We start from the raw sequence: 140,941 nt of genomic DNA, 5'->3' as shown, positions 1-140,941 counted from the left end.
TGTCCCCAACATTGAATGTACCAGCATCACTTTGAGGCAGGACTCCCCTAGGACTGAGCTTAGGGGAGTAAGTTTTCATGTCGACAAATTTATTCCAATCCCACACCCCATACGGAAAAGTCAAAAACTGAAAAATTAAAAGGAAAAACACCAAAACAGTCACAATGACAACAGACAAACAAAAAAACCACTCACCGCAAGCTTCCAATCCGTGATTAAAAGCTACCATGAAAAAAGAGGAAAAAAAAAACAAATAGATATTAAAATTCAGCATTTGACAGGGGAACTAAAAAGTGCAATCGAAGATGAATACAAACCTAGATAGAAGAATCAAAAATGGTACACCACCAACATGAAAATCGGTATTTATTTACCCAGACAGAAATAACATCCAAATGTCATTTCACTGACACAATCCCACCTACTAGGAAGGATCCAAAACTTAAAACCAAGTTTGTACACCTCAGACAGAGACGTCGTATTCTCCTCCATATCGAACAGGCGAATCTCTATCTCATTCTCCCAAGGCAGCGTTACCAACGCTTGAACCACCTTGCCACATAAATCTTGGGTTTACAATTTCCAATGCTAGGTGAAGAAATGAAATGCTCGACCTCAACAAATGAAATGCAACTTTTGAAAATCTAATCCAATTCAATCCTTGAAAGTCCAAAACTAAAACTAAGCACAGAAATCATAAATCGAATTCCCAAGTAAAGTATTTAAATGACATACCAGACCATGTCTAAACAGATCGAAAAGCTCACTCCACACAACATTATCTGCCAAAGAAAGTAGAGGAATAAAAATGGGCATTTCAAATCGAAGGGAAACAAATTTAGCCAAAAAATGGGAATAAAAAACAGCACCATAACTATTTCATACCTCGTCAGTGTGTAATTAGTAAAGCCTAAAGGTCATGCTCGGTGTATATCAAGACCATGCATCTCCTCATCGGTATGACTCAGTTAGATAGAATACCTCTTCTACAATTGATTGTAACTGTCAACGACCTATATCCATTGTCAAATAGACATCAGTCTACAGACTCTGATAGATCAATATTCAAATGTGTGAACAAGCTCAAACAATAGAACAGTTTGTATTGATGAAAAAGGTGATGTCTTTCATTAAGAAGGAAAACCAGAAATAACAAAGATAGTCTAGCTTCGAGGGCTAGTACCTCCACACCAACAAGACAGCCAAAATACCAGCGTGATTTACAAACGTGATATCACCTAGTACATAAAGGGTAGCCACGATACCAACAAAAGCAGAAACAATAAAACAAAGACAAGTGCACCAATCCAACTCTGACAAGTGTCCAAACCAGAGCAGCCATCAAACCTTGCCAGCTTTGCCACGACCTCTCTTCCTTTCATATTGCTTGATGACCAAGGATCTATCAATACCCTCCCTTATTTTAGCAACCTTGTCCTCAAGGTGAAACAAGGGAAAATGGTTTTGAATCACATCAGAAAGTTCCCACGTGCTATCACAATCAGGACAATTTTGCCATTTAATCAATACCTCATGTTAACCATTGAGCAGCTGGCGAACCTGTTTCACATACTCAGGCTACAATGGCAGCTCCAATTCAGAAGTGAGTGCAGTAGGTAATGGTTGACTGAGGACTCCAGGAGCAAGAACCTTGCGCAATTGGGAAACATGAAACACTGGATGAATGGCAGCATAATGTGGCAACTCCAAACGATAAGCTACTGCACCAATTTTCTCCAATATGGTAAAAGGACCATAGTAACGAGGGCTCAATTTATGATAAGGATGCTTTGCCAACGAACGAAACTTATAGGGTTGTAACTTAAGGAAAACTTGATCCCCCGGACTAAAAGAAATATCTCTTCTTTTACCATCAACGTATTGCTTCATGCGATTTTGGGCAGCAGATAAATTGGTGTGGAGCTGTGCTAACATTCTATCCCGAGCTTGTAATAAAGTATTAACTTCCTCCACAATGGAAGGGTCACCAGAAAATTTGAGAAGGGCAGGAGGGGGTCTGCCATAAAGAGCTTGGAAAGGAGTCATACCAGCAGAACGATGGAACGTGGTGTTATACCAATACTCCGCCCAAGGTATCCATTTCACCCACTACCGCGGATGCTCACTAGCAAAACAGCGCAAGTATTCTTCTATACAGCGGTTTACAACTTCAGATTGACCGTCAGTCTCTGGATGGTAGGCTGTACTCATCTTGAGTGTGGTACCAGAGAGTTTAAACAGAGCTGCCCAAAAGTGACTAATAAAAACCCGGTCCCTGTCAGACACTATTGAAACTGGGAAGCCATGTAGACGAACCACTTCCTTCACAAACAAATTAGCAACTTCCTTGGTCGAGTATGGGTGTCCCAACAACAGAAAGTGAGCATACTTAGTGAAACGGTCAACTACTACTAAAATAGTGTCAATACCATTCACTCTTGGCAGCCCTCCCACAAAATCCATAGTGATAGCTTCCCAAGAAGCGGTGGGTATGGGCAGGGGTTGGAGAAGCCCTTGAGGACTAAGAGTGGAGTATTTATGCCTTTGACAAACCTCACATTGAGCCACATATTGCTTCACATCTTGCTGCATTCCTTGCCAATACAACACATGAGAAATCCTTTTTAAGGTGCGTAAATACCCGGAGTGGCCCCCTTGTGGAGTGGAATGAAACTCCTTTAAAATTGCAGGTAGACGAGGGGAATTTTGTGGCAGCACTAACCGGCCATGGTGTAACAAACAACCACCCTTCCACACATAAGGATAGTGGCTGGAAGGATCAAGAACCAAGGCTTGAACTATTTCTTTCAATCTGGGATCACCCATGACTTCCTCTTGCAAGTCAACCAGGGTCGGACAAGAAATAACTGATAAAGCAGAGAAAGGAATAGGATCTTCCAGCAAGTGAGGTTGGTCTGAAACAGAAGTTACAAGCAGGGAACTAAACTCCTCCTTACGCGAACGAGCATCAGCTACTTTGTTACTACTGCCCGTGCGGTATTGCACTTCAAAATCAAATCCCAGCAACTTAGTAATCCACTTTTGCTGCCCTTCATGAACCAAACGTTGATCCAACAAGAATTTCAAGCTACATTGATCGGTCCTGACAATAAATTTCCTACCCAACAGATAATGTCGCCATTTGAGGACGGCAAGGACAATCGCCATTAATTCTCGTTCATAAACTGATTTCGCTTGTGCTCTTAGAGAAAGGGATTGACTAAAATAGGCAATGGGATGCCCATCTTGTATTAAAACAGCACCCACTCCCACACCGGAAGCATCTGTTTCCACAATAAAAATTTTAGAAAAGTTTGGGAGCGCTAAAACTGGGACAATGATCATAGCCGATTTAAGAGCTTCAAAGGCCAACTGTGCAGCCTCGTTCCAATGAAAAGAATTTTTCCGAAGAAGAGCTGTGAGAGGTGCTGCCAGCTTACCATAATTTCGCACAAACCTTCGATAATAGCTAGTGAGGCCCAAGAATCCCCTGAGAGACTTAATAGTGGTGGGAGGGGGCCAGGAAATCATACTTTGCACCTTAGAAGGATCAGCTTCCACTCCTTGAGCTGAGATAATGTGTCCCAAATATTCCACCCTCGATTGCGCAAAAGCGCATTTCTTTTGATTAACCACCAGGGCATGTTGCTGGAGGACTTCAAATGTGCTTCGCAGATGCTGCAAGTGAGATTTAAAACACTTGCTAAAAATGAGGATATCTCAAAAAAAACAAGAACGAACTTACGCAAATACGGTTTGAAAATTTCGTTCATAAGAGATTGAAAAGTGGAAGGCGCATTAGTAAGTCCAAACGGCATCACAAGAAATTCATAATGCCCCTCATGTGTGCGAAAGGCCGTTTTTTCAGTGTCTTCAGCCCGGACACGAATCTGATGATACCTTGATTTCAGATCCAATTTTGAGAATATAGTTGCGCCACTGAGTTCATCCAAGAGTTCATCAATAATGGGGATAGGGAATTTATCGGGAATGGTAATTTTGTTGAGAGCGCGATAATCAACACACATCCTCCACCCACCATCCTTCTTTTTAACTAACAAAACAGGACTGGAGTAAGGACTCATACTCGGTTTAATGATTCCAGCCGCAAGCATTTCCTTCACCAACTTTTCTATTTCATTTTTCTGGAAATAAGGATACTGATAGGGCCGCAAATTAGGAGGATTAACTCCTTCTTGTAACCTGATGGCATGGTCATGGGACCGTGCAATGGGAAGACCAAGACGCTGCTTAAAAATCCCCTCAAATTCTGTCAATAACTGTTGCAAATCAGGTAATAATTCCTTAGAATCATCTTCTTGCAACCCATTCAAATGCCGATCTTTTTGAATCTGATAAGCTCCAAATTCCACCCAAAAACCCATCTCCTCATGCCTCAACAATTTAAGCATCGACTTTAGGGAAACCAGAGTCTTAGACAAAGTTGGGTCTCCCTTCCAAATCACTTGTTGTCCTGCCAAATTAAACTTCATGGTAAGAGTTTGGTAATTAGTTGCAATTTCGCCCAAAGATTGTAACCAAGCAATGCCCAACACCAAATCTGCACTGCCCAGATCTAGCACATGGAAAGTTCCGGTCACCTGAACTCCTTGGATATCCACTGTTAAAGCACGGCACACACCCATCCCCTTCACACAAACTCCATTTCCAACCTGAACCACAAATTTACGCCTCACATCCACTGGAATTTTCAAAATTTGAACGACCTCAGCAGAGATAAAATTATGTGATGCTCCACTGTCAATGAGCACGATAATATCTTTCTGTTATAACAAGCCCCTGACCTTGAGAGTACTATTATTGGGAGAAACCCCAATGATTGAATTCATCGAAATCTCCAAATTACCTTCCTCCTCCTCCTGTACTCCTGGTTCTTCGTCCTTGGGATCTTCGGGTTGTTGCTCTTCATGTGGTTCATGTTCATCAGAAAGAAGAAGAACTTGTAATGACTTACTCTTGCAACGATGCCCGGGATGGTATTTTTCATCACAATGGAAACAAAGCCCTTTCTCTCGGCGGTGTTGTACCTCCTTCTCAGATAACCTGCGCACAGGATCACGCTTGGGTGTTGTAGTAGAAACCACTGGCTTTGGTTCTCTGGGCGTGGATTTAAACTCTGGAACTGAACGCGTGCCTTCAGTAGCTCGTCCAAGATTACCAGAAGAAATGAGGGGACGATTGGGTGAAGGTGGAGGACGAGCATAAGCCTGGGCAAACTGGGCTCGGTAAAGGGCCTCATTTCTTTCCTCTACTCGTTGGGCCAACTCCATCAAGCCCGACAATGTATATGGAGGATTCAATCTTATCTCAGCCCTAATCTCCTCTTTAAGCCCATTCATAAAGATCTCATACAACATTTCTTCACTAACCTCCGGCAACAGAGCCGATATCTGCTCAAATCGTTCATGGAAATCAACAACTGTAGTAATTTGTTTCAGAGAAACCAATGTTTCATGGTCACTACCAGTCTGGGAATTTTGGAAACGACGGAGTAAGGCACTGCGGAAACCCAACCATGAAGTAACAGGAGAACGAACTTCGAGCCATTGAAACCAACTCAAAGCTTTGCCCTCTAAACAGACTGCTGCTGCAGCAATTTTTTCTTCCTCAACAAGCTGATTGATAGTGAAATATCTTTCCGCCCGGAACAGCCAACCCGATGGGTCATCACCTAAAAAAAGAGGTAACTCTAAACGACGCCGGCTAGGTTCGATATCAACGGAAGAACGACGTTCGAGAGGATGAACATCTTCGGGTGCTCGGGATGACGATCCCTCCACCTGGGTTTTGCCTTTGTCTAATGCGCGAGTCCGCATCAGATCCTGCATCTCCTCCATATAAACCTTCATGGTTTCGAGATCGGATTTGAGACTGCCAACCGTGGATTTCAATTCTCCCACTTCTTTCTCCAAGTCATCTGCTCTGCCCTCCATTCTCGACTTAACCATAGCCAGGAAAGAGTGCTCCGATACCAATGATAGATCAGTATTCAAATGTGTGAACAAGCTCAAACAATAGAACAGTTTGTATTGATGAAAAAGGTGATGTCTTTCATTAAGAAGGAAAACCAGAAATAACAAAGATAGTCTAGCTTCGAGGGCTAGTACCCCCACACCAACAAGACAGCCAAAATACCAGCGTGATTTACAAACGTGATATCACCTAGTACATAAAGGGTAGCCACGATACCAACAAAAGCAGAAACAATAAAACAAAGACAAGTGCACCAATCCAACTCTGCCAAGTGTCCAAACCAGAGCAGCCATCAAACCTTGCCAGCTTTGCCACGACCTCTCTTCCTTTCATATTGCTTGATGACCAAGGATCTATCAGACTCACACCCAGGCATCATAATTAATAGCAAAACAGAATGCATAAGACATAGCATAACCAATAAATTCACAGCTATGTCAATCGGAATTTTAAGTTGTCGGTCAATTACAATAGTAAAGGAAGATATTGTACTACTTCGAAAGGTTCAACCATATTCACTCACTAACAAACAAAATAACATAACGAAAAAATAAAAAAGGTACCTTTTCTCTGTACATATTCTTGAGACTACCAGCCTCCTCATCCATGGACTGATCAAACTTCTGATCCAAAATCTACATACTACCTTTATTGTTCTCATTGTCATCGTCAGTTTCCATTGTCGCAGCCATCTGAAACTAAATTCCTATTGAATTTCTCAGTTTTCACGAACTGTATCCCGATATCCCCTTGTCTAGATATAAACCCCGCAAAATTAAAGATGACTCTAAATCTAGAACAAAATTTTCAAATCAAATAGAAAGATAGTCAGATCTATCTAATCATGCAAACCTACTCTGCAATGATAGCAACAACAAAATTATAGAATTGGATGGTAATTAAAAAGAAATAACCAAGAAATGGATGTAAGAAAGATGCTGATCATAACCAAAAATTCTTCATGCCAAGTAAAGCACCTGTTGAAGCACTGTAAACCTCTCTATCTTTCACTGTGGCCTTCCAGTAGCTAGCTCCAGTGGCTCTGTTTTTTTTAACCCAGTTGGGTGCTTCCTGTCTCTGAAGCTGAAGAAGCACCACTTTTTTCCCATCTTTGCCCCATCTGTCCAATTAATTAATTTATCAACGCATCCCATCCAGATCAACTCCCATAAGTCGATCGAAATATAATAATTAAAATCACCAGTATTAAAATTTTCAAGTAGAAATCATTTGCTCAACTATCCAGTAAAATGATGATGATAATGACAACCACCATATGACTATAGAGAAAAGTTAAGAATATAACTCCCAATTTTCACCAAGAACTCTCTTTCAATGACAGGTCATGTCTTGTGCACCTTAAAACTTTAGGTCCAGTTCATGAGCAAAGAACATAAAAGCCTTTCAGATATTAAAGACCCAACTACACCATTCTATTTATACTAAGGGTAAAAGATATTATGGTCTAACAGTGTACTCAGAGAATGTAAAATAATTCCTCCTTTGATCTGACTTAATAAATACTCCAATGGAAATAATAGTTCCCAATCCCTATGCACGATAATGGCAATGACGTAGTCCCACAGACCACAGTCACTTCTTGCCAAACAATAGTCGTCCATCTAAAGCATATGGAACCCAACACCATCAAAAATAACCAAACGCAAAAAATCTAACTACGACCGCGGCCCGTCTCAGAATGACACTAACAATACATACATAAACACAAACAAAAATAACCTGGACAATAATTAACAAAACCAGGGGGAGATTCCACATAAAAAGCAGACGAAAGAGGTCAACCAATAGTCCAAGTAAATCAGATAACACAGGAAAAATTATTAAAGCAACACCAGTGAGAAGAAAATAGGAAAACCCTGTAAGAATAGTTGCATGAGAACAGATGAAGCCCCAATAAACTAACCTGCCAGGTATCCCACAGAACTGCAGACGCCAAGCTTTAAAAGACCGTCAACAAAGGTAACACCTACATATAAGGAGACCCAAAGATTTGGCTATCATTGCCAAGCAACTTGAGCTTTAGGAAGTGTTCGATGAGTTCTTCGTTTGTTGGCAAAAATATGGACCATGGCACTCCTTTCATACGTATTATGCTTATCATCTTCCACTCTCTTCTTGTTTATAGTCATAAAAAATCAAGTTTCAAGGAAAAACCAAAGTTAGATGGACTGAAATATAACTAAAATGGTCATTTAAGTATAAATAACAAACAGAAACTGGTCATCGATGACTTATAACTAAAAAGGTTATTATGATTAACAATTTTAAAAGAAAAAACAAAAAGCTAACACTATAAACAATTAGGACTAATCTTTCTAAAAGCACTAAAAATTACACATCATATTTGCTAAAAGCCATTAAATTTGACAATTGAGAGATCATATCCATATATATTTCACAACTAACTAAACTTATGCCAAGTAAATGTAAAGAGGCTTAGAATATTTACCAGTTCATCTTCCTAGATAGTCTGGCCATGAATTATCTTGAAGAAATGAGTTCTCTTAGAGTTGAAGAACAATATTGTTGTCTCTTTTGATAGTAGAATTCATACTTTTGTATCGTTGTGAGGAGGAATGCATTGATGAATTACCTTGTGTAGGAGAATGGCCAATTGAAAGAAATAACCAAGATTCCAACAAATCCATTGCTTTTAGAGAAAACAAATAAAGATGCAATGCTCGCCATGGCCACAAGAACCTGAAGAGGAGAATTCAAAGAACATGAGTTTTTGAGAGTGCAAGTCATCATGATTCCTTTCGGTGAGATTATGGTTTCTAAACTCACCATGGAATATGCAGAATGTGCATGGTTAGAAGCTCCAAAATTCACTTCATCAAAGAAAAAATCCATTGAATTGATTGGTTGTGTAGCCGTGACAAGTTGTGGGATAGACATAGAAGAAATCAAGTTTAGTTAATGAAAGCAGTAAAAGGAATTTATGCTTTTGAAGATTTGCAGACAAAATACCGGGATGGCTATGCCTATAAGATGCAAAACATAAACACAGTAAAAAAACCTGGATGAGAAAACAAAGATAAGAAAGATAAAGTAATTATCTAAAATGATGAAAGAATGTAAGTATGAAGATAAACAACAAAGAAATTGGTACAAAAAGAAAAACACAATTAAAACATGGATATTAAATAATGTACGAAAAATATGAGATGTGAGATGCAACACCATCACCAATAACCAAATGCACAAAATCTATTCACGGAAACGGCCCGTCTAAGAAAACACCCCATTAAAACGGGCATAAACACAGTAAAAAAACCTGGATGAGAAAATAAAGATAAGAAAGATAAAGTAATTATCAAAAATGATGAAAGAATGTAAGTATGAAGATAAACAACAAAGAAACTGGTAAAAAAAGAAAAACACAATTAAAACATGGATATTAAATAACATACAAAACATATGAGATACAACTTACATAAACACCATCACCAATAACCAGAGGCACGAAATCTATCCACGGAAATGGCTCGTCTAAGAAAACACCCCATTAAAACGTACATAAGCACGGTAAAAACACTTGGATGAGAAAACAAAGATAACAAAGATAAAGTAATTATCAAAAATGATGAAAGAATAAGAGAGTGAAGATAAACTACAAACTTGGTTTTGAGTTTTGGATCCTTCAAAGTGGGTGGGATTCATTTGGGGTGTTTTGTTACAATGATAGAATGTTATGGCTTAAGCATGGAGAGACTGTTTTCAGCCAAGAGTGCTATCAATTAAAACATATATATACTTGCTAATGTCCTTTCCACGATTGTTTTTAGAGTTCGGTATATTGAAGGAACCTAAGCTGCTAGAACATACTTTGTGCATCTTGCAAATGTGATGCTTTGTATTTTTTCTTCTTTTGTCCAGTGTCTTCTGTTTTCTCTCGCCTAAAACACCAAAACATAAGCCAAACAATAAATCAACAATCAAAAATAAATACACAGAGCGATTGAATACCAGAACAATAAAAGCAAATTATAAATACATGGCCATATAAAAATTAACAAAGAAGCAAAAACACCTATTACGATCCCACAACAGAACAGAAGACAACAAAGAAGACGAAAAAAAACAAAAGACAAACCCCATGACACTCCTCCCAATCAGAAACACCAAACAACAGAAGATAAACACCACATCTTGCAAAAAAAAGGCTCAGACAAAGTAAAAAGAGTAAGCAATAAAAGACACAAATAGAATTTGACAAACAAAATCGCAGCGGAACAACAAAAGGGTTAAGAGTCCAGGGCGACGATCGACGAAATATAGGACGCAAAAATAAACAGGAAGATCTAAGACTCACCAAGCATAGGAAGAGCAAAGCACAACAGGAACAACAAATGGATGCAAGGCACACATCCAAGTATAGACGCCATCGCGAGGAGAAAGCAACGTCCCTGCCAGTACCTTTAGACTTGTCGACGTAGAAGAGAGAATCGCTGGGAAGATCGGTGAGGGAGCCACCGGAGAGCGCGTCTTTGGCGGATTTCTCGAAGAAGTCTTCGATTTCGGCAACGCTTATGTTTGGCTCGCCAAGCTTTCTTCCCCTTCCTTGATCTCTTCGCTTTCTTTCCCATCTCTATTGGCTTGTAACCGGGCAGCTCACTGTCTTGCTCGACGAGCGCGGGAGTTTCCGGATGGGTTCAGAGTTTGGCTTGAAGAACTTCCTAGTTTTCTTGTCTCAATTATAAATGACGACTCTGTATCATCTAATGTTGATCTTTTTCCTTGAATGAGATGGGTTCTTTTCTAATAAAAAAAAAAAAAAAGACCATGGACAACAGTAAAACGTCATCGTTTTGCGTGTGTTTCAAGAGCTAATCATCATGAAGCAACTATAGGTGGCATTTGAACAGTATATTTTAAAAATTATCAGTTCAATCCAATCATTTTTGTTATATTGTTCAACATATAAACTACAAAGAATGGTTTCTAATCTTTTTTTTCCCTCAAAACTCACTAAAATTGAACCTATTGGTTATTTTACCAGGTTATGCAGAAGAATCTAAGGGCATACAAATAACCCATGGATATTCATCTGCCAATAATTACGAAATTCTTAAGATTCTGGACCAAGACAGTTGAGTTTATCAATTGCATAGCATCCAACAATAAATACTATTTAGATAAGAATGGTGAGGGTAGTAACCTGCCCTTATTTGGCTACACTTCAGGTGTCAGAAATTATCTTTTCATGGTTCTTGCCTCCTAAATGAGTTGAGATGAAAATTCAGTTATAACATGCAGAGCTAAACTTGAGAGTGTCAATTAAATTGACGATGAAATCAAGAAACAAAACGTTGATCAAAACCAAGGAGAGATGCTATTCACCTTACTTGAAAACAATGGAAAGAGCATAACCTGCAGCACGACTCAGCTCACCTCAGAACAAATATGAGAGCCGACCTAATTTCGAGCTGGAACTGCAAGCAACACAGGCAACCCAATGCGCATAGAACAACCTGAGGTAATTGACAGAAGGATTATAACATAATATAGCATGAACCCTTTAATGAATGGTTTGAAGATACAAAAGATCAATAGGGTACGATAAATATAAAAAAACCAACATCCAAACTGATTGAGCAAGTAATAGGCACAAAATAGATTCATGGCATGTCATAGTTGAAATTTTACATAGATATGTAGATATGAAACAAGACAGAAGAATTTTGATGCATACCAATGTGACCTCGACATGAATCCCCTGCATTGCTCCAAAAAAAATTACAAAAGTCCAGGAGCAAATAAGACAATTTAATAACTCACAATTTGCCCATCTGTGAGTAGAATTGGTAGCAACAAACGGCCATTACCATTGTCTTCCTTTGCCACTTCAAAGAAAAGCATTACAACATGAGAAACTAATTAGAGAAGAAGGTAAGGATAATAACACAATAGAAAACAAATAGAAAGAATGACATTGATTAATAGCGAAAGTTAATGTTAATTGTTGTTTGGCGATGGACAGAGCTTAAAAGAATATATCATCTCTGGAAAATAAGGCAGAGACAATAGCATTGGTTTTAGTTTAGACTGACAGTATATAGAGTGGCATTAGGTTCAAGAACTTTGATTAGTGAACTCAACTTCAGTCATACAAAACAAATCGATATGCTGAAATTATGAATAAGAATTGTTTGAGGTCAACCTTTCTTTCTCTTGGACTTCATTATAATTGAAATTCAAAGTGATAGAGGCAATAATATTATAGACTTACTTGTTTATAGTTCATCAAAGATTTCGTGATACACAATGTTTTTTGTGTATCCGTTTTTGTCTTCATTGCTAGAACCCAACATTAGTTTAAGTCCTTTATATGTGGTGACCCTTGATGCAGCCACATATAATTGTTCATGGACGAACACCGGTCTTGGAATATACAAACCCACCTTCTCAAGTGTTTGTCCTTCACTTCTATTTCATTAATGAAACTAATAATTTTTTGAATTAACTTAATGAAGTCCACAACCTCAGCTGGAGTAAAAAACAAATCACTAAAAAATGGAAAAAGGTTGTCCTTTCTCTCACCAAAAAATTAAGACTGAATTGAAAACACAAATGCATCAAGGATAAGAAATTGTTAAGCAAGCAACAAACTATCTTATTTTCAAATGCAAAGTTGAGCAGGCATTTCAAATCAAGTAACTTTCCATAGCTACTGGTAAATATAATATTAATTGTAAGCACATGGGTTTCAAAATCCAATGAAAAATGAGAGTTACTTACTGAAACATCTGATTAACTGCAAGCATGTGGCATTCAAAATCCAATGAACAATGAAAGTTACTTACTGAAACATCCCTTTGGATCAGAACTTCGAAGTTCATGAGTTCCCTACATTTTTAGTTTCAAACCCAAGGAAAATCATAGAATTAGAAAATCAGTGAATGATATAGCCGAAAATCAATGACTGATATATTAGAATAATTTCCTTTGCAAAGCTCGACAACTATTATCTCCTAGTGACTTTACACATTCAAACTCAGTATTATGCAAGTCATTATCCACACACTCTATTAGCGTGTACTATTTAAATCCAAACTTTAAAAATGAAGTTGAATACAAAAAATAGATATTAATACTCTCAATCATTTAACTCATTTGAAGTTCATTTACATTAATAACTTGAGAATTCAATCCTCAATATGTAAAAAAAAAAGTGTCAGATGAGTATTACAATTCTAAATTTTTCCTCAGCAAGAGACCCCCTGAAGTTGTAAGCTTAAGCGGGAACCTATGTAAAAGAAGATAATATCCGCAGGCTATAGCATCTTATACCCAAAAGTTGATGTAAGCATACAAACTTCAAACCAAAAGGTGTACGCGAGGAAGTACGAATCAAAGGTACTCCGGACCTTAAAACTGAGAAATCCAAGAAACTCAAATCGAAATTCTTAAACCATATAAATCACACTATATCACAGAATCTACTATAGATTGTTTAAATAACAAAAACGAAGCATTGGTAGATTTCAATACCAACTTGGACTAATGATGCCGCTGCAACTCCAAGAAGATATCCTGTTCAAAACATATGAAGGTAGGTGAAAATAGTTGGGCAAAAAGTTTTAACTTTGAAGCAATCAATTAGAATATATAGATAAGAATTTGAAGGCTTTGACCTCTTAAGGTCGTCTACATATATTGATAAAATCCATCACATGTTTGCGCATAGAACCATATGAAATTGAGAATTTATAATCATCAATGCTTCGTAAACTACAACTGCTGAGATTTATGGTTTGCCAAAAACCTCACACTGGTATGTACTGAAGTGAACTACCCCAATAGCCCGTGATATTTCTCAATCACATAACATACTAAAAGCAGTTGAATTAAAAAGTTTTAATCAAGCAAAGAAAGAACAAAAATAGAAACTAAAATTGAAGCAGATACGTTAATTATAACCTGAAGGGAGAAGAAAAAAATGTGAAAAGCCATCACCTATATCCCACAATAAGGAAGAAGACGAACAGAGAGAAGTCCCTAACCTGAATGGAAAATTAGAGAAAGGACAAAGCATAGCAAAAATTAGCATTGGAGAAAGGTGGAATAATGAGATTTGGTTCTGAAATGCAATATCCATCAAACCTACACAAAGAAGCACAGTGTAAGTAGTTGTTGGATAAACAATTCAATTCCATGATGAAGCAAAGAAATAAAAGCAAGAACAACAACCCACAAAAGCCTACCACGTATCCATTAGCCTTCAATCAGTGAACCCAAGATAAATACATACCCCAAGGTCGACCACCGAAAAGAACATGATCAAACTGCAGACATGAAAAAACAAAAACGAAAAAGAACCAAAACAGGAACAAAATCTAATCGAAGAATTGTAGAGAAAATAGAAGAATTATCAAACCAGACATTATCCACACGCATAAAAATAGCAGGAACGACCCCAATAACCCGTCAATTGCACGAAAATAGCAAATATAAACTGATTTGGAGAGAGATATTAGCCATGGGATCGATTTGGAGAGAGAGTCGTGAAATATAGAGAGACGTAACCATAAAATCCGTAGAAACCCATATAGAACCGAAATCTAAGATGCATGAACCCAAAAAGTAATTCTCTTTGCTTGTAGAGGCAAAACCGAACAAAGACAAAAGTAGGGATTGAAATCGTGAAATTGAACGTGAAGAAGAAGACAAAGCTCGTGATTTAAGATGCATGTATCGTCGTGTACGGTCAGGATGAAATGAGAGTGATAGAAATTGGTCTGTATGAAGATGAATACATCCACACAAGCGAGAGTATGAAAAACGTTGGGAACTCGCCGGGAGAAGTATGAATCGGATCTGGCAAAACTGACAGCAGCACGATGAATGAACTAATTTACATCCAGACCGAGCAAAACGATGAAACACAGAGAAGGAAAAGGTAGAATGACCTAACCTTCGCAGAGGGAAAAATTCGTTCCTCCCATCATACAAAACAAAACAAAAACATCTTCGAGCTGACGCAGATAACCAAAGAATAGTGGTTGACGCGCGAGTGTGCCGCACGATGAAAAAAACAAAATAAAGATAAAGGAAACGACAAAGAATAGTGGTTGACGCGCGAGTGTGCCGCACGATGAAAAAAAAAAATAAAGATAAAGGAAACGACGTCGTTTCACTCTACCACTCAATGCACAACTCTGACCATTTGCTTAAGCCATTCGGACGGGTAAAGGAAAATGGCCTACTCGCCACCAAATCACCCCAATCCTTCCAAGTTTAGAATAGAAGTAATAGATAATAGATAGATGAATAGATGAATATGCCATGTTACTTCGAAATCACCGCCTCTTGTGCTCCCCTCTTGTGTTAAGCACGATCTTTCAGAACCGGGGTAGAATAACAGAGTTGATTATTCTACAAATTAGCTTGACACATTATTGTAGCTCTAGATCAAATCTGAGGTTCTGGAACACTAGTCGGTGGAAGAAAGTAATAGAAGCAGGTTTTGAAGTCTCAATTGTTTGAAGATACTGGACTGTTAGGGCTGAGACATGAGCCTAGTCATAAGTTGTGTTAATAGTTTAAGTTGGTCATGTTGACCATGTGTTGTATTATGTTAGCTTGTGTAAACTGTCATGTCATATGGTTTTATAGTTTTTTAATATGTGTTTATAATGCTGCCAGATAAGCAATCTAGAAGAAATATCTAGGTTTCTTATTCTGGAATGTTGTATTTTGTATGTAAGAGACGGTGTACTCTTTTGAATGAATATATATGTGTGTGTGCTCCTGTGAGATACTGTGGTGATTTCCTGATTCTCGTTCTTACTCTTGTTTTAATCTATGAGTGTGTAGCTATATTTCTACTGGCTTAGTCACTGCTAGTTAGCTTGGAGGTGGTCTGTGTTTGCAATCAGTTATGAAGATTGAAGACTGAAGTTGTGTTGATGCCACCTGAGTTCAAGAAAAGATTAGAGCTGGAATTCTGTGTGTTGGGAACTTGATTTCTATGTGTGTGAACATTGGTATCGGAGCAGTGTTTCTTTGTGGACCTTGTTAGACCAAGACTTAGTGTCTAGGTCAACATTGTGTTTCTGATGATTGTGTATGATTGTATACTAAAATGTGTGTGAGCATGCTTGACTTGAACATATCCTAAAATGCTAGAAAACATGCTGAAATGGTTATTTGGTTAATTGTTTAATATCTTAATTGTGCATATACACTTAAATGAAGGCTAATGCATATCTCTATGTGAATTTGATATCTATATATTTTTGAGATAGTGCTGGAAATTAAGTTTTGAAAACAAACATATATGGACTAAGTTAGGGCATTAATCTTCTAATGATCATAACTTATCTTAACCAACTTAGGTCCAAATTACTTGAAACTTGAACCACATGCATATGAAGGTTTAATATATGTTCTAGGACTATAATCATGAGAAATTAAGTGCATCACATATATATTTGGTCATATGCTTAAATTCCGCCAAAACTAGGTTTTACCTAATTTTGTGCATATGTGTTCTTTATGAACGTGGTGAACCAAATGAACTCCGATTTAAATGAAATTTCGTGTGCATCTTAGTTTCATCACTATGAACATATTTGACTTAGTAAAGTTCAAGAGAAAAGTTCATTTACACTGAGTTTACAAAATGACATTAAATTTACACTTAGAATTTATCGGTTTCACTATTAGTGACTTAATCGCTTGGTTGAGTGACCAAACGATTTCCGATTGTTATGAAATTTTATATGGACATTATAATACATATAAAATGATTTATCATCCAGTAATATGAATTTTCTAGGTTGTTTTTCTAATGTAATTAACCTATGCACTCTATATGAAGCTCTTGGAGCTTACATGCAATTGGGGAGTTCTACCTCCTATTTCCTTGTAGGTTAATCATCATTGTGGTCTCATATGACTCAGAATTCAGTATTCTCAGTTGAATTGAAGTCCGGTTTTCAAGTATGAGCTTGGATCTCTAGAAAACCAAGAAAAACCTATGTTCATCAACCTTTCACTAAGGCATTTTGATTGATGATTGAAACTAGCCTTAGGGCTGTCTAATATGGATATATTGGTGGTGCCAAATTCAGAGTTTGAAGTCAAGATTCAGATATGGACATTAAATGTTACACAAGGTGTCCGATTTAAGCAATATATACCACATGAAGACATTTGTGCATGAAGGCTATACGGACCAAGTATATGAAGTCTAGGGCAGTTGAAATTAATTGATTTAATGTTGTAGAAAATGTCTCAAGCTTTAGAAAATGTCTCTACACATTTGAAATCAAGAGACAAAGCTTGCTTAAAGATTGGAGGGAATGTTAAAGAGCTCATTTGAATTCAAGAGAGATACATGTTTAAATTTGCTTGGCTATGAAGTTGCCAACAAGGTCTTTTCAAGAATGTCATTGCAAGCACGTGTGAAGGGTCAGCCTTGTTATTGGGACATGTTTGGTCACGTGAAGGATCTCTTATCTTCATCAAACAAGATCTTGCACATGCTTCCTTTATTGAGGTCAATGATCAGATTTTTGTGAGAAGAAAATTGATGAAGCTAAAGGACAAATGCAATGGTTGAAATTTGTAAGATATGAGAAAGTATATTTTGCAACTAGACAAGACTTAGATTATGAAGATATTCTTGAAGACTACAAGCTCCAACGGTACACTAATCTATGGCCGAGATTGAATTGTTTTGAATTATGAATGGATCAGATTACAACAAGACTTGAAGGGTTAAGATGACCATTTAAAAGGTGAATCCAATGGTTGTGCATAAGACCATATTCTTGCTTGCAATTTTTTGACTTAAAAGAAAATCTTACTTGATTTTTGAAGTCAAAGATGGCTGCAAGTTGCTACACATTTTATAGGAAATCGTTGGAGATACTAAGGCCAAGATTTGGTGCAAGTTTGATCAAATGGTCAAAGATGGCAAAATTGTTGGAGATACCAAGGCCAAGATTTGGTGCAAGTTTGATCAAATGGTCAAAGATGGCTGCAAGTGCACATGACAACTCAAATCTTGCAAAGCTAGACTTGGAAAATTATGCAAGTGCAACGGCTACATATTGCAAGGTTGAGATTTAATGATCTATTCATTCAATAGCCGAGATTTGCACATGTAATTGAAGGTCGAGATTTGAAGATGGAAAAAGATCCAATGGTGGAAATCACAAGAGCTTGGTGAATTATAAAGAGGGGTTCTTCCTCATTCCAACTTGGAGAAGCCAAAATTACATTGAAGAAATTCTTGCTCTCAAAGCTTTCAAGTTAGTTTGTGCTATTGAATCCAAGCTTCTACCCAAGCCACTCTAAAGGCTTCCTCACTATTTTGCTTTTGTAAAGAGGGAGTGCTTCTCATTTGACTTCTTATTTTCAGATTCGAAAATCCTCATTATTCTTCATTTTCTATCCAACCCGTGAGGTGATATTGTGATTCTTGAGTGTTCCTCAACCCCATTTGCTTAGTGCAAACCTTGAGTGAGCCATTTATACCGAACACTTGTAAAAGTCCCTTCATTGGGCAAAAACCTTGTTGAGTTTGAGTTTAAGGGAGTGCTTGAAACCCTTGGTTGTAAAGTTTGAAGATTATCTTGAAATCTTCAGTTTTAAGGGTGACCTAAAAACCCTTGTGAGTTTTGTGGAGCTCTTGAGAAAACCACATCCTTAGTAGAGGTTGAAAAATCATAGGTTGGTGAACCTAGGTAGTAGATGTAAGAGAAGAGTCTCCGAACTACTATAAATTGTTGTGTGGACTTTCTTGATTGCATTGCTTGCTTGCTGATTGATTAAGTGTTTTGATTACAGAATTTTCTGAACCACTAGTCTGTCCGTGCACTGTTCACATAGCTAAACTTTGAATTTTAATCTGAATTTTTGATATAGTATTCATTAGGGTGTTGTGATACTGCATACCAAATTTCATTGAATTCTGACTTGATTTGCCAGGTGAAATTTGAGTTGTAAACTCTGTGCGCAGTGTGTTGTTTGAAAAAAATCTGTTTTTGCAATTCCTTGATTATTTGATAATTGATCATTCACCATATTGTATCACATCTTGCATTGAAATGAATATTGATTAGGATAATCATTAGAGTCCAAATTTGTGTGCTAATTGTTAATTGACATTGATTTCCTTTAAAATTATAAAAAGAGATTCCTATCGGAATTTGGGGACACAATTCACCCCCCCTCTTGTGTTAAGTACGATCCATCAGACCTGTGGTGAATCAGTTTGTGCAAACTCTTGAAGTAAGCTTCTTTCCTCTTTTGTTGTGATGCATGCTTCATCTCTTCCTCCTCCTCCTGTTTTCAAGGGAGAGAACTATGACTTTTGGGCAGCAAGGATGGAGTCTTTCTTCATGGCCCATGGTCTTTGGCACTTGATTGAGGATGGGTATGATTCTTCCTCACTCCTAGATGATCCTACAGTTCAACAAATTAAAGATCATAATAAACTGAAGCAAAAGAATTACAAAACCCTAATTTTTCTACACTCTGCAATTGATGAAATCATCTTTCCCAGAATTGTTGCAATTAAAAGTGCTAAGGCAGCTTGGTGTAAATTAAAAGACGAATCTCAAGGGAGTGAGAGAGTTAGGCAGCAAAGATTATTGACTCTAAAAAGAGAGTTTGAAATGTTGAAGATGAAAGATGCAGAGACTGTGAGGGATTATTCAGCTAAATTGATTGAAATTGTTAATCAAATGAAGCTGTATGGTGTAGTAATCTCAGGCTACAAGGTGGTTGAGAAAGTTCTCCTTAGCCTGCCAGACAGATTTGAGGCTAAGGTGTCTACCATAGAGGAGTTATGTGACTTGACCAAGCTTTCCATTACAGAGTTTTGTAGTAAACTACAAACTCAAGAACTGAGGTTTTCCAGGAAATCAGAAGAGGTGACAGAAGGTGCTTTTCAGATGAAGCACAAAGGGAAGCAAGGCTCTAGCTCAAAGGAAAGCAAGAAAAAAATTTAGTGATAAGTCTGGGAAGGGAAAATCCCCTGAGAATTCTAGTACTGGTGATCAAACTAAGAAAAATCAAGGCAAGTTTCCACCTTGCCCTCACTGCAACAAGACTAATATTCCTGAGAAGACTTGTTGATAGAAATATGGGAGACCTCAGTGTAAGTTGTGCAAGAAGCTGGAGCATATTGAAAAATACTGCAGACTGAAGCAGAATCCGGGTCAGTTAGCTAGTACAGGCTCACAAGAGGCACATTATTCAAGTAACCAGCAGTAGGGAGTGCAAGATCACTTGTTCATGGCTGTGGGCAGTTCAGAGATTCTTGATCTGAGTACTTGGCTCATTGACAGTGGCTGCACTAGTCATATGGCCAAGGACATTGCTATGTTTTCTTCACTTGACCGATCAATGAGAACCAAAGTGAAGCTGGGTAATGGAGATGTAGTGCAAGCTGAGGGGAAGGGCACTGTTACAATCAGTACTAAGCAAGGTACTAAATTTATTTCTGATGTGTTGTTGATACCTCAATTAAATAGAAATCTTCTCAGTGTTGGACAGATGATGAAAAAGGGTTATACTATTTTATTTGGTGATTTTTGTTGCACTATATTTGCACCTACTGGTGGTGAAATAGCGAAGGTTAAAATGGTGGATAACTATTTTCCTTTGCATATTAAATCTGTTAGTCATAGTGCCTTTACTATGAAGGCAGATGATTCTATGTTGTGGTATAGTAGATATGGGCATTTCAATTTTAAGGCTCTGAAGCAAGCTTGTGATCAACATATGGTGAGGGATATGTTTGTATCTACTGTCAGTGGTGATGTTTGTAATGCATGTCAGTTTAGGAAGCTTCATAGGCAGTCTTTTCCTATGAATTCAGCCTGGAGGGCAACTGAATAATTACAATTGATCCACACAGATGTGTGTGGACTAATGAGTATACCATCTTTGAGCCAGAATAAATATTTTGTGCTCTTTATAGATGATTTTACAAGGATGACTTGGGTTTACTTCATCTCAAGTAAAGCTCAAGTGTTCTCTGTGTTCAAGAAATTCAGAAGTATGGTTGAAGCTCAAAGTGGGCATAAGATCAAAAGTATTAGATCTGATAATGGAACAGAATATAATTCAGAAGCATTTGAGCGATTTTGTGAAGAATTGGGAATTGCTCATCAATTAACAGTGAGATATACACCCCAACAAAATGGGGTTTCTAAGAGGAAGAACATAACTGTTATGGAGATGGCCAGATGCATGTTAGCAAGTAGAAGTCTTCCAAAACAGTTTTGGGCGGAAGCTGTGTACACCTCAGTGTATTTGCTTAATAGACTTCCTAGTAGCTCAGTGAAGGAGATGACCCCTATTGAAGCTTGGTTGGGAGTAAAACCTTCTGCCAAACATCTGAGAATTTTTGGTTCAATATGTTACAGTCATGTTCCTACAGTAAAAAGGAGCAAACTGGATCAAAAGGCTGAATTAGGAATCTTCTTGGGTTATGCTGCTCAATCCAAGGGATACAGAATTTATAATTTGCAAACAGAGAAAATTACAGTGAGCAGAGATGTAACTGTGGATGAGTCAGCCTATTGGAATTGGGAGAATAAGAAGGTTGAAAAAGAAACTGGTTTTTTGCAAGTGTCTGACATAGGTAGTGATAATGCTCTAGAAAGTGGTTCTCAATTGAAGAATTCTAATAATATTGATGATAATGGTTCAACTACTAAGAAAATGAAGTCTTTGGCAGAGATTTATGAGCAATGTAATGTTGCTACTGTGGAGCCTTCTAGCTATGCTGAAGCTGCAAAGTTCTGTGAGTGGAGGCAAGCTATGAAGGAGGAGTTGGATATGATAGAGAAGAATGACACTTGGAGACTTACTGAAAGACCTAAGGATAGAAATGTTATTGGGGTCAAGTGGGTTTACAAGGTAAAATTGAATCCTGATGGCTCAGTGTTTAAACACAAAGCCAGACTTGTGGTTAAAGGCTATGCTCAAGAAGCAGGGATGGATTATTTTGACACTTTTGCTCCTGTAGCAAGGCATGATACAGTGAAGCTCCTCATTGCTCTTGCAACTTATTTTGGCTGGAAAATTTACCATTTGGATGTGAAATCAGCCTTTCTCAATGGTATGTTAGAAGAAGATATTTATGTTGAGAAGCCTGAAGGGTTTGAAGTGGCAGGTAATGAAAATCTGGTGTTTAAGCTCAACAAGGCACTTTATGGTTTGAAACAGGCTCTAAGAGCCTGGTATAGTAGGACTGATTCTTTCCTACTTAGTCAAGGGTTCAGGAGCAATAATGAGGCTACTTTGTATAGGTGGTGATGAATGCTTTATTGTTTCACTTTATGTTGATGATTTTCTGGTAACTGGTAATGATCTTGCAGCTGTGGAAGTGTTCAAGTCACAAATGGAGCATGAATTTGAGATGACAGATCTTGGTTTGATGAAGTATTTTCTAGGCATGGAAGTGCATCAAAGTAGCTCAGGTATTTTCTTATCCCAAAAGAAATATGCAGTTGGTATTTTGAAGAAATTTAAGATGGAGAAATGCAAACCAGTCGCTACTTCACTTGTTGTAAATGAAAAGCTTACAGTAAATGAAGATGATGAAAGGGTTGATGTTTATACTTATAAAAGCTTGATTGGTAGCTTTCTTTACTTGACAGCTACTAGGCCAGATTTGATGTTTTCTACTAGTCTGTTGTCAAGGTTTATGAGCTCACCGAGTCAAGTGCACTACAGAGCAGCCAAAAGGGTATTGAGGTACCTTAGAGGCACTGTTGATTTGGGAATTTGGTTTTGGAAAGATAAAGGTGGTGATCTTGTGGGCTATGTGGACAGTGATTGGGCTGGTAGTACTACAGATTTCAAAAGTACTACTGGTTTCGTGTTTTCTCTTGGTTCAGGGGCTATGTCTTGGAGTTTAAAAAAACAGGAAGTTGTAGCCCAATCAACAGCAGAAGTTGAATATATAGTTGTTGCTGCTGCATCTAATCATGCTTTGTGGCTGAGGAAGTTGCTTACAGACTTGGGGTATGTGCAGGATGAAGCTACTGTGTTAAGGTGTGATAGTAAATCTGCTATTGCCATTGCTGAGAATCCAGTTCAGCATGGCAAGACTAAACACATTAATGTGAAATTTCACTCTGTGAGAGAATCACAAAAGGATGGTTTGATCAAATTGGTGTACTACAAGTGTGAAGAGCAACTTGCTGACTTATTTACAAAGGCTCTACCTAAGGGCAAATTTGAATATCTTCGTGAGTTGATTGGTATGTCTAAGCTTAGTCTCAAGGAGGAGATTGTTAGGGCTGAGACATAAGCCTAGTCATAAGTTGTGTTAATAGTTTAAGTTGGTCATGTTGACCATGTGTTGGTTTGATAGTTCTTTAATATGTGTTTATAGTGTTGCCAGATAAGCAATCTAGAAGAAATATCTAGGTTTCTTATTCTGGAATGTTGTATTTTGTATGTAAGAGACGGTGTACTCTTTTGAATGAATATATATGTGTGTGTGCTCTTGTGAGATACTGTGGTGATTTCTTGATTCTCGTTCTTACTCGTCTTAATCTGTGAGTGTGTAGCTGTATTTCTGCTGGCTTAGTCACTGCTAGTTAGCTTGGAGGTGGTCTGTGTTTGCAATCAGTTATCAAGATTGAAGACTGAAGCCGTGTTGATGCCACCTGAGCGGGCACAACCAGTCCAATCATGCGTTTGGGCTTGGGTCATAATGGGTTTCTCATGGTTGTCATGCCCTTAAAACATAGATCCCCACTTCCGTGAGGTCATGGTTTCTAGGGCAGGAACATTTCCTAAAATATATGCAGGATACCTTAACGTAGGAGCGGTACATTCGGTCGACTGTCGGGTGGCCTACACACAGGCGGACGGTATCTCGTCCCAACACTCTTCAAACAGAGAAGATAGGTGTGTTAGGATCCAGAATCCAAGAAACCAAGCTAGGTAGCTGCAATTTAACCTTGACAGAACAGCAAAACACACACTTCTCTTTTCTGCAATAGTAGAGAAGAAGACACTTGAAAAACACTTTTTTCTTGTATGCTTTTTACATCACCGAGCTAATCTCTTACAAAAGAGAAGCTCTAGCTTTTTACATAACAAAAATACATCCAGCCATACAAGTGGCAAGATCACAACCATCCAACACAGAAATATAAAAATAACATTACATTAGTCAACAAGTCTAAGACAAAACAACTTAAACACTTAGTCTCTAAACCAAACACAGTTCCTAACACTCCTCCTTGAGTTGCAGTTTAGAGACACCAACCATTGCTCTGAAAATTTCAAATTTCCCTCTTGGTAAAGCCTTTGTAAAGATATCTGCCAAATTCCCTTCAGACCTGTAAAATTCAAGTTGAACTTCACCATTCTTTTGAGCTTCACGTACTGCATGGAACTTCACATTCATGTGCTTTGTCTTGTCATGCTGGACAGGGTTATCTGCAATGGCTATAGCAGATTTGTTGTCACACTTGATTACAGTGGCTTCATCTTGAGTAAACCCCAAGTCAGCAAGAAGTTTTCTTAGCCATAGTACCTCCATTGCATATTCTGGAGCCATATATCTGTTTTGAAGTATAAGCATCATCATATCAGACAAAGCTAAGGTAAAAGATTTAACGTCCAAATCTAGAAACAATTAATGTATGAGACTAATGGGACTCACCATGTACCGATGATTCTTCTGGTATTAGCTGTGTTTTGATTTTGAGCAAAAATCCTTGCCATGCCAAAACACATTGCTGGGTTTGTGATACCTGTGTATGATTTTAAGCCGGGAGTCCTCATGAAGGTATAGAAATAGAAGTTATCTGGCAATCCGACAAAAATTGCTGTATAACGTCTTCCAATCGAGTTGTGGGCGTTCGCCTCTTTCATCGTCTGCATTAGAGTACTAATAGATTATGCAGATAAAGCGAAAAAAAGAAAGAATAAATATGGCTTCAAGACCAAAAATAAAGATAACCAGGCTTCTGTTGGGCATGAATTCATATATAAGCAGTTTCTCATCTCCTTATACGCCATATCCGAAAGGCTCACAAGGTTTTTGTGCTGAAGCTTAGCTTTTAATTTGACTTCATTCTTAGAACTCCTCTAAGCCTTGCCATGAATTTGAAAGCCTTTTAGCTGCTACTTCCTTCCCATCTGATAACACACCCTGAAAAAGTTTTCCTGGCAGGCATTGCATTTAGACCTCTAATCGTAGCTTTAGTTAGCGAAAAATGAAACCAAAAGAAGAGGACATTACCTTGTAAACAGCACCAAACCCACCTTGCCCAAGTTTATTTTGTATCAGAAAATTTTTCGGTTGCAGCTATTATGCTAATTAGATCAAAGAAAGGACGTTCCTCAGTATTTGTTAAATCACTTTTTTGTGTTACTGCAACATGAGTGGAGCTTGACAAATCATTTAGTAATGCCTATGCGCCTTTTTCTTTACCTACACATAGATTATTGTCTTAATCATCATTTATAATTTTAACATACAGTTCAGCCAATTAATCTTTAATAACATTGAAGATGAATTCACCTTTATCACTCCTCCTCCTATTCCAGATGCAGGCAGCAGAAGACACAACTAGAACAGCAAGTGTTAATGTCGATAACCATGCAATAGCCAAAATAATCCAACTCTTTCAATTATCCCCTGCTCATCAATTCAGAGAGCTTCTTAAAAATAAGTTTGAGAACTCTTTTTTTTCCCCCGTCTTTTGCTAATTTTGATCATCCTGAGATAGACGGGTCAGTCTAGTCTGAATATAAATGTCATAAGACTGTCAGGACAAGCTTCAGGGTACCTTGGGAAGCTGGGTATGTTACCAGAAAACATGAGGAATTATGAAAGTGGTTGAGCTGAAACCTCGAATTACAGTTCCTACCAAGGACAATTCCACCTTCTTTTGAATAGCAGCACGCGTTGTCAACAAATGCATTCTTCAAACAAACAGAACAATCACTTAGTGAGATGTCCCTAGTACACCGTACAAGACGATATATCGTTTGAGTCCCCGAAAACATAATTTATCCAGTTGCAAACATATTCTTCTTAGGAACATTTGCAGCCTCGGAGGAAAGTTCACCAGAAACTCTGTCAGGGCTATTTCCAATGAAGGTGTTATTGAAACCTGTTAGTGAAGTGTTAGATATCAATGACTCAAGTACATGCTTGAAATTCTTCTCAAAAGTGCTGTTGAATCCACAGTTACTAGTACTGCTCGAACAAAATATAAAGAGAGGATCCACACTAATTACAGTGTTGGAAAGCAAGAAGAATGGTGGTGATAAAAGAAAACAAAGCCAAAGAATGTAGCTTTCCCATCATCTTCATACTGTATCAAAAATCAACCCCTTTAGACAGAAAAGCAGATTATGAAGAAACATTGCTTTTTTTTTTGCAATACATTGCTGTGCTGACCACAAGGAATAGACCATCCGGTTAAACAATTGATCATTCACAGAAACTTCCATATCTAACAATGAAAAACTGGGGGAAAGAGCTGGGAGGTTACAGTGATAGTGATTGGTATTTGAATTTGTACTGTTGACCAAAAACATTGTTTTTTTTTTTTTAAACTGGGGATGGAGATTCGAACCCTGGTCAACAGGGTGATACACACCATCCTTATCACTTCAACTAGTGACACGGGTGTGGCCAAAAACATTGCTTGATCACAGGCTTACTAAGTGTTTTATACCGAATTAAATATTCTAGTCATAGTTCTTGACATCTTATTCAAATTAATAAGCTTACTAATGCAATGCTTTAGGCATACACCAGAGAAATAACTCAACAAATCAATGTTGACAACTGAATTCTTTGTTCTTAGATTAATGAAACATTTAAAGGTCAAATGTGTTTTTCCAAGTGACCTAGTTTTCTATTAGAGCTACAAAAGTTTACTGGTAGGTACTGGAAAAAAACAAATAATACAAAATTGATATACTTGACTACTAAATTCATAGATTTTGACATCAGAAGAGTCAAATAATATTAATTGACCAGAACATTTCGTGCTTGTTTAACCAAATTTTCCAAGGCTGGAGCAGTGCTCATAAGCTTGAATCGATCAATATTAGCCCAGAAAATACCCAAACCAAAAACCAGCCACTTTTGACTTTAGTACATGGCTAGGACTATAGTTCAGCCGATGCATGTGTCTCTTGTCAACTATGTCATCACATTATTGAGACCACAACCCTACAAAATTATCAATGACAACAGCATAACTTGGATGGCTCAAAACATCTTTTTCTTAAAAAAAAGATACAAGAATGTTTAATATTAATAGATAATTGACATTCATAATCACTCTTTGATATTATTTAACCTGCATCTACAAATACTAATTTGTTGCTTTCACTTTACATGAGTCCGTCCGAACACTAGAAGATTCACTTCCCTTGCACAAAATCTAGTTTTGAAGGATAAAACCTACGCTGGTTTACTGTCCCTTGGGGGTTTGGAAAAGAATAATATTATTTCCATACATCTTGTTTTGTTTTCAGAACAAAGTATTTACTTTATGCAAAAAAAATTAACATTTTTAGTTTTGGTTCTATTGATATCTTATACCCTTATGTTAGAATATGTATAAATGATGTGAAATACTCCAACCCAACAAGTTAACTTATTGGCTTCAATGACAGATTAACTAATCTTAACATGGTTTTAGAGGGAGGTCTTGGGTTCAAAACTTAGCTTCTAACAATTTAAACTCTAATTTGTTGTTGCCCCAAAACATTGTGTTATAGTAGCCCTAGTGTTGAGTCTATTTGTTGTGTACGTGTAAGGCCATCGGATTGTCCAGCCGACACGTGAGTGGAGTGTTAGAATATGTATAAATGATTTGAAATATCACAACCCAATAAGTTAACTTATTCGATTGAATGACAAATTAACTAATCTTTAACACTTACCAATGCCCCCTTTAATCTGTCCCATTTTAATGTGCTTTCAAATGTTAAGGTTAGCCTTCCAATTGATGCTTTCAGTTACCTATGTCCCTCTTCAATATTTTTTGGTTAAGTCTACTTACATTTTTCAAAAGTTTTCCTAGACAAAAAGTTTATAGTTGAAATTACCACAAAAAAGTGGAAATTTTTGATAGAACTCAGATAACTTGCTTTGAGATCCAAGATTTACAACAGAATTGAACGCAGTATTGTCACAATTCTACATTATTTCTCACACACCACAAACACATGCTTCATGTAAATAAAAGTTCTAGCTTTCGTAAGGGCAAAATGATTCATTATTGGAGTTTTGAATCTGCGTCACCTTGGGAAAGCATCTGAAGTCGTTACACCATTAACAGAACAACTGTTATCATCTGCACCAAACCTGCCAACGGAGAAGGGAGGTCGTTGAGGTTGACTAAGAGTTGATGTTTCACTTCTCAGCATTACTGCTACAGAGGACATGGTAGGCCTGTCATTTGCATCTTGTTGAACACACAACAAGCCAATATGAATATACAGTGAAAACTCATCCGGACGACAAGAATCAGTCAGCGTTGGATCTATCAACTCCGCTACATTTCCTTCATTCCATAATTGCCAAGCCTATACAATCATCCAGTGGAATAAGCAATTCAACAAGAAAAGGCATTATTACCTCCGATAAATTATTGCATAATTTCAGCCATAAAGTACTTACATATGCTAGAAGGCTAGGAGCACGTTTAGATCTATGGAAGCCAGCATTCCTTCTGCCAGTCATGATCTCAAGCAATAGAACCCCAAAGCTAAAAACATCTGACTTAGTGGAATACAATCCCTCCATAGCATACTCTGGTGCCATGCATCCACTGAAATTATGATGATAAAACAATCTTGTCAGTGCCAAGCACCATGATGCAGTAATATAGATGGAAACATAAAAATCAAGCGCGCCCCAGTCAACCTATAATCCTTTTTAATGAGGGCTAATCAATTAACATAAGGAAAGCAATATAACTTGCAACACAGGATAATGAAGCAGTGCACTTACTATGTCCCAACTATTCTAGCGGTGTTGGCTTCTCCTTCAAGTCCTGCAAAGATCCTTGCCATTCCAAAGTCGGAGATCTTGGGGTTCATATCATAGTCCAGCAACACATTGCTGGCTTTCAGATCTCTATGAATGATCCTAAGTCGAGAATCTTCATGAAGATAAAGCATTCCCTTTGCAATTCCATTTATAATATTGATTCGTTTGCCCCAACTGAGTTGAGCACGTTTCCTTGGATCTGATAATCAAATGTAGAAATTAAGTCAGAGAGGTTAAGCCAAGAAATATGGTCTATTTAAATAAATCTAACCTAATGGGGGTGAAGAAAATTGAAGAGAAGAATTAGACTTGACATTGACAAAGAGAACAAACCAAAAAGAAAAACGTCAAGGCTGCTGTTGGGCATAAATTCATAGACAAGCAGCTTTTCCTCCCCATCAATGCAAAATCCCAAAAGCCTGACAAGATTTTTGTGCTGAAGCTTGATTATTAGTAGAACTTCATTTGTGAATTCCTCTATTCCCTGCTCAGAACAGCTTGAAAGCCTCTTGATTGCTATTTCCTTCCCAGTCCATAGTACTCCCTTTCAAAAAAAGAGGAGAAACATCGTTGTTTCAACTAAAATACGAAAATATTTTGAATTCATAAACTTTTTCTTGAAGCAAAAGTGCTGTTACCTTGTAAACAGGCCCAAAACCACCTTGTCCAAGAAAATTTGAACTGGAAAAATTATTAGTAGCGGCACATAAAGTTGAAAAATCAATGAATGCGGATTCACGAATAGTTAGGTCACTATTTTGTGGCAAATATTTGTTGATTGGGTCAGCAGTACCGTGCAGTTCGATTCCTTGATTCATAGCATCCTTCTTCTCTGCATGAGAAGGAACTTCTATAAGTCAGATAGAAGAAAAGGCGGAAAGAGAAGGCAAATCTATAGAGAACAGGGACTATATGCATATTTACCTCTTTCATTTCTAACTTTCTTTGCAAAACAGCAGAGGCAAATACCCAAGCTGACAACCGCCAGAGATGCTGAGACAATTGAAAGGCTAACAGTTACCAAGATTTTCCTTTGGCTGCCTGCTGTTGAAGATCAAATAGAATTAGTTCACACTTAAAGTAATCAATACACAGTAGAATTTAAACAATATTTGCATTCATGAAAGTTTAACTGATTATGAATACTTACTCCTTTTCCCTTTATTCGGATCTGGTGCAGAATTTTCCGTCTGACCCTCATAAAAAGCATATAATTCATACCTTAAATAGCAACTGCGGCTAAGAACACGTGCCCCACGGGAAGCATAGCAGCAACTTGGAATATCTTTAATGGCAGCCTGAAGGCAGGCGCTGCAGTCATCCGCAGACAAGTCTCCAGTGCACTGCACTAAAGCATAAAGTGTGTCAGAATCCAAGAAGGTTACTTCTCCAGTAGCATACTTGTTAGCTGAAGGATCAAATGCAGCCTTCTTTGTAAGGTTACTCAGGGTGACATTCACAAGAGAATCAAACTGTTTTGGTTCCGAAATATTAATGATATTGTCTTTGCCAATATTCCCTGTGACATCCAAATGGCCAATGAAGTTTTGATTGGAGTAACGCAAATGGCAAACTTCCTCCCATACGACTGCTTCAGTATCATATGGACAAAGCTGCAAGATGTCTTGTGATGCCATGGTTATGCAGTTAAGGCAGTTTTCATTAGTGATATAGCCAAGACACATGAAGAGGCCATAAACTGTGTCTGTGTCATTTACGGATGAGTCATTGTAGAACTTGGAGACAGAAGCATTTGAGATTAAATTACTCAAAACGTGGTTGAGATTGTATTGGAATAGACTATCAGCTGTATAATTGGTAGTGTTTGAACAAATATTGTATGGAGGATCTGCAAAAGTAAGATTGAAAAGGCCAAAAAGGGAAAAGAAAAGCAGAACCACTTGAATTGTTCTTGAAAGACTTTGTAACTGAATCATTCCTCTTCTTCTTGAGTGTTTGGACAGCAAGTATCAAAAATTGGCACCCCTCTTGTTCTCTTTGAACTCAATTTCTATTTAATAATCAAGGAAGAAGCAAAGTCTGCAGATGTATTCTTACTTGGTAGTTTCTTGAGAGAAGCAGGGAATATGACAGCAAAACAATTGAAAAATCTCAAACTCCATATTGACCAACGACTATAAACCAATGGGGCTAATTCTAAAACACTGAGCAGTTTATAGGGTTATTGAGGGGAGGTTTGGTCAAACCCAAGAAGTACGTCGTGGTTTTCTAGTTTTCTAGCTAGGTTTCATACATTTCTTGGAAGGAATCAACCACTTAGAAGTTAAATCTAAATAGTTCATTGAACTTACCAGGTAGCTGTTGCTGGTTGAAGTATTTTAGCAACCCCTGCAAGTCCTTAACTCGACATAATTGGTGACGAGAGACTGATAATCAGTCAATATCAACAAGGGAAGGAGGAAATGTCGAATGAGAATGCGTATACTGCTACAGTGAGCTACTGAGCTTTGTTTACGAATTCGTGATGGGCCCCCAGGTCCCAGTCCAAATGACCTTTGGGCCCTTTTATTGGTCATCGGAACTTCGTAGTTCAAATCTTTCTGTGGCCCTAACTGCTAAAAGTTCAGAGCTTCTCGATTTATATGGCAGCTTGTGCTCGAAGATTGGCCCTTTTTCCCCCGCTAAACCCATCTCCTATGTCTTCTCGAGTAAGGTATTTATTGAACAGTTTCATGCTTTATCGCCGTCGCGCAGTTCTTCATGCCACCATTTCTCGGCCTGCTCCTCCAACGAAATTGTTATTTCCATATTCCTTGGCCCTTGAATTACTTGTCTATTCTAATGCTGGGAACCTAGTACTCGTTGCGGTGAAGTTTTGAATGGGAAGAAAGGTTAAAAGTTTGATTCTTTTCGGTTTAAGGATGGAAAAGAAAAGAATAAACATAGGACGTGTAAATGTGAGCAAAATCTCCATAAAAGAAGAGTATATGCTTTCCTCTGTAGCTAATTTATCTTTTAGGCCTTTTGGTGATGCTTACTGGCTTATCGGTCTTGTGCATATCAGCACATGAAACAACGTACTAGCAGACTAGCAGTGATACTGCTTCTATCTTAGGATGATGATGCAATAGCTAGAACCCATGACATGAAAGCCCAAGAAACAAACGATGGCTCAAGGTGTTAGTTTTTGGATGATTTGAAGAAATTAGGTTTAGCAAGAATTAGTCTTTGTTTTTTTCTTGTTGGCTTTGAATGAGTGGATTTCTGTGGAACCTTTGAACTGATTGTTGCTTGTTGGGTTTACAACCATTGTTCACTGAAGTTTTGTAGCTCTGGAGGTTAATTTGGATTGTATTCGTGCCTTTATTTTTTACTTTGCATGTGAAGCATACCAAGTACGATAAAAGGCCTCCCCCAGTTTGCATCATAGGGGACCATAAATTATAATTACAGGAGAGGAAAGAAAATTAGAAATACAACATGTCAAATTCAACCTTGCCAAATAAGGTTTTCCATTTCTACGTAGACGACGTACATATCATTTATGAAACTTGAACAACATAGAGGGGATTTGATAGGAGAGAGTACAAGGCAAAGATGTAAACCTAAGGAAGACATTGTTTGAAGTAGTGTGAAATAATATCGATTCAGTAAGTATTTATCAAAGTATAATCCCAGATAGAAATGAACGGCGAAATGAATACACTTGGGTGGGTTCTTGTTGACACATACTCATGTAGCAAAGTCCAAATTTTTGGGATAAAAACTTGGAGTAGTATGATTTTTACTGCTATACTCTTGGATGCATCTTTACATTCTCCTTTCCTAACATTCTTCCGTCGTATCCGATGGGAATATATGCTTCAAAGTCCATCAAGTGATGCCTTGTTTTGTATCTGAATATCTTATATTGTACCGCAGTTTCCAAACGAACTGTCAAATTCATATGCTTCACTTTAACTCCTCTCCAGGTCTTCTGGTCTGCATCTACCAACACTTTGGCTGCCGTAGAATTTCTATAGCCTTGAAAGAAACCCGGCAGGGTCTTGGTGCCGATTACAGACTTACCGGAACACAGAGTTACGTTGATTTCATTGTAGTAGACGCCAATTCGCTTATTGGGGTTTGAGATTTCAAGTTGAAGGCTAATAGAGTTGTTTTTGGAAACTCGGTTGAGATGAAATGTTGAATTCCATCTATCTAAAGCTGGAGCATAAGCATTAGTGACCTTGTAAACGGGGATCTTCGGCCTCAAACTTAGCCATATTACAACAGAGCTCATGCATAACACTATTACAACTTGCAAGACAAAGCAACAGAGAGAAACTAGTGATTTGGAATTGGAGGTCCTGAGAAGAGCCATTTTCGAGGACATGATGCTAGTGAAGAAATGCTTGAACATAGTAGGAGGATTCAATATGGAATCCTTTTATGCTGAGTTTAAAGAAAAATTCATTCTTAATAGACATCCATTTATCTTACAGATTAGTGTTATGCCTATCTCACTACTGTTCCTTTCAACGCGTTTATTGAGATAACTCTACTTTAAAAAGCATGATGGCTAAAGTGTTCGAAAAGCAAGAATAATGACATCCTTTATAGAAGATTAGAGTTAAAACTAGAACATTAATGAACAAAAAGATTAGCCCTTTCATATTAGCTGCCTAATAACACTATAACAGTACTTATGGTCAATCTAGAGGAAGAATCAACTTAATTTTGTATGGCCAAACCCAAAACCTGTGTTAGTCCCGATATTCAATTAGCGGGTTCAGCATTCATGACAAGCCATAGGGCCACGGGCTATAATAGCTATAAAGCCCAGCAGTACCACGAACTGGGCAAACTTGATATTGATAAGCCCATTGGCAATGACTACATTGTCCAACTCAGAAACCAAACAACCAAAACAGTCGTAATTTGAGCTTCAAAGAAGACATGGTGTGTACTCGGTAGAGCTATTGACAGACGGTATCGCCATCAAAAATGGGGTGTTTGGTGAGGCGGTCCCGCTATACAGATCGCCTCACCAAATGGACAAGGTTTTTAAAACCGGACCGGTCATCAAACCGAAAAAGTCTTCGGTTCATGGTTCAAAGGTTCAATCGGGGTTTAAACCGGGTTCGAACCGGTTTTAATGTAATGAATTATTTATATATATATATTTATATTATATGGATATAATATGTAAGAAAACTTCATAAAAATATAATATATTCAAATAAAGTATCATTTTAAACAAAGAAAATCTCATAGCCTAGTGGTTAAAGCCTTTTTTAATGAATAAAAGGTCATAAGTTCAAACCCTACAAATAACAAAATTTCAAAAATATTTTATTAACTTTAATAAAAGATCGAATCGGTCAAAACCGACCCGGTTATGATCGGTTCAACCGAAGAACCGACCGGTTCAACCAGAAATATCCCGGTTCATCAATTACCGGGTATGACATCTCAACCGGACCGGACAAGTGGCCGGTTTGACCCGGTTATGATCGGTTCAACCGAAGAACCGGCCGGTTCAACCAGAAATATCCCGGTTCATCAATTACCGGGTATGACATCTCAACCGGACCGGACAAGTGGCCGGTCACCGGTTGGACCGGTCGTACCGGCCGGTCCGGTCCGGTTTTCAAAACCTTGCAAATGGAGCCATGATTCTGTTTCTACTTAATGCAGAGGTCAAGGTGAAGTGAAATAGACCGGGCATCTCGTCTTTCGAAGTTGGCAAGATATTGCCATCCGGGCCCACTACAAGATCATACTTGGCATGCATCCGATGGTGCTTATTGTGCCACGTGTACGTCTCGAATCGAATGGTCGACATGAAAGATGATACTAGGAACCATTTCAATTCATCTCCAAATTCGCGAACCAAACAATCACCAATGTTATTTCGACATCCTCGAACCCAATCGATTGACCCAGAATCGAAAATTCATCAATGTGGACACATGCAGACTAAGCCATAAAATAAAGGAAAATGTTATCCAATATCCTAGGGGGCATTTGACAAATGACATAAATGTATTTTGGAGTCTGAAAAAGCTCAATTGGAATTTGCATTTTAAGTTCAAAAAATTATGTGTAAGTGTTCATCATACATGACATGATATGTTGTGGTGAATCTGTAACCATCGTTGTTAGGGAACTCGTTAACAAAAACCTAAAATAAATGTAACTCTGCCAAAAATCAAAACCAAAGACAAGAAAATGGCACATAAGATCTTGGATACCCGGGTTGAGAGACTTTCACGGGACACGGTGACATCTCGTCACATGATCATATCTTTTTGTGGTGACATCATTTGCAAGCCCATTTGCCTCCTTAATTTGATACTCCAACCGATTTCAATAAACTATTCCTACATGCAGCTGTATATGGCCACCTAATCCTTATTCTAGTACACACCCATGGACTTAATTATGCTTAATTAATCTCGATGTTCCGTAATCCATGCTGCGTTCTCCGATTACTTAGTGTTAGTTTCTGATTACTCAATCACTTAAGCATCTTCTGATTTATTATTGTCTTTTAACAGCTGCATGCCTCTGATTCTCTTATTAGCTGTAGTTTCAGTACAGCCTCAAATATAATTTTAAAAAACTTTCCAAAAATTGTATTTGTATTTTGATCCTTTTACGAATGCTTTTGGATATAAACTAAAAAACGTTCCGACTTTTTTCACAATGAATTGTTTTTTATTTCGAACAATAATACGTCTCTGGATTTGTTAGCTAGACGGAATACTATGCACTTATGATTTTAACAACAAAAAAAAAAAAAAAAATAGACGCAAAGATGAGCTAGAGCGGGGGTTGTTGTAGTTTCCGGGGCGCCCATGTTTTAACTAATCAAACAATTTTATTATTTGAGAAGAAGTAAATAATACATGACATAGCAATACACATCTAACAAGATGAACTCAAACAATATTAAAAAAAAATGATAGTGTATCATAGACAAAAGTGGAGGTCATGCATAAATCAGTAATCATTACTTAATTAACCTTGGAGCACACACGCCTGATTTCACCGGCAGAACCAGTAAGAACACCAATCCTGCCCATTCTCACCATGGACACACCAAAGTCCTTGAAGAAAGTGGATTTATGGGTAGTTGCCTGAATCACATAAGCTCTGGTCTCAGGATTATCAAGAAGAGCAGCATCAGAGTGGAGTAGACCTCTTCTTTTAGCCACTAGTGTATAGTAGTTTGTATCAAATGTTTTGAAGCTTCCTGGGTCTAGCGCTACAAGTGTGGTTACATCTGTTGCATTGCATTTCTTCTTCATATATGGTATGTACTTGCGATCCATTGAAGGATCAGTGTCTCCTTTTCCGGTGAAGTTGTACATCCGAGATCCGAAGGAGAAGCAGTGTGAAGTCCCCACAGTGTGTCCACCTAGTTAAACAGAATTTCAATCTCTCATTCAGTCATATCAGAAACCGCAGCCCACTCAAATCAACAAATAATGTCCATTTTGGTGTTCCTTGAGCTTTTCTTATAAACCACATAGCTTGATGTTTCCCAAACAAGCGATGTGAGATTATATATAAGTCTAACAAGTCATGTACAAAGAGTAACAAAAATTATTAGATTGTGTTGAATATTACCTGATAGAACTACTAGGTCCTTCACACTTAGACCCTTCTTTTGAAATCCTGATATTAGCTGAGTTATGTTTAAAAAGGGTGACAGAACCTCATTTGAAGCCTGTGTTATATTTGAAACCCTTCCATCTCTTCTTCCAGTCTCAACTTCCCAGCGTTCTGCTCCTAGCTGAAAACACAGATAGATAATCCTTTAGTTTGCTTTGTAGAATTTAAATCCAAAAATGGAGAGAGTGGAGGAGATTTCTTTGCCTTAACCGTGACGTCCCGAGCAACAATGGCTACGGTATCAGCACAAGAAACAACTCCAGGACAGGCCTTTTCGAGTTCAACCTTGGCGTTGTCAATAACCTGGAAACCTCTAAGGCTTTGGTTTGGAATAGCATCCTTTTCAGCTTGGTTTGTAGGAGAGCTCAACAGTATTGAACCTTCACAACCCTGTAAAAAAAACAACATTAGTACCAAAAATTATTACTTTTTGTGCATAAATTAGTTATAAAATATTTGTGGTAACTTGTCAAACAAGGCAGAATCACATACCCTAACAAAGCAATCATGAAAGTGCATTCTCATCAAAGGAGCACCAAGAGTGGGTGCAACCTTCATGACATAATCTGTAACATTCTTAATAATAGCTTCTGCTTGTGGGCATGTCTTCTTGTAGAACCCAACTTCCAGCTGTCCCTGCCCATCTGTGGGATTAAAGGCAAATAGCAGAAATACTGATAGGACAAAGAACCCAGAAAAGGGTTTGAATGCTGCCATGGAAATCAAACTAAAGAGAAAATGTTGTAGAAATCTTGATTTGATTCCCTCTGGCTCCAAGATGAGCATGTATATATGTAAAATTTTCATTGCATCACATGGGATGTGTAATTTAATATTGCTCGCTAGGGTATGAATAGTTTTCTCAATTAGATCCAAATGGGTCGGCTTCTTGGTCTATTTTATGAAATATTTGAGTTAATTGGAATTGTATAATCACCATCAAGCTCCATGATTGCTCTGCACCACCGGCAGATCGAGAAGGTTCATAGATATACAAAACAACTCTTTTGTGCAATAAAATTGAGTTCCTACGATCCCAGAAGCAAGAGTTGACCAAGCTTGTCAGTAAGGTATTCACAGCATGTGTTAGTTCAAAAAAAGATTTTTTAATTAGACTCATTAAGCTTAATTTAAGTCACATAGCCCAAATCATTACTCAAGGGACAAGGCTAGGGAAATTTCATGTGTTAGTTCAAAAAAGATTTTTTTAATTAGACTTCATTAAGCTTAATTTAAGTCACATAGCCCAAATCATTACTTATTTACAGTCTGTGTACACTCTCTGACAAAAATCGTGACAGACATTGAGTTAATGAACTTTGGAAAATAATAATTTACAACAGCGTGAGTTTTTTGGAGCTATATTATGAATATGTGATTGCCCGTATGGTTATTAACCTAAATTCAATTCCCACGTTCAATAAAGTTCTTTGGGGGCATCCCCATGGGCTGAAGGCTCTGTAATTGTCTGGTGCATGAGGACAAGGGGACTCACGTGTCCAAGGTTTAAAATGTAGAGCATGATCCAATTTGACCGTGCCTTAGGTGGGTTCCTCGTTAAGAAAAAAATGTTTGTTTTAAAAATAAAATCCTGTAAGAAGCTGTTCTGCCCTCACTAGCTAGCTAGTATAATCCTCAAAATTATGAAAAGAAGTTCACAATTTTGGCATGAACTTCAGGTAGAAAATTGCTGATATGATTGACAAAAAACCACTCCAGGACATGCCTTCTCTAATGCTGACTTGACTTCATCAATAGTGGCAAAACCTATAAATAATGCAACATTTTTCTAGTGATAGCAACCCATATATTCATGCGATATCTTATTTCAAACAGCCAATTTATTGGCATTTTTTGTTCTGATCAGAGAAACAGACGTGCCACCATATCAACCGCACAATTTCAAATGTAAAAATTGAAAACACTGGAAGGGTGATAGATACATATAAACCTTCCAATGCAGACACACCGATTGAAGACAAAACTAACAACCCGTGATCCGATCTCATTGATACCACAATAGGACCTCAAATTTGAATAGAAGAAATGCCCTGAAGCCCTGAATAGGAGCTTTCAAGGTCGGAAGGGAAACAGATTCCTGCGAATTTGTTGACTGAATCCAACTCAGATGAGACAAAACTAACACTGCTGGGCCTACTCCGAGTGCTGGCGCTCCAATGGGTACATTGGGGTTCTTAATCTTTCAAGTCCTTCCATACGAACAAAGGCCCAAAACTACCTTGTTGGCCCATATCTTGTGTTTTAACTGTTTATATTACTCATCAGCTTAGGGATGACCATGGGTCGGGTACCCTTCTAATTAGGGAATATTAAAACCGTTTTCATTTAATGTACTCTATACCAAAACCATTCCAACCGTTAAAAAACCATTTTAATTTTCAAAACCGGAACCGTTCCAAAATCATTTACCACCGGATAGCCGTTTATCATTTAACTTTTAAATTTTTCAAAAAAATTTCATTAATGGTCAGATAACCGTTTCTAAACCCACAAATTCAAACCCTAACACACCCCAAACTCAAACGCGAAATCCAAATAATCCACTAAAAATAGAATAAAATAACAAAACCAATAATTAGTTATGATTATGTTAATACTAAGAATGATTTATCTTGTAATGCTATATCATTTGGGCAATTCTAATTAGTGTATTTTATAGTTTTATTAGTATGATTCTATAAATATATATGCTTTATCATGTTATAATTTAGTATCCTAGTAATACATTTACATAGATGATATAATATTGTTACTATAATAGACTTATTTATTAAACGGTTCGGGTACCTTAAACTTGACATCAAAAACTAAACCCGACCCTAAATCTTGATGGGTTTGAAAATTAAAACCACTTCTAAACCCTATAGAATCAGTTTTCAGGTTTTAAATGGATCGGGTACCCTACGCATAGTGCTCGGATCGATTTTTTTTACCATCTCCACTTCAGCTCACACAATGCAGCATGGGCCTCTGGAGTTGATGTACGTGTGAAATCTGCATTGGGTAGAAATAATCAATAACCAGCTTAGAGAATAAATTTTAAGAAATGAAAGTTCCCTGACGTTTCCTTAGTAGTAAGTGTGGCTTTCTCTTCATCGGTCAAAACCTGTATGTGCTCGACATCACCCTGTAATTGTCATCCTCTGTTTCTTCTGTGGAAGTTCCTGCTTAATCTTTCTTGAACTTGTTCTTCGTCAATCTTGGTTTGTTGAACGTGTTCTTTGGTTTCTTTAACTATTTTCATAAATAATTAATACTCCTTACTCTCACCATATTAATTTCGTTACCAGCCATCCTCTTTTGTATTTTTATACAACATAATAATAATAATGTGGTGGTGGACAAGTTTCAAATTCGGCATGAAACAGAACCAACCCATGTACCATCCATCATACGTGGTAATTGTTATATAAAGATGGTAATGCATTGCATGGGTTGCCTCGCCCCCAAAAGCAGCACGTCCTCCTTAAATTTTGTTCTTTTTCTTTTCTTTTTTGCAACAGTTTCGTGCACGATTTGAAACTAGTCAACTGTCGATAATAACTGCTGCAATAAATCAATCATGCATGGGAACCGAAACATTAACGTGGAAGTAATAATACTACTTTTATTAAATCCACCATTTTTAACTACTCTCTTTTTGTGTTGCATTAAATTCGGGTCAGGCTAGAACTGGGATTATGAATGACACAGAATTTACACCTAGTGATTTTGTCCACTTTAAAAATTGCGTATTCATTACATATATATATATATATAAATCCTAACATTTTTTTTAAGAGCTAACATAAACAATACAAGTTTGCCCTTCGAACGACAGATATGAGCATAAACTCGGGCTGTCAAACTCATAACCACATAAGTTTATCACTTGACAATAGAATAAGTTGGGCAGAAGAAGTCCAATGTGTGGCCACAATAACATTTGCTTTTTTCTTGATAGGAATTAGGTTGATGACGTTTTGAGTCTATATGGTTTGGTGTTAAAGATTCATCACTAGGATATCACCAAGTAGTTATCAAATCCTAACATGTTATCTAGTTATCTTAATAAGTTTGATTAGGCATTATTTTAAGGGGTTTAAGATTTAAGGGTACGTAGTAGGTGTGTGGCTTTGCGATTTTTTAAAAATCTACAGATAGACGGTGATCTTTTAGTACTTATTAAACAACATGTACACATACGTGATTTGCTGTGTGAATTGGCGTTCAATCAAATCCAGAAGATCCTTGTCATGGGCCTGCTCTCTATTATGACGTCTCAAAGAGCATTTCAACTGAAAATAAAAACATTTCAATTTTAAAGTATAATAATCAATTCATAAATCCCAAATTTTGTTCTCATTATTATTTTACGGTGGTTTTTTTTTTGTGGGAAGGAAATAATGCCGAAATGTGGATGCGTCTTACTCTTTGCATTCACAAAGTATTGTCTCATGATTTTGTTTCAAGAAATTATCTCACATCCTCCATTTCAACTCATAATCTCTTAATTTGGGAGTATGTGACTTTTAGCACTCATACTCCCAAACTTAAGAGAACATGAAGTGACGTGATTAAAAGACATATGCACGTGTATAATTGAATTCATGGTCATTGTCATTTGTCACAATTATTAATATTGCTTTCTAATCACAGTACCAAGCTTGATGCAATGGAAACCCAGATGCCTCGTATCATGCGGACAGGAATTGGTGCAAACACTGGGCTTGAATCAATTAAGGGGAAATCATGATCAAATCCAGCATGATCCTATGATTATCAAAGGGATATTCACGGCACAAATCCATCAAGATTTGATGAAGACTAAAGAGGAAATAATGGAGGTCAAAGGAGCTGATCAAGAACCAACATCATGGAGGTCAAAGGAGATGATCAAGGAACTAAATTAGGCTATATTCCAGCATCCACATTAAAGGAAACGAAATTGTCTCCATTTACTTTAATGGTGGACACGTTTTGGGTTCCTATTTAAAATGCTTTGTTCATTTTCATTTGAATTATTATTATGTTTTGATATTTAGAAATTGTTTTGTATTCGAAGAGATTCCTAGGAGTGAGTCCTTGTTCTTGAGAGTGATTGTCATATTATTGTTCTTGTTTCTCAATTTTAATCTTAATGAATTAGTATTGTTGTGATTTCAAAACTAGTTTGCATCAACTTGGTATCAGAGGATCATGTTGGATTTGATCACAATTTCCCCTCGATTCAAGCCCAGTGTTTGCACCAATTCCTGCCCGCATGATACGAGGCATCTGGGTTTCTATTGTATCAAAGCTAGATATGCGTTATCCTATAAATTATTTTAGATTTAGCAGGTAACGTTTTTAACAATAGTAGTGCTGGTAGCTCATATAGTAATAATCCATGGGAGCCCGAGTCTCTTAAAAGAAATTTTAAAACATTTTAACTCTCAAAATACATGTTAGATTTTTTTTAAAAAAAATTACATATTCAGAATCAGTGCAGAAAACTCTTTCTAACAAAATCCATTGTTGATGAGTTTTATCGGGTAAATCTTAATTCCATTGTTTTTTTCAATGGAATTTCGTAATTTCATTATTTTTTTCAATGGAATTTAAAAACAAATGAATTTAGAATTAAAACAATGAATTCTAGATTATGCTTTAAAAAACAATAGAATCTATATTAAAACAATAAATTTTAGACAATGAATTCTGAGAAAAAAGAGTGATAATAGAACTATTTCATTTATTAAATCAATGAAATAAACTTGTTGAGCTTCCATGAGCTATCAAACTGATGGACTACATGTCATTTTCATTTTAACAACCATATATCAAATATCAACTACTGAACTAGGGGCCACTAAAACTGCTTTACATGAGAATTTTCAATTTTTGAAATACAGATGAATCTTCAAGGGGTCTATTTTGACATGGAAGGTTATTAAATACCAATCTCTTTATACATACTTTGCTTCTGCTTTTTTCAGTCGATTTTATGACAACAATTCTAAAGTCAAATCAAAATACACATGATCTTGTTGTTAAGATAAGATATTCATTGCTATCAAAAAAAAAAAAAAGAAATCAACACACAAAAGTACTTTAGTGTTTTACAATTGAAATCCCGAGCCACTAATTGAAATGATAAAAATGATATGTATCACTCTGATGATCAGGGTTTGAATGTCCTCTCTTCCATTTAAAAAAAAAATTAAAATCCCACTCCCTTTCGTAAACGAAATATAACCTAATTCCAAAAACACTTTCACCCAGGAAATAGTACTCGCAAGAAGTGAAGCCCCACTGACCTACATGTAGGTCAACCCATAACAGGGTTTGTAATTATAGCTATTAACTTTGGTAAAACCAACAAGATTCTAGACGAAAAACAACAAAAACCACCAAATTGAAGTTTGAGTAAAGCACCCATCGGTTGGCGAATCGAAAGCAATATAGAACCCACCTCCAATTTCAATCAAATATACATTTTGACCAAAAATTTCTGAACTTTCGAAGAAAAAAAAAATCGATAACCGAGAACGATACCTTATAAATTTAGTTTTTTGACAATCGATATGAACCTAAACTTAGATTGTTTGGCCTGTGTATATAAAAGTTTTCCACCAGACGATAGGGTAAGTTGGGTCAACATGTGGCCACAAGGGTATTACTTCTGGTGTGAATCAAACTCAAAACCTTCCTAATGTATACGGTTTGACTTAAGATAAATTCAACAACTAAGTTATCATCCAAGTGGTTAAGATAGATTAAACTCACTCAATTTTGAAGTATTTCAAACTACAATGCCTAGAAAATAGAGGATAACATTGAGCACACCGACTCTCTCCCACTACACATTTCAAACAATTATTTAGTAATTAAAGGATACAACTTTTCTGTATTACTACAACATTTTCTTAATATGGTGATTCGCTAACTCTCTATATTCATTTAATTGGTATGTCCAAATTAGAATTTTAAATTAATTTGTTTTAAGAAGGAAAGACATTAAACTATTAAAGCTTTATATGTGGGCCCTGACTGTAATCTCAACTTTTGTGTATTGTATTTTTATACGTGGACCGTATACATATACGCTTGTATAATAAACATTTAAACAAAACAAAATAATGATCCAAACAAGTCATACATAAATACCACCAGAACCAGAGACAATCCACTCCCCTCCTCAGTTTCTTGTTTTTCCTACCAGAATTCCAACTCCCTCTCCTTTTCTTCTTCACCTGCTTCTCTCTATTCTTTTATAAAAACTCCTTCTCCTTCTCTCTTCTTCTTCTTCTTCTTCTTCGAATAGGAGAATTCAATAGGGAGAACAAGTTGCAGAGCAGTTACAGGTCAGTTCATCTACATCAACATCATTTCTTGTCACGAATTTTCATCGAAAACAACGTTTTCAGATGTTTTAATTGATGGGTTTTTGAATTTGGCGACAAACAAGTACGAGAATCACCTACCCTTGAAAAGAAAAAGAGAGAGAGAGAGAGTCGGAGCACAACTCTTCTCGTGTTTATAGGAGCAGTTAAGAACAGGTCTATTCGGGTTCTGTTCTTTATAATTCCATACCGTGTGAAAAGGGGAAAAAAAAAAAAAGAGAAAAGGATCAAGAATTGTTTATTGGTGTTTAATTGTTGAAGTTTTGACTTATTGCAGGGTGCGGTGGGTATCTCTTTAATTTTCTCTTCCAATCATGTGGTGAATAGCAAATTGACCCATTTTGTACGCCATTTGAGACTCGTCCACGCTTCAAATTTTTCTCTGTTTTCTCTGCTTCAGAACAGATTGGAAATGGCGGATAATCCAAAGCTGGTAACCGTCGTTTGTTTTTGCTTCTGTGATTTTAAACGTTTTCTTCATGTGTAACTGTTTTATTGGGTTCTGTGTTCATTTATTATTGGTTGTTTTTCAATCAAAGTTCAAAGAATTAACGTTCTCTCTTCCTCTCTGTCTGTCCCTGTTTCAGGAGATAAGTGATTCCTGTGATTCTTATGGATCAGAGAACAAGATTGGAACCCAGAAAATCTCGGTTTTGGATCATGTGAATGGATTTCAATACGAATCCACCGATAAATCTGATAGCTTTGTGATCGACATGGAAAGCTTTTGCCATGGAACAAAAAAAGATTGCACCCCAAATTCCAGAATCACAGTGAGAATCTCTCTCTCTCTCTCTCTCTTTTCCCCTTCAATCTTTATTATATCTTTCAAAAGAAAATTCTATCTACGCCTTCAATTCTGCACAGAAAACGATAATTCGAATTTCATATTCAAATTCTAAAACTTGTTTCATTATTTATTTGGTCAACTAATAATAATAAAATTATAGAAATGAGGAAATAACCTGTCTGAGAAAACACGTCACGACTCACGAATTTGGCGGTCAATTAGGCTCTAATTGTTTTTTTAATTTAATATTTATGTGTTGAAATTATTGGCTTCTCTAATATTTTTGAATTTGGTTCATGAATGTGTAGTTGCAGAGGAACCTGTCCAGGAAAGGATCTATGCCTATGCGCAGCAGTGACAAGAAGATCAACACTAATTTCAATACAAACAAATGTTCAAACGATAGAGACACCATTACCACCATTGCTGCTCTCTCACCAAAAGGTACTAAACTTGACAAAAATACAATTATGATCATTGTTTTGGGCATATTATCTTTTACGGATTGCAGTAAACAAAAGTTCCTAGTGCACAAAAGAAAAGAAAAAACAATTTGCTTTTGTCCAAGATATATATATGTTTTAAATCATTGTAGATGGTCCCAAAGTTAGAGAGAGAGAGAGGTTGGTGGCAGAAGCAAGACACTAGGAAACAGTTATAAGACATACATGGAGTAAAATACAAAGTTTGTGTCAACTTGTGATGGGTGAACTGGATTCCTTATATTTGTTGATGCCATTGTCATTTTGGTTAGATTAGTTTTGGCCCTTGGACTGGACTGGTTGGCACCTCTTACTGAAGTTAAAATGATTGGAAATCATAAGATATTGAGGTTTTTTAAGTGGAAGATTAGTTAGCCTGCTTGATTAATCTAGTAAGCCAGTCTTGTTGTTATTATGGGACCATGAGCCAACCCACTGAAGTGAAATGTCACCAAACTGGTTGAGTCAACTATGGAGATGAGAGTAACAGCAAATATTGCATGGGGCCTGGTTGGGTTCAATGACAGTATAGTACAAGTACAAAGTTATTCAGAGTACATAATCCTTTTTATTGGCATGTTTTTTGTTGGAGGCATTATTGCAGAAGAAAAAAAAAGGGTGTGGTATTATTGATGTTGCTGGTGTTTGTAGGGTCTAGCATGCCTGAAAGACCTGCCACGGCGGTGACGGTAGGGAGCACCGATCATTCCAATAAACAACTTCATAATCAGATCACCATTACCACCACCACCGAGAACAGATTTCCGCTCAGAAGAAACAGTTTCAAGCGCGCCACGCCTTCATGGATCCTCGATCCCAAAAGGGTTCTCCTAATGTTTGCTACCTTGTAAGTTCAAGGAATCTAGTGAAGCTATAATCTTATGTTCGTGTCTTAAAACTCAACTAAGTAAAATATATGTTTTTTAAATGTTTGTTACAGGTCAAGCATGGGAACAATTTTGCTGATATACTTCACCCTTTCGATAAGCAAGATCAGCACAGACGAGAATGTCGACTGGCTGCAGTGATTGATGACCACCGCACTAACTGGAAAAGAAAATTATAAGTTGTGAGTTGAAGAAAATAATTATAAAAAAAAAGAGTAGTAGTGATGATATGGGCGGCAAAAGGTAAGTAAACTTCCATGCTTTGATAGTTCTAGATCTGTTTTTTATAGGACTTTTTAGAAGAGAAGACAGGGACAAACTGCAGTATGACAAAAAGGAAGGAAGGAAAGAAGGAATCTGCCTTTTCTCTCCTGTGAAAATAGTATATGTTTAATGGATGGAAGAGAAAACATGCACATGTTAATGGAGGATGAGAGAGCAACTACTACTATGTTCATTTTCCTATTTTTATTCCCATACCTTCCCTGCTGCTTATTCCTTCTAAGCAAATCCCACTTTTTGGTTGTGTGGCTGTCATGTGAGTAAGCAATAAAGAGGTGCAAGACCATCAGGTTTTCAGGCAATAAAAATTCAAAACTGACAACAATCTCAGTGTTTTTTTTATCAGCTATACCAAATACTGAACTACTGAAATGGATACACATAATCCATGTGAAATTGTGGATCTCATATGTCCCACATGAAATCGTATGCGTTCATTTCAATATTTGAGATATTGTTCATAAAAGTATTTCTTTGTGGGTTGTCAAACAAGGGCGCCCACTCAAAGATGTTCACTTTTTGTGCACACCTGGCTTCATAGAGGGTATCATGCTTCGCACTTGAATACAGTGGCCACCATTAAAAGTGGGTGATTATGTTCCAACTGAAAAGGGAAATGATATTTTAGGATCAACAAGCAGACAATTTTAAGGCATATTCATAGAGTTTACAGAGATTCAGAGCTTACAGCACATACTTCAAGAAAAGATTTCAAGTGATTGATGAAAAGATGATGGCCTAAAAGGCCTCAGTGAAAGCTTAGTTAAGACTAGCTATATAGGAATAAGAACAAACGAATTAAAGGAGGAGAAAAAAAATAATAGATGGCATAATTAATCTTTCTCATGCACGCCTCATCCGGCTTAAAATTTTCTTTGAACTAATGAGGAGGAACATTAGGGTTCATTGATTTTTTTTTTCTCTCTGTTTCCTGTGTTTTGCAGTTTCACTTTCTATTTTCATAAAATATTTTTTGCTCGTTTTCCTGTTTTCAAGTGATTATATGTTTTTCGTGTTTTTAAAAATGCCAACCAAACATATCTTCCATATCATTTTTCGGAAAATGAAAACAAAAAACGCATGAAAAACAAATTTGACATTACCCCAGGGGACCCGTACACAGGAAATGGCAACATTCAAAACTTATCTTATATTTCATTACTTTATAACAGGCTAATAAGAAGGGAGCATACAAACAATTAAAAGAGGCAATTCAAGTATGTCATATTCTTGTATATCAGTGGTGAGTGGACCTATACAATCACAAGAACAATATGAAAGGGGATCTATACTATTTAAGATGAGCATGAGTCCTTACATTCTTCTTCATCTCAATACAGTCTGGAGATCCGTGGCATCTAGCACTTATGTTTCTGGTCATGGTAAAGCCTCAATATAATTGCAGCAGTTTCTTCTGTTGCTTTGCCTGTCATCTCTGCGATAAAAACAATAATAAGTTTGGCCAATATTCGATCATAAGAAGATACCCAATCCAAAAAGGCTTTAATTTTAAATACATTTATTTACCATATCCTAGTTGTTGGTCCAAAGTCTAGACTAGCCAATCGTTTGTGCTCATCTCAAACCAGTGCGCCATCAAAACATGATATGAACCAAAGGCAAATTAAGAAACATTGCATACTGGAGGTGCCTTACCAATAACAGGCCCAATAGAATTCTGAGAAAAAAGTCTGGCAGCAAATTCTAACTCATCTTTTATAGGATCCATGTTTGAATAATTACTCTTCATCCATTCACCGAATCCCAAACTTTTAGCTCTTGTTCTTGTAATTGTTTGTAAGAGTGTAAGACTACAGGTTTTATGGTAATGGTGTCTTTCCAGTATGCTAGACCCCAGTAAGAACAATGTCAGCCCTATGCAAGTTTTGGGGTAATGCTCCATCGTCTTGCTTGATAGTGGATTCAATTGCCTCAATTCGTCAAAAGTATTCATCTGAAAGGGAGAAATTCTTTCCTGGAGCACCACAGGTAAAGTGTAAACCTGATGGCAATACACCTAGATGAGAAGCAATAACCTCAGTGATTGGCCCCAGTATGTCAGGAGACGATATACCCCATAACCTCCAGGCTTGTCTGGCAGACTCAGCCATGAACGGATCAGCCAAAGTGCAGACTAATATTGCACCTTCTTTAGCTGCTTGCTACACAATTTCCATTAACCACTCCACATCATCAAACTTGGACGTGCAAATACTGCAAATTATTACTTCAACATAGCATATGCAATAGCCTAATAGTTCGAACGAATTCAAGCACTTCGTCCTCATATGTAAACAATCCAGATTGCAGATAGGTAAGAACTAACAGAATTATGAATATGACATTCCGTTGGAATCCTTCCCAATGAATGATAAAGTTCAAGGAATATTGGCATATAGTTGGTAAAATTATTCATTAATTGCATTGTCTGATTCACAAGACGGAATTGTGAGTTTGTGACACATGAGCAACACCATCTTCCACATTCTAAAAGCAACCAAAGACAAAGCCTTGAGAATTCTTTACTCTAATAGGCAGTTAAAAGTCAACTGCTACTGCTAGCTCTGAATTTAGAAACAAATCAGTCGAACTTAAATTTGCTTTCTTATCAAAACTAGCCACTCTTGGATTTTTAAGAGCTATTGGCTTGTTGCTCCAAGTCCAACACGCATAAGCTGTCTATACCAGTCTATTACATAATTTTACCAATCAACTTCAAAAGGCAAACTTCAATGCAAATTTCTCAACTTTGGTATTTATAATTGATTCAGCCGGTCCATAAAGTAAGTGAATTAGACCCCAATTTCGAAACCAAATTGAACTTATTAACACTGCAAAGAAGAAGTCTATTATTTACTCTGCTGCACAGCCAAAGATTAACACACAAAACAACTAGTAGTCTAGTAGGTAAATGATGGAGAAAACATGCCTACCCCGGAGAATAAATGGGTATTTACCGCACAATTGCGATCCACCAACCAGTGCTCGAACTGCGCTAGTGCGGCGTTGACGGAGTGCTCCGCAGTCCATCCAGTTCCGTCAGAAACCATGCATATCGATTTTCCTTCCATATTCTCCACATCATCATCGTCGCCGTCCGTCAGCGAGACAGAAGCAGGAGTCAATTCAATGTTAGAAGCGCTCTCTCTAGACAATCGGATGGTTCGCTTCCGCTCTCGCCTTGGCCCGGTGGCCAGGTTCGATCCAAATTGCTTCCCGACCGAATAGAACGTGCTCGAGGCCATCGCTTCAACTGGGCGCTCCCTTTGAGCTTCCGGGACCGTAGCTCGGACTCTGGTTCGGGTTGTTTAGCACCACATTTGTCAATTAGCCGAGCTTGGTGTGAGGCGGAGGTTCTGCGGGCTCAAGGTGCCACAGGCCATCGTTGCCGTGTTTGCAGTTGGGCTCTTGGGGGACTGGCTACTCGGCTACTGCGAAGCGGTCCAAACGGTCGAGATCAGGGTCCTTCCAGCTTCTTTGGGCCTAACTGGAAGCCCAAGCAGTTTTCTTTTGTTACCTCTGGCCTCTGGGTCACCCACCATCGCTATGCACTTTCTGTCAGCCCATAAGAGTGCTGCCACTGTGGCCCAAAGTGTACAATACTTATTTGGGTTGAATTTTTTTGGTTCCGGAGCAGAATTCAATTACGATGTCAAATTCACTTACCTTTCTTTTTTGGGTCACATGTTGGCCTTGTGCAGAGGGTGTCATGTAAAAGACCCAATAGAAACAAAACCATGTGGACTTTGAGACTCAAAGCTTTAACAATACCTTTATAAATTGTTTGGGTTAGATTTTCTTACATCTAATGATTCTGAGTAACCCACATAATATATACCCTTTATTATTCTATATAGACAAAAATAATATGTAAGGATAGAAATTTTGAAGAAGAAACTAAAATAATTAATTTGACTACTCTTATAATTTCCAAAATGACTTTGTAGCGAAAAATCCACATAGCAGCGCACTTTACACAACAAACCTTTTGAGACCTACTTTATAACCCATAGTTTGAACATCTTCTTGGACCTGCCGTCTATATTCTCTAAAGCTAAATTTCTTATAAACGGAAGGCTCACAAAAACTCTCTACAACGGTGTCGTATGAAGGACAGAGGAAATATGCGGTAGAAAATCTCTCCACTTTTGGATTGGTGACAACACGGTGTTCAACACTCTTATAAACATCATTGCTCCAAGCCTGCACCACCATTAATTAATACCAAAATGTTAATTAATATCCAAAATAAAAGAGTTCGAAAATGCTAAGGATCCCAGTACTCTTTGTCCAAACTATTCTAAACACTGCAATTAACACGTATGATCCATGTTAATCGTGAGTCTCACATGATCCATATGAAATCGTTTGCATGGTTGAGACAAAAAATACTGAAACTCGTAAAACTACTGAATATATATTAAATTGCATTAATTTAATTACCTGGAATAAGTCACCAATGTTGACTATGAGAGCATCGGGATTAGGTTTTACTGCGAACCATTTACCATCTTTAACTAGTTGCAATCCACCGACTTGGTCTTGGTGCAAAATTGTGAGAAAATCACTATCAGTATGTGGTGTCAGCCCAAATGCATCTGATGAAATTGGGCATGGTGGGTATCGGTTCATTCGCAGATAGCAACTGCTAGGCAAACAATTTTCCTCGAAAAAACTCGACTTGCAACCCAATTTCTCTGCCAAAATTTCTGCTAGGTTTTGAGCTAGAGCAGCAATTGTTGTGGCAAATTGCACCATTGTTGAACTACACACACAAAAGAATCAACATATAAGTATGCTGTGCCATAAGTTTTCTCTAGCTACATATATGTAAACCATCACCCTTCCATGTTATTTTTTTTTTATCAAAAACGATAACATACAGGTTTGCCCTTTAAACATATGATATGGGCATAAACTAGGGCGTTATGCCCGCGAGCACATGCGCACAAAGAGTGGAAGTTGGGCCAAAACTCATCACATAGCCACAAGGATATTCCTACTAGTGAAAATCGAACTCAAAAACTCCGGAGTCCTTACAATTTTACCCAAAAAAAATTTACTAAAAGGTTATCATCCAACAACCAATTTCCAAATTTATTTTTTTAGGAAAGTTAATTTTCAACCACATGTTACGATTCATTAACAAAAACCGAAAGAATGGGGGGGGGGGGGGGGGGGGGAGTTAGATCGTTCAAGTATAATTTGTCATCACTAACGTGGGATAACGTGGGACCCAATTAAGGCCAAACAACAAAGGTAGCTACAAGCTGGCTTGACTGACTTCCAGCTAGCTCATCAGACTCGTGACATTCAAAAGAGGAAGGGGAGTTGCAGCTGGAGAATACAAAGAGACCATGCATGCAAATTGGACGTACATTATTAGGTAAATAGTGCTAGAAATGCATGTGCTAACGTGCCTGCCAGCCAGTATTTACTACAAGGAAGGGCTGTTTTCTGGGTCCGCTGGTCTCGCCATTATGGGAAACAAGTAAAACTGTAAAACTACCAGCCAGTTTTCTTGTGTGACAGCTTCTAATGAAGCAGAAGTAGGACAGGTTACACATGCAAACTGTGAGAGCTTAGAAGCAGGACAATTCACTGCAATCTCAGTTGAGCAGGGATAGGGGCTACAATTATTGTGGGTATAGTATAACTACCCCCAAATCTCACCAAAACCTATGTTAAAATCATGGGGCGTTTTTTAGTATTTTAGTGATTATAATGTTAAGAGTATAGTTGATTTCGAAAAAACAATAATAATCATAAATTTTATATTTTTTTTGATAACCTAGAATTCTCCATTCCAACATGTCCAACAGACAGTTGGGCCAGCTCTAAACTCGGGCTGTCAACCCAACCCGCTTCACTTTAGCAATAGAAAACCGGATCGAAACCCGTGCAGGAAATAATGTCAAAACTGTTGGGTATGGAAGTTGAACTTGCAACCTTTTGCATATGCAAGAAATTACCACAGTCAACTTCAGCATTCCAACCAAAGCTTCTTTGTTCCATAAACACTAAATCCTAATTCATAAATTCTAATATGTCATTTTTCAAAGAAAAAAAACATGATTTGAGGATGATTTTGGGGGAATTTAGCTAATCGTAGCTAAAATATTGTAGCCCCTCCCATTCCAGTTGGGTAGGTTATACGTGTAGCAAAATTACTGGTCCCTCAAATTATCATCGATGTGGCACTGAGAGAAGCAGGACAATTCAAATTCAACACCACAGAAATCAGCACAAACTTAGCTTTACTATCAATCTATCACATCAATAAGAAGTTAACTTATTCATCAAAATTAGGACCAAGTTGTCGACATTGTGAGTAATAAACCAAGTCCCTGATCCCCACCATTGATGTCTAGTGGGTGAGACTTCAGTGATAAATATAACCATTACCCTAGCTAGGAGACAGCCTGACGGCTACTAGTTCATCCAACTATTGTGGAGCAATTAATTCTTTTGACTAATTTATTTTGTCAAGCCTAAAATTTATAGGCCCAATTCGCATAACCCCCCAATTTATTGATTTCGACATAACCCAATGAAATTATTTATAAGTAAAGATCAATTCTCTGCCACACAATCAAAACCTTTTTTATGCTTAAGTATCATTGGCGAAGACCCTATAATAACAAAGTTGTACGGACTCAGACCAAAAACGAACCATATTGACTTATAATATTTAGGGTGAATTTTCTAACATATTAAGAGACCATCATCATTTAGTTATCATACATATGGTTCAACAAATTAATATCAAAGACATCTAGCTAACATACGAGCATATATATTTGTGTGTGAGTAAACGAAATAGTAGTTTTAAGGATCCTAGTGTTTTTTGTCCTAGACATCCTAAATGTTGATAGGGACACACATAGATTCACATGAATCATGTGGGGCTCATGATTTCACATGGATTAAATGCACCTATCTTAGTATTTGAGATAGCTCAGACAAAAAAAACACCGATTCCTTAACATTTTCGTAAATGAAAGACTGAGAAGATAAATACCTGAGATTAGTGAGTCCAGCTGGGTTAGAAATATCAGTCAAAGGAATGTGAAAAGCTTCAGACCAAGACAGCTGCCTGAGACAAGTGGCTGTAGGTGTCCCCCAACGGTAGCTCCCAGCGGAGAAACTCTGGTGCTTCTTATTGAACGGTTGCTTAAAGACTTTCACTTGTTCACATCTCAATTTCTCCAAAATCTCTCTTGAAATCGCATGATTTATGACTTGAAAGAATCCCCAGTCCTTTGAAGCCCTAGCTATCTCTTCCTTGCAACCATCTTTCTCCTTCTCATCAAGGCTAATTAGACGGCCAAGATCAATCAATGGAAGCTCGCATTCCTCGATGATGTCTTTGTTGTTGTTGTTATTATCAGCTGTCTTGGATTTCAATTCTTTGGTGGAGTTAGCGAAGAGAGTCTTGTACCTCTCTTGTAATGGTGGGTCCATGCTTAGCGGCCGAGAGAGGAGAAAAAAACAAATGTTAAAAGTGGAGATATATGAAGTTAGAGAGGGAGAGGGAGAGGGAGAGGGAGAGGAGGGGACATATATATATATATAGAAGGGCCATACGTGTATTAAAAGACATAAAGAGTGTTAAGATTGAGACAATACGTTTTGTATAATTTCCTTCATGTTTCCTTCGTCTTTGGAATTTGGGGACAAAGTTGATTTCATGTCTTTTTTCATTAAAAGCTTGAAACTTAACGTTTTGTGGGTTTTAAATAAGTTGAATGCCGACACGATACGCTAATGATAATATTTAGGTGGTTTGTGTATATCTTGTAACCTCATTTGGATGTTCTCTATAAGATATACCATATATATATATATATATATATATATATATATATATATATATATATATATATATATATATATATATATATATATATATATATATATATATAATAGACAAAGATATAAATATAATCGACAAGCTCCACAAGCATAAGCAAAATATTCTTCATATTCGTTAGTTAATACTTAGGATATACTCTCGCCGTCCCATTTTAATTGTCCTTTATTTCTTTTTGGTATGTCCCAAAATGCATGCTCATTTCAATTAATTAAAACTAATTTCATCCACTTTTTTTATCTTATCCTTATTTACCCTTAAATTGAAAAGTTGATGGAGTGAATTCTCAAGAAGTTATTGACATATTAATTGTCCTCTATAAATGATGGTATAAGTGCCAAATTGAAGGGGAGTAATGTAATTTCTTACACTATATGTAAAATTGAAAGGGACAATTAAAATGGAATGAAGAGAGTAATAATTAAGAAATCAATAAAGATTAGGACATTTTTGGAGGGATAAATAAAGGGGCATGTAGCTAGTGGATCTCATCATTAATGCTAATTAATTTTTGAGTTTAGAAATTACTCTTTTGAAAAATAGTTCTCTAAATTTTGTATATTTGGCCAAAACCAATTTGCTCTAATTAAAAAATTACAGTAACCCAACTGTAATTTGAATATTTTTTAAATTTTATTACAGCAAACCCCCAGACCCCAATATTTATAACGTTAGACATCTCACTTGAGTGCTAGGGAACCTTCTAGATGTCGGCATTATTTTCAGGAAGATTCAGACCAATCATAGAACAAAAAAAAGATGGCAACATGAACCAACACTTCATTTGCGGCAGGTGACGTGATTTGCTCACTAATTTACATGATTATTGGGCTCACTAATTTACATGATTGGCCTAGAAATTAGTGATGCCGTTGCATCAACACTAATCACTAATTAATCACTGTCATTTATGCTAACACTTAATGATAATCCACTCATTAATCTAGAATTGACGAAGAATATATATATTCTAGTTCATAATTATCATTTAAGACTTTTAAGTACATGATTATGGATAATTACACGCCCACCATAAATTAAGCAGCCAATCAATTAATTTACTGTAGTTGGTGACTCCAGTATCCCGTCAACTTAAGGTACTCATTTGACCTATATTTCTTTTCATAGGGGTTCCATCAATCCATTCTAAAACTTCACATTGCTACGACATAATTCAACCGATTAATTTATAAACAAATTCTGATAATCAATAGTGAAGATCCTTGAAAAACAAATACGTACTAACTCATGGCCCCATGTCTCACTCTTTTTCTCATGAATCAACGTAATGTTAAAATATAAAATTATTCATTAATAAAATCAATATATAATTTTTTTAAAAAAGTAAAGGCTCCATCACCTACCGATTACACACAGACACAGACACAGGCACAGATACATGTTGTTGCAAATACGATATAGAACATTGCTCATAAAATGACTCAGGAGATTTATTTTACTCACCTGGTTCAGGCTCTCCATGAAATTGTTGGACTTCACCAAGAATGCTGCCTTCAACATGGAAGACACCATTTCCCTATTGATCCTTGTTTGTCCCTGATTAATAAACAAGTACAGATAAATAATCAAAATAATGATAGAGAAAGATTAGTTAAAAGACAGACGACATAATTACTTGCATGGCACGGATATGTCAACCTCAACGAGTTGTTTTCACTTTCCGACCATGGATATAATGTATAAGGTATTATTACACTGCTTCATCTATACATATATATAACTTGTTAACTATAAACTAAATATGATATTGGTTATTGAAAACGGTGGCTGAAGAGAACAAAATCTTGATAACAACTAAAGACTAGGACTGGAAAATATCTAAGCAAACGTAAAGTAAGTGAAGAAAAAGAAGAATACACACTTTCAAAGCTTGCATGTGAAGAAGAAATAGCGTGTTACTTACATGGAGGATGAATATAATATATATAGAGAAAGTGAGAGATAGAGAGAGAGTTTGTGTATTGGGTAGGCCACTAAGATTGGAGATATTTTATAGAGGAGATGGATGATGCGTTTACCGAAGTAGGCAAATAATCATTAGCTTAATGATAAGATATGGTTAGGATTGAGAACCTGTGTTTAATAAAAGACCACGCGTCTCTTATAGATGTGTGGTTTTCCTAATTGGTTAGTGAGAGATATTAAGAGATAAGGAAGGGAGAGTGAGACTTGGAAGAATGAGAACCAAATGAAGTTTGCTGCAAAATTAAAGGAAAGACTTGTTCCAATATGGATCATTTGAAGGTTTTGTAGACAAATTCTGCAGAGCAAACAAGGCACATGATTGGTATTTGGACCAAACCTTCTAACTGTAACCGCTGAATCCATGTCGGCAAATACGTGGCACCATCAATACTCACATGCATGTCATCATTTTATGCTGTTTTGTGAATGTTGGCATTGTAGGGGTCCTTCTTGTGTTCTCTGAAACTGACCTCCTCAGTCTGTCTTTCGGAGGTGCAGAGTTCTCTCCGGGACCTACCGGGCCGAAGGGCCCCACCCCCCGACTCCTTGTGCGTTGGTTTGTTGTTGATCCCCTTTCTATGTAATCTTCTTCTTCATTAATAAACAATCAGATTTACCCAAAAAAAATCAAGACTCACATGCATGTCATAACATTTTCTTTTATTTTCTTTTCATGTCTAGATTTTCCAAGGTAAAGGTAGATGCATGTGAAGTGCTTAAATGTTAAAGGACATGATTTTAATACAATATGATTCATGCCCAATTTCCTTCTAACAAACGCCCACGTAGAAATATCATCATGTATATTATAAAGTATATATCATCATCATGTATATTATAAAGTATATAATGTTTGCATTAGTGGTAACTTTTAGCAGACACAAATACACAATGAATTTTGTGCTTTGAACAAGAAAACCAAGGCATGCCAATTTGGTAACATGGCCTGCCGCTGTCGCTGCCGCTGCCGCTGCCGCCTGTAATTTCTTCAATAACTTTGGCCCCACGAAAGTATGAGCCTTTTGATTAATTAATTACAAGCCGAGCGAACACTTTTCTGGGGATCTGATCTACAAGGTTAGAAGAAGGCTACACACAGAAATACAGAATTGTGATATGTTTTATTATTAATCATTAATTGGACACACCGTCTCTTACGTGGGATGGGACCCATGTGGTGTGGACCGAATTACGTGGCCGCATGTTCTGCCGTACTTTGGGTTTGCCGCAAATCTACTCATTAATCACGAGAAAATATTCAACGGCCACGATGCGCCGTGTCGGGTCATATACGTGTATACTATAAAATATTCAATGTCATGATATTTCATACGTTGTCATGTTAAATTATGGCCTTATGGGCTGTTGGGATGAAAATAATTAATTTATAGTTTATATTTCAAATAATTAAGAAACCACCCATGAATAGATACCATAAATCCATGTTATATAACCTTGAGTCATTAGTTGAACTGATAAGTATGGTGTGCATCACTTTGGTGATCAAGATTTGAATCCTCTCCCCATTTCAAAAAAAATCCGTGTCAAATACGTGTATACCAGAAAATATTTCATGGTCATGATGGGTTGTATCATAAATAGACTTGATATACCAAAACCAATAGAATTACAACATTTTATAAGTTGTCATGCTAAATTATGGGTGGTTGAGACAACAATAATTAATTTATAGTTCAAATGTTAAATAATTAAGAGCCATCTATGAATTGATACCAACTATTTATGAAGTGTCATACTACTATTAGTCTTGATACACCATATTAACGCATGACATGACATACCATATCCAATGAATATTTTCCCTGCATCTTACGACTGATCAACCCGAATTTAAAGGATAAACTCGAGGGTGGGTTTGCTCATGAAATCAAGTAGATGGGTTTAATAGGGCACGTGATTCGAGGGTGGATTTGCTCATGAAATCAAGTAGATGGGTTTAATAGGGCACGTGATTGTAATTTTAAAAACAAGAATTTGTGTTACAGAAGTGATTGCTGGATTTTCTTAACCACCAAGTAAACTATTTCCCCCAGTACAGTCACGAAACTTCATGCGTTGCTTAGCCACAAAGGATTCAAGTAAACAAGTCAAATTGAACTTTCTTTCCTCAATTTATAAGTGTTATCATTGAATTTTTGACTGACTCTTTTACTAAAAAGTCAACTGAAAACTTATTTCATTTCTTTTCTGTGGGCCCACGTTATAAATAAGTCCTTTGACTTATATCAAAAGACGTCTTTGACTGTATTGCAATTTGCAGAGCACCAAAGCTTAAAGAAAGAATACAGTAATGCAATAACTTTTTTGTGGTTGCTATTTTTTGTAAGAATAGATGGGTGGAGGGTATTAAGAAATAATTTCATAGGGAATAAATCAAATCTCCTATTTACTTATGTCTACTTGATTGATATTAAGCAATATTTTTTATTATTCTCTAATACACTTAATTGATTCTCTAATACATCCAATACTAACTTGGCCTAAGTCAACGATGTGACTTTGTAAGTGTTATCACGACCTCAAACACTTTAGATGTCTTTAGAAGGATAAAGTCACATTGACATCGGATTCATAGCATCACATCTCAAGTGGATTGAGCTAAACCTCTCTCACATGCTTCTTCTACTTCCCATCCCTCTCGAATTCTTCAAATTATAGTAGATCATCAAAGTTACTTTCTCTTGACAAAAACCGAAAAACGGAATGAATATATATAATAAGGTCATGCTTATATACAAATCAGATTCAAATACGAACTTCACTCCTTGTACAGGGAGACTGAAAAATTGATTTATCATGTCGACAATATGGCCCCAATATGTCTACTATATTTGCCTATGTATTTCACTTGAGTAAGCACTTAATTATTGAATGGCTCATAGTTTGAGTTGTCTATCGTTCGTACCTTACAATGTCCTATACACAACTCATGCATGTACCTTAATTACCACTATAGTCCGTTATATATATACCCTACTATAATTAATCGACATATGCTCTAACGAGCAACGTGGTGTTATTGACTACTACGAACTATCCACTTCATTTCCTTTTTAGTTTTCAAATTTTGGCCCATTGAATAATTGGTAAGTTGGATCAAAACTGACATTGCCACAAAGGTATTGTTTCTAATGAGAATTGAATTCAAGACTTTATGAATTCATATAATTTGGTCTCAGGTAGATTTATCACTAAGCTATTAATGAAATAGGTTGCACGAGTCAAAGAGTAGTCAACTCTCTCTAGGGTCAAACTATATGAACTCGGGAGGTCCTGAGTTCAATTTCCATTGGGAGTAAAATCATTGTGATCACGCATTAGGTTTTGATCCAATTTACTTTGTGTAACGGCTTGAGTTTAGGCTCACATCAATTGTCTAAAGGACAAGTTTCTCTAGTCTGGTTCTTCGGTTAAAAAAAACCGTCAACTATGTAGATGCCATGGTGCATATGATATATAGTTGTATAAAATGATGGGGAAAAACAAAATGACAAATGTGTCTTAAAGAGGTGCTCCTCTCTCGATCAATCATCGTCAGGGCCAGCACCATAGAATAGATATTAGATTCCACGCACCTTTTTCAATGTTAATTATGTGTATTTGAAAATGACACGTGTGATTTTTCCAGTCGTCGAATTATTCCAAATTTCGACTTGCTAAAGCGCATGTGTACTGTTGGAGCCTTAATTAACCATTTGTGCTAATACATGCTTGAAAAGCATTCTGTCATCACTTAAATGGGTAATTAATCCTGTTTAGCACCCTCAATGAAAGTAAACCACCCTGCCATAGTTTGATATTCTTAGAATATATATACCGTTATGATAAGGATTCCAGCATCTGGTATTCCATTTGCTGAGTTGTATATACAAAATTTCATGTGCATCATGTGAAATATTTATAGCCCACGAAATCACTTGGATTGCCTTTCAACTCGATAGTTGGGATAACTGTAAAGTCTGTAATACTAACTGCTGGAACATTTACCATTTTTGTAGAATATGATGAGGGACTCTGTGGCTGCAATTTTTTAAATGACATGCAGACTCCGCATGCGACTGTCCTTTAGTGACGCCATGGATGGAAATTAACAATTTAATGTACATGTTTGTGACAATATATCTTCTGCCTTCCCTCTAAAAGTAGGTCTTTTAACAATTATGCGATAAGTGTTATTTTTAGTTAATGTTCTTATGATATGTGGTAATGCAATTTCTCATCATTGAAAGAGTTTATCAGTTCCAACTCGATCATTGAATTTTCAAACGTTTCAACTTAAGAACTTAATAACAAAACCCAATTAAAATTTTCCCAACAAATCAAAATGCAATAACCCAACCCATTCTCACTTCTTGACCCCACCCTTGGTCACCCTTCCATAGCGCCAAAACCCCATCATTGGCAACTATAATGTAAGAAATTTGTGTAATTCGGGCATTGAGCAGTAGGGGGAGTTACATCAGTTTGCATACGGATTAGTGCTAAATCAACTAGATTGTTGAATAATGGTTCATATTAAAAGAATTATTTAATACCTAAAAGTTTTGAGGAAAATGGAAATTAATTTTGCGAGAGTGGAGCATAGCGCATCAACTTCCAAGCGATTTTTCAACTAAATTTGTGGTTGTTAGTTGTTGACGATGGTCGAATTTGGCTTGTGGAGGTCAGGAAAAGTGTTTTGGGTGGTCAGTCATCTGAAATGATGGTCGAATGACAATTTTGGGCATCAGGTCGAAGCAACTGTGTGAGGAATAAGAAGTGAAATTTGATTATTTTGAATTTTTTGGGTTTATTTTTCTCTGTTATAAAAAAATATCCAAGTCACCAACTTGTTAGGCCACATTGGCTAAAATTACAAATATATTAATTTTTATATCATATCAACGAGTTTGATGTACAAACAATGAGAAATTTGTCCATATGTGCAAATTGAAATAATTTTAAGTTTTGGGTTTTCAAGTTAGATCGTTTAAAATTCAGTGACCGAGTTGGAATTGATAAACTCTTTCAGTAACAAGAAGTTGCTTTACCACTTCTGATATGTGTAGTTTTTTAGTGTTTTAGTAGTTGACAATGTACTAAACGACTTAAAAAATAATTAAGTATAGACAAATCAATTTTTGGAAATAGTTAGAATTTAATTTTATTAAAATATAATTTTAATACTTAACATTTATGCATAATTTTTTTTTCTATCTTTTCAATAATTGAATTATTAAAATTTAATATATGCTCTTAGTAATTAAACCCTTAAAATTATATTACTCTAAATATAATACAATATGTATTTAATTATGCCACAAGAAAATCAATAAAAAATAATTATTCAACTCCAATTCTCTTTTATCCAAATATTATAATTATTTAGTACTGATATATTTTAATAATAAATCAATTCAAGTTCTACTCGTTATTAATAATAGATTTTTTTATTGAATATCTCAAAGAATTCAGTAATAGTTATCTATTAAAATTTGAGAAATTATATTTATAATTATTAATTGCAACATCCAATAAATGGAAGTGGGAATATGACCTTTTTTATTAATGGCATTGTTAGATTATGTAATAATAGAATGTTGACTATATGAAGTGCAGGGCATGAATGGAGATGACTTAGCAGTTAGCACTCGAATATGAAAAGTATTCAAGTGTGTGAGAGAATAAAATGGGCCTCTTCTACATAAGTAAAGTCTGGGCTTGGACTGACTCAGAACACATTGGACATCATAAAAGAGCCCATCCCATTAATTAGCGGGTCAGTTCGTTGACTCGATTCAGCTAGAGTGAGGGATACTTTTGTAATTCTACGACAAGCACTCTCGTCTCAGGAATTCTCAAAGTGGCCCGGTCCAACAGATCATCTCGACAGTTGAGTTCCTCTCCGCAGCTGAAAGGAGGAGACAGGGAGCGATGGCACCGGCGGTGATTCGGTGTTCCTGATATGAACCTGTATTTGAAATTCTGTTATTTTTCAGTTACTAGACGTTAAGGTCTGTTAAAGTCTGTTATATGTTGCTGATGTGGCTAACGCCGTTAGAGTAACAGATTGTTTGAGTCGGTTAAGAGAAGCTTAAATAGTTTCTCCTTCCCTGTAATTGGCAGGTTTGATGAAATAAGAATTCTCTTTTTCTGGTTTTCTCTGGAATTCTTTTTGCAATAGGTTAAGGTCGAAGGTAGTGTATGCCGCGACATACTCGTTCATCAGCTATGGACAATCGAGTCACAGTTCTTGAAGCGAACCTGGAAAGTCTTTCTGTGGCTTTCGCAAAACAAATGACATTGATCACAAATTCTTTGGAATTTCAATCTGCGGGAATTGAATCTCTGCGTCGTGAATTGCCTCGTCAAAAAGAACAAGAATCAGTTCCATGTGAGAAAGATGATCATTCTGAGCTAGGTCAGAATCGCAATGTTCGACGAGGAGAGGGATCCGAGCAGCGTGGTTCGCAACATCGGAATTCATGGAAGCGTATTGATTTCCCCAAATTTGCCGATGGAGATGATCCTTTGATGTGGATACATAAGGCAGAACAGTACTTCACTTTCTACGGTACTCCTGAACACCAAAAAGTGGTTGTTGTTTCATTTCACTTAGATAAAGAACCTTTGCAATGGTTTCGTTGGATGGACTGTCTACAAACTACTCCTAAGTGGGAGGATTTTACACGGGCTTTATGTAAAGAATTTGGAACTACTGAGTTTGAAGATTCTGCAGAATTACTGTTTAAACTGGAGCAAACTGGTAGTATTAAGGAGTATGTGAGTGAATTTAGGCGTTTGGCTAATAGAACTACTGGTGTGAGTCCACAATTGTTGAAAAGCTGTTTTATAGGTGGACTTAAACCTGAATTGCGTTTCGATGTTAAATTGATGAAACCTGATACAGTTCATGAGGCTATAGCAATCGCATTTCAGGTGGATGCTAAGTTGCATCATTTTAAGGGAGGAATAGTTAAGCCTATTACTAATACATCAAAACCTGTGACTCCATTCATTGGATCAGGACAACAAACATCTAAACCATCTGGAATAACAGATTTACCAACAAGGAAATTTACTCCTGAAGAAGTACAAGAAAGGAAGTTGAAGGGGCTATGCTTTTATTGTGATGAGAAATTTGTTACAGGCCATAAGTGTGCCAAGAAACAATTGTTGCTCTTAGAAGTAAGTTTTGATGATGATATGAATGAATTTGACAGTCTTTCTACAGATGAATTGCTGGAGAGTAATAGTTTGGAGGTGAGTTCTTGTGCTTTTTATGGGATAGATGTTACTCAGACTAGTAAAACAATGAAAGTGAGGGGATTACTTAGAAACCAACCAGTTCTTAATACTCATTGATTCTGGTAGTACACACAACTTTGTGGACTCCAGACTCATTAAACAACTGGGGTGGCCATTTGAAAAGACTAAGGAATTTGAAGTCCTAATAGCAGATGGAGGTAAAGTGAAAAGGATGGGTTGTTGCAAGACTTGTCCTTTGACTATGGGTAGTTTTGACTGTAAGACCAATCTATTTGTTTTACCCTTAGGAGGATGTGATGTGGTGTTGGGAACACAATTACTGGTGCAGTGGCAAGGAGGATCTGAAGAAGAAGCAACCTGGGAGGATTTCACAGAATTTACTACTAAATTTCCTTCATTTCAGTTGTAATGTCATTTCTGTGAATTGATCCTTGTGGACAAGGAGTCTTTTAAGGGGAAGGAATTGATATGAACCTGTATATGCATTCCGTTTATTTTCAGTTACTAGACGTTAAGGTCTGTTAAAGTCTGTTATATGTTGCTGATGTGGCTAACACCGTTAGAATAACAGATTGTTTGAGTTGGTTAAGAGAAGCTTAAATAGTTTCTCCTTCCCTGTAATTGACAGATTTGATGAAATAAGAATTCTCTTTTTCTGGTTTTCTCTGGAATTCTCTTTGCAATAGGTTAAGGTCGAAGGTAGTGTATCAGTTCCACTGTAGTTTCAGCTCTAGTGATGTTCCTCCTCATCTCTCTGTTACTTGCAATCTACTGCGACGAAGATGATTGCTATGATACACTCAGGTAAGCCATCTTCCAAAATTTGTTCTCAAGTTTATTTCTCAATGTCAGTTTGACGGATTCATCCATGGTTGCATCCCTTAGTGTTTCTCAAAATGCTAATACCTCGGAGATCAAGAAAGCTTACTACAAATTATTGTTGAAATACTAAGTATGTTCGACTACGCATTACCGTTGATTTTAACTTGAACAAGAACGGCAGTTTCTTTACTGATTGTGATTCTATTTTTGATTTGCTGTCAGTCACCGGAATAAGAATCCTGATCCGGAATCAAAAAAGCTTTTTGTGAAAATCGTTAATGCTTATGGGGTGATTGAGATTCCTTTAAGGCTATTTTTGTTCCTGTTTGTTTACTGTGTTGCTTTGAGGTAAATTGGATTTTTTTTTTGCAGGTTTTGAAAGATGAAGCCATGCTAGAGCAGTATGATTATGCAATTGCACATCCAGAGGAGGTTCATTACTTTCTATTCATGTTCTTGTTTGTGTCATGTTGTTAGGAAATGTATGATCTGTCTGTCATGCAGAACATGCATCTGATTTATCAATCTGAACATATGTATGTTTATATAGGCTAAATGTTGAAGGCATTGCATCTTACCACTCGTGTTGAAAGTTTCTTGTTTATGGATGTTACATTTCTTGCACTGTTCCACCTTGCTCCATGACTGCTCTTGTGGTGCTTGAACATTTTAAGACTAGCTTGCAGTTTGGACTTACATAAGTTTGACAGATTTGGAACCATTCTGAGCAAGTCTAGATGTGTGAAAACGTACTTGCAGAACTTACTAAACTCCAAGAACTATTTCTTATCTAGTGAATTTTTTGCGTTCCTGATAACCTTAATTGCATCAACAGTTTTATGAAAGATTCCTCTCCATTGAGCTTTAATTATTGGGATTTGAAGTAAAATTATACATGTAATTTTGTCAATCAAACTTAAATTGGCTTCTGACTTTGGCTTTTGAAATCTAATGGTTATAAACCACATGGAGGTTATGTTTGAAGTTCCTCAATGAATTTGGTTTAAGAAATTTGCTGAACTTCCTTGTGATTTTGTGATATGATGAATCTCTTTAACACCTAAGATGTTGAGTTTGTGCTGGTCGTCTATGAGAGGATTCTGAACAACTTTTGTTTTGTGTGGAAATCTAAGCTGGAAGTGCTATATGTTATCTCAATACTCGTGTTCATGTTGTGCAACTATTCATCTCTCCTCTCTCTCATGCACAGCACTAAGAGAAAAAAAGTATTGATCAAAGAGTTACTTACACCTGGAATTTTCTTGGATCTTTTAAATCTGAATATAATATTTTTAAATAACTTCATATAAGCAAAGTTAGAGTTTACCTTTTCTTGTAGGTATTCTACAATACAGCTCCCTACTATCCATGTGTAATATGGACACAATACGGTGAGATTCTGTATTTTTCTGGTCTCCTAGATAGAAAAAGTTTCGAGTATCATATCTTTTTTTTACCCCTCTTTCGTGCGCTTATTTTGTAGGACCCTTGTGCCGTCCTGGTTGGACTTCTTTTGATTCTATCAGCATTTCAGTATCTTAACCAGCAGACTAGGTATAATCAGATAAAATTGTATCACAAGTTCTCGATTCATAGAAAATCCAGTACAGTTAATTTTGGTTCAATAGTTTTTTTAATACTTTGAATTGATATAGGCCAAATAGTATTTCTTCTTTTTTCTATAAGTTATTGGTGCTTCTGTAGTTACATAACAAATTGAGTTATAGTGTTGTGAGAATTTACTAGTATGTCTCTTAATGCTTAAGGTCTGCAGTTGGATAAGGATGTGAACTAGCATATTGGAATTGTAGCTTTCCTTACATTGTTTTCTTTCTTTCTGCTTCAAGGGTTGTAATAGATGTGGGGAAATTCTTTTGTGGTCTCTTCTTTTTTTGACAGGCTGCGGCAATGGTAAAGAAAACCCCTGCCTACAGAAACCGACTGTGGACATTGGAACTTGAGCGCAGTGGTGGCATTGCAAGTAGGAAGAAAGGTCATAAGCCGATGGACAAGTACACACTTAATCTGATATTATCTATTATTATGGACTGTAGAAATACAATTTTGTTACATCAATGTAAATGTTGTTGAACGGGTAAATATGTAGTGTTATCATCAGATTGTTCTTGTTAATTATTTTTTTCCTTCAATCATTACATCTTGATACCACCATCATCATATGAGCCTTTATCCCAAAGTTTGGGTTGGCCACATGAATTTATGAGTAAATCAAAGGGATTCCACTATGCGTATTCGTTCCGACATTCATTTCTATTTAGGATCATACTTTCATCAACTCCTATTGTCCGTATCCTTTCTTACAACTTCAAGTAATCTTTTTTTAGGTCTTCCTCTTCGCTTCTTACTCTCTCCTATACAAATTCTCTTGATTATACGTTATACATGCCCATACCATCTTAAACTGTTTTCTCGCGACTTATCTTCAATTGAAGTTACTTTAACCTTAGATCTAATAATCTCATTTCTTATTCTATCTTCTCTCGTGTGACCATACATCCAATGAAGCATTCACATTTATGCTACATGTATTTTTTTGATATGTTCTCTCTTAATAATCCAACACTCACAACCATATATCATCAAGGGTCATATAGCCTACCTATAGAATTTTCTCTCTTTTTTTGTCACATCTTGCTACCAAAGTCTACAAAATGATTATGATGAATATTTTCCTTCTTGGGGTTATAAACACAGAGGAAGATCTCAGCCTGGATATAAAGGGTGCTGAAAAACCCTCCATGTGGGACATTATTGGTGTCACTCTGTACTCCTCCCTTACACTATTAGCAAGGTATGAAACCCACCTTCTTTGTTAAAGTACAGCTACAAATTTCTTCCTTTTCTCTTCTGCAGGACTAAACAGCCATATTTTTAGATAAGAATTAATCAAACAATATGGGTGATGTTCTGGATATAAAGGGCGCTGAAAAACCCTCCATGTGAGACCTTATTGGTGTCAGTTTCCACTCCTCCATCATCTGTGAAGGATGCTTGGTTAGAATCTATATATAAGTCTAAGATGTCAATGATCTCTAATTTATTTTCTATCGGTGTAGCTATTATTGTGGAATAGCAGTTGGTTCCTAAGGTACTGGATCAAAAAAGCTCCATATTCTCGGGAAGAGGGCTGTTACCTGACACAAAGATCCCTTACAGTGCCTCTTGATGTATGGAGAAGCATGGGTAACTATTTATATTCCTCCTTACCCCCATCCATTTGTTTTAATCTCTTATAGTTTAGACAACCTGAATTTTCTTGGGTATTGAGAGGGGGCTTGATGTGAGGTTAAATCAAAGGACTTTATCTGCTTTGCTTTTGCTCTTATACAGAGTTTTTATTGGATATCGTTGCATATATTGCCTTGTTGCATATTACTTGTATATACAACATATCTCTATTTTCAGCCAGGCCATTTGGTATTCAAACATTTTCCAAGCTCGAGGTATTATCTATATGATATAGCAATACTAATTGTCCCTACTGCTCAAGGAAATTTATAACCTTGTACTGAATCTAGGAATGTGATTCTTTATTGCCTTGGACATACTCCAGCCAAATTAGTGGTACCGTAGGACTGCAACTTTCCCATACTTCATTAAATTACTGATCGTTTGGATAGACGAATCTACAAAGGAAGATCTTTTTCGGAGATGTTTATGGAAAAGTCCAACTTGGAGAATTACTTGGCAGAAATGCGTAAAGAATCCAAGCGTAGAAGATAGTGAATTATGACGGGGGCTATTCTTATCCTTTATATACTGACAACACATTCTTTCAGTCAAAATTTGCTGATAGAGGAGAGTTTACCTGAACTGTACTAAATATGTGAGCTTCTGGAGAATTTAATGGTAGAGTTGCGGAGTTATTAATATACAAACCTCAGAAGTTTGATGGGCAGACTTATAAGATGATTGTGGAGCTATAGGATGGATGTAATTGAGTACTTGAATAACTTATGATATTCATTTTCTGATAAATAATTTATGGTATTTATACAGAGCGAATGTTCTTTCTGAATAATGTGGGAATGATGCAGAAATCCCTTATAAGCTTCATGATAATCTATGTTGTACTTTCGCTCAATATTTGGCACGCGATTTGCAGTTTATTTGTAGGCGTATGGATTATGAATGGCCCAATATTATGCTCTTGCCCCCAATGTATCTGAGCTGAACTGGGCTTTATTACCGAGACTTCTATTTCAAGAGCAACGGCTGCAACGCAGCAAGCTTGTTGGATCTTTGGGCATATTCCATTCTGGCCCAACTGAACTGGGTTTTACTCCATTCCGGCTACACCACCACTCTCGGTGGGCACAAACATCATATGTCCCACCAATATCTCTGTGCCAGAAAAGCAGCTCAGCCTGAAGCACCTCACTCTGACCGCCTCCACCGATGGCTCTGCCAATTTGACCATGGTATGTACACCTCCCTTGTTCTTTCAATTCAAATACATAGTGTTTGAAGTGGCTATATTTACTATTGAGTACTGAATTCCTTATGAAGGTGCCAATCCGGTTGTGGTACTATCAGGGATTGAGAGAGAAGCTTAGTTCTGGAGAGAATTTGCTAATTAGTACTGCTGTACTGGTGATATTGTAGAGTTGATCCCTGGCCATCACTACTTCAAGTATGTGGCATCATTAGCTGGCGGTGATAACAATGTGCAAAAAAGGGCTTCTAGTTGTTATCAAAGAGGAGCTAATCCAAAGAAGTCTCGGCAAGAACTGGAGGATAAAACTATCTCTTCCTGCAATTCCCTGGTTGTTCATTTGTTATTTCATATTTGTTAATTTATTGTTCATCCTGTCATGTATTGGTTTCGGACTTCAATTTGATCTGTGTATAATGATCTGCAGGACATGGTGAGGAGGCAATACGCCATTTTCATTTATCTTCTGATAAGCTGCCTCACACGTTTTGGCTTTTGCTAGTGCAAGGGTTACCAGCATGGGAAAATACCTCGTGTTTCTGGCCTGTTTTATAGATGAATATGTAAAGTAGATGCACTTTGGCTAAAATCTATCTTCAATATATGATGTTGCTTTTGCAGGTTCAAAGGAAAAGAACTGCTTAGTTTTTCGTCTTAAATGTCCGTTTAGATCACTTTGATAGGTATGTTTGCCATGATCATTTATTCAAATATATCCCACTTGTGGATTTTATTGGGCTTCACTGGTTCCTATTTCCTAATAGAACAGGTTTTGGGATTAATTACAGACATTATCAGTGCTTTCTTCCACTTCAGGTTCTTGTGTTTTCATTCTTCCTTTGCCATTTTCGGAGTCACATTCTTTGTTACTTTGGACTATCAATATGCTTCTATCGGAGATTTGAGAATTGTCGTTACAGGCTTACAGTCCATTTATAATATTTCGTGTTCGTGAATTGATTTGCGCACTGTGATTAGATCTGTTCTATTTGGAGCCTCTTGATTCTAAAGCTTCCTCCCTCTCTCTTTATTCTGACCCAGCACGGCCAGCACTCCCAAAAATCCCTTATGTGATGGTTCTACATGGCCTTTTGGGCCACCTGGCAAAGTAAATCTCCGGACCCTGCACTCTGGGGAATTCCCATGCATCGTAGTCTCGAAAGTTTTTCTACGAGGATCAAATTACTAATATTTTATGAAGAGTGTGACCCTAAAACAATAAGTTTATTTTATAAGGAGTATGACCCTAAAGCAATAAGTTTTGAACTTAGGAATTAAAGACGCTTGAATTTACATGGAATGTCAAAAAAAAAAAAATTAACTCCGTCAAGGTTAAGGCTTGAAATCTCCAAATACCCCAATATCAGTTTGGAATGCTTGTCTATAAAATAACGTCCACCTCAAGATTCTTAACCCCGTCCGTCGGACTTGTACAATGGGGATGCGAAGGTGACCTTCCAAGAAATCAGTCTAGCACTCAACTCGTAAAGAAATGCTTTTTGCTTGCAATTTCTTTTTTGGTGGACAAAATGTACTATTAGGGTTGGCACTTTTACAGCTTTTAAAAAAGCAAATAAACAAAGAGAAGAGACAAAGTTCCTACACCAACATTAAAAACAAAGCCCACTTGCATAAAATATATCCAATGGGCCCCCAGCATACTTAACGCCCCCGTCAAATATGTGGGGTTTTCTTAAAATGGTTTGCTTTGCTCGTCAACTTTGATGATGCGAGGGAAACGGTCTCCAACCCCGTCAGAACTGTGATTTAACGTCATTAATTAATAGGCTACAAATAGACCACGTAAACAAGTGGAGGAAATAAAGCCTCCCCGTGTCAACAACGTAATACACTCTCAGATTCAACACGCGTCGCGAAATTATTCGTTCTTCTTGTCACGCCAACTCCATTTCCGTGACGAAGTTGGCTCCTTATTTACTTATAAATAAAGCCTCGAGATCCCCCTCTTCTCCACAATTCTCCGTTGCTCAGATCTCTATCGTATCGTTAGCGAAAGAAACTTCAGAAACCTCAAGGTCAGTTTCTGTTCATGTTTCTTTCTTCTATTTTGTAATTTTCTTGCTTGGAAGCCAAACTGTTGATTGTGTGTAATTCTATACTCTTTTTTTTCTTCTCTACGCAAACCTTTGATTAATTAAGATATAGATCTGAGTATCAATGATATAGATCTGGATCTTGAGCGGGTTATTTTTTATTAGTATTTTTACTGGTTCCGTGCTTGTATATAGTAGATCTGGATCTGTTCAACTAGGTCTTGATCTGTCATCTATTCAACTATTTTGTTGATTGTTGACATACTGGTCCGTTCTTGTTTTATCTTTATCAGATGCAGATCTTTGTTAAGACTCTCACAGGAAAGACGATCACTCTCGAAGTCGAGAGTTCCGACACCATCGACAACGTGAAGGCTAAGATCCAGGACAAGGAAGGTATTCCCCCGGATCAGCAGCGATTGATCTTCGCCGGAAAGCAGCTTGAGGACGGGCGAACCCTTGCCGACTACAACATCCAGAAGGAGTCCACTCTCCATCTTGTGCTCCGTCTTCGCGGTGGTATGCAGATCTTTGTCAAGACTCTCACCGGCAAGACAATCACCCTCGAGGTTGAGAGCTCCGACACAATCGACAACGTGAAGGCTAAGATCCAGGACAAGGAAGGCATTCCCCCGGATCAGCAGCGTTTGATCTTCGCCGGAAAGCAGCTGGAGGACGGCCGTACCCTTGCCGACTACAACATTCAGAAGGAGTCCACCCTCCATCTTGTGCTCCGTCTCCGTGGTGGCATGCAGATCTTTGTGAAGACTCTTACTGGGAAGACTATCACCCTCGAGGTGGAGAGTTCGGACACCATCGACAATGTGAAAGCCAAGATTCAGGATAAGGAAGGCATTCCCCCAGACCAGCAGCGGTTGATCTTTGCTGGAAAGCAATTAGAGGATGGTCGCACTTTGGCAGACTACAACATTCAGAAAGAGTCTACCCTCCACCTTGTGCTGCGTCTGCGTGGTGGTATGCAGATTTTCGTGAAGACTTTGACTGGAAAGACCATCACCCTTGAAGTGGAAAGCAGTGACACCATCGATAATGTCAAGGCTAAGATTCAGGACAAGGAGGGCATTCCACCTGACCAGCAGAGGTTGATTTTTGCAGGGAAGCAGCTGGAAGATGGAAGGACCCTGGCTGATTACAACATTCAGAAGGAGTCGACCCTTCACCTTGTTCTGCGTCTGCGTGGTGGTTTCTAAAGCCTTTAGGCATGTCTGGGTTTTAATTCTACTTTTAATGTTTGAAGTGTTTTTAAATGTTTTCATGAGCTCGTTTATGTGGGAGTTTCAATTCTCTCATCTTTTATATGCTTTTTAGCCTCGACTGTGTGAAAGGGCCCTGTTAAGGCCTCGTTAATAAATTTGGTTTGCTCATGTTATCTAATGGTGCCTTTTAACACATTTGACCTGTGTGGATTTTAACATTTGTTACGGCTGTGTTTCTGCTCCTGCCATTTTTGAATTGTGTTCTTCGGTGTTTGTTTTAGCTTTTCCCCTTTTCTTTGGTAAGTATAAATATTTATTTGGAGGAACTAGTTGCTTAATTTTTGTATGGGGGTGAAAAGATGCAACCTAAATTTTCTATAATGATACCCGGATTCTTCCTCAATTGAGTTGGTTATTGAAAATTGAATTGGTATATGTTGAATGCAAGGTGTTTGCGACTTTGTTTATGTGCCAATTTCTGAAAGTAGCCCTTCACTTCTGTATCACTTGAATCAGAATCCTCCCCTATAGTTTGGGTGGCTTTGCTGCTACTGTTCCTAAAATAATGTGATTACATCGTTCGAGGATAACTCTACTCATTACAACATCTTTTCATCAGAACAATGCTGTGTATGATGATAGGGAATGGCACATTGGCTTTATTTTTGTAACGATGCATCTTTTTGTTTTTGATTTTGGTTAGGATGCATTACGAGATGCCATCCATGCTCGAAGAAAAGTAAAAAGGATGATGAATAAGGGAGAAAATAGAGTGTATCACCACATATAAGAAAATTACTTCGTTCCTCTTAAGCTGATGGTTCTTCTTCCTTGTCTGTTACTAATTAACTATGGCGTTGCCGTTATGGATGTCAAGGAGAGAGCCCTCAATTCCGGTTAGGGGGATGCAGTGTATATTGCATACACTGCAGCAATCTATGAAATCTTTTTAATCTCAACCATCCATGTTACATGGATGGCTGAGATTTAAGTTCTCAAAAAACACAGCCTTCTCTCTCATAACTTCTTTTTTTTTTTCTGTAATCTCTCGCCACTCCTCTCTTGCCTCACCCTTAATCAGTACCTGCCATCTATTATTATTGTGGTGGTGGTGGTGGGGGTGGTGTAGTCGGCAACGGAGGAAATTGTGGAGGAGGAGATTGGCGGGTTGGAATGATGAAGTAGATAGTGCGACTCTTGGTTGATTGGGCCCCATACATGAGATCCAAAAATCTTTCATTTACTAAATGTATAATATTAGAAATCCTAAAATATGACCTCTAAAATCCTCTCAAATCCATCTAACATTAAAATATTTATTGATTAAAAACATATTTATAGAGTTCACTTCACATCCAACACTCCACATTAAATAATGTTTGTTGGGGTCACTATTGAGAGTCTCAAACATTATCTTTTATGGATCAAATGGGCCTAGATTTAAAAAGTATCATACAAAGGCCCATGTAAATTTGTACATACTGCTTATACAAATTAGTGGCATTTGTGCCAAGAGAAAACAGTACCTTTAAATTTAGGTTGAACCGAAAGGTTTACTTCTGCAATATCAGGGCCATTCGTTGGCAGACTGAGCTCTTTACGTTGTTATGTTGGTAAAAGAGGCATTTACACAAAATGGGCTGATTTTATGTTATGTTGTGTCGAAAAAGAAACTAATCAATCAATGGACAATGGCTTTGCGCATTAGATAAAGACCTACTTATTATGGACCTAGCTTATATCAATATCCCCTTCAGACCATCTTCCCCAGCCATTTCCAAGTCCCTGCTTACAATGGGCCAGTATTTCAGAACACATATCCGGCCCAAGATAGCAAAGAAGAGTAGACTACTTCAAGTCCCTGTATACTCGGGCACTTAGAAGAGAGCTTGAAATGCATGTCAATAGAGGTTCCTTACCAGTGTTCTTTCTCTGTTGTCTTCCTCCTATAGCCAGGCCTTAATTATACAATACAAAAAACTATTTACTTCAACTGATCATGAATGATGACCACATTAGCAACTAAGCAAAATTTATTCCCAATAAAAGAAGTGAGAAATTCCATATAAAATCTTAATCAAGCATCTAAACAGGGCAAAATGTATTGAACTGGCCCCTTCGTGCTCGGGGGGAAATTTATAGGGATAGCTATTAAAAGAAACCACATTATAACAGGGAACTAATATTCATTACATCGACCAAGTTTTTCATACTATAGTACTATACATTGCTTTGCTTGTAGAACTTGGTGTCCAGTACTTGCTTCCCACACATTGCACATACTCCTGCACAGGTCAAAACATATCAGATCCATTTGTAAAAATGATGACCACATGAAACCAAAAAAAAAAAAACTATAATTCTGAAATTAATTACCTTTGCTGTAAGCGCACGTGTGACAGTACTTGCCATCTTGGTGCACTTGTTGCTTGCAGATCATGCACTTCGTATTTCCCATTGGAGTCCATCTGTGCATAGTAAAAGATCATAAATAGGTATAGGTACTAAAAGGCGGGAGTACTAACAAAGTTACAAGAATTTTGTGAAAACCTAATGGCATTGGCTATAATAAGGCAAATGAACACATAGCATCAACAATGTTCCGTTGGTCGGACGGAAGAGGGAAGGAAGAGACAAGAAGCAACAAAATAAAAAATGAAAGTGAAAAAATTTGTTAGGATCAAGCATATAGGGGATAACCATAAAAAAGGGTAGGATATTCTTTCAAACCCACCTCCTCTACCTTCTCATTTTCTTTTCTTTTTTATTTTTTTGATGAACACCTTTTCCTTGTTTTTCTAGTTCCTACACTTTACCATTTAAAACCCTGCCCAGCTCCCCCCCACAACCTCACCCAGTCTCCTTTCTCTGTCTTACAGAGATTTAGATTAGATTTGTTACTTATCTCCCTTTAGTATTGATTTATGTGTTTGTCTCCTCTACCCTTTCCTTGCTTCCCAGTTACTGTTCTGTACTTTGTATCCCCCAATCCTTTATTCCTCTCTTCCGGAGATAGATCACTATCCTCCTTTAGCAGTCACTTACATGACAACTGACACCATTTTAAATACACAAGATATATGCCAAATAAGATAAAACTTAAAGCAAAGAGAAACCTCGAACCTAAATTAAAAAAATTCAGTGATGCCTTCTTGATACATTGGTTCGAATCTATCATCTATAGTAGTTGAAGATGATAAATTACTGCTATTCAAATGGATCCAATATGCCTGTAATTGTTATTACGAATCCTAACCAGAAATTTTAAACTAGCTCTTCTCCATATATAGTTATCAAATGTTTCACAAAAGATAAAAACAAAATGAGCAAAAAATATCTAACATACCCATGTAGACAAAAAAAGGTACCAACAGAGTAACACACACATGTTGGATCACATTAATGGAATCCCAAGTTCATTTTTTCCGACATTATTTTTTTCGATTGTGCCAAACAAAACCAGAATTGCCAACAAAATCACAATTCATCTATACTCATAAGAGCTCATTAGCGTCTGATTATGCAGTTACAGTACAGGAACACGCCTAAATAGCAAAATTGAATGACAACCTAAGCTATTATTGTCTAAAAGCTTTCATTATGTTAATCCGCAAAAAGAAATAACTCAATCAAATGGACTATAACAGTTAGCGATGAGAAACAAACAAGAATAGGAAATAACAACTAAGAATAATAAGGAACAAACCGATTCTTCTTCGAGAGGAGCTTGTTCTCGTTGATCTTTCGGCCACCGCTTTCGTGGGTGTTGCTGGCACCTTCCTTCCATTTATCGGGAACTATCACCTTCGCCAGCTTCTTTTCACCTGAGTCAAAATCAAACAACGGAATGACAATGATTCAAACCAGACGATGGAAATTGAAACCCTAAATCTGATCATCAAGGGATTATTTCCTATCAGTTCAATGAAATCAATCTAAAGAAGCGGATTAAGAGATGAAGTTGAGATTCTTACACTTTTCGCAAACCATTGTTCTGTTTCTCCCCTCTGAAAATTCCTCCTTCAACGACTAATCGAAGCCCTAATTGTCGGTTCTATACCCCTGAACGCCTTCCTTTCCGAACCCCAATCTGAGTTAGTATCTGACACAGGCTCGAACTTATATGGTCCAATAAAGGCCCAAATTCCCGGATACTCAAATTTTACGAATTGGCCCAAATGCCCGGATCCGCAACCAAATCCCTTACCCAATAAAAGAAAACAAAACTTGTTCATACAGATGTCCAAAAAACTTTCATTTAATATGGAGTATTGGATTTGAAGTAAGCCCTACAGGCTAGATGTGTGTTTTTAATTAATGATTAATTTAATGTCACATAGATTTAAGGATCTTTTGGGGGTCACAAAATGGGGAGATGTATTGTTCTTTATGTATATAAAGATTATGGAATTCTAATCTCAGCCATTGGATCTTATCCGCAAATGAGATTAAAATGGTATTATGAGACATCAATTCTCTACTTTCAGGTCAAAAGAGTACACCGAGGTTTGATTCGGGTCCTCCTCCGACGATTGTTTTGGTCGGAAATTGGCCGGAGATGGTAGCCCTTGGTTCAGTAAGTTTAATGGTGACTTCCATGGTTGGGCGACAATGAGAAAGATGAGTCGTTTTTGGTGTTTTACAATTTCTCATAAATCACCTTTAATCTTAGTTGTTGGGGGCCCAAGTATAGTGATAGGTATGATAATACCTATTGTTTTTGGTAGAAATATCCCCCTCTTAAGCTTTCTTTTGATAAATAATGAGTGTATTTATGTTTTGATTTGTATTTCTGATAGGTTGATTGCGGTTTGGATGAAAAGTGATGAAAAAAGGGCTGAACTGAAGAAAATGTCCACCGACCTTCGTGTGTTCAAATACTTATAACTTTTTGTCACGTTATCGGAATCAAGCGAAATAAAAGGCATTGGAAACTAGACATCTCAAGCTTTCCGTAGACGCTAAAATCGTGCAAATCGGACGTCGTATGGAGATTTTGGAATCATTCCACGCCTAGGCGCAATATTTGTGCACGCCCAGTATCACTTGTGCACGCCCAGTCCAGCGAGTTGGGCGTGAATTTGAAGTTGTGCACGCCTAGGATTGCGCCTAGGCGTGCGCCTAGGCATGGTGCGCCTAGGCGTGGTGCGCCTAGGCGTGAATACAACGCGCCTAGGCGCACAAGACAGTTTTTTGGTATGTTTTAATTCGCGAACTTGCCGAGCCGCAGGACACTTTTTAGACCTAGAATAGAATTTCTGGGGAGCGAAAGCAGAGGGGGAGGCGACTCTTGGAGCTAGGAGGAGAGATTCTTCGGCTCAACTTGGATCTACTCAACTAATTGGGTTTATTCATGATTTTCTCATCTCTCCTTTTGTGTTTTTCTCTCATTATGTGTAACTAAACCTCTTGTGCCAAGGCTAGGTTGAAGCCTTGGGTTGATGACTTTGTTTATGACTTGATTTACATATATATGAGTTGATTTGGGTATAAATCTTGTGTTTCTATGTTTGATTGCAATTTCTTCATGCTTGTGGTGTTTGGCCAACACTTTAGGTTTTTGGATGAAATTGTTTGGAGAATTTGCTTAGACAATAATATGTCAAGTAGATTATGCTTCTTGAAACACTTGATTATGAATGTGTCTCCCTTTAATTAGGTGACAATTTGTATGAATCCTAATCTCCATAGAACTCCATGAATTTCTATGCATGTTTAGACCAATAAGATGGCTAGAATGTATTTAGGAATATCCGACCTAGACCAATAAGATGGCTAGTAATCGATTTTAGGGAGATTTGGCTTAAGTGCGCTAAAACCGACTTAGGTACGGATTCGTTATGCCCGAATTAGCAAATATGTGTGTGAATTTGTGTCATCGCAAGTTATTTCCCAAGGGGGATTCCAAAGCTTTGGTGTTTATCTCATTTGCATTAGTTACATCCTTATTCAAAGAAAATACCAAAAATACTTTACTATTTGCTTGTTTTAGTTTAATTACCCAACCAAACAATCTTGAGTTGAACTTTACTTTTGTTTGCATTGTCCATACGTAAATACAAGTATAAATTTGGATTAGATATAACACCGTCCCTGTGGATTCGACCCTTGCTTATCATTGTGCTGTAGTCGCCGACTAGTACACTTGCTAGTAAGGTTAATTTAGACCCAACAAGTTTATGGCGCCGTTGCCGGGGATGGTAGCTTACGTTTGATCCATTTTTATTATTTGTCCATAATTTTTTTTTTCTTTTCCTTTGTTTGTACATAATACTTGTACATAATATTTGTTAACTAATTTTGCTTTTGTTGGCATATGCTTCAAGATGGAATATCCTCCACCATGTGCTTATCAGGGAGCAGGTTTTTATGGGTCGAGCTTATATTTGCAAGGATATAATGCAAGGACAACTCCTCCAAACCATGCCCCATATCCACCATGCAACTCCTTCTCCAACACTTATAACTCTGGAAGGTGTGAACAACCTCAATTCCTATGGAACAACTACCAGCATCAATTTGTTCCTACACAAGCAGCACCACCACCATTGCTTGAGCAAGCACAAGACTCATCTCTACAAGACGTACTAAATGCATTGGTTACGAGTACCCAAAAGTTGAAAGCAAACACTCAAGCTTGTAGAGAGGAGATGTGTCAATGGGCTTCACCACCACCGCTTGAGCAAAGACATGAGTCATCTTTGGATGACATACTCGATTCCTTAAATGCGAGTACCCAAACTTTAGAAGAGGCAACGCATAGGATGGTATCAAGCAAGAATCAACTTTACCAACCTATGATGAAAACAAGTGAGGGGGAATGTATATGTGAGACAACTCAAGCAGTTACATTAAGCAGTGGCAAAGAGTTGGAGCTTAAAGGAAAAGTTGAGTATAATTATGTGGATGAAGAGGAGTATGAGATAATGCTTCTCACTTCACTTTCGGAGATGGATCCACCAATGAAGGAGGGCATGGATTTAGAAGAATCAAAAAATTCTCCATCAGCTGCAGAATGTGAGATAGTTTCAATCGAACAAGAAATTAGCGGACCTACATGGGTTGAGCAAGATATAGAAGAGAAAGCTCTTGTCGATTTTGAAAAAAATTTGAAAGCTGAAGATTTGGAGAACAAGTATGATGATAAGGTGGAGGAAGAATGTGATAACTTTGTAGAGAGGCATGAGGATAACACACTCCACAATCAGGTGCTATTACCATTTGAAGCACAATTCATTGACTTTATTGGAGTTGAGGAGCCTAATGTAAATCTCAGTGCTTCCATAATGCAAATCCTGGAGGAAATTTTGCCAACAAAGAAAAAATGGAAGCTTCAACAAAGCATGGAGAGCTACATTGCAAGATCATTGAAGAAGCTTCCCCTCTACTCAAAATATCTCTTCCATTGGCATGGAAAACTACAATTTCAACTAAGAGGGCCAAAGGAATTTAGAGATAGAATCTTTTTGATGGGCACATCAAAGAAGGATGTTTGTGCCCTATTTATTGAGCCACTGCAAAGTGGTGGATCTCGTCTAGCTGAAGACAAGAGGAGGGTGCATATAGACATTGAAGAATTGTGGCCAGGCCAGCACCCCAATCCACTCAATGCATGACTCCAACCCCCAGGTTGTATTGTTTCAACTTGTCCTCTTTTTAGTGCATTATTACATTGTTATGTTTTGCATTGAGGACAATGCATTCTTTAAAGTGTGGGGTGGTGGACTGCATATGGATTATCTTGTGCAAAATTTCACATGATTTTTGTAGTAGCTGAATTTAAAAAAAAAAAAAAAAACAAAGAAATTGAAAATTTTAAAAAAAAATATTTAGTGCTTGAATCTTGCATATTTATGGGAATTTTCTGTTGAATTGAGTGCTATATTGAAATGCAGCTAATCTTGGTTTGTGGAACCCATCATATCCTTCTATATGCTTGACGTCTACTCTATTGCACAATCACCGTAATTCACCTGCACGAGAATGTGTGCTTGTGGGGTATGACTTGGGTGAATAGATGTTGGATGTGGACTTTCTCTAAGATGATCTAGAACACCGTGTTAGTTATATTCTTGGCACTAGTTAATTACATGCATGTTAAAAAAAAATGAAAAAAAATAAATTTGATGATGATTAAAAGCATGTTCCGCTCTTGTGATCTTACCGAGTAACCGGGGCTCTTGTCTAACCAACTCGAGTTTCGCGTAAAAAGGTAAGACAATCATGATGAACATACTAGGCTAGCTTAACTTCGAAGCCTTTTCAACTCGAGTGATTGATCCGAGGCGTGCTTTATCACATAATGCCCTAAACCAACTGGTTGGGAGTCATTGGTTGAGAACTCGTTACATGGGTTGACTAGAAAGCTTAAAGGAGTGAGCATTGCACGGGCCTAGTAAAAAAAAAAAATTAAATAAATAAAATAAATAAATAAATAAAAAATAATAAGAAGAAGAAGAGAAGTATGTATATAAATAAAAGTGCCTTGGTATTACTACTTGACTGTTCTTGGAATTCTTGGAATGTGACTATGTTTGGCGCCTATGAACTCTTGGAAGCCAAATAATTATACATTTCTTCTTTGCACGCACTTAATGTAGACGAAGTGATTGAGTAGACGGATAATCTTCATTGAGTATATGTTTGGATGAAGTGTGGGGTCTCCACATCTTTTTGATTGCATGGCATTGATGTATATTGTTTCGATTCTAGTGATTTCCCTCCCATATGTTTGATTTGAGTTATCTTGAAACGTTTGTGGGTGTCGTTCTTGTAAGCCCTCAGGAGACAAAACTCCTCGACTAGGGACACCTAGGGGTTTAACGGCTTGTTGCATATGCTAAATGCAATCGCGATTCCTGCGTTAGTGAGTTAGGATGTTAGTTGGTAGATGTACTTTGTTTAGTTTTACTTGAGGACAAGTAAGGTTTAAGTGTGGGGTGTTTGATAGGTATGATAATACCTATTGTTTTTGGTAGAAATATCCCCCTCTTAAGCTTTCTTTTGATAAATAATGAGTGTATTTATGTTTTGATTTGTATTTCTGATAGGTTGATTGCGGTTTGGATGAAAAGTGATGAAAAAAGGGCTGAACTGAAGAAAATGTCCACCGACCTTCGTGTGTTCAAATACTTATAACTTTTTGTCACGTTATCGGAATCAAGCGAAATAAAAGGCATTGGAAACTAGACATCTCAAGCTTTCCGTAGACGCTAAAATCGTGCAAATCGGACGTCGTATGGAGATTTTGGAATCATTCCACGCCTAGGCGCAATATTTGTGCACGCCCAGTCCAGCGAGTTGGGCGTGAATTTGAAGTTGTGCACGCCTAGGATTGCGCCTAGGCGTGCGCCTAGGCGTGGTGCGCCTAGGCGTGAATACAACGCGCCTAGGCGCACAAGACAGTTTTTTGGTATGTTTTAATTCGCGAACTTGCCGAGCCGCAGGACACTTTTTAGACCTAGAATAGAATTTCTGGGGAGCGAAAGCAGAGGGGGAGGCGACTCTTGGAGCTAGGAGGAGAGATTCTTCGGCTCAACTTGGATCTACTCAACTAATTGGGTTTATTCATGATTTTCTCATCTCTCCTTTTGTGTTTTTCTCTCATTATGTGTAACTAAACCTCTTGTGCCAAGGCTAGGTTGAAGCCTTGGGTTGATGACTTTGTTTATGACTTGATTTACATATATATGAGTTGATTTGGGTATAAATCTTGTGTTTCTATGTTTGATTGCAATTTCTTCATGCTTGTGGTGTTTGGCCAACACTTTAGGTTTTTGGATGAAATTGTTTGGAGAATTTGCTTAGACAATAATATGTCAAGTAGATTATGCTTCTTGAAACACTTGATTATGAATGTGTCTCCCTTTAATTAGGTGACAATTTGTATGAATCCTAATCTCCATAGAACTCCATGAATTTCTATGCATGTTTAGACCAATAAGATGGCTAGAATGTATTTAGGAATATCCGACCTAGACCAATAAGATGGCTAGTAATCGATTTTAGGGAGATTTGGCTTAAGTGCGCTAAAACCGACTTAGGTACGGATTCGTTATGCCCGAATTAGCAAATATGTGTGTGAATTTGTGTCATCGCAAGTTATTTCCCAAGGGGGATTCCAAAGCTTTGGTGTTTATCTCATTTGCATTAGTTACATCCTTATTCAAAGAAAATACCAAAAATACTTTACTATTTGCTTGTTTTAGTTTAATTACCCAACCAAACAATCTTGAGTTGAACTTTACTTTTGTTTGCATTGTCCATACGTAAATACAAGTATAAATTTGGATTAGATATAACACCGTCCCTGTGGATTCGACCCTTGCTTATCATTGTGCTGTAGTCGCCGACTAGTACACTTGCTAGTAAGGTTAATTTAGACCCAACATATAGTATCACAAGTTTGAACCTAACTCTCAATTGAAAACTCAAGTTGAGAATAGGAGGTTTAAGCTAAACTCCAAACCCACATTTTTTCAATGTGAGATTCTCATCAGAAACCCAGAACATCGAAAAAATCATGAACCATAGTCGTGAATTAGCCATTAATTGATGTGAATCGAGACTTAGCCATTAATTAATGAGAACTATCATAGCTAAGTCTATAAAACCAAACACAAATTTTTTTCCCCGTTTAGGGATGTCAAAAATACTCGTACCCAGCGAGTATCTGCATGATCCATCCCAAATCATACGAGTATGCCCCATTTAGGCCCCGTTTGGCAGACCATTTCAGAGGCAATATATGCTGGTTAAGACAATATATTGTCAGAAGCAAACAAACAGCAATTTTATGACCCTAAAACCGAGGCAATTTTGAGGCAATATTATTGTCTTTTGAAAATGGTCCCAAATCATACAATTTTGAGACCATTTCGAGATTTCTTACCAAATTATCCCCATTTAAGTACAAAAGTGCCTACATTACCCTTAAACTTTTTTTTACTGGTGCCGATTGCAATCCCTGCCGCTGATACCGCCAGAGGAGCCCTTCGATTCGTCATTAGCGTGAACGTCATCGTGATTCACCTCGCTGGCATCCTTCGGCGCAGGAATAGGAGCACGAAGGTGTGTGAGAGGCATTGGGATCTATAGGAGAGGATGTTGGTGGAGACCACGGCGAAGACAACGAAGAGTTCAATGGAGTTGAATCCGGAGATCCGGACAACGACGATGGAGATAAGAACAAAACACCGATTGTCCACATCATTTCATAAACGAAAAAGCTTAAACAAATATGAATTTTGTGCGAGAATGTAGTTTTATATATAAAAATGTTAAATATAAATTTTAACAAATTATATAAAATAATACTAAACTATTTTCTTTTAATTATTTATAAATATTTCGACTTATCTTTATTTCATATATTAATTTTTATTTATTTTTGCATTTATATGCATATGATACCATTAAAATACATAATACCCCTACACGTAATTTGTCAGTGAATATTACCCAACATATATGTTACCAATAAAAGTTGAACCAAACACTACCAACCATTTAGACAACATATCTACTACTATTATTGTGCAGCATATCTGCTATCACCATATCTGCTAGTATATATGCTACTGACAAAATTGTCTGCCAAACGGACCCTTAATGAGTTGGGGATGGGAAAGATTATGCATATTTTTATGAGGAAAATAACGAGTACGGATATGAGGATGAGCTTGTCGAAATCCAATCCATCCCATATCCATATATATTATTACTTATGAATAATCCCAACCCACCCCATATCCGTATATGCTATTACTTATATATATTATTTATAATACTCGTAGTTTACTTATTACCTTGACTTACATATATATTAAGATTACTATATACATGTTTTGCTTTTAATTTATTCATTTTTACGCCATTATAGTTAGCGAGTTTTTTGGAGTTTTCAAAAATTACAATTGACGGGGATGGGTAAAAGGGTGGGGATTCACTGCATTGATGGCTACGGAGACAGGGAGAAGATCCAAACACCCAATGGGTACTTTAGTGAGGACGGGTAAGAGTTTGTCTAACGGGTACGGAGGTTCCTGCCCCGTTAATATCCCTATCCCGTTCAAATAAAAACAAGCTCTTTTGCTTCTTATAGAAAAGACAGTAGAATCCTACGTGAAAGTGATCCCTTCTTTTGCAAGGATGACTCACTAACATAAACAAGAATCCTTCCTCCTCTTAGACTCTCAATTGACACCAAAGAACAAAAAATCCTTCTTATTTCTCACGATGCAGAATCCTACGTCACTTATTCTTCTCCACTCTCCACTTCTTGTGCAAGAATTACGCAATAACAAACGAGAATCCTTCCCTCAGACTCTCAGTGATACCAAAGAACATGATTACTTTACATAAACAAGAATCCTTCCTTCCCTCAAACTTCAGTGATACCAAAGAACAAAAGAATCCTTCTTGTTCCTCATCATGCAGGAGATTCAAGGAGTCACAGTCCTAGGAAAATGATATCCATTGATGTACAAGCATGGAAAAATATAAAAAAAATAATCAAAGAGAAAGATGGGTGAGGATATTGAACCATCTGAGACCCTATTCTTTGTTCAAGATGGTCGTCTTTTGGATGACGAATCGAATTTGCATGATATGGGCGTGTCATCTATTTTCTCATCTGACTCTGGTTTCTTAGAGCCTGGCATACGACATCCAATTTTTGTGTACAAGACCAATACTACAAAGATCATTGTTGTCAAAAGAATGCCTTTTTCAAGGCAAGAAGTGCGATTGGAACTCCCTGTTGTTGAAAGGTGAGGGAGAGGCTAAGAGAAGTCGAACAAAGTATATTGAGAAACATGGCTAGGGAAGTAGGTGATCCAGACATAGAGATAGAAGACATCTCTACATCTTGGAAGCTTGTTCACGGTGAGATTGAATGGAGTGGAAATAGAATGTTCTTGGAGTATGAACTCCAAGAATCAAGAGATGAATGTCATCGAGATGCTTATTGCTCCGAGCTTACAAATTCAATCTACTAAGCCGTCAAACCCTGACATTGTGTAGATTTATTTGAGACAGATAAAAACATGAGAATGAGGGGAATAATGAGGAAAATGAAAGACCTTCCAATCCCTGCAGCAAAGAGGCTAAAACTCTTACACAATGCAGATGAAGGAATACTTCCACTTAAAAGCATATTCTTGCATTATTAAAGCAAAAACAATTGCTGCAAAATAGTAAGTTAAATCTACAAAAATGACATGAAGTGTACAACAATATAGGTGAAAAATTTACACTTGTTTCACATATGAAGTGTCAAATTTGTTAAAATGCTTTGTAAAGACCCATTTTATTGAAAACAAGATGTGATTAGTAATAAACTAATAATAAATTCTAAATGGGTCTATACAAAACATTTTGTAAGTCTTTTGAAAGTATTTTATGTAAATATTATTGTTTTAAGAGTAATAATGGAATGAAAGTTTGAATATGAATTAGAAAATAATAAAATAAAAAGTGAGTCTCTAGAAAGTAATTTATGGATCTCCAAATAGACTTCCGCCACATATAAGCGCTTGATAGCAGGATTCAATCCATAGAACCTCCAACTAGGACCTTAATTTTTTTTGCTGATAAATCTTTGAAAAGTGTTAATATGGAAAAAGCTACAAAAATATATTATGTCACGTGGCAAAATTGATTGGTTGCCGAGTCAATAGTCAAGTGAAGTCACACCCTTCTTCTTCCTCTTCCCAGCGAGAGAAACCCTTCTCTCACGCTCTCTAACCATCTTCACATCAAAATGACACGCTCTCACAACCTCGTACATCTTCTCCTCTTCGTCTTCTTCTCCTCCGTTTTCCTATCCATCACCACCGCGTCCTCCGATTCTGACTCAGAACTTGTATCAGAGCTGATCTCTCTGCGATCCCGGTCCAAGGATGGGGTGATCCACCTAGACGACCGCTCCGTCTCTCGTTTCCTCACCTCCACCAAAACCCCCCGCTCATACTATCTCCTCATTTTCTTTGATGCCGCCCACCTCCACGACAAGCAGGACCTCCACCTCCAGGATCTCCGCCGCGAGTTCTCCCTCGTCTCCTCTTCGTTCATCACCAACAACGCTGATGACAGTACCGCCCTTTCCAAAGTCTTCTTCTGTGACATCGAGTTTCGCGAATCCCAGTCCTCATACGCCCTCTTTGGCGTCAACTCCCTCCCCCACATCCGTCTCGTGGGCCCCAATGTCAAAAGCGTGAAGGACTCTGAACAGATGAACCAGGGCGACATCGCACGAATGGCGGAGGCCATGGCGGAATTTGTCCAATCTAGAACGAAAGCCTCCGTCGGGCCCATCCATCGTCCTCCATTACTCTCCAAGAATAAGATAATCTTCATCGTCGCCGTTTTGTTAATTTGGGCGCCGTTTCTGGCGAAAAAGGTCTTATCTGGTGAAACTTTGTTGCACGATCCCAAGATCTGGCTATGCGGCGCCGTGTTTGTCTACTTTTTCAGCGTATCTGGTGCAATGCATAACATAATTCGGAAGATGCCCATGTTCTTGGCGGACCGGAATGATCCTAACAAGCTGGTCTTCTTCTACCAAGGTTCTGGGATGCAGCTGGGAGCTGAAGGATTCGCAGTGGGATTCTTGTACACAGTGGTGGGCTTGATGTTGGCCTTAGTCACACACGTACTGGTGAGAGTGAAGAATGTTACAGCACAGAGGGTGATTATGATTGTGGCTCTCATAATTTCTTTTTGGGCGGTGAGGAAGGTTGTGTTCTTGGATAATTGGAAGACGGGATATGGTGTTCATGCCTTCTGGCCTTCAAGCTGGAACTGAAGCTAAGTTGGGATGGCATTTATATCTCGGATGCTATGAGGTGATGATTTTGTGATAGATACTTTGTCTAAACTTATTGAGCACTAAAATTTTCATATTTACAATTTACAACTTTACTATGAAAATGTTGGCCGCAGCAGAAATTTTAGCTTCTTACTACTTACTGCTAGACTGAAGTTCTGTTTTTTGCGCTAAAAGTGACATTCTGGAATATTTCCTGACTTTGATGCCATGATTTTGTTTGGCCTAAAAATTAGACTTTTGATCGATGGTATGTGGTCTTATTGACTCGTTAAATTCTGAATAATCATTTTGATATACTAGTTGCTTGCTTAAATGGAAGCCTGAGTTGACATAACGCAAGTAGCTAATAATCTTGTGAGATTGTTTGGATAGACAGCCATACTTTGTAGGAGTTATTTCCTTGAAAGTTTGCTTCAAACTGAGGGAAAGACTTTTTCAGATTTGATAGATGCTTGGAAGGCATGCTTCACATAGGCCTTTTAAACATTTCTAAACAAAATGTGATATAGATATAGTCTTGACTATTTTCTAGGATATATTTTCATCCTGGCCTTGTGGATGTCTATATCATAAGAATAAGAAATTTCAGGAACCAGCAGATGCTAGAGGATAATCTTGTCATTGGTTGTTATAGTAACAGTGGGAATTTGGTGCTATCCGGGATTTTGACTTATAGTTCATTACTTGAATGGGGCATGTAAATCTCGAATGATGAAGTGATTTAGAGGTGATGGGTGAAATCAGAGAGTATTAAGAAGAAATTGCTCGAAATGATGAAGTGATTAAGAGGGTGATGGGTGAAATCAGAAATTATGAAGAAGGAATTGCTCCCGAAATTTTCTTTATTTGAATATGAGTCAATCGCTAAAAACTATTTGGAGAAAGGACAATTGAAGATGTGGATGGGTGTTTGATTACATATATACTGATAGTTCCATAATTTTTATCTACCTGATAATTATTTTTTATGGGTTACCTGAAATTTAAAATTAATATCTAAAATCATAATGAATTTATTAAGTGTCTATAGGCCCCCCAGCGAAGGTAAACTCATCTCCACAAACACTCCCTTTGTAAAGAACCTCTTGTTTCTTGTTCTCTGGCCATCGTCACATCAAATTGAGATTTCTTTGAAAAACACACACTCCTCTTCATAATATTCTGCAATCTCGTCCATTCCCTCGTCACTGCCTCTGTGAATCCCAACTCAGAACTCGTAATGGAGCTCCTCTCTCTGCTGTTCTTGTCTGATGACAGTGTGATCCACCTTAATGACGTTTCCGTCTCTCGTTGCCTCACCTCTAACAAACCCCCTGCTCATACTATCTCATCATCTTCTTCGACGCTACCCACCTCCATGGCAGTCTCGAACTCAACCTCCAGCTAGTTGGCCCAAATGTCCACAACTTGAAGGATGCTGATCGGATGGACCATGGTGAAATAAGGCGAATTGCCGAGTCCATGGCTGAAGTCGTTGAGACGAAGATCACGGTCGGGCCCGTCCGTTGCCCTCCGTCACCCTTCGAAAACCAATGGTCTTCATCCTCGTCCTTTTGTTGATAATGGATCCATTTCTCACCAAGAAGGTCATATCTTGACATGACATATGATCCAAGTAAGCTGATATTCTTCCATCAAGAGTCGGGGACACAGCTGACAGCTGGGAGCTGAGGGATTCGCAGTAGATTCTTGTACACGGTGGTGGATTGGTGTTGGCTTTAATCACCCGTGTGTTTGTGAGAGTGAAAAATGTCATAGCACAGAGGGTGATCATGATCATCTCTCTTATAATTTCGATTTGGGCTTTGGGGAATGTTGCGTACTTGGATAATTGGAAAAGGAATATGTATGAGGTTCATGGCTTCTAGCCTTCAAGCTGGGGTGCTGGATTGAAGCTAGTGAGGATGCAATTTAGATCTCAAATAACACGAGGTGATCATTTTGTTAGTGTTATTCGTTTGTTGAACTTATTAGGCACTGATTTTTCATGTTTGCAGCGTACCACTTTGCTATGAGAAAGTCAGTCACAGCAGAACTTTATCTTGTTACTACTTGCTGCTTGACTGATGTTCCAATTTTTGTTCCCAGTTTTATAAATTTTGAGATTTCACGACCATAATTGTGTCCGATGATGTTCAGACTTGTAAGGATATTCTAAGTTCTCATTGTCTTCCTAGTTCTGAAAGTCGATGCAATTAATTACTTTATTTTTTTAAAACCTGAGTTGAAATGATGTAGTTGATTCCTTTTACTTTTAATTTGGCCAACTGTCCTAGAAAGTCTGTCTCAAGATATGAAAAAAATATCTTCATTCAGACTATTGCTGGCTCAGGAAAAAGATTTAGGCTTTATGGTTTTGGAAGGCAGCTAAAATCTCAAATTACGGAGTCCTTCCTGTGAATTTTATGTAGCATTGTGTTTCTGGCACACAATTGTGTTACTGTTCAGTACAAAATAAAAGAAATTGATGGCAATGTTCCAATAGACTGAAGTTCATGGTCTGTGGGTTTCAAATTTATCTGTGTAATTAATTAATTAATTAATTATTTTTGAATGAAGTGAACTCTTTGAATATAGTTCTTGGAAAGAAACATTCATTTCTATGAGAGAAATGGGAAGTCAAGTAAAAAAATTCATACTCGACCCCACTGAATTCCAGGTGGAACAAATCCAATTGTTGGTCATTCTCAAATGTTGTTTCTGATGAAGCTTTAGATGTTGTTTGTCCAGAATCATGATCAGCATATGACTTGTATCATGTCGTGCCAACCTTCTAGAGTTTTGTTGTCCGTGCTTGCAATGCTGCAAGTTCAGGTGCATGCTACTAAACTGGGAACTCTACTGTTTATTAGTTTTGATTCTAATGAGTTACGTAGATTTCAAGTCTAATGAGCAATGCGTGCATGATATTGGATTCACATGTAATGCACCGGACACTTCTTTTGGGCACGAAGGTGTGGATGGATGATTGTCTCGCTGAGGTTAATGCCTTAATGAGCATATGGTTCCTGTCATGCTCTAAATCAATTCATTGTGAATCATCAATAGTTGAAAACAAGAGTAGTTTCCCAGTTTGTTTCCGGAACTATTGAACCTGCTCTGCTATATTGTGCTTCAATCTTCCCCATCTCATTTACCATAAATTAAATCTCAGACTTCATAGCGCTAGCAAGATCATCGCATACGCCCATGATTCAAGTCAGAGATGCTGCCATGCTTTTATTAGTGGATATACTGATTGCAAAAACTAGTTAGAACAAATCAACATTGAACTTTTTTTTTGGCTTTGATGGGATACATATGCCTAAAACTATAACAGGAGCCGAAGCAAGAAACTGTCTTTGATGTGCTTTCATTAGCAACCGAGTTTTGAGCGTAGTGCCTTGTCCAAAGGGTTGTTCTCCATTACCAAAAGAATCACATCTGCTACTGCGAAAAGTATTTCTAGGCAAGAAGAAAATGAAATATTTGTCTCTTGCAGGGTAATGAAACAGAGAAGCTATGGAAGCCAGGAGGACCTTAAGACAATAAGACGTGAAGATGGGGCCAAAATCGTCATTTAGCTTTACACCAGATTTACAAAATTTAAATTACCGTTAACCACCTGCTCCTCCTAATACCCGCCAAATACATCGCACCATTTAGAGGAGGAGGTTTTAGTTGACTTATTCTCTCTCTGCAGTTCACTGGATGTGGCAAACTCTCAATCACCCTGAAACAATTCACAATCATATGTTTTAGACATCAATGTTTCATTTTTCGGAATTTTAGCTTTTTTTACGTCCAGGAAGGTATGATCTTGTTATGGAGATCTTTAGCATTCATTTTCCTTCTGCTTTTCTTCACAGAAGACTTGTGTACCGGCCAAGATTACGAGGACGAAGAGCCACCGCCAGCCCCGCCTAAGGCCTTAGACAGCTGCAACGGAATTTTCTTGTCCTATGACTTCATTTCGCGAACGAAAGAGTATCCGAAAGTGAAGAATGTATCAGCACAAGCATGGGCCTTCAATGCAACAGCAACTATAATGAATACAGGCACGGTTGAGCTTAAAGCATGGAAAATGTTTATTGGGTTTCAATATAGGGAGATTCTAGTCAATGCAGGTGGAGCTGTTTTGATGAATGGGGATGATTTTCCTGCTGCTGTTGGCAATGGGAGCTACCTTTCAGGATACCCTCAATCGGATTTGAAAACATCGATTGATACAGCAGGAGATTTAAACCAAATTCAGGCTCGAATTGAGATAAGCGGGACTCAGTTCGGTTTGAAGCCACCAGCTATTCCAATGCCTAAAACAATCAAACTTGTAAACGATGGATTCAAATGTCCAGCACCGACTCGTAAGAGTAAGTAGTCGATGCCATCGTCTGTTCCTTTGCTTTCTTCAGTTCTTGTTATCAAAAGTACTAAAAATTTTCGCTGGATTTGATCTGCAGAGACCTCAATGTATGTATGTTGCGTCAAGGATCCAAAATTCGAAGCCAAGAATCTAACAACAAAGTTCTTGCCAAGACAGACCGGTGATCTTTCAATTTCCTATGATATCATCCAGGCCTATGAGAACAACTATATGGCACAAATCACCATAGAGAATGATCATCCTTTAGGACGTCTCGATCACTGGAACTTGACGTGGGAATGGATGAGAGGCGAATTCATATACTCGATGAAAGGAGCTTACACAAGAGAAATAGACTATTCAGATTGCATATATGGTCCTGCAGGACAATACTATGGACAAATGGACTTCTCTAAAGTCTTGAATTGCGAAAAGAAGCCAGTGATTTCTGATTTGCCTCGCGAGAGATATAACGATACCCAAATCGGGAAGATTCCTTATTGCTGCAGAAATGGTAGTCTCTTGCCATCTCTAATGGATGCGGGTGAATCGAAGGCTGTTTTCCAAATGCAAGTGTTTAAACTTCCTCCTGATTTGAATCGAACGGCGCTGTATCCACCAGAGAAATGGAAAATCGTCGGTGTGCTTAATCCGGATTATAAATGTGGACCTGCAATAAGAGTTGATCCAACAGAATTCCCAGAACCAAGTGGACTTCAGGCTATAAGCATTGCAATTGCAAGTTGGCAAGTAGTCTGCAACATCTCCAAGCCAACAAAAAGTAATTCTAGATGCTGTGTTTCCTTCTCTTCCTACTACAATGAATCCGTCATACCTTGCAATACATGTGCTTGCGGATGTCCAGACAAAACAAAATGCAATCCAGAAGCACGAGCAATGCTCGTCCCACCGGAAACTCTTCTCGTTCCCTTCGAAAACCGGACTGTAAAGACATTGGCTTGGGCAAAGCTAAAGCATTTTCACATCCCTAAACCTCTACCTTGTGGTGATAACTGTGGAGTCAGCATAAATTGGCATGTCTCCACCGACTACAGAAACGGATGGACTGCTAGAATCACACTATTCAACTGGGAAGAAATCAATTTCGAGAACTGGTTCGTCGCGATTCAGTTGAAAAGATCCGGTCGTGGTTATCAAAAGGCCTACTCTTTCAATGGTACATTTCTTCCACAGCTTAACAACACAATTTTCTTGCAAGGCGTACCGGGGATGGTTTATTTGATGGGAGAGACAAATGGAACAGACCTAGGTGATCCAAGAGTACCAGGGAAGCAACAAACTGTTATTTCTTTTACAAAAAAAGATATCCCAAAACTGAATATACCAAAGGGAGATGGTTTTCCTACAAGAATATTGTTCAATGGGGAGGAATGTTCTCTTCCAACACAATTTCCAACGGGAGCAGCAAATAGGCATTATTATCATGTAGGTTTTGTTCAAGTAGTACTACTCACACTTGTGATCATCTTGCTGATGGAAAGTCATCACTGATGATTATTCAAGGTTTTGTAGAAGCATTGTTACTTCTTTTGATCTAGAGTTTCCTTTGGTAGAAAACAAAATTTCATAAATCAGATCCTAGTTTCACAACTTATAGCACTATCAAGATGAAAAATATATGTTACACTCCTTAGCTGCTAATGTTGTAATTTGAAATAGGGGAGAAGTAGAAGGATGAGATGAGAAAATTTAGCCCAATCCATTTGCCATATCGTTCATACTTTGGGCCCAAGGCGGTGTGGTTTTGTCGTTTAAAAGGCACCTCAAGTGGTAAAGAGATGGCCCATGGTTATAAACCACATGGTTTGCCTCTAGGCAACCGATATGGGACAACACTCCCCCGCACTTGTGGGTTCGATTATTCGAGACCCAACAAGTGGACTATATATGTTAGGGTCTATGTGGTACTCCTCACCATGTGGGTGGTCTATGCATAAGGACATTTGAAAGGCTCAATAGGTGACCCAAATTGGCCGAGGTTTTATAGGATCAAGACTATACTTTGATACTATATTGTAATTTGAAAAAGGAGAGAAGTATAAGAATGAGGTGAGAAAATTTGGCCCAATCTACTTGAGGTATTATCCACACTTTGGGTCCAAGGCCCATGTGATTTTGTCCTTTAAAAGGCGCCTCAAATGATAAGGAAATGGTGCATGGTTGTAAACCACATGATTTTCCTCTAGGCAACCGATGTAGGAAAACAACTAACTATATCTTGTCCTAAATATATATTAGGGGTATAAAAGTTCGGTTACTGTTGATTTTTTGGTCTTCTGACATGAATTTAACCGACCAATCAATCGATTTGACAGTCAATTCAGTTTTTATGATTTTTTTAACATCCCTAATATATATGGAACTCAGATAAGGCAATCATGCTCAAAGAGTTAACAGAATTCTCTAAAGCTTCGCGAGATAGGAAAAACAGTTTCACACCCCATGTCCTTCTTAATTGAACGTGAACATGAGTCGAATGTTAGTTATTACTTTCCATGGACTGTAAATGATTATTTGTTGACTCGCAGTAAACACAAGTTTACGATTTGAGTAGATAAGTCAGCTTTCAAACTAGTTGGGCTTTCATCAATGGTTATTAGGCTCATAATTAAAATGCGTTGATGGAGAATCATAATGCGCAACGGAGCACAAGGCCCGCACAACCAATATTGTAGTCTCTGATCCAACATCTAGCCCGGCTTCTCAACGGGTAATCGATGCATGGCCTAAAGGTTTTGTTAGTTTTTCGGCACACAGGTTGATTGTGTGAGAGAGACTAAACTTTTGCTTATATGTCAATATGTTGAGTTATGTCAATCCAATATGTGATATAATTAACATTTACCTCTTTAATGTTTGATTAGTTGCAAAGCAATGCTGTGACTTTATCCTTAAACCACAACCAGTTCAATATCTCTCTCTTGAAGCGGATGATGATACCTTCAAAATTTTTCATTTATAGCAACGAAAACTAAACTGCAAGAAAAGAAACAACACGACAATAATCCAACCAAGAACAACTGTTAATCCGAGTAGTACTAGTACTAGACACAGGGCCCATTAGAATCAAGCCCTCGAAGAAAAACAGAAAGAAACCCATGGACTTGATTTACGGTGGTGGGCTAGTAGCCCAATAAGGACTTAAGCCTACTTATTGTAGAATCTGCTTTTCTAGGCAGTCACTTTCACGAGAAACAGAATATGAATCGTCAACTCAACTCAGAGGATGATGCAGGGATACCAAGGACTTCTGCTTCGGTTATGATTCTTGGTATCTCAAGATTATCGAGAATATCAATATTGGACGTCCATTGATGTTCTCTATTGCAGCGTAAAGCATGCAAGCACCCCATTATATAAATTCTCGTTTTCCCTTCCAAGCATCATAGTTACACTCTACTTTGTTGACAAATTAGCTACTGAAAATGGATTCATTGAGCAGGAACGTAAGGAGTAAATCAAACAGCAACAGGAGCATAAGCGAGTTACCAGATGAGATTCTGCAACTCATTCTCTCTTTCCTCCCAACCGATGATGCTGTGAAAACAAGCGTTCTATCTAGGAGATGGGAATATCTCTGGACCTCCATTCCCAATTTCGACTTTCGAGAAGGTTATTGTGAGGGCTATCACTTTATGGAGTATGCGCATCGAGTGATTTCTCTTAGTAGCTCTGCCATAAAACAATTTTCTCTTGAATTTTATGGGGCTGTTGATGAACTTTGCTTTAAAGGGTTGATAGCTGCTGTAGTAAGGCGTAATGTTGAAGAGCTGGAGATTGTTGCTTTAGAAGCCGAAGAACATCTTCAATTGCCTCAGAGCCTTTGTTTCTGCATCTCTTACTAGATTGGATCTATTAATGCCTTCCACTCTCAAATTTCCTCCTTCTATTTGTCTCTCAAGTCTCAAACATTTACGTCTTGTATGGTAACGTGTACTGACGATGACTCAACTCAAAAGTTCTTTTCTGGCTGCCCGGCTCTTGAGACAATTTGTTTTGATGAATGCGACTGGACCAATCTGTCTAGAGTGTGTCTTCGTACTCCTAAGCTGTGGAAATTGGAAATAACTGAATGTCTACGGAACTGCCATGGCGAACTGTATGATTGCGAGGTCATGATTTTTGCACCTTCTCTTCATTATTTCGATTATAATGGGGACTTCTTAAATGACTATTGTGTATATGACTCGCCACCTTTAAATGAGGCAAAGATTCATTCGAGAAGAACAAAACGTTTTGAACATCCGAGAATAGTTTTCGATCGGTTATATAAGCTTTTGAATGGGATCTCTAACGTGAAACAGTTAATACTCTCAAATGACACAGTCCAGGTATTTGCTTTTCTCTGATCTTGCAGTAATAGTTCCTTCCATTACTTTGCAGAAAGGTTTATATGAAAATTTGTAGTAGTAATGACTATTTATTTTGTTTTTCGATATCTTTTTATATTGGAATCAGGGACTTAATCATGCGGCAGATCTTCTACCATATATGCCATGTTTCAGGAATCTGTCCACCCTATCATTCACATTCAGTAATCATGTCTCAGAAGTCGACTGTGAAGCACTAATGAAGATATTTCCATGCTTTTCGAGTCATGAGAATCTTTGTTATAAAATGGTAAATCTGCATATTTTCTCTATCGCGTTTGACTTTGTGCCGCGTACTTACTAATGAAACACTGAAAATGTTTTGAAATACTATGGGATCGCAGTCTCTTCATATTATAATTATGATAAAGGGATAATGGCATCCTTAACTCCAGATTTCTTGTCTCGTCTCAAAACTGTTCGAGTCAGGGTTCATGGAAGTCGGATGCTATTTATCGATGCGATGGAGAGATTTCTCGAGAGATGCGTTGTGTTGGAAAAACTGATAGTATATGCAACAGAAGGTGGTGGATATATGGAGAAGCTTAAGAAAGTGCTACTTGATCTCCCAAAAGCATCAGAAGATCGTCAAATTTTTGTTTTTAGTAAAGAGGGTCATGATCCTAGTCTTTTTTAGCAGTCTGTTAAGGTTTTCCTAGTCTTACAATTTAATGGTTCATTCGTGCCTGTAAGCATGCATGTTTGGTCCATAAAACTGGCGAATGTGCATGGTTTGGGTGTTTGTGGCCCAAAGCTTTGGAAGTTGAAGTAAGTGAGCAGAAGAAGTTTGTGAAATCAACTATGTTTAGGTTTCCATAGAGAAGTCAGCTTTTTTTTTTTTGTTGCTTTGAATTACTCTTTTTTGAATCATGTCAAGTTATGGCTTTCTGATCTGTTGGTGTAGTGAAGTTTGGGAAACTTTTGACATCTTCTGTTGACCTGCAATCCATCAAAAATTTCCAAATTAGGGAAAAGAAAAAAAAAATTCTCCAATTCAATTATAATGGTCAAAAGTTCTTATTATGAGAGTTGAGCTTACAATCATTAAATAGAGAAATCTCAATCAAACCTTAAACTACTTCCTAATGGAAAACAAATCATAAAAATACTAAAATTGACCGTAAAATCATTGGAGTATTCGGTTTTTTAGTTTGAAAAGTGTTCTTAATGACATAATGTTAAAGAACCTTCTTGGGCTCGAAAAAGTTTCGATTTAATATATTATGAGCCCAAAATGGATAACCGAGCCCAAAGATAAGATATATCTAATGAATAATCATTGTTTCAAGGTATTTTATGTTGATGAACATTATTTGCATCAATTTTTTTACTAAGTACACCCCACTCTAGCTCTAGTGTGTTTTTAAAGTGTTAATGGAGTAAAAAATGAGGTACAATTAATGTTCATCTTATCATTCTTCTAGGTTATTGTGAATCCAATACGGGATAAAGTCTTAACATTTACCTCTTTAAAGTATTTGATTAGTTGCAAAGCTATGCCATGATTTTATCGCTTAAACCAATTCTTTCAAAAAACTAGTTAAATATATCTCTGTTGAAACGGATGATGATAGCAAGAATCAAGTCCTTAAAGAAACCCATGGACATAATTTACTGTGGTGGCTGGTAGCCCAATAAGGACGTTATCCCCTTAAGGCTTAAGCCTACATATTTTGTTTCCCACGGAAGCAGGTTTCGCAAGCACAGGTTTTAGCGCCTTTTCTAGTCTCTGGCGCCTAAACCCTAAACAAAACGAGCCATCCGTAGCGCTCGGCGATTCAGAATGCAGTCTTGAACTGTTTTTCTCACTGGTCGACAGGTATGCTTCAAAAGTCACTACCCAAACTGCCTCAAAGATTTTCACTTACGGTTAAATTTGGATTTTTTTTGTATGCATGAGAGGTGTTTGATAAATTATCGGTGAATGAGAAGTCTCTTTTTTCATTTCCTATCTGTCGTTCTCTTTAGTAGCAGATATCGTACTGTCAGTTATTACTTTCTGAAGTTCCATAGAGAAATTGTAGATCTTTGTATTTACCAGGACTTTGAGAATGATTGTAATTTTTCTTGGGTAAAAAGATTTCTTTTGTATTAATCTGGAATTTTTTATTGACAGCATGCATATTAGGGGAAACTATTTGAAAATGGATGGATTAAGCACACCCAAAAGACAGAAAGCAAGAGACGAGGTAGATGTGGATAAGAATGAGAAAAGCTTAGGAAAATTACCTGATGTAGTCCTTCAACACATTATCTCGTTCCTTCCAACAAAGGAAGCTGTACAGACAAGCGTTCTATCAAAAAGATGGGAATACCTCTGGATATCAATTCCCCGTCTCAATTTCATTGGACTTGACTCCAACAGAACCCTGTTTATGGATTTTGTGGATAGAGCACTTGTTCTTCGGGACTCTGATATCACTGCATTCTCTTTCTCGTGTATTATCCAAGTTGATGTTGTTCGTATTAGAAGATGGATCTCTGGATCTCTGCTGCAATAAGGTTTATGATGCGTTTGGTATGGGGGTAAGTGTTGGATCGGATGACACCACAAGAGGGGGGGTGAATTGTGATTTTAATCAAATTTAGACTAAGTCACCTCTTTTTGTATTTCAATTGAGTTTCACCCTAAGCGGAAGCAATTTAAATAAGTTGAATATAAATGTATACAAAGATAATCACATAAATCAAACTTAACAACAAGAATCAAGTCAAATGATGAAAATGAATATCGCACACCAAAACAAGTTATAATGAAGCACAAAATCAGATTCAACAAATGTATGCACAAGCTTGATTCTATCACCCTAGATGTCCAATTTCAAGTATGCAATGCAAGTATGATATGTTAAAATGAAATTGCTGTAAAGTAAAGAGGACAAAGAGATTTATAGTGGTTCGGCTTAACCCAAGCCTACTCCACTCCCCAAGTCCCACTTGGGAATTTCAAACACTCCACTATAGCTTGTTCAACCGAGTCAAGCGGAACTCATACAACCAGTGTTTTTGTAGCTCAAACACCAAACTTTACACACCGTGTGGTTTATAGCTCACCACACAAACTCTTATCAACAATACACCTCGGTCTCACCGAGAACACAAATTAACAAGTTGAACTCTCAAATAGGCTCTTTATGGCAGCCGGGTAGAGAAGTAGTTTAAGCTCAAGGTATGGCTCTTTGAGTAGCTAGATATGGAAGTGTTTAGGCTCAAATGAAGCTCTTGAAAAGCTGGAATGGGAATGGTAAGCACAAAACTCAGATTTGAGATTTTTGATTGTTAGGGTTTGTGAAACTTTGAGTAGTGTAACAACCAACGAAAATCAGTTATCACAAGGCTTGAATGATGAAATGGAGATGATGAATGTAGCCTTAGAAGTGCTGGAAACCAGATTATATCACAAAGGAAATGACTCTTGAGAATATGATGAAAATCAGATTTGAAAGGCTCAAGAGTAACAATAAAGCTTTGCTTGGCTAGTGTATATGATCTCTCTTCAAAATCAAGTATGTAATCAAGGAATGAATGAGTGAAAGAATGAAAGCTTAGAAGATGAAGAACACTAGAGAGAGAGAGTGTAATTTTCGGCCAAGTGTAGAGAGCCAAGAAACTAGTGTTTGCTTTATAGTAAAAATGAAGTGATGGTCTCTTGAAATTTCAGCCATTGGATTTAAAGGATGAAATCATGGCCTTTAGATGGATATAGACGTTAGAGACACACTAATTGACTTTAAAGAAAAGTTTGTCTTTTAGGTGGAGTAAATCATGGCTTTTGAATGGATATAGACTTTAGAGGCCACCTTGAAAGATACAACAATTGACTTGAGAAAAGTTTGTCTTTTAGGTGGAGTAAATCATGGCTTTTGGATGGATATAGACTTTAGAGGCATCTTGAAAGATACAACAATTGACTTGAGAAAAGTTTGTCTCTTAGGTGGAATAAATGATGGCCTTTGGATCAAATGAAGATTCAATTTTGGCCATAGGATGTAAAGTAGGAGAGATAAGAATAAAGCTTGAATCTTTGGCCATTGGATTAAAATGTGATTTTGATGTAGAGAGAATATGATCCATTGGATGTGGAGTGTCTTGGTGGGAAAAAGAAATGGTTTTGAAATAAAGCTTCCCACACATGTGAAGAGAAAAACTTGTCATAAGACTTGTTGTACCTCTTGTCTCCTCCTTTCAAATTAACTTTTCCTTCTCTTCTCTTTTGGCTCCAAGTCTTCTAGTTAAGATGTAACTATGGTTAACTTGTCTTCTTTGCCATGTCATCAATGCCATGTCAACAATGTCATGTCATTAATGCCATGTCAACAATGCCATGTCAGCCGCCACGTCACGTCCGTCGATTCTGACTTTGACTAGAAAGTTAATTTTACTTCAATTGATCCCAATTAAGCTCCAAGACATCTTTGGCAAAACTTGACTTATGTTGACCACGAAATTGACTTTCTTAATCATGTTTGACACTGATTAAGCCTTCACTAATGTTGGTCAAGGATGACATTAGGACCAATTTACGTTTTGGTCACCCTACACACAAATCATACTCAAGACATGCTATGTAAACCCTTTTAGGGTTTCTTGCAATTAGTCCACGTTAGTTCAATAATCAAATCATCAAATAAGCACAATTGAACTAGTTTAATATAAATCTTGAATTCCTAAACTAATCAAGTAGGCATATGCACCTAGGTTTCTCGATACAATCAATAGATCAAAGTTTAATTAAACATGCCGTTGTAATCACTCAAACATATATTCAACAGTAAGAATTTAGGGGTATAATTTGTTATCCATGTAAATGTTACAAGGGTAATAACAATTATGGAGAATAAGTGTTACCCTTGTTTGGTAAAGAAGGGTAAAATTTACCCAAGTATTCAATACTCTTGTTTGTTACGACTATACATTACTGGTGTAATACCATTACCTTTGTTTGTTATTATTGTAATGAACCAAACTAAAAAAAAGTGAGATTATGTTTTTTATTGTTATGACTATCATGTACCAAAATTTTAAAAATATAGATAAGTATGCATATATATACACACAAAGTCAGACATATATGTATATATAACAACAATTGTTAACAATTTCAACAAAATAATCTGATAACATTTAAATCCATGACAAAGACGTAACACAATAGTAGGGGTCACCATTTGGCCCGCGGGCCTAGGTCCGAGCCCGGCCCTGCCCGACCTCTTGGGCAGGCATGGACTCCATTTTTTGGGTCAGCCCGACCCGAAACCCGACACCTAGGACCAATTTTGGCCATGCCCGATCCCGACCCATGCCCGACATTATTTATTTATATATATATATATATATATATAATACACACACATACACAGACAATGCATGCACTATCTGTGTATATGTATATATGTATACTATATATATATATAAGATATATAATATTTATTTATATGTATATATATACACATATACACAGACAGTGTGTGTATATATATATATATATAATATGCAGACATGCACTGCACTATCTGCATATATATATAATACACATATATATATATATGTATATGTATATGTATATATATGTATATATATACACAGACAGTGCATATATATACATATACACAGACAGTGTGTGTATATATATATATATATATATAAAATATGCAGACATGCACTGTCGCACTATCTGCATATATATATATAATACACATACATATATATATGTATATATATACACAGACAGTGCATGTGTGTGTGTATATATATATATATATGTGTGTGTGTGTGTATATGTATATGTATGTGTATATGTATATGTATATGTCTATATATATATGTATATATATATATGTATGTATATATATACACAGACGGTGCATATATATATGTGTGTCTGTGTATATGTATATATATATATATATATGTGTGTGTATTTATATATACATATATATAATATATAATATATATGTGTATATATAACTTATGGGCTTTTAGAATTTTTTATTTAAATATATATGTGTGTGTATATGTATATGTATGTGTATATGTATATGTATATGTATATGTCTATATATACAAAACGTCTCACATGAGGGATCCCGCATCAGCTTTAAGTTGCGGGACATCTTTTCCATTCGTTAGATCAATCAAATGGCTACAAATCACCACTACCCTTTAAGACTTTAAACCTTTTTTTGACCCAAAAAAATATCAAACTCCATTTCTATCTTTCTCCTTCATCGATTAATCAAATGGCTACAAATCACCACTACCCTTTAAGACTTTAAACCTTTTTTTGACCCAGAAAAATATCAAACTCCATTTCTATATTTCTCCTTCATCGATCTACAGCTAAATATGAAAACCTGGTTTCTTTCTTTCTCCTTCGTCGATCTACAGCAAAATATCAAGACCCGATTTTGAATTTCTGCCTTTTTCTTTCGTCGATCTGCACCATCTTGTGCGTATGGACTCGAATGACCAAAGCAATGACAGTCTTCATCGATTTACACCATCTTCATCTTGAGACCCTTTTGTTAGGGATTATTCATCGATTTACATCTTCTGTTTGAGGTAGGGATTTTGGGCTTCTTTGAAAGATGGAATTTTGAGTATTTTTGCTATTACGAAAATCTTCCTAGTTTAGGGATTTTATGATTTTTGACAATTTTTCTATTAGTTTTTTGTGCGATTGGATTACGAGTGGGGGGCAGATATTCTTGCAGTTGAATCAGAAAAGTATGATTTTCATGTTATTGTAAGATATCCATAAGAATAGGACTCATTTTTGTTCTCTGATCTATTATTCTTTGCCTGAGTTGTGGAATTGCTTTGCTTTGCTGATATTTCCATGTGATTGGATTGTTGGTATTGCTTTGTGCAGAGTTAAGGACAATCACTAACACCATCAAGAACAATAATTTTGTTTATCAAAAAACATATCAAGAACAACAATTTCTCAATATGGTTTCACTCTTTGAATCTGAACAATGATCCTTACTACACGAATAAGCTGGCGACTAAGAAAAAGACTCGAACTACACAAATAGAGCTCCATAATTCCCAATTTGACAATTGCTATGTGACAGATACATCAACCACTATCTAGAATTATATAGATGTTGAAAAGGCTCATGTGTTTTCTAAACAACTCAATTTCTTGATCATATGACCAAGCAGACATCAATATATGAAAACAACCGCTGAAAATAACTGTCAAACCATCATCAATCCATTATGACTTGGAGTTCATGTCTTCCTACAATAAAAGAAACCAAGTTCACCTTATCAATCATTATAACAAATAAATATAAATAAATCATTCACGACATGCATTATAATTTATTGAAAACTCACCCATTATGTAGCATCGGACAATTCCTTTTATCATGTGATTGTCCTGCTAGCCCGCAACCATTGCAATGTCTAGGGTTATTCTTCACGGACATTTCTTTACCTCCCTTTAACCTCTTTCCACAACCTTTTGATCGGACCTTGTCCGGCTCATGATAAACAGGCTTTGAAAGAGCAACACTTGGAGCAGATTGTTGTCCAGCACTTAAGGACATGGACTTGATCTTGTTGTGAACAAACTCAAACGATTCTATTGCCAATTCACAAGTCTCGCGACTCACCAAAGCATCATCAATTATATTCGATGCAAGTTTATGTAAGGTATTGTGATATACAACTAGGGAAGCATCACAATTGACTCTCTCACCCGTAACATTAAATGGACTCAATGATTTTGCAGCCTTAGTCCATCTACGTAACATATACACATCCGGCAATGGTTTTGCCAATTGAATCCTACTAAACGTAGCCAATATATGCCGACAAACAATGCCATGAGACTCAAATTTCTTGCAACTACAACTCATGTAATTCGTAGCTTTATCCTCTGTTACTTTACGTACCCTTCCATCACCTCTCTCATCTCTATGAACATGATACATGCATTTATCTATAATATCATGGTCAACTGCTACAATGTAAGCCATGCTTTGGTACAATTCTTCTTGAAATTTGTAAAATATGCTCTGCTTGTATAACTCACTTGTTTTCTTCTCTATTGGGCACATCGTTTTAAGGATAGGGTGCTCGTTGACATCTTTATGATCAAGAGCTAACTCTTGATGTCATTGGTGTTTCAATGCTCGAGTAAATCTCACCACAAAATCCATCAAAGTGTTTTTCTTAGACACAAATTTTTTGAAAAATGAGTGACAACCTTCCACTCGTTGACTACTGGACATGCCTACAAGAAAATAAGCAAGAATTCAATCAATTAAACCAGCAGAGAATGTTCATATGCAATAAGTAGAAAGGCAAATCATTATACCTGCAGAGAATGTTCCATTAACATAAGCAGGTGTCACGCCCCTCTCTCCTAAGATATACCGAAGTATACCTATACCACAGGAACGTGACCGGCAGGGGACACCCCATCCCCCGAACCAGATCTCAACCAGATCCCAAATCTACAACTAAACCCAACAGACATAATCATAATAATAATAAAAACTACCATAATATCCACAAAGTACATCCACCTATGTACATATACAACAGCGGAATAATAAAATATATCTACCCGATACCAAACCGTATAGTATCTACAAATACAATACAATAAGTTCTCACACCCACTAAAGAGTCAGCCCAAGGCTACACACCAGCTCACGCATCCCGCTGCTGACCGCCATCACCTACATCCAACTCACCTGAAAGGGGATAAAGAAGAGGGGTGAGCCACAAAGCTCAGTAGGGTGTAGAGAGGAAACGCCAATATCCATAAATAATAATGATAGATCCAGAAATGAAATGCATAGTATGCAATACAGGAAATATACATCCATCAGTAAGTCAACCAAATAGCACAATAGCCGATAAGGCTAAGCAACACTGGAACCACCAACACTGGTCTCCAGAAATCCATACACCAATCCAATCAAGTGAAATGATAGCCGATAAGGCTATCCAACACTGTAATCACCACATCAATCTCCAACAATCCATCACACCCCTGGACCCACCCTAATCCCCGTAGGGTGTCTCCCAATCCAGGTCCACACCGAAACTGGATGAGGATCGGGTATCCCGATAGCATAGCCTACACCAGAGGGCGTCCCCTGTGATGCACCCCATCTCAGACGGTCCACCGGTATATATCCGGTCTGTATATGTATATGTATCATCCATCAGAAATCCATATCCGATCATTTGGGCGCCTATATGGGCCCACAATCCACATCCACATCCAACACCTCCAATCACCTCAGTCTCCGAAAACATACCAACAATGATATATATAACAGGGAATATAAATCAACATGCAAACAGGTCGTATTTCCACCCCCGGAAACCGACAAAACCATAATATCACCAGAGTCCGTAAAACGGAACTCTAAAGTCACATACAAGAGAAACGAAACCCCTACCTGGAAATCAGAGTGCTAAAACCAAGTACGCGTCCCAGATAACCCTTAACTCCAAAAGTTAACCCGCTCCGAATCTCAACCGTGACCACCGTCTACACCGAAAAATACGATATATGTAAATACTGTAAAAATACGGTCGGTCAACTATAGTCAACATCCAAATAGTACTGGTCAAAGTCAACGTATAAATAGTAACCAAGTCAAAATCAACAGTCAAATAGTAACCGGGTCAAATAGTACCGAACCGGGTCAAATAGTACCCAGCCGAGTCAAGTAGCCGGTCAACCGAGTCAACTCGCCGGTCAACTGAGTCAACTCGGCCTGACTCGGTCAACTCGCCGGAAACCCATTTAACCCCATCGCCGGCGATCCGACTACCCAAACCTGCCAAATCTTATATCAAATTAAAGAACTCGATGAGATGAACTCATAGGTACCTGAAACAAACCAAACCGTCGCCGGAATCGGCCGGATCGACCAAAAGAAATCCGAGTAAATCGGAACTTCAAACTCCGATATCTCCCAAACGACAACTCCGATCTACGTGATTCTAGTTGGGTTAGACTCGTCTCGTCAATACGCTTCTTTTGACACCGGTGGTGTCGCTCACCGTCGTCGAACTCAGAAAATGAATAGTAACGAAGATGTACGGGAGAGAGAAAAGGAAGAAGAGAAGAAAATGCGTAAGAATTTTTATTTTTATTTTTTTTTATTTTAAGTTTTCTTTTATAACAACTTTGACTTACCAAAAACACCCACCTGTCAAAAACACCCCCAACTAAATTGTTACAATTTACTTCAAAATTCATAACAAATCAAATTTAAATCTGATTTAAGTAATTTTTACTCCAAAAATTTTCTTTTAAAATTCCCCATTTATTAAAATATTTATTTACACTTTAATTTTATTCTCTTCAAATACCGATTCACCAACACAGAGGTTCACTCCACCTCAACCACCACGATAAGATACTATGAATAGTGTAAAATTAGACCAGGATATGACAGCAGGAATCCATTTATGTCGGATATCGTACAACCCTTTCAACCACTCATTGCCAGAAAAACCACTGTGTTGAATCACCCTAGACCATGCCACTTCAAATTCATCTGGACTCTCAGACTCCCATATGCAGTTATGAAACTCCGTGTAGTGTTCTTTCCACTTTATTGCATCTAACTTCTCTGAAAACTTGCTCAAGATATGCCACATACAATATCTATGTACAGTGTGGGGAAATAACTCACCAATAGCTCTAGTCATAGCGGGATCTTGATCAGTTATAATCATTTTCGGAGTACCTGCTGGCATAGCGGCCAATAATTGTTGCAAAAGCCATAAGAAAGATTCTGTTGTTTCATCACTTAAAAATGCACATGCTAAGAGTATGGTACGCCCATGATGATTCACTCCAACAAATGGTGCAAATATCATACTATAACGATTGGTGTTATAAGTGGTGTCAAAAACCACAACATCCCCGAACGCAGCATATGCTCTTCTGCATCCTGAATCAGCCCAAAAACAATGAGTGACCTTGCTTTCAACATCCATTTTAAAGGTGAAAAAGAATTCAGGATTCTTGTCCTTTTCTACCTGAAAATACTCATATAACATTTGAGCATCATGTCCTGCATACAACTTCACTTCGTCTCGTCGAGCATTATAAAAATCTTTCTCGATGCACCCAATATTTTCTATACCTCCAGCTTGTCCCTCCAAAATACTAATTTGTTGATGTATGGGGATATTCGCAGCAGCAAATTGTTGTGTCAGTGCCTTTTTTGCATTTGACATGGAACGATGAGACCGTAACATATGCACCTTCCTTGGTGTTGTAAGTATATGATTATGGATCACATGAAATTGGGTAACAACAAAAACTGGCTTAGAAGTTGACTTCACAACAGTCATCTTTGCCTTACAACCTTCTCTAGTTAAACCACGTTTCCTAATACAATTAGATTTTGAACTTCCTTCTTCCCGAATCCCTTCTTTGAAGCAAACGAATTCCCTTCTAATAAATTCATTAGATTTGTTCCTCTTCGTAGAAGACAATCGAACACTAAAACCAGCCTCCCTAGCATATTCATTGTAATAGTTTTGAGATTCGTCCAATGATTCGAACTCTTGTCCAATTTTTGGAATTTTTTCGCACACTACATTAGGAACATAAGTCTGCATATTTGATGAGGAAGAACCTACATCTCCTTGTGATACATCAACAAATTCAGAATCCATGACCATATATAAATGTGAAATGCAGCTACCCCTGTTTAAAAAAATTTACATCAGAGGACCTAGAGTTGCAGATAAGTGTTGTGTGAAAATCAAATGTGGAGAAAAAAAACCAACAATAGGAACAAGGGAAGACAACAAATGAAACATTGAAACACAACAACATTGATAACCCCCAAGATGGCAACAAACAAGATTCCATAATGTACCTCAAAATTCCATCATTCAAAGAAGCCCAAAAATCCCTACCTCAAACAGAAGATGTAAATCGATGAATAATCCCTAACAAAAGGGTCTCAAGATGAAGATGGTGTAAATCGATGAAGACTGTCATTGCTTTGGTCATTCGAGTCCATACGCACAAGATGGTGCAGATCGACGAAAGAAAAAGGCAGAAATTCAAAATCGGGTCTTGATATTTTGCTGTAGATCGACGAAGGAGAAAGAAAGAAACCAGGTTTTCATATTTAGCTGTAGATCGATGAAGGAGAAATATAGAAATGGAGTTTGATATTTTTCTGGGTCAAAAAAAGGTTTAAAGTCTTAAAAGGTAGTGGTGATTTGTAGCCATTTGATTAATCGATGAAGGAGAAAGATAGAAATGGAGTTTGATATGTTTTTGGGTCAAAAAAAGGTTTAAAGTCTTAAAGGGTAGTGGTGATTTGTAGCCATTTGATTGATCTAACGAATGGAAAAGATGTCCCGCAACTTAAAGCTGATGTGGGATCCCTCATGTGAGACGTTTTGTCTATATATATATGTATATATATATATATATATATGTATGTATATATATACACAGACGGTGCATATATATATGTGTGTGTCTGTGTATATGTATATATATATATATGTGTGTATTTATATATACATATATATAATATATAATATATATGTGTATATATAACTTATGGGCTTTTAGAATTTTTTATTTAAAGGGATAATAGGTTGGAGTAAAACTTCTCATTACTTTTTATTACCCTAGTCCCTCCACTAGTAAACTTTATGTGTAAAAAATAAGTTCAATTACTAAAATTTATTACATGAGTAAAAGTTAAACTGACATAACAAACACAAGTAAACTTAAAATTTAATTACCCTAGTAACTATTACACCCCATTACCCCTGTACCAAACGCACCATTAATGTTAAAGAGTTTAATATTGACGCACATGAGAGTGACGCACGTTTTGAATTGCCTCATTGCTTTTTTACTTGTGCATCAGCCATCAGTCAGAAAATTGAGCTTATTAGTGCCTGACACTCTCAGAGTCCCTCCTACAATTTGTTTCTCGAGTCTCAAGATTTTACACCTTGACTATATCACATTTCAGGATGATCTTTCTGCTCAAAGGCTGTTTTCTGGCTGCCCTGTGCTTGAGGAGATTGAATTATTTGAAATCAAGTGGCACAATGTCACTATTGTAAGCATTTGCACTCCAAAGCTCCAAAGCTTAAAGATAAAAGACCTAGAAATTGATGACCATGATTGGGATGAATCAGATGGTTGTCGGGTCATGATATTTGGAACTTCTCTGAAATATTTTGAGTATTCTGGTGAACCTTCAAATGACTATTGCTTGTGTGAGTTATCCTCAATGGAGAAGGTGGAGGTTAAAATAGATAATGTGGGTCCTCGGTTAAAAATAGCTGCATACCGTTTATATAAACTTTTGATGGGGATCTCTAAGGTAAAAAATCTAATACTTTCACATGAAGCCCTGAAGGTATTTTCATCGCCCTTAGCGCTTTAAATTATTTCATAAGATTCATTTATTATTCTTGGGATTAGTTGTTCAGTTCGTAGAAAGTTTTATATAATAGCCTGGTAGTCATGACGTATTATTTCTCTTTGCTACCTCTTTATCACGTTTTAGGTGCTAAATTGTGCCGCAGAACTGCTATCCTATATGCCCTCATTCAATTATCTGTCTAGTTTGGCATTTGACAGGGGACCCGTAAATCTTGATTGTAAAGTACTACTGGAGATACTTCAAAAATCTCCATGTCTTGAAGCTCTTGAATTTTCTGAGGTAAATTTACATGACCTCTTTGGTATTTACTACTATATGTCGCTTGTTAGTATCAGTACTAAAGCTTTATACATATTTTGATAATTTAGGGCATTGTACGCGATCATAATTGTGATTGGAAACGGCTGTTGGATCCATTGCCTTCATGTTTCTCGTCACATCTGAAACAAATTGAAATCTGCAACTATTTTGGGAACGAAGGACTCTACGTAGATATGGTAGAAATATTGCTCAAGAGAGCAGCTGTTCTCAACAAGTTAGTTCTAGCTTGTCCAGAGTCGAGAAGAACCGAAGAGGAGAAGGTGGAGATTCATAACCAGCTAATTGTACTCCCTAGAGCTTCAGCAGCTTGTGAGATGATCTTCTACTAAGTCTCCTCCAGAAAAGTATTCTGAAAACTTCTGTTCCTGTTTTTTGAGGTTGTGAAGGTTTGTCACATGAATTTGTATCTTAGTTAAGAATGTTTTTAATGTTCATCCTCCAAATGCCTGGTTGTTGATTTAGAAATGTTTGTTTATAGTATCTTTATTTTCATCCTTGGTGTCTTGAAAAACATACTTTTATCTAATTTACATTTAACTATTTGGGTGAGTGCCTAGTTGGTGAATTTCTCTACAGTCAAAACCATATGGACTCGAGAAGTCCTAAATTCGATTACGATTAGGAATAATACTCTTGTAGTCATGCGATAGGCTTTGATCCAACTTATCTTATTGTTAAGCGAGAAATTTTTGTGTCCGTAATTTAACGACCTAATTTTATGCACATATAGAAAGTCTAAAGACAAACTTATAGAGTATTGTTCTCGGTCAAAAATAATCTAATTCACATTTCTGATTGAACAAACAAGCTCAGTTATAAAATTGTAATCAAATATTAGCAATGAAAGGAATGAAGGTTAGAATTGATTATCAAATATCACCAAAACCGGCAAAACGAACTAGTCTTCCACATGGGCCTACACCCAGTACAGTACATGATATGTGGGCCGCACTTCTCTTGTTTGGTCCATCATGGCCCAATACTAGTTCCAAAAGCAGAAAAGCCCATGGGCTTAAACACTCGTTTTCTTCTATTTTTCCATATCTCCCGTGTGGCCGTGTATGAGCAGAACGCCATAAAAATTCAAATAGCTCTCGACGGCGGCGAAGGCCTTGAATTTCCAGGATCTCTACCCGGTGGCAGTCACCTGGCGTATCTTTCCACTATTTTTCGATATCTCCCGTGTGGCCGTGTATGAGCAGAACGCCATCAAAATTCAAATAGCTCTCGACGGCGACGAAGGCTTTGAATTTCCAGGATCTTGTCATGAGTCCCACATCGGTTAAGTGGGAGAAGAGGTGCTAGTTTATAAGCGCGGTCCCTTCTCACCCTACCAGCCAAGGTTTTCATGGGATTCAGCCCATGGGCCTTGGTTACAGCCGGCCCGTAAGGGCGTCGGTTGGGCTTTGGTTGGCAAGAGGGTTGGGCCGTGACAATTGGTATCAGAGGCTACACTTAACCGGCCCTTTGGGCCAGGCCCAGGGACCCTGGAAAGGCCATGGAAAGGGCTACCTGTGGATCTGGTACGGGTGCGGCCCTAGCCCAGTGAAAGCCCCCCACAGAGTGCAGGCCGCCATGGTGCTCGACCAACGTGGGCGTTGGTCTTGAAGGGGTGGGGTTTGTCATGAGTCCCACATCGGTTAAGTGGGAGAAGAGGTGCTAGTTTATAAGCGCGGTCCCTTCTCACCCTACTAGCCAAGGTTTTCATGGGATTCAGCCCATGGGCCTTGGTTACAGCCGGCCCGTAAGGGCGTCGGTTGGGCTTTGGTTGGCAAGAGGGTTGGGCCGAACCAAAGCCCAACCGACGCCCTTACGGGCCGGCTGTAACCAAGGCCCATGGGCTGAATCCCATGAAAACCTTGGCTGGTAGGGTGAGAAGGGACCGCGCTTATAAACTAGCACCTCTTCTCCCACTTAACCGATGTGGGACTCATGACAGATCTCTACCCGGTGGCAGGTATGTTTAGAACTCACTTAGCCAGCCCACTTTTTTTGGTTTAAAAATTTTCAAATTAGGCTAAATTTTACTGGGAATTCTTTCATGTACGAGAGGTGCTTGATAAATTCGGTGTAATAATTAATCGCATTTCGTTTTGTTTTTTCTTATTATGTTTGGAATCATGTATCACGATTCAAGAGATTATACTCATCAGTGGGATCTATTACTTGCTTAACTGTTATCAAGTAATCTTGGATGTTTGTGGGTGCAAGTATGTTGTATTGGTATGACTCTTGTGTTAAATTTATATGAATCTTCTATATATACATGTATTCATTGAGACAAAGAATAATACATCATTTTTATACACACCTGAGCCACTATTTGGAGTGGTAACTGGTAAGGATGGTGTGTGATTGGACCTCTATTTTGAGGTTCTAATGTCCTTTAATTAGGATGTTCTAGCACTTAGTTAATGTATTTGATTGCATTTTAGCTTAATTTTACACTTACAAATGTTTCCCCTTGGTTTTGTAGGAATCGGACCTTGTTCGGGCAAGTTGGAGCACTTTTTGGGCACTTTTTGCTGTGAGGTGTCGGGACACTTTCCAAGGTGTCCGGACACTTACCGTCCGGACACCCACAGTACCCGTCCGGACACTTTCTTCACAAATTGAGACAGAGGCTCACAAAGTTGGAGGCATGAAGCGTCCGGACACCCGTCCGGACACCTACGGCGAATCTGCAATTTTCTGCACCGAAATTTCAAGGGCATTTGGGGTAAATCATGTATGTAACCAATGGGAAACGATTTTATAAGGGTAGTTAGGTATTTTCTATTGTAAAAAGAGAAGAAAACCCTAAGATTTGGTTGGCTTCCTCATTCATTCATTGACTTCTCCAAGAGGAAACCACCATAGGAGTAGTGTAGATCTAGTTTCTCTCTCTAAGTTTTCTTTGTTTTTTTGGTGCCTTCTCTTGATTTTGTATAAACTCTGATTTAGATGACAATAGATTGGATGTTTATTGCAACAATCATGAGTGGGTAGTTCTCTTCTCTAGTTTCTAATCCCGAATGGTGGATGCAAGGTTTCAATTACTCAAGGTATGCTCAAAGAATCGTAGCTTCGATTTCTCTCTTTTAATTTCGTGATAGTTGTGTGATTGGATCTATGGGAATGACATATTTGATTGTATTCTTGGATTGTCTAGTCTAGGGATTGCATCTAATGTGTTAGATTGAGAATTGTTAAACCCATTGCATGATTTCCTTAATTAATTGAGTTTTCCATTGCATAGCTATTAATTATGTGTATTGATGATGGGGTTTTGGGTTAATTTAGGAATGTGCATGGGAGAGTTATGGTTAATTGATCTTTGAGTGTGAAACTAGGGTGTTAGCCAAGCCGAGCCCCAAGGGGGAACATTAATCCATAATATTAGGTGCTTATCCCTTTGCGTTCATCGTAGATTAAGAGACCCGATGGCCTACATGTATGAATTGAAGTCTTATAACCCAATTCTCTTTGCATATGCATGATTGATAGTATCACACAATGCATTGTGTATGGTTGTGTGTGTTTGCAATGATACCTTGAGTATGAGAACCGAGTAACCACCGGGACGGATTAGAGACTAGGTTTTTAATTAATTGTTTTAAATCCAATTTGTGCTTACTTTGATTATAAAATCGCTCATGCTACCGAGTCATTCGGCCCATTTCTTTTACTTGCTTTTATTTGATAGTCATTGTGTTTATTAGTGTTAGCTAGTCATTTGCATATCATTCACTTCAAATTTGCATTGCTTCCTCGTGGATCGATACCGGACTCACCGGTTTATTACTTGACGATACCCTACACTTGGGGTAAGTACACACACACACTTTGGTGTCGGTCAAGTTTTTGGCGCCGTTGCCGGGGAAGCTAGTGTCAAAGACGGAGCTGGGTGGCTTGTAGATGCTAGCTTTATGCTATTAAACACCATCAAATAAGGAAGGAGCATGGTCACGCTTCAAGGGTAACTTCGTTCCTCCCTTTTACTTGCTTTGTAGTGTAGTCGATTTAGTGTAGTTGCTGAAAAAAAAAAAAAAATAAATTTTGTGAGGAGAACTTGGCGGATGGGGCTAACTTAGATTCCTGTGGGCGATGGATGCCACCTTGTTTGCTGCTTGGTAGTGATACGTTGTTTGAGAGAGCTTTGCGCATTTTTATTTTTATCACTACTTGCTACATCTTGGTGTGTTATTGTTCCTAAGGTTGATTGTTGCTCTATTCCTATCCTTGCTCTTGTTCTTGCTTAATATTGTTCTTGGTTGTTCATTAATTAAAAAAAAAAAAAAATCTTGTGTTACTTGACGTGGTTGATTGCTACTTTTGTGTGTTACTTGCTATTGTTCCTTGCCATCATGTCTCAACCTAGAGATAATGTTAGTGGGCATGGGTCTAATAGAGATGGGATAGGTGGTGATATAAATGTGAGTGATGCGAGGAGTGTACGTGGGGGTGATATGAATCTTGATGCATTGCGTCGTCTTTTGCAACATGTGAATATTGATGAGTTGATGAATCCGGTGCAAGGGCAAGATGTCCAAATTGGCAATGCCCAAAATTTGCAAAATGTTCAAGTTGAGCATGCTTTGCAAAATGCACCTCAACCACTTCAACAAGACAATGCGACGCAATTTGCCCCACAAAATGTCTACCCACCTATGTATTATCAAATGCCACAAGTGTCACAATATGCTCCCTTCGGACAAAATTTACATGCACCTCCTCCTTTTGACTACATTCATGCACATGAGTACCAACCTTTTAGGCAAGCACAATCTTCACACCAATGTATAGCTCCACCATCTTACCAACCATGCACCCCACCCCAAGAGAGATCACTTGAGGATACGCTTCAAATATTCATGGAAGCTCAATTGGAGGTTAATCAAAGGAGATTTGAATTTCGTGAGCAAACCAATAGAGCCTTGGAAGATTTAAGAAGCCAATTGACAAAGATCACTCAAACATTAGAATTTCAATTCGAAACTTCAAGTGAGGGGTTGAATGTCCAAGAACAAGAACAACCCATCATTACCTCAAGGAGTGGGATAGTAATTGACAATACCATGACACCTAAGGTAAGTGAGGATGAGAAATTAGTGGAAGAAGTGGGTGGTGAGGTGAAAAATGTTATAGTTGGAGATAGATCATGTCGAGACAAGGACAATTATCAAGTTGAAAAGGTTGAGGAAAAGAGCGAAGAGAAGAGAAATGAAGAGAAAGAGGAGAACAAAGTGAGACCAAAAGGGAATGAGTTAGACCGTGGGAGGGCAATTGAGTACATCCCTAAGCTTTATATTCACTCTCATGTTGAGGATAAATTAGAGATGACACTTGCAAAGAATTCATTTGAGGGTGTGCTAGTTTTGATTAAGAAAGGTAGTCGACTTTTGATTGAGGGAGATATTATGAAAAAAGTTTTGAAGTTCTTGACTATTTATAGTGTAGAACATTTGCCCCTTCATTTAGGAGCATTAGAGGCTTTCCCAATCAAAGTCGGTGCATACCAAGTGCATCCTCAAGAATTGACAACGTTGACAACGTTACCTTTTGCAAGTGGATTTAAAGAATCCTCTAAACATCATGTCACACATAAAATATTTACCAAAATTAGAAAAGTGTGGCATCCCAAACCACGATTACAATTCTTTTTAGGTGAGTTTGGGGAAAAGGGGACCGAATCATATGTGGTTCGTCATGTTCCTCAAAGTGGGAGTAGTGATTTTGAGGATGTTCTTGGGATCTCAAGGATCCCATCCCTCTCTTGTGTTATGGTCGATCCACTTTTGTACATATATGTTTAGGATTGGTTTAGAGATCACTTTTATTTTTGTGTGTCTCGTATACTCAAAATCCATTTCACAATTTTTGCTCCTTGTGCACTTATTCAAGTTGGGGGGTGAGAATTGTGACATGGTTGTGTGTTATGTTTTGATTTTCTTACCCTTTAATTTTGGTGTGTTTTTGTATGTTCACAATGCATTTCACAATTTGTTCTTGCCTTGTTTTCCATTCTTGACATTGGGGACAATATCTCATTTAAGTTGGGGGGTGAGGGAATTGTGAATTCATTGTGAAACTTGCTTTATTTTGGTGTGCTTTTGTGAATATCAAAAACATGAAAAAAAAAAAAAAATTCTTGTTGTGTCATGCTTGGATAGTGTGGTTGGTATTAACTTTTTCAGGATATGCTTCGTTTCTCATGATTCCGATCACTTTTGAAGAGTATGGTATGATTTCCTACCCTCTATCCTATTGTGTTGTGCTTTGTTGTTCATACATGCTAGATGGACTTTAGGAAGGGAATGGTAGATGCTTTTGGGGATTCACTACCAATTTCAACGTTAATTTCTTATTCTTGTTCACACGTGCAAGTGTATAGTAGGTTCCTTGGTTTCTTTTGCGAAATCGATGCATGTGATTGAGTGGGATGACTATAATCAATTTCTCTTGGAATGATTGAGACCTAGTTTGATATAGAATTGTGTAGTTGAGCAGACATCTTGGCATTGAAGCATTTGTATGACTGCGTTTTTGGATCTTTTGTCTGAAAAATTACCTTTTTACCCTTCTAATTCCTTTGAGCCATTCTTCATTGATATACATTAGGTTTTGGGTGATTCTCTTCATTGATATTCATTTGACATCTTAGCGCGTGTTCTTCAATAGCTTTGTAAACATTACATTTGATTACTGAGAAGTGTGATTTTTGTATTTTGCCACTTGCTTGTGAACTTAGGATTGAAAGATTCACTAGGTTGAGAGATTTGAGCTTAGCCTATTCATTTGTGAGTGATTATAAGCCCTAAATTTCTTTAAGCCTCTTGATTTCACTTACAAGCCTTGTGTGAGCTATTTTCCTCAAATATTTCCCACCTTTGGTTGCAAGGTTGAGTAGGAGCTTAAAAAAAAAATAAGTTGGTAGTGATATTACCCTTTCTTATGTTGAAAAAAATTGAGGGTTGTTGTTCAAATGTTGTTCATTTTCGAGAAGAAAAAAAAAGAAAAAAAAAGTGCATAGAAAAAAAAAATCAAAAAGAGGTGTATGCAATAAAGTTAATCCTTTGTGTGTAAAGGATGAGAAGTGTTTGGATTTGTGGTGCAATGGAAGGGGTGACAAAATGAGAATTTAGCTCACATGTTTGAACTTAACCTTGCAACTTGTTACCTAGTTCCAAATTCTTCCTACCTTGTCCCTTAGCCACATTACAAACCATTTAACCTTTTGATGAATTTGATTCAAGGTAAACAAGTGAGTTGGCGGATGCATTAATTGTTCTTGTAGGTGATTTCTTTCTCAAAGCTATGCCCATCCAAATTATCTTTTATAAACACATACATTTAATTCAATTGTGTAAGTCATTCACTTACCACAATGCTTTTATGTTTTTGTGTACATTTGGGATTGCGGATTTATGAACACCAAAAGGGTCCATAACAAGGTTTTACTTGTGTGAATGTGTTGAGTTGTCTTGCTTGATTGCACATATATTTTACATATTATAAAATGTTCTTAATCATCTTTGAGGGGATTGAGATTGGTTGTCTAAAGATTTTGCATGTTTTCGACTAGCGGGGGAATTGGGGGATTAGCTCTATTTCTTGCATGTGAGAACTTAAGAATAATTTATGGTGCTTTCAAAGTAATAGTGGATCCCTTGGTAAGTGTTTGTGGGTATCGCTCTGATAAGCCCTCACGAGACTACAACTCGTCCACTAGGGTGACCTAGGGGTTTAAAGGCTTGTTGCATGCGCTAAATGCAACCGTGATGCCTACGTCAGTGAGTTAGGATTTTATTTAGCAAATTTTAGTTTTAGGTAGTGGTTGCATTGCTAGGGACTAGCAACGTCTAAGTTGGGGGGTGTGATTGGACCTCTATTTTGAGGTTCTAATGTCCTTTAATTAGGATGTTCTAGCACTTAGTTAATGTATTTGATTGCATTTTAGCTTAATTTTACACTTACAAATGTTTCCCCTTGGTTTTGTAGGAATCGGACCTTGTTCGGGCAAGTTGGAGCACTTTTTGGGCACTTTTTGCTGTGAGGTGTCGGGACACTTTCCAAGGTGTCCGGACACTTACCGTCCGGACACCCACAGTACCCGTCCGGACACTTTCTTCACAAATTGAGACAGAGGCTCACAAAGTTGGAGGCATGAAGCGTCCGGACACCCGTCCGGACACCTACGGCGAATCTGCAATTTTCTGCACCGAAATTTCAAGGGCATTTGGGGTAAATCATGTATGTAACCAATGGGAAACGATTTTATAAGGGTAGTTAGGTATTTTCTATTGTAAAAAGAGAAGAAAACCCTAAGATTTGGTTGGCTTCCTCATTCATTCATTGACTTCTCCAAGAGGAAACCACCATAGGAGTAGTGTAGATCTAGTTTCTCTCTCTAAGTTTTCTTTGTTTTTTTGGTGCCTTCTCTTGATTTTGTATAAACTCTGATTTAGATGACAATAGATTGGATGTTTATTGCAACAATCATGAGTGGGTAGTTCTCTTCTCTAGTTTCTAATCCCGAATGGTGGATGCAAGGTTTCAATTACTCAAGGTATGCTCAAAGAATCGTAGCTTCGATTTCTCTCTTTTAATTTCGTGATAGTTGTGTGATTGGATCTATGGGAATGACATATTTGATTGTATTCTTGGATTGTCTAGTCTAGGGATTGCATCTAATGTGTTAGATTGAGAATTGTTAAACCCATTGCATGATTTCCTTAATTAATTGAGTTTTCCATTGCATAGCTATTAATTATGTGTATTGATGATGGGGTTTTGGGTTAATTTAGGAATGTGCATGGGAGAGTTATGGTTAATTGATCTTTGAGTGTGAAACTAGGGTGTTAGCCAAGCCGAGCCCCAAGGGGGAACATTAATCCATAATATTAGGTGCTTATCCCTTTGCGTTCATCGTAGATTAAGAGACCCGATGGCCTACATGTATGAATTGAAGTCTTATAACCCAATTCTCTTTGCATATGCATGATTGATAGTATCACACAATGCATTGTGTATGGTTGTGTGTGTTTGCAATGATACCTTGAGTATGAGAACCGAGTAACCACCGGGACGGATTAGAGACTAGGTTTTTAATTAATTGTTTTAAATCCAATTTGTGCTTACTTTGATTATAAAATCGCTCATGCTACCGAGTCATTCGGCCCATTTCTTTTACTTGCTTTTATTTGATAGTCATTGTGTTTATTAGTGTTAGCTAGTCATTTGCATATCATTCACTTCAAATTTGCATTGCTTCCTCGTGGATCGATACCGGACTCACCGGTTTATTACTTGACGATACCCTACACTTGGGGTAAGTACACACACACACTTTGGTGTCGGTCAGTGTGTATACTCTGGTTCAAATCCCCCGCCCCGTTTAAAAAAAAAACATCACTTTTATGCATCTGTGTGGATTACGGTTTCTTCTTGAACAATCAATCTGAAGTTCTTGGATTGACATTCTGCAGAAATTATCTGAAAATGGATGCAATAAGTGAATCCAAAAAGCAAAAACCAAGTGAAGTTCAAGGCATGAATCAGGCTGGGAAAAGGTTAAGTGATTTACCTGATGTGGTTCTCCTACACGTCCTCTCTTACCTTCCGACAAAAGATGCTGTGAGAACAAGATCTCTATCGAAAAGATGGGAATGCCTCTGGGCATCTATTCCCATGCTCAAATTCTCTGAAAATGAGGCCAATAGAATCCACCTGATGGACATTGTGGATGATTTGCTTTCTCTAGGCTCCTCTGATATAGAAAAATTAGATATAGTATGGGTTTTGCTAGGTGATGCTGTTCGCATCAGACGGTCGATCTCTACTGCAGTATGGTGTAATGTTCTGGAGTTTCATATTTGCCAGAGTGACTGCAAACGACTTTTTGAAACACCTGATTCCCCTTTTACTTATCAGTCATTTAGAGAATTAGAGTTATTAATATCCCACACGCGCAAAATTCCTCCTCCTATTTGCCTTTCAACTCTCAAGATATTAAATTTTGAGAATATCACATTTACGAATGATCACTCGACACAATTGTTGTTTTCTGGCTGTCCGGAGCTCGAGGAGGTGATATTATCGAAATGCAATTGGGTGAACGTTAATGTTGTGAGTATTTGTGCTCCAAAACTCTGGAGCTTGAAAATAAGTGACATGGAAATTGATAACCACCAATGGAATGAATCAGATGGTTGTGACATCGTGATATTTGGAACTTCTCTCAAGTTTTTCAAGTATTCTGGAGAATTTTTAAATGACTATTTCTTATATGACTCATCCTCAATAGATGAGGTGAGGATTGAGATGGATAATGCTAGAGAGAGGTCAAGAGTAGCTGCTTATCGCCTATATAATCTATTGAGGGGGATCTCTGATGTAAAAAAGCTAGTACTGTCAGCTGATGCTATTGAGGTATTTGCTTCGCTCCTTTCTTTTTCGGTTTGTAATTTCCTGGATAATTTTATTTGAAGTTGTTTTAGTCATGATGTATCATTCCTCTGCTACATTTTACCTCTTATATAGGTACTGAATCATGCAAGCGAACTACTGACTCAAATGCCCCTGTTCAATAATCTGAGGACGTTGACATTGAATTCAGAGCCACTCGACCTTGAATCTAAAGCTCTACTGATGATAATTGCAAATTCTCCAATTCTTAAAGCTCTTGAATTTTCCGAGGTAAATGTACAGGACCTTTACAATGTTGCTATTCTGTTGCACTTGCTTGTATTATAGCTAATCTCTCTATTTTCATGATTTAGGAGTCAACCTCTCATTAGTTTGTGTTAAAGCTAATAGATATCAGATCAAGTGCCTTTGGGTTTCTTGTCCCACCTCAAAACTCAAAAGTACTTTAGCCTGCAAATTCTATGGAGATGAGGAGCTATATATGTTAGAGATATTGCTCGAAAAAGAATTTGTTCTGGACAAATGAGTCATCTGTTCCAGCTCTATGACTATAAGGTCATCAGATGAGATGGAGAAGGTTAAGAAGTGGTTTCTTTCACCAGCTAGGGCATCAGAAGTTCTTGAAATGGAAGTTGGATAAACCCTTTCCTAAGTCTCCATCCGAAAGTCAATGTCAAAAGTTCACTTCCAGACTTCCAGTTTCCATCACATGTGAGATATGGCAAGTTGCTTTCTTACATCAGTTTCTACAAGGCTATAAGCTGCTCAAACTTCTCTTGTTATGGCCCTTTCCATGTAAACTATAAGATGCTGTTATATATTTATATGATTTGAACTGGTTACATGGGTGCCAATGATCATGTTCTCTAAGGCTTTGGCGTTATTTGCTCAAGGAACCTGGATGTTATCCGATGTTGTCGGAGTACAAGATCGTCAATAAGGGCATTCTAGTGCTAGATTCTTATCCAAAACTTTAGGCTTTTTTTTTGGTTATTTTTTTTTTGTACGTCATTGTTATGTGGGCTTCAACAATAACCATCAAGATAAAGGGCTCACAGGAGAACAGAAAAGGCAAAGCCCAAGGGCCTAATTTTGCTGCTTCCCGCAGTAAAATGCTACCCTCCACTGAGCATCAAAACGACACACAGATGACTCGTTTTCTTGTTTCCCACCAGAAGCAGGCTCACGCATCCCTTCCCTTCTTCGTTGAAGCACCGTCATTCGTATAACAGAAACGGCAAAGCCGGCAAGCTATTCATATATCTCTCTGTTGCTGCAAGGTATGCTTCGGAATCATAATATGTTTTCTTCTGTTTTTTTATCTGTACTTCTTCGGCTTCTTTTACCGTGAACTATGCGTCGGAGGTGTTTGATAAATTGTTTATGTGAATTGAAACATCAATTCGTTTATTCATTTCTTGTTCTACATTGTTCATCTAGAAATTGAACTCTTGCATGTCGATTATCAGGTTCTATTAAGGAACTGTGAACGTTATCTGCTTGTTTCGGGTATTCGTGTGATTCTAATAGAGAAATATCACATTTTTAATCTAATCTAGACTCCAGAATGATAATATTATTTGTGAATCTTCCCAGATTAAGGTTTATTTTTTAGAAATCAAAGTGAAATTTCTTATTGGTAGTCTTCTGTAGCCCTATGAAATTTTGATAGGCATAACTTGCATGCCAGGCTATACTATTTGAAGATGGATGCAATAAATGAACCCAAATGGCAGAAACTGAGAGAAGATCAAGATACTGATGGGTCTGAGAAAGGCTTTTGCAGATTACCTGATGTGGTTCTCCAACACATCCTGTCTTTCCTTCCTACAAAAGATGCTGTGAGAACAAGCATTCTATCAAAAAGATGGGAATACCTCTGGACATCCATTCCCAATCTCGAATTTAGTCAAGGTCAATGCAAAAGAATCCATCTCATGGAATTTGTAGAAAGAGTGTTTTCTCATCGTGACTCTGATATAAAACTATTTTCTATTACATGTGAGGTGCTAGCTGAAGCAGGTCGCATTAGGCGATGGATCTCAGCTGCAATAAGACGTAATGTTAAAGAGTTATATTTTGACCTAAATAACTTCAAAAAACCTTTTGAATTGCCCCATTGCCTTTTTACTTCTGCATCAGTTGAGAAATTATTCTTGTCAATATCCTGCACTCTAAGACTCCCTACTTCAATTTGTTTCTCGAAACTGAAAATTTTGCATCTCGAGCTAATCACATTTCCGGATGATCACTCAGCTTAAAGGTTGTTTTCTAATTGTCCGGTGCTTGAGGATATGGAGTTATCACAATGCAATTGGGTGAATGTCAAGATTGTTAGTATATGTGCTCCAAATCTCCGGAGCTTAAGCATAATAGATGAAACATTTGTCCCCCACTGGAATGAATCAGATAGTTGTCAGATCATGATCTTTGGAAATTTTCTCAAGCTTTTCAAGTACCATGGTGACTTCTTAAATGACTATTGCTTCTATGACTCTTCCTCTTTAGATGAGGTACATGTTGAAGTGGACTATGTGGGTGAAAGGTCAAGAATAGTTGCCTACCGGTCATATAAGCTTTTGAGGGGCATCTCTGATGTAAACAAGCTAGTTCTTTCGGATGTTGCTATCGAGGTATTTGCCTTTCTCTTTGCACTTTCAAAAAATACCAGCATGCTTTTGTAGTTTCATTGGAAGGTTTATATGAAGTTGTATAAGTGATGACATACTCTATTCCTATGGCCTTTTTGATATAGGTACTTGATCATGCGATGGAAGTTTTAGTCCGTCTACCTTTGTTCAATAATCTGTCTTATCTGACAATGGATACAGAGGCAGTATATCTCGATTGTAAAGCACTATTGAAGATGCTGCAAAATTCTCCTTGTCTTGAAGTTCTTAAATTTTCTGGGGTAACTTTTCTAGACCTATACTATACTGTTGTGCTGCACTTGTTGCCTGTCAGTATTATAGCTAAAAGCATTCTTTGTGTTTTTGATGATTTAGGGGGTCAACCTCTCTCCAGATTATGAAAAAGCTAAAGGGATAATGGATCCAGTACCTCCATGTTTCTTGACTCATCTCAAGGAAATTACATTCTACGAATTTTCTGGAGATAAGGAGCAATATATTGATGTGGTTGAGATATTCCTTCATGGAGCAGTAGTTTTGGACAAATTAGCTGTATTTTGTGGCAAATCTGTATGGCCCCTTGAGGAGTTTGAGGAGGTTCACAAACAGCTATTAGAACTCCCGAGAGCATCCGGAGTTCTTGTAATGACACTCATATAAGCCTTGTCAAATCAATCTGAAATCCATTGCTGAGCGCTCAATTGCTGTTTTTGGAGCATGTTTAGAACTTTAGATGTGGCTAGTGCTTCCATTGTACCCTTGACAACTGTTACGTCCTTATTTTCGCCTTTCTTTTGTTAACATAGGGGTTCCATTACATCATTGATGTGCTTTGGGATTTGTTATGTTAGTGCTAGTAGGCTTGTTTTCGTAATAGTTGCAGCTGTAACTCCCGGGGCACGGGATGGATCTGTGATGGGCCATCTCGCCCCACAGACATCCCTATCGGCTTGCAATGGGCTTCGGCCCGATTTCAGTTTCCTATCTGTTAGTTGCCCTTCCATTCATCTCTCCAGTTCCGATCATTTTGGCATGTGGATGCTCATCATTGGAATTGAAGATTGCAGTTTCTCTTCAATATTATTGAGGGCTTGAGGTTGGAAACTACATTTCTCTTTGTAAAATGCATAATCGCATTGATTACTTGTGGACTACGGTGATTTGGAAGAGAAATTTGCAAATTTACAGGTTCTTTGTTTGTTTGATGATTCAGAGTTAGCTGAATAGGTGACTTGGTAAGAGACTAGTATACGGAAAACTGAATCTTGAGACTCGGTTTCTTGTAACTTAACACACAGATTAACTAAATTCCTAACAGTGTGCTTATGCTGTTTTGTGCTTGCAGAATTTGTAAAGAAAACAGAGAAAGAGAATTGTGTATGGTGTTGAGAAAATTGTATGTTCATTTACATCTATGTTAGTGATATATATAGGAGAAGAAAGCACTAAGTCAAGCCTAAACAATGGCAAACAACTAGAAACATTGCCTAATTTATGCATGCATTTAAGGTAATGGAATCAATAATATATTCTCCTTGATATCCTCCTTGATATCCTCCTTAACATGTTCCTTGATATCCTCCTTAATATCCTCCTTAACATCCTCCTTAATTTCCTCTTTAATACTCCCCCTCAAGTTGGAATAGATGTTGACTATGCCCAACTTGCTAAGTAAGATGGAAAATTGTGGGACACCTACAGCCTTCGTGAAAATGTCTGCCGGTTGCTTCGAGGTTGAGATGTGAAATGTCTTGAGTAAACCGGCCTGAATTTTTTCTCTTACAAGATGACAGTCAATCTCTATGTGTTTCGTTCGTTCGTGAAATACTGGATTTGACGCTATATGTAATGCTGCTTGATTGTCACAATACAACCTAGCTGGTTGTGGATGCTTGATTCCAAGATCACATAGAATGTACTTTAACCAAGTTATTTCACAACATGCCGAAGCCATGGAACGATACTCTGCTTCCGCGCTTGAGCGGGACACAGTGTTTTGTTTCTTAGTTTTCCAAGAGATCAGTGATTGTCCGAGGAACATGCAATATCCTGTGGTGGAACGACGTGTGTCTCGACATCTAGCCCAATCCGCATCGCAAAAAGCATTCAGCTGTATCGGACTAGTGGCAGAGAATAAAATACCTTGTCCGGGGGCTTGCTTGATGTACCGCAATACTCGGTAAGCTGCTTCCAGATGTGGAGTACGGGGCTTATCCATGTATTGGCTAAGAATATGGACAGCATACACTAAGTCTGGGCGAGTAAGTGTCAAGTATATCAACCTTCCAACAAGTCTTCGATAAGAAAAAGGATCACTGATGCACTCTCCATCAGTCTTGTTGAGGGATAAATTTTGTTCCATAGGAGTGTTGACTGACCTAGCAGCAAGGTAGCCTGCATCCTCCAGTATTTCAAGGGCATATTTACGTTGTGAAATAGCAATCCCCTTGCTAGAACGTGCAATCTCTATACCCAAGAAATATTTCAACTCACCGAGATCCTTCAACTTAAATTGTCTCATGAGACCATTTGTAACTTCCTCAATGTCTTGCAGACTATTCCCTGTGAGGATGACATCATCAACATAAACAAGAAGTGCAGTGAAGATGCTACCTCGGGTTCGGATGAAGAGTGAATAGTCCGACTTAGATTGATGAAAACCAACAAGTTTGAGTGCTGTAGACAATTTTATGAACCATTGGCGAGAGGCTTGTTTGAGCCCGTACAGAGATTTGTGCAACTTGCATACACGAGTCTCCCCCTTTCGTCCGAAACCCTGAGGTAGGGACATATATACTTCTTCCTCAAGATCGCCATGGAGAAACGCGTTATTGACGTCAAGCTGACGAAGATGCCAATGTTGGGTGGCAGCCACGGCAAGAAGGAGACGGACGGTAACAAGCTTGGCAACTGGGGCAAAAGTCTCCCTGTAATCAAAACCTTCAATCTGACTGTAACCTTTGGCAACCAACCGTGCCTTGTAACGTTCAACCGTGCCATCAGGATTGAATTTGATTTTGTAAACCCATTTGCAGCCAACAGGTTTCTTGTGCGGTGGCAGTGGTTGGAGGGACCACGTACCATTTTCTTGGAGAGCCTGAAGCTCTTGGTCCATAGCATGGCGCCATTGGGGGTCCTTGACAGCTTGGGAAAAGGTGGTGGGTGTTTTGATGGCTGAGATGGATGTGGCAAAGGCCCTGTGGGAAGGAGACAAGTTATCATAGGATATAACATGAGATAAAGGGTGAGAAGTACCTGTATGTCCAGCCAATGATGGAGGAGATGACGGTGGATCCCGAGTGGGCAATGAAACCTCCACATGGTAGTGTTGAAGATAACTGGGAGCATGGGTTGTGCGGCGTAGCCGAGGTGCGGGTGTGGAGGTGGGATTAGGGTGTGGCGGAGACATAATGGGGTCAAGTGTGGTAGTGGTGTCACTATGGAATGATGTGTTTGGTGGAATGTTAGGTGTGTCTGAAGGAATGGGCATGGCACTCGGTGCAGGTGTCGGTAACGGGTCAATAGAGACCATTGGAGTGGGAAACAACGTGGAATTGGGGGGAGGGGAAAGAGTGGCAGCGGAAGTGGTGTAGGGAAATAATTGTTCATGAAAAACAACGTCCCGAGAGATGAATATTTGACCAGTTTCGAGATTGTAAACGCGGTATCCCTTGGTACCATATGGGTATCCAAGGAATAGGCAACGGATAGAACGGGCATCAAATTTAGTAGGACGAGTATGGTGGGTGGAGGCAAAACACAAACAACCAAACACACGTAAATGTGTATAAGAAGGTGTTTTGTGAAAAAGAATTTCGTATGGAGTTTTACCTTTAAGAACAGGAGTGGGAGTACGATTGATGAGATAAGCAGCGGTAAGGATGGAATCTCCCCAAAAAAATTTAGGAAGGTTGGCTTGAAAAAGTAAGGAGCGGGCAACATTTAGAAGGTGACGGTGCTTGCGTTCGGCTACTCCATTCTGTTGTGGGGTGGAAACACAAGTGGTTTGATGCATAATCCCTTTTTCAGAGTAGAAATTATGCATGGAGAATTCAGGGCCATTGTCACTCCTAATGACTTTGACGCGAGTAGAAAACTGTGTTTCAACATAGTTTATGAAGGAAAGAAGAGATCCACGTGCATCGGATTTGCTATGTAATAGATAAATCCAAGTACAACGAGAAAAATCATCAACAATTGTAAGAAAGTATTTTGCCCCATTGAGTGATTGGATATGGTATCCTCCCCAAATGTCAACATGAATTAATTCAAATGGAACTTTCGTAGTAATAGAACTCAATGGAAAAGAGTTACGAGTTTGTTTGGCAAGAGGACAAATGGCACAATCATCAACTGAACAAAAATGAATATTTTTGGTAGACAAAGATATGGCCCGTAGGCTTTTGTTAGATAAATGACCTAAACGTTGGTGCCATAAATGGGATGAGTTGGAAGGTGTAATTGTTGAGGCGGAATAACTCCCAGATATCCTCGCAACGTCCAAGTAATAAAGCCCATTGCGCTCAGTTCCCATCCCAATCATCTCCCCCGATCGTTGGTCCTGAACAATGCAAGACACATCAGTAAAAATTGCAGAACATAGGGATGTTTTGGCTAATTTGGCTACTGAAATTAAGTTTAATCGGAATGATGGAACACATAAAACATTATAGAGCACAAGATTATCAGAAAACCGTATGGTGCCTATATGTGTTATGGGAGCAATGGCATGATTGGGCAGGTATACATGACGATTACGAATTGGTGTCTTGGTGGTCATAAGAGTGGATGAGCAGACCATGTGATCTGTAGCACCTGTATCAAAAATCCATTCCTTATGTGGAATAAGAGAGTTTGCACAAACTGTGTTACCTGAAACGTTGCTCATTGTAGTTGCCGCATTCACTTGACTAGCCATGTTTCCTACTTTGTTTTGATCAATAAGAGCAAGGAGATCATGATATTGATCTGCCGTGAGGTTGTAGGAAGGTGGTGTGCTATCAGTATTGTCTGGTTGAAAACTTACATGATAAGCCTTTGAACGAGAATGAGAGTTTGTGTTCAAATGATTACTCTTATCACCGTGAGAGTTGGCCCTCTTAAGCTTGCGGCAAATGTCGATTGTGTGACCTTTGTGTCCGCAGTAGTCACATTTTAAGTGTGCCCGACAGTTTTCAGTGGAGTGACCAGTAAGGTGGCAACGATGGCAACGGATAGTGGAGAGGTGGGACAAAGGAGCTTTCCCTGTATGATTGAACCTTTCTCTAGCGGTGAAAGCTGCTGCCTCTGGTGCTTTACCCAGACCTTGTGAGGAGATGACTCGTTGTTTTTCGTCTTGATTGACAAGAGAGAACACTTTGTTAGCAGGAGGTAGTGGATCCATGAGAAGAATTTGACCACGTGCTGCTGCATAAACCTCATTGAGTCCCATAAGGAACTTGATGGTACGTTGTGTCTGTTGGTATTGATGTAGAGTCTTGGCAATATCCCCACTACAAGGTGGTAGAGGACAAAGTGCATCTCGTTTGTCCCAGAGACTTTTGAGCTTGGTGTAGTATTCACCAATGGTCATGTTGCCTTGCAAGCAATCATGGATTTCCTGCTCAATGTGAAAAAGGTACACACTGTTGGTGGTAGAGAGTAGTTCCTTTAGTTCATTCCAGACGGCAAGAGCACTATCATTGTACATGACGCTTTGTCCAATTGCAGGGGTTACTGTGTTGAGGATCCATCCTTTGACAAGAAGATCACAACGAGTCCATTGCTTTACCTCTGCCGTGGATCCTGTGACAGGTTTGGTCACGGTTCCATCGATGAAACCGTCTTTGTTCTTGGCAATAAGGGCCATGAGCATGGCATGACTCCAAAGAGGATAGTTCTCTTGATTCAGCGATTGGGTCACCAGGATAAGACCAGGTTGGTCCGAGTGGTGAAGATAGAGAGGATCACTTGGATCATCGTGCCAATGGTTTTGCATCTTGGTTATCTCAGATTTTTCTGGGTCATTGTTGTCGGTCTTTGCCATGAGTGTGGAGGCAAGGTGGAATAATGATTTGCAATTGATGTTGTTTTACAGGAAGGGTGAAAGCCTAACCTCTGATACCATGTAAAGAAAACAGAGAAAGAGAATTGTGTATGGTGTTGAGAAAATTGTATGTTCATTTACATCTATGTTAGTGATATATATAGGAGAAGAAAGCACTAAGTCAAGCCTAAACAATGGCAAACAACTAGAAACATTGCCTAATTTATGCATGCATTTAAGGTAATGGAATCAATAATATATTCTCCTTGATATCCTCCTTGATATCCTCCTTAACATGTTCCTTGATATCCTCCTTAATATCCTCCTTAACATCCTCCTTAATTTCCTCTTTAATAGAATTATATATCCGCACTCAACTCACTATTTTTTTGGTGTTATCCTTTGAATTCATGCTTTATTAAATTTATTGATTTTCTTTAGTTTTAAGGAGATTAATTTATGCATCATATTGGCTGTAGCTGTGTAGCAGTGACCCAAAGAACATACCTTTTGGGATTGCTTACCCTGCCTGTGCTCTCAAACATCACTAGTATGACTTGTTAACTTACAAGTGTCCACACATTTTCTTGTTTCCAGCACAAACCAGGTTTCACCTATGTGCATTGTTTGCTTTCCTAAATCCTAGTCTCTCCCATTTTTCCACTTGCTTGGCAAAGCTCCATCCGATAGATTTCAGATGGCAGTAACTACTTTTTAAGTAAAAATGTTTTGCGCAGATTTTTCCTACCTCAAAGGTGACTTCTCAAGGAGTTACAGTGTCGGTGATTGAGCTATGGGTTTGAGGCAAACCAGATAGCCTGCATCAGAATATTGCGGAGATATCAAAGGTATAGTTCTTATGGAATTTTCATTTCGGAAGAGAGTATCACATATGATTCTCTTCAATATCTTACTGTCATTAAGCATGAGGAACTCTCTCTTAGATGAAAGCATAAAAAGGAAAAAATTTTGTTGATTCCATTTATATGATGCGTGCTATGTTAATCAAATTATTTGTATGATGATTTGTGTTATAGAGCGGCTGATACCCTGACTTCACTTAGGGCTGAAATTATTCTTTAAAAAATAAAATAAAGCTCAAGATGAGAATATAGCATATGTTTGTGGGAGGCAAAAGTCAAAGCAACTGTTCCCCGCTTTGGAAAAGCACCCTATAAAATAAGAACAAATGTTATAGGTTAGGCTTTTTAAAATTCCCACTTGACAACACTTCTAGACAGAAATAACTTATATAAAAGTATAAACAACTGAAAACAATATTAGTATAACCATAAACTTACACTTATATTTTTTAAAATCGAGAACGACATCGTACTATCTTACACTTTATAAAATGCATAATCGACCGACAAATATATATGTATATTTTTTTGGTGTTATCCTTTGAATTCATGCTTTATTAAATTTATTGATTTTCTTTAGTTTTAAGGAGATTAATTTATGCATCATATTGGCTGTAGCTGTGTAGCAGTGACCCAAAGAACATATCTTTTGAGATTGCTTACCCTGCTGTGCTCTAAAACATCACTAGTAGGACTTGTAACTTACGAGTGTCCACACATTTTCTTGTTTCCGGCACAAACCAGGTTTCACCTATGTGCATTGTTTGCTTTCCTAAATCCTAGTCTCTCCCATTTTTCCACTTGCTTGGCAAAGCACCATCCGATAGATTTCAGATGGCAGTAACTACTTTTTAAGTAAAAATGCTTTGCGCAGATTTTTCCTACCTCAAAGGTGACTTCTCAAGGAGTACAGTGTTGGTGATTGAGCTATGGGTTTGAGGCAAACCAGATAGCCTGCATCAGAATATTGCGGAGATATCAAAGGTATAGTTCTTATGGAATGTTCATTTCGGAAGAGAGTATCACATATGATTCTCTTCAATATCTTACTGTCTTTAAGCATGAGGATCTCTCTCTTAGATGAAAGCATAAAAAGGAAACAATTTTGTTGATTCCATTTATATGATGCGTGCTATGTTAATCAAATTATTTGTAATAGAGCGGCTGATACCCTGACTTCACTTAGGACGCTTGGCCTAATCAGTTTCAATCATTTAGGAATTGGCTTCCTAGCTCTCAATTCAGGCTTTTACTTATCTTTGATTGTAATTCATTTTAATTAATGAAATTATTCTTTAAAAAATAAAAGAAAGCTCAAGATGAGAATATAGCATATGTTTGTGAGAGGCAAAAGTCAAAGCAACTGTTCCCTGCTCTGGAAAAGCACCCTATAAAATAAGAACAAATGTTAGATTAGGCTTTTTAAAATTCCCACTTGACAACACTTCTAGACAGAAAAAACTTATATAAAAGTATAAACAACTGAAAACAGAAAGAGTAGATACAAAAAGTAGAATAATACTAAACTAACTATACCTACTCTGCAGTAAAGTGAGAGCTTGCTTTCTCTGCAACCATGGGAACTTCTGCACTTTCTAAACTTCTCTTCATAACAAACATTCTCTTGATGTTATCACTCTTTGTTTCTCCCCATCTGCAAACTATTAGAGAGAGCTTTGATCCATCCCCACTTCCTGTCAACTTTCTTTTCGGCACTGCCTCCTCTTCTTATCAGGTCTGTCTTTTAATTTACACTCTCTTTTTTCTTCACTTATATTTCATATCCTAAAGTTGATGAAAATGAAATCATATAACAGGAGGAAAACCCTGGTATAAATCCTACACAATTTCTTTTGGCATATGATTGTTAGTCATTTCATAATCAACTTGTATGGAAAGAGAATTTTACTTTGTGCAGTATTGCAGTTTGAAGGTGCTTATTTAGATGATGGTAAAGGGTTGAGCAATTGGGATTTTTTGCGCACAAACCAGGTGAGATTGAGTATTATATTCTGCAAAGTTACATATGCATCTTGCCAATGCAGTTTCATATGATAAGCTGGAATGATCTGAGTAGAAAGTGTCTTCTTTTTTTTTTTAACTTTGTTGTTCGCAGGTGTAATAATTGATGGAAGCAATGGAGATGTTGCGTTGGATCATTATCATCGATATCTTGTATACGCATTCTTCTTATTCTTCTTCTTTTGTCATACTCTTTGTTTCTATTTAGCTGGTGCCAAATTTTTTATGTGCAGGAGCTAAGATATCTCATTCAATTGTGATTATTTTTGTAATGCATGAGACAGGAAGACATTGACTTAATGGATTCTCTTGGAGTCAATAGCTACCGATTCTTGATTTCATGGGCACGAATTTTACCTAGTAAAGCTCTTCCTCTTTTTGTTGTTCTGCTCTCTTGAATTTATATGCAGGTTATAATGAAACTATATACAATTTGCTTACAGAAGGAAGATTTGGAGGTGTCAATGAGGGTGGGGTCAACTTTTATAATGAGCTCATTAATGCTCTTCTTCTTAAAAGTATTCCCTGTCTAACTTAATATATAGTCCATGTTCTGTCAAAAACAAAAGTTGGCTGTAAGCAACATTGTCAACTGTTTAATCATTTGAAAAGCTGCTATTGGCAGGTATTGAACCGTTTGTAACGTTAACTCACTACGATATCCCTCAAGAACTTGAGGAAAGATATGGAGGTTGGCTAAGCCCCAATTCGCAGTATGTAACTTATTCTCCATTTAAGGAATATAGTTTCACATTGAGGATAAGGATAAATAGCATAGGTTTTACTTTGTTTTGAGAATCTAGTTAAAAAACTGACTAGCTCTTAAGGATCTTCACACAATGTTTTCATCCTTTCTTTTCAGGGAAGATTTTGTATATTATTACTATTAGAAAGCTCAAAATGGTAGTGTCTCACACCTCATGATTTTATTCTCGAGTACATTCAATCTCTGCTCTATTACCTATAAGATTATTTGACTCTTTAGTTGTGTAATAGAGTGCCTGATGTCATGGCGCTCAGCGGAATCAGTTTTTGGAATCTATTCCCCTCCATAAATAAATTTTTTTAAAAAAAAAAAAAAACTTAAATGTTTGTGGGAGGCAAAAAAAGTCAAAGAATCTTTTTCTTGCCCTATAAAATAAGAACAAGTGTAGGTTAGGCTTTTAAAATCCCCACTTGACAAATACTTCTAAAAAAGCGTTTATAAACAACTGAAAATAGAAAGATAAGCAATAATTCTAAACTGACTATACCTGCTCTGCCAGTGAAGTGAGAGCTTGCTTTCTCTGCAACCATGGGAACTTCTGCACTTTCTAAACTTCTCTTCATAACAAACATTCTCTTGACGTTATCTCTCTTTGTTTCTCCCCGTCTGCAAACTATTGAAGAGAGCTTTGATCCTTCTCCACTTCCTGTCAACTTTCTTTTCGGCACTGCCTCCTCTTCTTACCAGGTCTGTCTTTTAATTCACACTCTTCTCTTTTACTTAGATTTCATATCCTGAAGTTGGGGAAATCATATAACAGGGAGAAAACCCTGGTATAAATCCTACACAATTTCTTTCAGTATATGATTGTTAGTCATTTCATACTCAATTTGTATAGAAAGAGAATTTTATTTTGTGAAGTATTGCAGTTTGAAGGTGCTTATTTAGATGATGGTAAAGGGTTGAGCAATTGGGATGTTTTCGCACACAAACCAGGTGAGATTGAGTATTATATTCTGCAGAGTTAAATATGCATCTTGTCAGTGCAGTTTCATAGATGATAAGCAGGATTTGACTAGAAAATGTCTTTTTTTACTTTGTTGTTGCAGGTGTCATAATTGATGGAAGCAATGGAGATGTTGCATTGGATCATTATCATCGATATCTTGTACACGCATTCCTCTTCTTTTGTCACACTCTTTGTTTTTATTTAGCTGGTGGGGAATTTTTTATGTGCAGAAGCTAAGATGTCTCCTTCAATTGTGATTATTTTTTTAATGCATGAGACAGGAAGACATTGACTTGATGGATTCTCTTGGAGTCAATAGCTACCGATTCTCAATTTCATGGGCTCGAATTTTACCTAGTAAAGCTCTGCCACTTTTTGTTGTTCTGCTTTCTTGAATTTATAAGCAGGTTATAATGAAACTATATACAATTTGCTTACAGAAGGAAGATTTGGAGATGTCAATGAGGCCGGGATCAACTTTTATAATGAACTCATTGATGCTCTTCTTCTTAAAGGTTTTCTATGTCTTAACTTAATATACAGTCCATGTTCTGTCAACTGTTTCATCATTTGAAAGGCTGCTATTGGCAGGTATTGAACCGTTTGTAACGTTAACTCACTACGATATCCCTCAAGAACTTGAGGAAAGATATGGAAGTTGGCTAAGCCCCAATTTGCAGTATGTAACTTATTCTCCATTTTAGGAATATAGTTTCACATTGAGGATAAGGATAAATAGCATAGGTTCCACTTTGTTTTGAGAATCTAGTTAAAAAACTGACTAGCTCTTAAGGATCTTCACACAATGTTTTCATCCTTTCTTTTCAGGGAAGATTTTGTATATTTTGCAGACATATGCTTTAGATCCTTTGGAGGCAGGGTGAAATACTGGGTTACCTTCAACGAGCCTAACTTAGTAGCCTTATACGGTTATCGTACAGGTGAGTATCCACCAGCACGTTGTTCAAGCCCGTTTGGAAACTGTACTGATGGGGATTCAGAGAAGGAACCGCTCATAGCAGCACATAATATTATCCTATCACATGCAGCTGCTGTAGATATTTACAGAAGGAAGTACCAGGTAACATCGAGCTTATATATTTTGCAGATGTACCAGGTTTTCTCTCAAGGATCTTCACACAATCTTACTTTATCATTAATCGTTCAGAAGGAGCAAGGAGGTATTATTGGAATTGTCCTACTTGCCATATGGTTTGAGCCCATCAGTAACTCCACAGCAGATAAGTTGGCCTCTGAAAGAGCTCAATCCTTCCTTGTGAACTGGTAAAGTCAATTCAAGTTACCAGCACAGAAATTCTCATCTGCATAGTAGAAAGATCTCATTCTTTGTTTGATTCAGGTTCTTGGACCCAATTATATATGGAAAATATCCTGCAGAGATGATTGAAGTTCTCGGACCAATGTTGCCGGAATTTTCAGGCAATGACAAAGAAAAACTGAAGAATGGACTGGACTTCATTGGCATCAACCATTACAGTAGTTTCTATGTCCAAGATTGTTTATACTCTTCATGTGAGCCTCAGCTAGGAACTTCTAAAGTAGCAGGTTCCTATGGAGTTGCTTCAGAAAAGAATGGTGTACCAATTGGGGAACTTGTATGTATCATTGTATCCTCACCTTACCACCAAAATCAAAACTTAATATTCCCTTTTAATGGTTGCTTACATTTCTTAATTCTCACAGACTACATTGTCGTGGTTAAACGTTTATCCACAAGGAATGCAAAGGATTATCACATATGTTAAAGAAAGATACAACAATATCCCTATGTTCATCACAGAAAATGGTGAGCAGCCGAAACTTTTTTTTTTTTTTTGGTGACCGAGGAACCACTTAGGCCCCAACCCAACATTCCCTTTGGACAGCTGAGTGGGCATAAATCTCTAGCTAAACTAAGATATACTCTCAGCTAACCATTTGGTGTTGCAGGTTATGGTGAGGTGAGTTATCCAAATTCCACAATTGAAGAGCATGTGAATGACTTTAAAAGAATGGAGTACATGTCTGAATACTTAGATGCCCTCTTGTCAACAATCAGGTTAGTGTATGTCAGGATGCTATAAGACTAAATGCTGATGTAGTTCAGCGAAAGAGCACTGATTTTTGGCCTTTTGGGTTCTTGCAAATGTGATCAGGGAAGGAGCAGATGTGAGGGGCTATTTTGCCTGGTCCTTGCTTGACAACTTTGAGTGGACAAGTGGTTATACAGTGAGGTTTGGACTCTACTATATTGATTACAGCACACTGAGTAGAACTCCAAAGTTATCAGCAACTTGGTACAAAGAGTACATTGCAAAGTATATTGCACTAAAATCCCAGATGCCAGAAAGGTATAAATGACATCCTTTGTATGTTGAAAGCACTGGAACTATCTTGTACAGAAGTAGTCACAAATGTCCTTATTTAATGCTTTTACTGAGATTTGAAGATATTAATTGATTACGGGTGTTTTTGTCTAAAAATTCATAACCTATAAAAACACCCTCAACTTAGGGTATTAATACATGCAACCTTCTACAGAAGATGTTTCCAACATTAAATTTCTCATTCAAAAATTCCCCATGGTTACTAAGTCAAAGGATATTTCCAACCTAAAGGGCTTTAAACCACCCTGTAGCCCTTCCCCCTCCCCTTCCTTGCCTCTGGAAGTCCAAGAAATAGACTGTATTATGTTCCTTGCAACTTCCTTTGCCAGTGAACTCAGTCCGGTCTTCTGAAAAAGCTGCCTGCATAAACATTATTCCTTTATCCGAAGAAAGTAAACAGCTTGAAAATGAGTCATAAAGGGAAGGTCATAACCTTTTAGATGGATCTATGCTATCATCAATAAAATTTTGGCAGTTGAAGGTTAATTTTCATCCTCCACCACCGTATTTAAGCTTTTTCACACCACCAAGGAGATCGCGCCTCATAATTGTGCTCTCCATCATCCCACGAAATTTGACATGCTTGAAGACCGATTGCATTATTCGGTTCCTTACCATGCTGTGCAATCCACTCTTCAACAGCTATTGTCTTATGATCATCATTTGTGTATTCCTTCATGAAAGTTCCATATGGGTTAAGCCCAGGACTGGCCATCTCTGCAACTGCAGCTGGCATGTACATTGAGTCACCCACTAATGGGGCGCCACTGGCAGCGAACTGTGCACGAATCTGCATCATTTGTTTATTGTGAAACTAATTATTCCAGTTTCCTTTTATGTAAATAAGAAAGAAGTGGTGCTTTTCTTCCCAATCATATGAGCATAATGCTAAGAGATTGTGAAATAGCAATCTGTAAATGGAATCGAAGAAAACACCTGATGAGTCCGACCAGTCAAAAGGTTGATTTTACACTCATATGCATAGTCTTTCAAGGGCCACCCGCAGTTTTCAACACAGTATTTCTGTTCAATGAAAACATTTGGCCAAGGGATCTTCTTGCAACCCATGACTTCAAGTTGACAGAGATGCCATCCCACAATAGATTCTGCATGTCCTAAAAGTTACTAATTCAATCATAAGAATTAATAGGCTACCACAAACAGAGTGATCCCGTGTAGAGACGATTACCTTCAGAAATGAGCCTTGGAGCAATATTAATCGGACGCATGTAGTGGGTCATTATACCAATTGGCACAGGGGCAGCAGCAAGAGCAAGATAAAGCTTCTTCACCTTTTTCTCCTGATAACAAGAGAAAACATAAAGTTTCTGGAGTTCAAGAGATGAACCCAAACTGCCAAAAGAAATCTCAATTGAAAATAGGATACATTAATTTTTTTTTTGATATAGACAGAATCTTCTACGACAGAGGCTCATATGGATCCTGGGATTTTGGAGTGAATGTCATTGCAATCCATTTGAACACAAGTGTATCATTTTACGTACTTACCCTGATCTTTCCATGAAAAATAGAGCAGTACTCCTTAGTCCTAGCTAACACGACACTGCATATGCAAGCAATTAGTTGTCTTTGATATCCACAAAATTGATTACAGGAATGAAACAATTAATATAAAAGATTCTTTACCAGCCTTCTGTGCAATTATCAATCTGATGGGTAGTTTTAAGTGGACTAATCAATCCCAAGGCACGGGTGGCAAAAGTTGCACAACTTTCTTCAATATTGTCTGTAGTTCCTCCCACCTAAAGAGTTATATATGTCGTAATCAACAAACCAATACCAAGAAACACCAGAGAAAAAACATTTTTGAGTGAATAAATTTAGCAGAAAAGAGTACTGAGAAACTGAAGAAGTCTTTGGTGAAACTCCTAATGCTGAGGGATTAAATTTTTCTCCTTTTTAGAAATTAATGAAAAGCTGATTTCAATGTGTACTTGCACCTTTTCCTCCTCATCTTGTTCGAAGAAGTGAAAATGTTAAAAGAAACGAGAAATTAAAAGGACTGCCTTTCATCACCAAGTACCCACAGGAGGAGAATTATTATCGAGGAATAATAATTCAGTATACTCCCAGTTTTGCTAATGTCAAATAAGAAACAATCAAGAAATTGATGCATCAATTACATACAGATGTACCAGCAGGCTTGTCCAAAACCACATAGGATTCAGTTACAGCAATAATTCTTGATTTCCAATCAATTTCATAGCACCTATAGAACATTCAAAGAAAAGAAAAAGGAGGTTAATATAAGGATAATGATGGCAAACGCCACACATATACCAAAAACTCTATTTTACCTCGGAAAGCGCTTTGGGTGTACATGAACACGTAAGTAAGTTCCAGCTTCAACAAACTGGTCTACATGAGTTATTCGGAAAGTCTTCTGTGCTTCCCGGAATGTTTTCCCTTTGACGGAAGCTCTCTTCTTCAAAACTGATGGTGCTGTTACTTCTTGGAAAACCCTAATTTGCTCCGGAGTTGCAGTTGGTGGAGGCTGTGGGCATACAAGTGCATAATATACAGCTCCAAAATGGATAAGGTCTGCAACAAATCTTCAAAGAATGAAGTTTCCTATATATGTTACTCCATTCTGATAAATAACAATAATCATTGGAAAATCAAAAATCATTGTCAATTCAAAGAACAATCGACAATAGCAATACTTACAGAGGAGGTAGATCCAGAGCTTGACAGATAAATTCTAAAACAGGACCTCCCTCTGAAACAACCAAGTGCTCAACTCTGGGTGGGCCATTGACTTGGGGACATGGAAGCAAACGATCATATTCAGGGTAGCTAACACAAAATTGAGCCTCAAAGTCAGCAACTTGAAGATAGGAAAAAAAAAATAGAGGTAGAATAGAACAAAACAACAGCAAAACTGAATTTCATCCCAGTTAAATGAAATTACACGTAAAAAAGATGACAGCTTTAAATACTACACCCATTGAGAAAATACTAGAACTAAATAGGTCACCGGAACCAAAACCTTACCTTCCTCATTAACTCAGTCTATTTCAACAAGCAAAATTACAAATGATTTCAGCAGAAAATTCAATTTCAACTGAGATATACCACAAATAACACTTAACATTTTGAATTACCCAGAAGCAGAAGAAGAGGACGTTGGTTGTGTAAAATCTGTTTTCGCAGCTTGATTCGTAAAGGCTCTGTCTTTTATACTCAACGAAGACCACACAGCAGCATTCCCGCAGCGAAGCTTGTTATGAGGAGCAGAAACATGGATTGATGATAAAGTACGCAGGATAGAAGCAGACGCACCGAGGATCCGATAACTGTTTGCGAGCATTGGAACCGAAGTTAGGGTACCCATTGCCACTGCAACTGAAAAAACTTCAGTTGTAAAATGTAAAGAATGGCACAAAAGGGTATTACACGGGTCCAAGTCCGAGCCCGGGTTAGACAGCCCAAGACTAACAAATTGCAAAAAACCTTGGGCCCATTTAATTGAACAGGCTTTTGTGAATCTATCCAGGCCCAAGCTGATTTCTATTTGGGCCTCAATTTAAATTTTGAACAGCCCAAAAAGGTTACTGTTTGGACTTTGACTTTTGAAGAACCCTTATATTATTGTGTCCACAAAGAAGACAGCTCAGCCCAAACGGTGACCGGATCCCCCTCCTCCAACACCTAGACGTCAAGTCATGTTTTTTCTGTCTCTACTAATTTTGCAAAGTGGGGGCAAGCATGTTCTCATGTTCCTTGATTTACATTCCTCAGCAGACAGGAATGTACAAGTAGCAGCCTTTAAATCTTCTTTGTTTTTCTGTGTCTCTACTTTTTTTTTTATCTTCTCTTATTAGTCTCTTAATACATTCCCCCTAATCAGTATCTGTCTGCTTTTTTGAGAGCTGTGGTTAGTACGTTTTTCTCATATCAAATGAACATGACAGAGAAAGAGAGAGATGGGGTTGAGTACAAGGAATAGGAAGTAGAAAGCTCTGTATGTTTCATGATTTCATGGTTATGTTCCTTGTAGAATGACAAGTGGACTTATCCTATATTTTGGTTATAGGTCGTCAACATATATTTAATGATGGATGGGAGGAAGCTTGTGAGAAGATGATTCTTGTCCCATATCGTTTGAGTTGACAATTTTGAGCTTGTATATATGATGTGGGTTTTTTTTCCTTGTAAGCCGATTTGCAAGGGAGAACATGAGGCCCATAGATTATGACATGGTATCGGAGCGGATCCATGGTTTAGATAGGGCACACTATCCTCCACGTGTTGAGCTGTTGAATGTTCACCTCAATCACACGTGCGGGGGAGTGTGAGAACATGGTTATTGTCCCACATCACTTGGATTGACAAGCTTTGACTTGTATATATAATATGAGTTTCCCTTCCCCTTGTAGGTCGGTTTGTAAGGAAGAACATGAGACCCACGGTTATGACATAAGCTACTCATATGTTTGATGTTGAAGATGATTTAGAAGACCATGAAGAAGATACAAGCGCAATGGATGGTGAGTTAATTGCAATAATTGAAACCTTTTTTTTTTTGAAATAAATGAGAAATATTTTCTCATTCGAATTGAATATTTGACACATATATACCTAACCCAATCGATTGTCAATCAAGTCACATCTCGTTGGTATAGAATTGAAACATTGGATCAGTTGACGGAATGGTGAAGAAATTTAGCTGTTCAAATTTTAAATGAGCGAAGAGCAAGTAAATGAGATGGTGTGTTATCATGATATTCAAATCACTATTTTAGTGGAAAATGTGTATATATATAGCTTGTGAAATATTCTTTTTTCTTTTTTGGCGGGAAACATTCATTAGAAAACGTGTTTGCCCTTTGAGACTACATGTATTTGTCTTATTCTTTTATGTCGGTTTATGTTGAATAATTTGCATTGCATGGCTTCTTATAAAAAAAAGTGTATGCCCTTTTTCAACATGTATCTTTGAAAAACATCATAAAATAGAGTACAATTTCATTTTGCATTGCATGGCTTCTTATAAAAAAAGTGTTTGCCCTTTTTCAACATGCATCTTTGAAAAACATCAGAAAATATATTACAATTTCATTTTGTAAACCAAACACTGTAATATGATTATCTTGTGATCACATTACCACAATTAAATTACTCATAATTGAAGTTCCATTACCATGACAATATAAGTTATAACGAACCCTAAATTACATTGATTTAATTGAATTTTTGAAAGGTTAACCCTAATTAAATATTAAAATAGATCACACATGACAACCATCTGCTGCATATGAAAAATGATGTGGCATGCTTTGAAGAAGGAAAAACTTTTTCCGAGCTTCAGCATTTCAATAAGAATAATGCTTGAGATCCCCAAAAAATTACCACCAAAAATCCCAATTTAATGTAGAGTGTTGGATGTGAAGTTGGTCATACATATGTGT

At 37.6% G+C, this 140,941-nt stretch overlaps 17 protein-coding genes and 2 pseudogenes across 40 annotated transcripts; 11 read left to right on the top strand and 8 right to left on the bottom strand.

Annotated features, from left to right (window-relative positions):
- Positions 1-28,099: 28,099 nt before the first annotated feature.
- Positions 28,100-31,368, bottom strand: LOC119987801 (cysteine-rich receptor-like protein kinase 10; the record flags this gene model as incomplete). The annotated part of the gene is made up of 8 exons (XM_038832713.1): positions 28,100-28,563; positions 28,658-28,808; positions 28,991-29,228; positions 29,363-29,573; positions 29,668-29,861; positions 29,954-30,073; positions 30,180-30,372; positions 31,342-31,368. Coding segments are annotated over 8 exons (1,422 nt in total), but the record flags the coding sequence as incomplete, so codon positions are not given.
- Positions 31,369-32,548: 1,180 nt separating this feature from the next.
- Positions 32,549-33,353, bottom strand: LOC119988149 (protein NDR1-like). The gene has a single exon (XM_038833089.1). The coding sequence runs from the start codon at positions 33,351-33,353 to the stop codon at positions 32,781-32,783; it is 573 nt and encodes a 190-aa protein (XP_038689017.1). The 3' UTR covers positions 32,549-32,780.
- Positions 33,354-35,991: 2,638 nt separating this feature from the next.
- LOC119987630 (peroxidase 27-like) lies at positions 35,992-37,369 on the bottom strand. Its single transcript, XM_038832541.1, has 4 exons — positions 37,145-37,369; positions 36,857-37,042; positions 36,608-36,773; positions 35,992-36,395 (listed from the first exon to the last, which is right to left on the bottom strand). Exons 1-4 carry the CDS (start codon positions 37,367-37,369, stop codon positions 35,992-35,994), a joined length of 981 nt encoding a protein of 326 aa, XP_038688469.1.
- A 6,372-nt stretch (positions 37,370-43,741) lies between these two features.
- LOC119989139 lies at positions 43,742-46,780 on the top strand. Of its 4 annotated transcripts, XM_038834481.1 has the most exons (7): positions 43,764-43,998; positions 44,103-44,193; positions 44,315-44,470; positions 44,625-44,810; positions 45,136-45,271; positions 45,961-46,156; positions 46,250-46,780. In XM_038834481.1, exons 3-7 carry the CDS (start codon positions 44,450-44,452, stop codon positions 46,335-46,337), a joined length of 627 nt encoding a protein of 208 aa, XP_038690409.1. In that variant the 5' UTR covers positions 43,764-43,998; positions 44,103-44,193; positions 44,315-44,449; the 3' UTR covers positions 46,338-46,780. The 4 variants fall into 4 exon arrangements, with proteins under 4 accessions (XP_038690411.1, XP_038690409.1, XP_038690410.1 ...); XM_038834483.1 differs by having other exon boundaries at positions 43,742-44,193; positions 45,142-45,271; XM_038834482.1 differs by lacking the exon at positions 44,103-44,193.
- LOC119989137 lies at positions 46,390-49,975 on the bottom strand (annotated as a pseudogene).
- A 401-nt stretch (positions 49,976-50,376) lies between these two features.
- On the bottom strand, positions 50,377-56,939 carry LOC119989133 (gibberellin 2-beta-dioxygenase 8). Of its 3 annotated transcripts, none has more exons than XM_038834473.1 (5): positions 55,988-56,939; positions 55,816-55,908; positions 53,500-53,951; positions 50,922-51,243; positions 50,377-50,681 (listed from the first exon to the last, which is right to left on the bottom strand). In XM_038834473.1, the coding sequence occupies exons 1-5, from the start codon at positions 55,991-55,993 to the stop codon at positions 50,451-50,453; spliced, it is 1,104 nt and encodes a 367-aa protein (XP_038690401.1). In that variant the 5' UTR covers positions 55,994-56,939; the 3' UTR covers positions 50,377-50,450. The 3 variants fall into 3 exon arrangements, with proteins under 3 accessions (XP_038690401.1, XP_038690402.1, XP_038690403.1); XM_038834474.1 differs by having other exon boundaries at positions 56,276-56,939; XM_038834475.1 differs by having other exon boundaries at positions 53,500-53,943; positions 55,816-56,938.
- A 5,836-nt stretch (positions 56,940-62,775) lies between these two features.
- Positions 62,776-68,366, top strand: LOC119989138 (annotated as a pseudogene).
- Positions 68,367-70,759: 2,393 nt separating this feature from the next.
- Positions 70,760-72,368, top strand: LOC119989136 (polyubiquitin). Its single transcript, XM_038834479.1, has 2 exons — positions 70,760-70,920; positions 71,232-72,368. The coding sequence occupies exon 2, from the start codon at positions 71,232-71,234 to the stop codon at positions 72,147-72,149; it is 918 nt and encodes a 305-aa protein (XP_038690407.1). The 5' UTR covers positions 70,760-70,920; the 3' UTR covers positions 72,150-72,368.
- Positions 72,369-74,170: 1,802 nt separating this feature from the next.
- On the bottom strand, positions 74,171-76,280 carry LOC119989143 (cysteine-rich PDZ-binding protein). The gene is made up of 4 exons (XM_038834488.1): positions 76,130-76,280; positions 75,862-75,979; positions 74,532-74,623; positions 74,171-74,440 (listed from the first exon to the last, which is right to left on the bottom strand). Exons 1-4 carry the CDS (start codon positions 76,143-76,145, stop codon positions 74,376-74,378), a joined length of 291 nt encoding a protein of 96 aa, XP_038690416.1. The 5' UTR covers positions 76,146-76,280; the 3' UTR covers positions 74,171-74,375.
- Positions 76,281-85,826: 9,546 nt separating this feature from the next.
- LOC119989135 (probable dolichyl-diphosphooligosaccharide--protein glycosyltransferase subunit 3B) lies at positions 85,827-87,258 on the top strand. Its single transcript, XM_038834478.1, has one exon. The coding sequence runs from the start codon at positions 85,918-85,920 to the stop codon at positions 86,959-86,961; it is 1,044 nt and encodes a 347-aa protein (XP_038690406.1). The 5' UTR covers positions 85,827-85,917; the 3' UTR covers positions 86,962-87,258.
- A 2,823-nt stretch (positions 87,259-90,081) lies between these two features.
- LOC119989127 (COBRA-like protein 10) lies at positions 90,082-92,919 on the top strand. The gene is made up of 2 exons (XM_038834453.1): positions 90,082-91,334; positions 91,425-92,919. The coding sequence occupies exons 1-2, from the start codon at positions 90,779-90,781 to the stop codon at positions 92,837-92,839; spliced, it is 1,971 nt and encodes a 656-aa protein (XP_038690381.1). The 5' UTR covers positions 90,082-90,778; the 3' UTR covers positions 92,840-92,919.
- Positions 92,920-94,773: 1,854 nt separating this feature from the next.
- Positions 94,774-95,193, top strand: LOC119987799 (F-box protein At1g19070-like). The gene has a single exon (XM_038832711.1). It carries the CDS (start codon positions 94,774-94,776, stop codon positions 95,191-95,193), a length of 420 nt encoding a protein of 139 aa, XP_038688639.1.
- Positions 95,194-95,271: 78 nt separating this feature from the next.
- On the top strand, positions 95,272-96,022 carry LOC119987797. The gene is made up of 2 exons (XM_038832710.1): positions 95,272-95,679; positions 95,807-96,022. The coding sequence occupies exons 1-2, from the start codon at positions 95,272-95,274 to the stop codon at positions 96,020-96,022; spliced, it is 624 nt and encodes a 207-aa protein (XP_038688638.1).
- Positions 96,023-102,605: 6,583 nt separating this feature from the next.
- On the bottom strand, positions 102,606-108,095 carry LOC119989141 (protein FAR1-RELATED SEQUENCE 5-like). 2 transcript variants are annotated; one of them, XM_038834484.1, is made up of 3 exons: positions 107,595-108,095; positions 106,938-107,419; positions 102,606-102,773 (listed from the first exon to the last, which is right to left on the bottom strand). In XM_038834484.1, the coding sequence occupies exons 2-3, from the start codon at positions 107,392-107,394 to the stop codon at positions 102,706-102,708; spliced, it is 525 nt and encodes a 174-aa protein (XP_038690412.1). In that variant the 5' UTR covers positions 107,395-107,419; positions 107,595-108,095; the 3' UTR covers positions 102,606-102,705. The 2 variants fall into 2 exon arrangements, with proteins under 2 accessions (XP_038690412.1, XP_038690413.1); XM_038834485.1 differs by having other exon boundaries at positions 107,635-108,095.
- Positions 108,096-108,557: 462 nt separating this feature from the next.
- LOC119987796 (putative FBD-associated F-box protein At1g55030) lies at positions 108,558-109,192 on the top strand. The gene is made up of 2 exons (XM_038832709.1): positions 108,558-109,076; positions 109,178-109,192. Exons 1-2 carry the CDS (start codon positions 108,558-108,560, stop codon positions 109,190-109,192), a joined length of 534 nt encoding a protein of 177 aa, XP_038688637.1.
- LOC119989142 lies at positions 109,128-110,025 on the top strand. The gene is made up of 2 exons (XM_038834487.1): positions 109,128-109,418; positions 109,508-110,025. The coding sequence occupies exons 1-2, from the start codon at positions 109,296-109,298 to the stop codon at positions 109,787-109,789; spliced, it is 405 nt and encodes a 134-aa protein (XP_038690415.1). The 5' UTR covers positions 109,128-109,295; the 3' UTR covers positions 109,790-110,025.
- Positions 110,026-110,490: 465 nt separating this feature from the next.
- On the top strand, positions 110,491-122,764 carry LOC119989131 (F-box/LRR-repeat protein At3g26922-like). Of its 4 annotated transcripts, XM_038834472.1 has the most exons (6): positions 110,552-110,720; positions 111,402-111,417; positions 118,928-119,870; positions 119,982-120,137; positions 122,376-122,500; positions 122,623-122,764. In XM_038834472.1, exons 3-5 carry the CDS (start codon positions 118,941-118,943, stop codon positions 122,421-122,423), a joined length of 1,134 nt encoding a protein of 377 aa, XP_038690400.1. In that variant the 5' UTR covers positions 110,552-110,720; positions 111,402-111,417; positions 118,928-118,940; the 3' UTR covers positions 122,424-122,500; positions 122,623-122,764. The 4 variants fall into 4 exon arrangements, with proteins under 4 accessions (XP_038690398.1, XP_038690399.1, XP_038690397.1 ...); XM_038834470.1 differs by lacking the exons at positions 122,376-122,500; positions 122,623-122,764 and adding an exon at positions 121,558-121,728 and having other exon boundaries at positions 110,491-110,718; positions 111,400-111,417; XM_038834471.1 differs by lacking the exons at positions 122,376-122,500; positions 122,623-122,764 and adding an exon at positions 120,221-120,832 and having other exon boundaries at positions 110,491-110,718; positions 111,400-111,417.
- A 6,140-nt stretch (positions 122,765-128,904) lies between these two features.
- Positions 128,905-135,585, top strand: LOC119989128 (beta-glucosidase 45-like). 13 transcript variants are annotated; one of them, XM_038834459.1, is made up of 13 exons: positions 128,905-129,129; positions 129,260-129,370; positions 130,260-130,369; positions 131,312-131,377; positions 131,502-131,767; positions 133,563-133,637; positions 133,714-133,801; positions 133,951-134,203; positions 134,291-134,406; positions 134,483-134,738; positions 134,827-134,929; positions 135,073-135,181; positions 135,279-135,585. In XM_038834459.1, exons 5-13 carry the CDS (start codon positions 131,683-131,685, stop codon positions 135,481-135,483), a joined length of 1,290 nt encoding a protein of 429 aa, XP_038690387.1. In that variant the 5' UTR covers positions 128,905-129,129; positions 129,260-129,370; positions 130,260-130,369; positions 131,312-131,377; positions 131,502-131,682; the 3' UTR covers positions 135,484-135,585. The 13 variants fall into 13 exon arrangements, with proteins under 13 accessions (XP_038690387.1, XP_038690395.1, XP_038690388.1 ...); XM_038834456.1 differs by lacking the exons at positions 128,905-129,129; positions 129,260-129,370; positions 130,260-130,369; positions 131,312-131,377; positions 131,502-131,767 and adding exons at positions 132,492-132,860; positions 133,043-133,109; positions 133,223-133,281; positions 133,404-133,479 and having other exon boundaries at positions 133,951-134,063; positions 134,172-134,203; XM_038834467.1 differs by lacking the exon at positions 130,260-130,369 and having other exon boundaries at positions 128,905-129,370; positions 131,502-131,560; positions 131,692-131,767.
- LOC119989130 (RNA pseudouridine synthase 6, chloroplastic) lies at positions 135,446-138,880 on the bottom strand. 3 transcript variants are annotated; one of them, XR_005465735.1, is made up of 10 exons: positions 138,635-138,880; positions 138,198-138,326; positions 137,828-138,082; positions 137,658-137,739; positions 137,157-137,272; positions 137,019-137,073; positions 136,699-136,810; positions 136,446-136,615; positions 135,943-136,299; positions 135,446-135,869 (listed from the first exon to the last, which is right to left on the bottom strand). XR_005465735.1 is itself a non-coding variant. In XM_038834468.1 (9 exons), the coding sequence occupies exons 1-9, from the start codon at positions 138,862-138,864 to the stop codon at positions 136,018-136,020; spliced, it is 1,431 nt and encodes a 476-aa protein (XP_038690396.1). In that variant the 5' UTR covers positions 138,865-138,880; the 3' UTR covers positions 135,446-136,017. The 3 variants fall into 3 exon arrangements, 1 of the variants encoding a protein (XP_038690396.1); XR_005465736.1 differs by having other exon boundaries at positions 135,446-135,865; XM_038834468.1 differs by having other exon boundaries at positions 135,446-136,299.
- Between the last annotated feature and the right edge of the window lie 2,061 nt (positions 138,881-140,941).

The sequence above is a fragment of the Tripterygium wilfordii genome, chromosome 21 (assembly GCF_013401445.1).
Source record: "Tripterygium wilfordii isolate XIE 37 chromosome 21, ASM1340144v1, whole genome shotgun sequence".
Lineage (NCBI taxonomy): Eukaryota > Viridiplantae > Streptophyta > Magnoliopsida > Celastrales > Celastraceae > Tripterygium > Tripterygium wilfordii.
Note: the sequence above shows the minus strand (reverse complement) of the source record. Positions and strands in the feature narration are given on the sequence as shown.

Excerpts from the sequence above, each read along its gene's own strand:
- LOC119987796 (XM_038832709.1), top strand. The coding sequence starts at position 108,558 with ATGAGAGTGACGCACGTTTTGAATTGCCTCATTGCTTTTTTACTTGTG.
- LOC119989143 (XM_038834488.1), bottom strand. Across the intron at positions 74,624-75,861 it reads CTCCTCTCGAAGAAGAATCG|ATGGACTCCAATGGGAAATA; the intron begins GTTTGTTCCTTA and ends TACTATGCACAG. Across the intron at positions 74,441-74,531 it reads CACGTGCGCTTACAGCAAAG|GAGTATGTGCAATGTGTGGG; the intron begins GTAATTAATTTC and ends TGACCTGTGCAG.
- LOC119989142 (XM_038834487.1), top strand. The coding sequence starts at position 109,296 with ATGCCCTCATTCAATTATCTGTCTAGTTTGGCATTTGACAGGGGACCC. Across the intron at positions 109,419-109,507 it reads AAGCTCTTGAATTTTCTGAG|GGCATTGTACGCGATCATAA; the intron begins GTAAATTTACAT and ends TTGATAATTTAG.
- LOC119989127 (XM_038834453.1), top strand. The coding sequence starts at position 90,779 with ATGATCTTGTTATGGAGATCTTTAGCATTCATTTTCCTTCTGCTTTTC. Across the intron at positions 91,335-91,424 it reads TCCAGCACCGACTCGTAAGA|AGACCTCAATGTATGTATGT; the intron begins GTAAGTAGTCGA and ends TTTGATCTGCAG.
- LOC119989136 (XM_038834479.1), top strand. The coding sequence starts at position 71,232 with ATGCAGATCTTTGTTAAGACTCTCACAGGAAAGACGATCACTCTCGAA.
- LOC119988149 (XM_038833089.1), bottom strand. The coding sequence starts at position 33,353 with ATGGCTCTTCTCAGGACCTCCAATTCCAAATCACTAGTTTCTCTCTGT.
- LOC119987797 (XM_038832710.1), top strand. The coding sequence starts at position 95,272 with ATGGTAACGTGTACTGACGATGACTCAACTCAAAAGTTCTTTTCTGGC. Across the intron at positions 95,680-95,806 it reads TCTCAAATGACACAGTCCAG|GGACTTAATCATGCGGCAGA; the intron begins GTATTTGCTTTT and ends TATTGGAATCAG.
- LOC119989141 (XM_038834484.1), bottom strand. The coding sequence starts at position 107,394 with ATGGTCATGGATTCTGAATTTGTTGATGTATCACAAGGAGATGTAGGT. Across the intron at positions 102,774-106,937 it reads GTCTCATCGTTCCATGTCAA|ATTGGGAATTATGGAGCTCT; the intron begins ATGCAAAAAAGG and ends AGCAATTGTCAA.
- LOC119989130 (XM_038834468.1), bottom strand. The coding sequence starts at position 138,864 with ATGGGTACCCTAACTTCGGTTCCAATGCTCGCAAACAGTTATCGGATC. Across the intron at positions 138,083-138,197 it reads GCTCTGGATCTACCTCCTCT|ATTTGTTGCAGACCTTATCC; the intron begins GTAAGTATTGCT and ends CATTCTTTGAAG. Across the intron at positions 137,273-137,657 it reads ACAAGCCTGCTGGTACATCT|GTGGGAGGAACTACAGACAA; the intron begins GTATGTAATTGA and ends ATAACTCTTTAG.
- LOC119989131 (XM_038834469.1), top strand. The coding sequence starts at position 118,941 with ATGGATGCAATAAGTGAATCCAAAAAGCAAAAACCAAGTGAAGTTCAA. Across the intron at positions 119,871-119,981 it reads TGTCAGCTGATGCTATTGAG|GTACTGAATCATGCAAGCGA; the intron begins GTATTTGCTTCG and ends CCTCTTATATAG. Across the intron at positions 120,138-122,375 it reads AAGCTCTTGAATTTTCCGAG|ATGAGGTACATGTTGAAGTG; the intron begins GTAAATGTACAG and ends CTTCCTCTTTAG.
- LOC119989139 (XM_038834482.1), top strand. The coding sequence starts at position 44,450 with ATGGCGGATAATCCAAAGCTG. Across the intron at positions 45,272-45,960 it reads TGCTGCTCTCTCACCAAAAG|GGTCTAGCATGCCTGAAAGA; the intron begins GTACTAAACTTG and ends TGGTGTTTGTAG. Across the intron at positions 46,157-46,249 it reads CTCCTAATGTTTGCTACCTT|GTCAAGCATGGGAACAATTT; the intron begins GTAAGTTCAAGG and ends TGTTTGTTACAG.
- LOC119989128 (XM_038834455.1), top strand. The coding sequence starts at position 130,962 with ATGGGAACTTCTGCACTTTCTAAACTTCTCTTCATAACAAACATTCTC. Across the intron at positions 133,110-133,222 it reads TGTTTTCGCACACAAACCAG|GTGTCATAATTGATGGAAGC; the intron begins GTGAGATTGAGT and ends TTGTTGTTGCAG. Across the intron at positions 134,407-134,482 it reads CAATCCTTCCTTGTGAACTG|GTTCTTGGACCCAATTATAT; the intron begins GTAAAGTCAATT and ends TGTTTGATTCAG.
- LOC119989135 (XM_038834478.1), top strand. The coding sequence starts at position 85,918 with ATGACACGCTCTCACAACCTCGTACATCTTCTCCTCTTCGTCTTCTTC.
- LOC119987630 (XM_038832541.1), bottom strand. The coding sequence starts at position 37,369 with ATGGCAGCATTCAAACCCTTTTCTGGGTTCTTTGTCCTATCAGTATTT. Across the intron at positions 36,774-36,856 it reads CTCGGGACGTCACGGTTAAG|CTAGGAGCAGAACGCTGGGA; the intron begins GCAAAGAAATCT and ends CTGTGTTTTCAG. Across the intron at positions 36,396-36,607 it reads GGACCTAGTAGTTCTATCAG|GTGGACACACTGTGGGGACT; the intron begins GTAATATTCAAC and ends CTGTTTAACTAG.
- LOC119989133 (XM_038834473.1), bottom strand. Across the intron at positions 51,244-53,499 it reads GCTGGACTCACTAATCTCAG|TTCAACAATGGTGCAATTTG; the intron begins GTATTTATCTTC and ends TTGTGTGTGTAG. Across the intron at positions 50,682-50,921 it reads ACATTGGTGACTTATTCCAG|GCTTGGAGCAATGATGTTTA; the intron begins GTAATTAAATTA and ends ATGGTGGTGCAG.
- LOC119987799 (XM_038832711.1), top strand. The coding sequence starts at position 94,774 with ATGGATTCATTGAGCAGGAACGTAAGGAGTAAATCAAACAGCAACAGG.